Here is a 144,179-nt window from a genome sequence, read left to right as displayed (position 1 = left end):
GGCTGATTTCAAAGTCGTGGGAAGGGAAATACCGTGATAACACAGATGAGCATTTCTCAGAGAATGCTTGTTCCTGAGAGGAAACCAATGCTGCCCAAGCAACCCTCCCAAAGCATCGTGTCTTCTGCACAAACTCACATGGGCCTCGGTTTGTGGCCTTGGCAGGAGTTCATAAGGAAGAAGCCATATATTGTCTAACACACAGTCACACACACACTGAAGGGGTGGAGAGAGAGAGAGAGAGAGAGAGAGAGAGAGAGAGAGAGAGAGAGAGAGAGAGAGAGAGAGAGAGAGAGAGAGAGAGAGAGAGAGAGAGAGAGAGAGAGAGAGAGAGAGAGAGAGAGAGAGAGAGAGAGAGAGAGAGAGAGAGAGAGAGAGAGAGAGAGAGAGAGAGAGAGAGAGAGAGAGAGAGAGAGAGAGAGAGAGAGAGAGAGAGAGAGAGAGAGAGAGAGAGAGAGAGAGAGAGAGAGAGAGAGAGAGGTTCTTGAGAACACAGAAGCTACTAATTAGGTAAAATTGTCCCAGAGCAGTTCCATGTCTGGCTGAATTCTTTCTCTCCCCCGCTCCTCTCGTCTGTCTCCCTGTCTCCAGATGTTCGACTTCCTACAGCTTTGACTTTGTTTGAGCGCTGATTTGTGTTCTGTTGTCACAGCAGGGGCATGAAGGCTAATCATTAGTCAGAACAAATAACGGGGCCCAAATTTCAGTTCAAAAACAAAGGAAAAAACATAAAAGAAACAGTGGAAAATAAACACTAAACCTAATGTAGTGTTTACATCTTTATTCATTTGAAAATCCCAAGGAGATAAAATACCTTCTAACTCTGTTCTGTGTACTCTTGATTCGTCTTTGTGAAAAAGATGCTCATTCAAGACTAAAAACTGCTAAATTTCCATACATGCAGCTAATATTCTTGTGGACGCTACTGAAAAGCCGTACTGCAAAGTGGTTCTGGGAGCAGATCATAAAAAAACTGCAGCCTCTGAACTTCTATGATCTTGTTCCAATCAAGCAGCCGCAGGATGTCCAGGGACGAAGCCAATCCATGGAAGCACAAGTCTATGTCCCACAGAACTCTGAGAATCCACTGTCCTCCGTCCATTCACACGTCCCAATGGGTTGGAGCACAATGACGCCTGAGTTTTTTTAAACTCATTTCTCAAATATTCCATTTAAACTGCAACTTGTCTTTCCAGCTGCTAACAAGTGAAATGCAAGACAGCCTCCCCTCACAGGTGGCCGAGCCAACACATGCTAATAAACAAAAACCTCCATGCTCACACTCACAACATAGGGCAATCATTACCCTAACATGTGTGTCTTTGAACTCCAAAGAGAATTTCCAAGGCGTCCATCAAGATCAAACTAGAGACTTTCAATTGAGAATTTTTTAAACATTTGCAAAACATTAACCCTTTGGTGCATAATGGTCACTACAGTGGACAGGCACTCAAAATTGTTATTTAATTGTTTTTGCTATTAAGCACAGCTGTTGAAGACTTTATTGCATGTGAGCCCCTCCATTTGGACTTCAGTAAGCCAAGCCAACATATGTCATGCTCAGAACGCACGCTGTCTACTGAGGTGGACATGTAATAAATTATTTGTAAAGTATAAAATTTTACAAAAAATATTTGTTGAAATTTGTTTCATTCAGACCTAAAGACAAATGAAAAAAATTGTTACAAAAATCATGGTTGAAGATCTCATAATTCATGCATCAAAGGGTTAAAAGTGTTTCTTCAGGTGTGTGAGATCACTTCCAGAACTGCAAAACAAGCAGCATGGTCCAAATCCATATATGCTCTTTAAAAGGACGTTTCTAAGGTGTTAAACACTCATTTAATCAATACATTTGCAGTGGCCTCTAGTAGGAATGAATGCCTTGTAAGTCGTAAAAAACACTGGTTCACCGTTTCTAGGAACTAGAAGTGAGCCACATCACAGCTTTGCTTTATAGGTTTTGGAGACTTATTTCCTGATATTTGGAGATCTCGCCTCGGATTTGATAACAACAACGTGACTGTGCCACCGACTTGCAACGTGGATGTTTTATCTCCACAAATAACACAAGTGCGGAGGAGTTTTTCTGTGTGGTGGAATTGCTAATGCTAACAGTTAGCTTGTGTTTGTCGGGACAACAACAGCCTTCCCCGTCGCGAGTCAAGATGGGTGAGTGCATGAATGTTAGGTGGCAGTGCGACGTAGATCTGTCAGGCTTTTCATATTCTAGTTTCACCATCTGTTTCCTCTCAGAAGCTAATGCAGGAGATAGGTGTAGGAGACTATTTTCTTGTTCAGCCTGCATTAAAATCTCAGACTGACCAAATATAATCAGAATTTTTTTTGTGTCCCACACCTTTAAGAATGTGCTATGATGACAAAATCTAGTAGTCAGTAAGTAACCTGTAATAACATCTAAAATTATTTGAAGCAACGGCTTCAAACGCATTTGGTTTGGATTAGCAAATGCGGGAAATTGACTCTAAAACATTCTGCAATATGTTTCCCTCCATAACTGCACAGAGATTGGCTGTTGCTGACACAGTTATGTGAATGAGGTTAAAAGCTGACCGATTTCAGGTTCATGTTCGAAACTAAGCCAAACATTAAGCCTTAACCGTAACAAAGCAGGAACATTTAGAACAACCCATAAAATCTTCCACCTCCTGATCTCAGGAGTGTGCAGTCAGCCTCCAGCTACAAACAAAGCTGGCTTATCTCAAACATGAGACAGCCATGTGAGTGAGGGAGGTGCATTGTTGATGAAGGCATAGGTGTTCAAGTTAGCAAGGCACCAAATATCAGCCTACCAGAACAGTTCAGTTCAAATCTGATAAATGATTCAGCAATCTAGAGAACAACGTTCTAACTGATTCACTGAAATGCAAACAGAAAATTTCAGTCCAGTCGCACACGGGTGGATGACATCCTCCTTTTAATGAGAAACAGGAGCAGACTCATAAAAGGAAACACACATTTCCTGTAGGACTTGAGTGTGACGTACATGAGTGAGTGTGTGCGATGGAGCGAATGTAGCTTTAGCAGGGAGGGATGTGACATCATCAACTGGATCCCACATGAAGGATACACCTCAATCAGCACAAACACACTCACACACATCACAGCCAGAAAAAGGGTCAGTGAAACAGTAACAGAGGAAGGGGATGGGCTTTTGTAGCCCTGCCACCCACTTTGTTCTGACTCACGCTCTCTTCTGCAAAGATTTATGGACCACAGCAGTCACTCTTCCCCTAATAAGAAAGGGAAACGCACAAGGAGAGCATAATCACTTTGAGCTAAATGCTTTTACCTTTTCATAAAAAATAAAGTGTGATGTTGACGTGAGCGCCACACGCAATTCAGCATGACATCACGAAGCTACTTTCAGGTACAGAAGAATTAGTCAGCCTTGAGAAAAGCAATAGAGATCGGAAGGGACAGTGGGGGTGAAAGGAGCACTGTGAATCCTGCCTGAGAGGAAACTGGCTCTAATTAGATTAAATCAGATAAAAATAGGTTTGAAACTGATTAAATGTACTGATATGTGCTAGGTGACTGTAAAAAGGCCTGTTGATGTAATTAGGATCTTGATTAGTATAAGAAGAGAAGAAGTTTGACAAAGGGGGTGGAGAATCACAGATAATATAATAGTTTGGATTTGGAAAAAAGAGACTGTTTTCTGATTTTCTTTTTTTTTTTTTTGTCTTTTCCATCTTGAAACTCTTCTGATTTTTATTATTCCTCACAAATCATTTCAGTTTTTGCATGAGAATACATGTGGTTTACAAATTCTTTACGGGATTATAAGTAAAAATGTGACATTTGGACATCTTCTATTTTGAAGTCGGCATAAATCTCCATGGTGGGTGTTTTCTCACTTTTACACCCTTTTAAAGTGGACATGTTATGAAAACCTCACCCTTTGCATTCCTTTGTGCTTCTACGTGGGCCTCTACGGTCTCTTTATTTAAAAAAATCAGTTTTCTGTCAGTGTTTGGTGCCTAAAATAAGCTATTTTGTTAGAGTAGAACCACCTCATGTGGAAGAGAAAGCTGCTGCTGGAGGAGCAATGGAGCTTCTCAGTGTAGTGACCCATTGCACCGACGTCACCTAATCACGTGTGTCCACCATGGTGGATGGCAAAAGCATGTAAACAGTAAGCGACACCAGTACTAAACAAAGGGAAAGTAGACCCTGAAATTGTTTTTGCGATCAAAACAAAAATAAAACTCCTCCAGCATTCCTTCAACTAGTTCATGCCCAGTTCAGTTATCAGAAGAAGTAGCGCATCTAGCCGGGGCTCATAGAGAGCAGTATGCTAACTAGCTTACCAACGTTAGCATATGTTCTCTCTGCAGCTGTTCACCGATGTAAACATGTTGCTGACTTTGCCTAAATTCACCCCTCTGGATTTATAACTTTATGTTGTAAAAAGCGTTTTACTTTACACCAAAGCTGATTGTTAAAAAGTCCGGATCCCTTGTTGATGTGATGTTACCGGGTTCTCTCACACCGGAATGAGAAGATCTCTGAACGGCAACGCTCATATAAATAAATAACGTAATTTTAACTCACGTAATCATACATCAGAGCTTTAATATTGTTAATAATTATCTCGCTTTACACTACAATGGACGGAGCGCATCCTCCGTGGTGAAATACCCATCCGCAGGATTATCAATAACTTGTATTAACACATCACATTTATCCCTGTCTTCCTTGTGAAATAAATGAACGTTAATCTTACCCGGTAAAAACGTGTTCGCTGCAAATCTGAGGGCTGCTAGTCCACTTGACGCGGCAGTTCATCTCCGCCCTCAGTCTCCATCAAAGTTATTAAAAAACCAAAACGAGTTGAGTTTACATCATTGTCTGTTAGTGCAGCCAACCACGCAGCAAGCTAAAACCATTTTACTGTCAAATCAACTAAACAAAAGCGATAAAAGGCTACAAACTGGCTTGTTTTGACTAGCTTCACTGGAGTTTCAACGAGTGTAAACGGTCTTTTTGCCGTCCATCATGGCGAAGGGGGCGGTCATGAGTGGCGTGATGTCACGTGCACAGGGTCAACAGCAGCCTGATCAGGGGGTGGGTGGGCATGTCAAGCTACAGCTTGCCTTTTTTAAACCTGGACGTCACAGTGCATTTTCCAACCATCCTGGACAAACATCTCATTGTGAACAGAATCACGACAAAAATGGTGAATGTGAGGGTGATTTGTAAGTCTATGGTTGTCTGGAGTGACCAGCTCAGCAACTGCTTATTGACGACCCTCACGAGCAAGTCAGCCTCCAACAGTCTTCAAGCACTGCTTGAAAACCTACGACTCCCATCCACAATCAACCAATAACGATACACCCAAGAAGTGATGTGAACCACTAATGATGGGAGTAGTAGAAGTAGAGTAGAATTAGCATTATTAGCAACAGTGGAAGCTACACTCAAGAACATCCAGACCGTTCCTTTTTGGAGTTCGGGTTTGGAGTCTTATAAAAGAAGTGCCAATGGCAGCGCTTTTCTTTTCTTTTCAGCATTGTTGATTTGGTTAGCTGTCGACTTTTAGTGACAAAAGCTTTTTGGGGTGTGTGCTGGTGACGTTAGCTCGTCCTGCTAGAGAGAGACGTCTTGAAGTTTGGTTGACTGAAATCCTGGACTCTAGAGTGTGCCACCTCACTAAAGTCCTCACAATGTGTCATGCGTGACAGCCGAAAAACACACAGTGTGGTCCGGGCTTTAAAGTGACAGAACCCTGAAGTGGCTCAGGTACTGAAAATAAAACAAAACTGGTGAGACTGCTAAAAGTTGTAGCGGAGGATCTTTTTCTTCCAGGTGGATCATCTGAACCATTGGTTTGCATAACTGTCAATCATTCTGGTGAACCATTCATGCAAGGCCATCGTGCTTGTTGCTGAGTAGTTTTCGCTTCCTGCGTGTGTGTAAAGCAAAGTTAGGGCTCCTGTCGTCAATTTTCTGCTCGACAGGTAATTTAAACTTCGGCATGCTTACTGCTAGAAGCGAAGCCGGCAGCTACTTGTAAACAGAGAGTGCACGAGGATAACTGGGCGTTCCTTATCATGCGCACATTTTTCAAAAGGTGGAGAGGGCGGTTCTTTCCTGAAATTCAGAAACAACCCTAACCCTAACCCACCACACCTTTAATGGGAGAAGGATTTAATGCAAAAAAAAAAAAAGAAAAAATAAGTAATAAATAGTTTTTTTATCAACCATATAACTTAAAAAAATTCTAAATATGTTCCCTTTGAACAACTGGGTAAATGCCTCTTCCTCAAAACAGTGATAACATTTGAACCAGATTGGACAATAAAGGATGAGTCATCAGACAGAGCTGTCCTCCACAGTGTGTCAGTGTCAACAGTTCAGTATTTCTATAAAACAGCGCAGAATTCAGCCGCCAAGTCATGGTTACCTCATCATCAGATTAGAGCACGCTCAGCATTTTAATCTGAACAGTAACCCCCGAAGGCCCATTGAACGCCATCGCAGTTTCTTACATGTTGATTAGAGGAGAAATACAAAGTGGATGACCTTACTGAAGGAGCAGGCTTGCTCACATAGCTGACAGCTCTTTGGCATGTTGCCATTCAGCTACAGAAGTGTAGGCGGAGTGAACACTGTTGAGGAAATCTTTGTTGCTGATTTTCCTGTGGACTGTCCAAAGGGGGCTCATTGTTGATGTCTCACATTTTAGATGCTAATAAAAATGTTCAACATGCTTATATTATTCAATTCAAGTTTATTTATATAGCGCCAAATCACGACAAGAGTCGTCTCAAGGCACTTCACATAAAAAAACATTCCAATTCACAGTTCATTAAGCCAATCAGAAATAATGTGTCCTATATAAGGAACCCAGCAAATTGCATCAAGTCACTGACGAGTGTCAGTGACTATACAGCAATCCTCATATTAAGCAAGCATGCAGCGACAGTGGAGAGGAAAACTCCCTTTTAACAGGAAGAAACCTCCAGAGAATCCTGGCTCAGTATAAGCAGCCATCCTCCATGACTCACTGGGGATCAAGAAGACAGAGCAGACACACACACACACACATGCACGCCCACACACACAATAATGTGTCCATAGTTCTATTGTGATGTCCCAGTAAATACTCCACCTGGTGAGTCTGTTTGATCTTAAAATGCCTCTAAAAGTGAGTGAAATTTGGCCTCTGTGATTTCCTAAATAATGTCTGGCCGTGCCTGAATAAGAGCATCCAAATGATGTCCTTCTCAACCCTTAATTTGAGTTTTTGCTCTCATCTCTTTTTGCATATGTGTGCGTGTCAATAAAAACAAAAGTCCACATTTATATTTTAGGGTATTTTTTTTACTTGTTTTGTCGTTATTCATTCCTCTTAAGGCTTCAGATCTCTCTATAATTTAAACAGCGGATAGAAGGCCCAGTAGCCTATAATCAGCTTAATTTTAGAATGAGTGGATACGATCTTTTCAGCTGTTGTTCCCATCATAGCATGACTGTCTAAGTTGCAGTTGCCAGCTTGTGACAGTAATTGTTGGCTATGACTGTAAAAGAAAGAACAAGAAGCAGATAAAGAAACCTGCTTCACAGGATTTAACAACGTGAGTCTCTTACTGATTTTCTTCCTTATTTGGAAGTGAAGGCGTTCAGCAGATACTGTAGGCAGATTTAGCCTCGAAATGTAATTTGAAACATTTTTATCATTTTTCTTTAACATTTTCTTGAATGCCCATCAACTTTTACGTAATAAAAGTAGTTTTTAAAAAAATGTACAACTTTTATGTATTTATTGACATTTTAAGTGTTTAACCAATGTTCTAATGATTTTAGATGACCTATTTTATGCAAGTGTAAAGATTATTTAACAAGCTCTCGGGGAGTGTTAGTAAAATTCCCTCAGTGCAGTGCATGCCAACAACACAACAGGTTACTCGTGCAGAGGTTTTGCTCTAAAAGGAACACATTGTCTCTGTAAGCTGAGCTGTGGATCACATTAAGGTCCCAGCTGTGTTACACAGGTGGTGACGTACCTGCGGAATTTTTCAGAGAGAAAAGAAAACACAATCGAGAGTCAGAAATGCAGTTTTATGTTGTGCTGGTGTATATTTGCTTTCTGTTAGCCGTAGAATATGATCGTCACTGTCACCTTGAAAATTAAGGGTTGACAGAATTTTAGCAGTGCTCATAAATCCAGGGATAAACAGGGAAAGCAGTAGCTTGTCCAGCAATCAGAAGGCTGCAGGTTCAATCCCAGCTCCTGACAGGGTATGCTGCCGTTGTGTCACTTAACCCACCTTACCTGATGGTGGTGGTCAGAGGGACCAGTGGTGACAGCACTCAGCAGCCTTGCCTCCATCAGCACATCCCAGGGCAGCTGTGGCTACAATGGAGCTCATCACCACCAGAGTGTGAATGGGTGAAGGACTGACTGTGTTGGGAAGTGCCTTGGGGGGAGGAGGGGGCGCTTGTAGAACCCTAGAAGGAGCTATAGAAATACAAACCACTTACAGTTTATTCTTAAATGCCAAGGCTTCTTTTCTGAGATAGCACATTTGACTCAAAGCAGGCATGTTTATTGTAACTGAAACACACAAAAGTAAATATTTGATCTCCACATTTGATCCATCCCCTGGAGGAGTTGTAAGCTGTGGACACAGCTGCGTTTGGGAACCGTTTGGTGGTTTTATTTGGAATTTGTGGTGTAATCAATTTCTTTCAAATAACTTCTGACCCCAACATTCAACTTAGATGCTACAGTAAAAAAAAGGACAAGTAACGGAGTTTTGGGTTAAACATTGAAAGAGGCAGGAATCATTTTCAATAAACTTTATTTTGTCCCCATTTGCCCCCCAAAATGCATCACATCATACAAAACAAGTGATCGGAATTGAACATATCTTTTGTGTCAAGACCGCAACATTTAGACAATAAAAAAAAAAAAAGAGAGAATGTTATAAATAATAAAATAAATAAAGACATTATGTGCCACAAAAAAATAAAGATTCTTTTGAATTGGCAGATGGCTTTCACAATGTTGAATATTTTGGGAACACGTGTACGTAAAATACTTGCATTCCAGGTCACAGTTTTAAGGATACAACTCTGGATCGAGAAAGCAATGCAAACCGATAAGGATTACAGTACAGTACAACGGAGTACAATGTTTTTTTACTGGGTTATACACTTCTATAATAAACCGTTCTAAAAGCTTATATCAGGTAGTGAGTGTAGTGCTACCGGATTTACTTTTAAACCGGGCTCAAAGTACAAAAGTTAAATCCGCCAGTAAAACCCATCTCAAGTCTAGTTTCGCAGCCAGCTTGACATTCATCAACAGGTCATTATTGCACTATACAGACATCCCTCAAAAAGGCACTTTAATCCCTCCTCCCAACCCTCAGTTTCTAACCAGCGGGTCATTTACTGGCACGAGTGTTAAACAGATACACGGTTTGTGAAGTTAAAACTGTTAAAACCAAAACTTTTCTATCTATAGTTTAAAAACAAATAAAATTTAATCAAGTGATTGTATTAAATGGTTTTAATGGCAAAACTTAAGAATTTAAAAAAAGTGCAAATCTGTGTTGCTCCCACAGTCCACGTAACGCATTAGTGACATTTACATCAAATAAAATACGTGACAATAAAACAGAAAAAGCAACAACTCTTGAAGCTTTAACACTGGTATGAAAAAAGGCCAGAAATGTTTTTGTGCATGTGAGGTCAAGGTCTAAAAAAAGTGATTGATAGCTGGCTCAGCTTTAAGAAAAGGGGGGAATGTGTGTACCATGGTTCAAGGAAAAGCCAGGAAGTAACTGAGGGTAGGAGGTTCTTTCCCCAAGTTAAACTGGTCTCGAATCCGAAAGCAGCTCGGCTAAATTATCACAGTTGCAGTCTACAAAGAGGAAGATCTTGCTGCCAAAATCCTTTTGGAAAAGTGAGCCTAAACTGCATTTCAACCACAAATTCAACACCGTTCTGTTACGTTGCATTTCTGAACAGACTTAGTGTTTAGACAACTTTGAGAAGCCGTGCCTGCACAGTCGATTAGCTGCAGGGTCATTGGCTTTCAAAGATTCACCCAAACAGCCGTGGGTTTGTGAGTTCATGTGGAAAAAAAACAAAAACAAAACAAAACAAAAAAACAGGAAGTGTCCACTCCGGGGATCCATCATTTCAAACAAGGTATCAAAACCCCTCCAGGTGGACACCTTTGAGGCAAAAGCTGGGTAGGCACAAACCCTCGAGGCAGCTGCTTCTTTGGGGAAACTTCAGGACCGCTCCACACTCGTCAAGATCAAACTAATCATCCAGTAACGATTATATCACTCAGTTGAGTTGAGCAGCTTTTCATCAGTCATGAGACAACACCCGCCCTCTGCACCGCCTTCAGCAATCAACCAGTCAGGCCGAGAAAAGGAAACAGTTTTCAGAACCAGTCCGTCCACTTCTGTTGCCACTATGAGAGGCACAGAGCAGTCCTTCTCAGGCATCCGAGTGGTGCTGGAGCAGCTGGACCACATATTTGAGTCGATGACGAAGCTCGGACGTGCAGCCCATCTCGTTCAGCATGCTGAGGAGGTATGTGTAGGAGACGCGCTCACGGGTGATGTAGGTCAGCAGGTAGGAGTCGTCAGAGGACTTGCACAGGATGATCTTTGTATGGTCCGTGTAGAAGTTAACCTGAAAACGGAACAACAAAAAGGACATTAATATGTAAATTAACACTTTTGTGCATTCGTTTGAAAGATTCGAGGTTTTTCCCCACACCTGTAGAGTTCCGTTGTTGAAGAGCATGACAAGAGCGTGATCGGTCTTCACCCACTGAAGGAGAAGAGGAGGAGAACCAGACACCTGTTCCTCACAGTGCAGATCTCCACCCTGAGAAGGACAACAATGTTTAAGTCCTGGCAGCTTTTTGACAGAATACACCAATTCAGCTTCCACCCGTCCCCCCGCCCCACCGTCCACTCCTTTGTTCCCTCCTCCCCATGATTGATGTCAAGTTGTTGTTATTGTTGTTGTTAGCCTCAAGGGCAACATGCCGATTATCACTTGTAAGTCGCTTTGGACAAAAGCGTCTGCCAACTACATAAACATAAACATTCCACATGCAGCCATTTCATACCTCCATAAGGTTCTGCTCCATGTAGTTCGCCATGAGTTCAACGATCTGTTTCTGACTGCGGAGCTGCTCGGGCAGCGAGTGGGTTGGGAAAGTGAAGTGTTTGTTGTTGGTCAAGCAGTAGTGAACTTTTCTGTTTGAGGAAATAAAAGACGTTAGTTTAAATGATCCCAAACTCGTCTACGTGGGAGCTTTTGTAACCATCGAGTCCCCTTTAGTCTGCAGTGAAGCAGGAAGAATATAAATTGGAGACGTACTTGCGTTGGTCACAGAGACTGAGATGTGTTCCCTCGTTGAAGAGCACACCGATGCTTTTGTTCGAGAGCTGGTAGCCGAAGCCGTATTTGTTCGAGTAGTCGACCCATTTGGTGACCCACAGAAATGACTGAGGCCGGGACAGGCAGGGTGGGTTTCTATTAGCTGGAGAGGAATGAGAGGAAAGGGCCATTAGACACAAGATATCAGGAATCAAAAATAGGAATACATCTGCAGTCTGAATTTTGCAGACTTGGGTTAGCTGGTATTTCAAGGACCTAATGTCCAAATAATCACATCTGGACATCAAAACGTGACTTTACCAAGTTGCTCCCATCTCACCTGCAGGCATGTTGGCCAGGCAGTTTTTCAGGACTTTCATTGCAGCTTCTGCAATGGCTGTGGGAGTCAGGACATCCTCACACGCTGCAGAATGAATAAGCAAAATAATTGTTATAAAAAGGGTAAGATGAAAGAAACTTTAAATCAAGACCTTTGAGGAGGCGGGGCCTACGTTCAGAGCTGCTAGCCATGGTGCCTTTGAAGGAGCGAGAGATGGACTTCCTGGATTCCTCCTCAGCTGGCGTCTGTTCCAGCGGCACGGTGCTGACCAGCTGACCGGAGGGAGACGGCACCTGAGAAGGAACACGAGATTGATGCATTTTAAAACGAGTTTCAGGACAAACAACAATTATTTGAATGAGTCACTGCATGAGCAGCTTGCTGAAGCAAACAAAACCTCTACCACATCTCAAACAACTGGCACCTGATTTTGGTTTTACACTTGCATTTGCACAGAGGTGAAACCACGGTTACATGTAGCACGGTTGACTTCTAGTTTTAAAAACATGTTTATCATGAAGCAGTTCAATACCAAACAAATACATTGCTTGCTTTCATGTGAGATTTAAAAAAAACAAAGAGTCAAAAGCTCTTTGGTGTAGTCCAGGATGCATTCTAGTTTCTCAGAACAGGCTCATTACACAAAGAAACAACCCAGCTCCTATCACGCTCCAGAAATAGAAACCAGACGAGCCTGATTAGGGCAAGGCTAGATTCGGTCCAGGTTGAGCATCCTAGCCTTTACATCTTCAAACATTTCAGCCACAAAACCCTCAGCAGACTCCTTATAAAAGACTACAGTGCCAGCTTTTTAAACCCATTTTTAATTCAGTTGTGATGCGGTTTTCTTGCAAGAGTTGGGGAAAAGAAAATAATAAAAGATGCACCTCGTTGGGTCCCACGGTTTTGTAGCTTATCTGCCGGTTGATGGAACACTTAACGATGCCCGACACCAGCTTGGAAATGTCTTTGTCATCTTTTTCCTCACATGGCATCTTTTCCACTGCAAAACAAGATAATAAAAATTAGGACACTGCAGTCACACGGAAGTGGGAGTGCTGGAAAATGCTTAATGAAAATCTATTATTGGGTTTGAGCACTCGTTGTCGCTTACCTTTAGCTTTTTTCTTGCCAAAGAGGCTCTTGGCCACTTTGGTGAAGAATTTTTTGGCAGGGCTTGGAGGATAGAGCTCTGGCACCATCACGCAGCTGCTGGGAGGGAGTTTGTCAGGAGTGAAACCCTGAAAAGAAAAACAGGAAAGTGAGGAAAGATCCCACAGATGGCAGAAATGTTGCAATAAACAAAAACACGTGAGCATCAACATACTTTGAAGAACTCGTGGTTGAGGATTTGTTCCAGAGTGAGTCTGTCGCCGGGACTTTTCTGTAGGATGGACGAGATGAGTTTCTGAGCAGAGGGCGAGATTGTGGAGGGCAGGTTGTACCGAACTTCCTTTATACACTTGTACGTCTCTTTCAGGTCAAGCGTCTCAAACGGAGGGTTGCCACACATCAGCGTGTACCTATGAAGATGAAACAAATGTCAGTAAGACGGGATACGAAACGAAGATGCTGGCTGAAACGGAATGTAGGAAACTAACTGGAAACTCACATGACGCATCCGAGTGACCAGACATCTGACTCTGTGCCGTGACCCTGCCTGTTGAGCACCTCCGGGGCCAAGTAGTTAGGAGTGCCACAAATTGTTCTGGGAAAACAAGCGTTGGCCTGATTTTTATCTCAAAAAGAATGCTAAACAGTCTGTTTTACAAAAGCCACAGAGGAAGCATTCATTTTTCTGCAACAGTCATTCTGGTTTTCCACAGGAAGTAGTCAGACACGTATTGAAACTCTGCTCTAAGTACAGACAACGCTCCCCTGGAAAAGTCTGCAAACTGATGCAAGACTTCTAGGTCAAGGAGGTTTTTAATGTCGCCCAAAAGGGACTTTATGGTCTCTTAGCTGGAAACTACCATCATATTCACAAGAGCTGTGGATCTACACAGACCATAAGAATACTAACTTTTTTCTTTGCTCGACTGTCTCCAACTTGGCTGCAAGGCCGAAGTCTCCCAGCCGTAGCTCCATGTTCTCGTTGACAAAGAAGTTCCCTGAAGGAAAAAGGAAAACAAAAACAAAAAAACAATGCAGGTGTCAAGTCAGCATTCCAAAGACGGTATAGGCCTGACTAAAGAGGGATTCCTGGGATTTTTGTTTGTGCGTGTCAGGTTATTCAACCCACATACCAAGCTTGAGATCTCGGTGGAGAATGCCCCTGCTGTGGAGGTACTTGAGGCCGGATATGATCTGTTTGAGGTAATATCGCACCTCCGGCTCGGTCAGCGTGTGCCTTGCCTTCCAAATGTGTGCCAAGGACTGCAGAGACAGATCACGAGAATGAAGACATCACCCTTTCTGCTGAGCCATAAACCCACAGGGCTTTGCACTCATTGTCATTGTCATGTGACATCACAAAAGCAGGTGCTTTCAAAGAAAATTTATAATTGGTGAAAATTCGAGTGCGATAAATACGATCAGGCCACACGTGCCAATGTGATGCAGCACCAGGCTGACTGAGTGTTCTGGAGGTTTCTGAGACTCACCTTCCGACTGCAGAGCTCCAGGAAGATGTAGATGTTTTCTTGGTCTTCGAAATAATGAGAAAATTTCACCACATGCTTGTGAGACAGGGTTCTGTGCAGCTCGATCTCGTTTGTAATCTGTCAATATTGCATATTTGATCAGTTTGTGAAGATGTTGCAGGCATAGACCTTCTCCAAGAAGTACAACAGCATACCTTGTCCCTCTGATGTGGTTTGGAGACCCTGCTCTGAGGGATCACCTTCACAGCATACATTTTGTTGTTGGAAAGGTCAGTCATCTCATAGCATCGCGCAAATCCACCCTGAAAGGAGGGAAAACAAGCATGAGCATGGAAGGAACCGAGTGCAGCAGGTTGAAAACCTGCAATGGCCATAAATAACCGGCCTTAAAAAAGGTAAATCTTTCCCTCGGGGATCAATGCAGCTCCAGTCTGAGCCTTAATGATCAATCATCAATAATTAAGCCAATTCTAAAGAGCTGCGTGTGGAGAAAACAACCAGAAATCATTTAATAAATTAAGATAAGCCACGTCTTTTGTTTGCATGTGCTTCAAATCCTAACAATCCGCCCCAAATTGTTTTCTTTCTTTCTTGATACCATCGAGTTTCCACTGGCATGGGGAGGTTGAAGGATGAAGCAGACCTGCACTGCTGCATTCATTACCCGTGAAAGTGACGGAGACGTTTCCAGCTCTGCGGCAGGCAGCAGAAAAGGGGGAGACGTCGTTAAATCAAGAAATGATAAATAGGCGGGGTGCCCGACGCAGCAACACGTTAGTGCTTTGATTCATACTGCAATTAAAATCGGCCATTTAAAGCGAGGATTACATGAGGTGTTCATCTAACCATGTGCACGCGCGCGCGTACAAACACACACACACATGAGCTGGGCACACCTTGCGCCTGATTCATTCACCAAAACAGAAAGGAAAAAAACGCGCAGCGTCAGAGGGGGAGAGATTAGTCACATCCACCACCACGAGGTCCTTCCCTAAGCCCTTCATACACCCAAGAAATGCCTCCACATCACTTTTAATCTCCCAATAAACGCCAACTAATTCATTCAGACTCTAGATCCGTCTGCCTCAGAGCCAAACCGGTGAACCAAATTGTGTTTAGTCCAATGGAAACCTTCCTACCTTTCCCAGAAGCTTCCCTTTACTGTAGGATTTTCCCGTTTTCGGGTCCGTCACCGCCTGAGCCATCTCCGGTTTGCTTTGTTCCGGTTTGTTCCTGCTGTTTTTCGCCGGAGCCGAGTTGCAATTAAAGGACTGCTGCTGTCCACGCTCCGGAGCGGGCTTGCATAAATCCGCATTCATGATGCCGTGGCAGGAAAAACGCTGCGCCGCCGTGAAACAACCAGACTCCATGAAACACTAACCCGATATAAATAAAAAAATATGTTACTAAAAAAAAATGCCTCAGCAGGTATAATTCAGCTCGGTGACAAGACCCAACAGTCCGCCTGTCTCCATCTGTCGCGTCTAGGCGAGACTCTGCCATCTGCCGGGACATATATAAGCAGGGTGACGTCACGGAGCCAGCGGGGGCGGAGGGAGGTGGCGCACTGGTGGAGAACTTCCAGATGAATTGCTTTATGAAAGTCCCCCATCAAACATGTACCGGGGGCTCAATATGAATGAAACATGTATTGAATAAAAACAACCAGGCTGGGGAATACGCTGCAAGCAGGCCGAAGGATCACGGCCCAAAGCAGGGGCGGCCCCACGGGGGGCCAGGGCCAATCGTGCAAATTTGATGCACACTTTTAAAAATTAAAAACAAAAACGACAGTTAAAACTCTCATTTATAGCTATATTATTCAGAAGTACTATTGTTGGTCCTTTGCATTTTGGAGGCACTAGTGTGGAACCCAGATATGTAGCTTTGCTCATGCTCACTGTTTATTCAGGGGAAACAAAATAAATGACAAAAAGCTGCATTTACTGATTACTTTCAGCTTTTCTCCCTTTATCCAGATTCTGTTACCATAAAGCCCAGATTGTATGTGAAATAGATGAGGAAACAGCAAATGATAAATCTGTTTATCCAGTTGGGTCGTGGGGGCAGCAGTCTAGGCAGGACAGCCCAGGCTTCCCTCTCCCCGGCCACTTGGGCCAGCTCCTCTGAGGGAATCTCGGGGCGTTTCCTGGCCAGCTGAGAGACACAGTCCCTCAAGCGTGTCATGGGTCTTCCATTTAGGTCTTCTCCTGGACCATTGGTGAGGGTATTGTAAATCGAAAGAAAAATCAAGAGCTTTGCATTCCGTCTCAGCTCTCTCTTCACCAAGACAGATTGGTACAATGCCCGCATCACTGCAGAAGCAGCACCAATACGCTTGTCGATCTCACGCGCCAGCTTTCCCTCACTTGTGAACAAGACCCTGAAATACTAAGACTCCTACACTTGAGGCAGGACCTCATCCATGAACTGCAGAAGGCAGGGATTTCAAATGATAGCAAAAGAAAAAATAAGTATTGCCTGAATCAGAGTCCAAAAGTGGTTAATATCAAGACCTCTCACCCCCTAGAAATGCTGTTTGAGACTTTATTTCAAGATTTTGTCTTCCAGAATAACGTGAATAAAACATTTTTTTATAAATGAAAAAAAAGTGTTTTAAAAATGGCTGGAAAACTGTCAGGCCTTAAAATGTATTAATCAAATTGCAATTGTAAGTGTGCCTCCATCCCTACAATATAAGGCTAATTTAATCAGTTCAAACACCATGGTACTCGGTTCTAATTTTCTTTTTCACGTAACCTTAAAGAGACAAAAGATTAATCCAATCCGCCTAAAAATCTATTTTCAATAATAAAACTTCACATAAATCCTCAGCCCAGCACTCACTTTTTTGTGTAACCCCCCCCCCCCCCCCATTTAGCCATAAGCCAGAATTCTTCAGATATCAGCAAACGTCACGTAGCTGCCATCTAGTGGACAAAAAGAATATAGCAACAACTTGACCTATGCAGGATTTAGTTTGCATGTAGTTTTGAGTGTTTATTGAACACCTTGAGCTGAAACGGTCTACATAAGCGGGAAAAGATGCAACTCTAAGTCAAAGAGTATTTTTTAACTTGCTTTAAAATAATAAAATGAAGTAAAACCTGCATACTTCATCCACAGCCAGTATCTGATCATAACCAAATATCAGAAAACAGAAGTACAAAAACTCATTTGTTGTTATATTTGAACGTGACAAGCAGCCTGAGAACTGATGAAAATTAGGACAACGGCTAAAAGAACAAAATTACAAGATACATTTCCACAATGAAAGGAAGCAGTGCTGCTATTCACGGGAATAACATGGATAACTCATCAAAAACACAAAGCACTTTGAGGAATTATATTGAATGGACGAAATCAAATGAAAAACACTAACATGCATGCAATGTTTTTAGTATCGTACTGGAATGATGGTGATGAAAACAAAGAGGAAATGGAAAAAATGAAGTGTGAAAGAATAAAAGGCCACACTAACAAACTGGCTGAAACTTTGATGCCATGGTAACAAAGACCAGCCCTACTAAGTAAAGATAGATCACTGAGGAGGTGCTGCCCCCTGCTGGACATCAGCATTGTTTCCAAATCAGGGTGAAAATGAGTTCATCCAGGCTGCAGATAATGTTATTTATGAGTATTTGTATTTAAGTCATGCCTGCCGGAGCTCCCCGTAGGTCTCACTGGCTCCCGCTGTGGAAATTCAACATTTAAAAGTCCATCATTTCTTGCCCTCTTAGTTTCTTCTCTTGGGACTCTGACCAGGCTTTGTTGATAGTTCTCTTCATCTCGTCATCTCCATCCTCATAGATCTTCTTCAGCATGCTCATGAGGCCATCACTGGGGTCTGCATTCTCATCCATATTGGGTTTACTGCCAACAAAAGACAGGGACAAATAAATGAGTGTTACATGTATGCTTTAATAATCTCCTTATATCACTGATGTGTACATGTATTGTTGTATTTAAATGATCAGAAATAACTTTTTTTTCTGCATTTAAAAATGTGAAAACGAAAATCTGCAATTGTTGTGCGGCCATGATTTAGAGTAGTTCTGAAAACAACCCGTGTACCACGGGGTCTTATCTAAGACCAATGACTGAACACATTCCACATCCAGTGATTCATTCTGAACTTACTCTTTCTCTTTAGCCTGTTTTTCCACTGATGTGAGGCACTCCCACTTCTTTGTTGTCTGCTTTTTGCACATGACCAACATCATGTCAGTTTTTATCTGGAAGGAAAACAACAGCCTTTGAGTTTTACAATAACATCCTAACAGAAAAAAACAAAACAAAAAACATTTATTCTGATAGCAAATGCTTCTATTCTTCAGACAGAGACAGAGATACAAAAGACCATGTATTAAAGGCCCAGTGTGTAATATTTGTACTTGATTACTATTGAATTCTATGAGGCAATTCACAAACTTGTCCTTTTCCCATTGCTAATTCTCTCCAAAGTCTACTTTAACTATTTCCATTAGCTAAAAACTGTGGTCGACGCTTTACTGACCCTTTGCACGTGACGTTACGCCACTCATGTGACCGCCCCCTTCGCCATGAAGGACAGCAAAAAGACCGTTTACACCCATAGAAACTCCAGTGAAGGTAGTCAAAACAAGCCAGTTTGTAGCCTTTTATCGCTTTTATTTAGTTGATTTGACAGTAAAATGGTTTTAGCTTGCTGCGTGGTTGGCTGCACTAACAGACAAGGACGTGAACTCAACTCGTTTTTTCTTTTTAATAACTTTGATGGAGACTGAGGACGGAGATGAACTGCGGCGATCAATCAATCAAGCGGACTATTGCAGCGAACAAGTTTTTACCAGGTAAGATTAATGCTAATTTATTTCACGAGGAAGACAGGGGCAGGGATAAATATGATGTGTTTATACAAGTTATTGATAATCCTGATGGATGGGTATTTCACCATGGAGGCTGCGCTCCGTCCATTGTAGTGTAAAGCGAGACAATTGTTAACAATATTAAAGCTCTGATGTATGATTACGTGTGTTAAAATTACTTTATTTATTTATATGAGCGTCAGCGTTCAGAGATCTTCTCATTCCGGTGTGAGAGCAGCAGCTGAACCCGGTAACACCACCAGCAACAGAAGCTGGCAGGGATCCGGACTTTTTAAAAATCAGCTTTGGTGTAAAGTAAAACGCTGTTTATAACATAAAGTTGTAAATCCAGAGGGGTGAATTTAGGCAAAGTCAGAAACACGTTTACATCGGTGAACAGCTGCAGAGAGAACGTAAGCTAACGTTGGTAAGCTAGTTAACATACCGCTTTCTATGAGCCCCGGCTAGATGCGCTACTTGTTCTGATAACTGAACTGGGCATGAACTAGTTGAAGGAATGCTGGAGGAGTTTTGTTTTTGTTTTGATCGCAAAAACAATTTCAGGCTCTACTTTCCCCTTTGTTTAGTAATCGCGTTGCTCACTGTTTACATGCTTTTGCCGTCCACCATGGTGGACACACGTGATTAGGTGACGTCGGTGCAAAGGGTCAATAACCATACGCCATCTTAAAATACTGTACTAATACTGCTCCATGTTTGCATTTGGACATGAAAGTGGATTAGGGACAGTCTCTCTGCTCAGAAAAAAACATCACATATTTATTAAGAAGTATTATAATAGGACTACTTCACACTCAGACCACCAAACATGAAAACATCAGAAAATATTCCAGAACACTGTAATCATCCTTAAGAGGTTATTGTTATGAGTCATGAGTGCTAATGCTCTGATGAGTTGGTTGTGATTAAATGTTTAGTAGGGCTGCGCGATATTGGGAAAACATGAGATATTCGATAACAATGATTAATATTGCGATGACGATATTACTTGCGATAATTAAAAAATTAACTCAGGAACAAAAATAATCAAAAACAAAGAAATTTAAAAAAATTTAAAAAATGAGAAAAGCTAAAGATGTGAGGAAAGGGAAAATGAACAAGAAAAGGCGATCAGTGGATCCCAAGAAAAGCAGAATCAGCAAAAAGAGCAGAACAAAGCTAACTCAGGTGTTTGCTAATCATCAAAATTAAGTGCCGTCCGCCTCAAGGACGGGACTCTAACCTAAGAGAACCCACCCAATTGGCCAAATGGATGAAGAGCTCTATTTGATTTGTTAAAAAAAAACATCATGCTTTCGCCGTTTGACAGAATGCATTATGTGTAGCAAACATTTGGGCTGACCATTCACTGTGATATTTAGCTGTTCTTTGCGATATGCATATTGTGCATGCTGATATCACGATAACGATATATTTGTGATATATTGTGCAGCCCTAATGTTTAGGAAGAGCTGGAGCTGCAGGTAAATGCAACTTTATCTCAGCTGTTTGCTTGCCTACTTTAGTAAACCAGTGCTAAGGGCAAAATGCTGTTCTGACTCTTTAATGCAGCAGGAATGTTACAATATTATGAAATTATCTCATCACGTGTTTCTCCTCCAGCATCCCTGAATCTTCTGGTGCCCAGATCAATATATTGGGATTTATTTTAAACGAGTAAGGCTGTAGCATACTGGTGGCCATTTCTCACCAGAAAAAGTATTTATGTTGCTAACATTAGGTTTTAACGGGGTTAAATACTGATGGTGTTTACACCACACTCAACGTAACCCCCCCCCCCCCCCCCCCAAGAACTTTCAAGCCCAAAATCGCTCTGAGAAGTTAAAGCGACAGCACTCATACTCGCTGTGAGCGCCGTTCTGTGTCTGCGTGCTGTCTCTTCAACTGTGACTGGTCAAATGACAACATGTGACTAACACACTAGAACAAAGATCGTTTGTGAACAAGGCAAATCCCCCCTCCTTTCTCCGATTCTCATCTAATTGCCTTTTTGATATGTGTGGGCTACTGTAGCTGCAACACTTAAGCCTAGTCCACACGTAGCCGTTTATTTTTATAAACGAATATCCGTCCCTCCAAAAACTTGCATCCACACCACCTCGTTTTAAAAAAAACCTCTGTCCACACATACCCGGATAAATACGTTGTTAAGGACATGCCAGACCTGTAGGCGGCAGTACTTCCCCTGTTCTTAACCTCGTCCGTCGTCTGTGGTCTTCCGCAAGGAGCAGTAATTCCGCTTGCAAAAACAAACAAGCAAAAAGCGCTTGGACAACTGATAAAGCGAGCGCAGCTCTGAGGGCATCCATGCTGTCGGCTAGTGTAAACACAGGTCGCACACGTGATGTCAGCATTTTTTTTGTCGCGGACAGTGACGTTGCGGACCTTAAAACTCTGGTTTTGTCTGTCCACACGCAGACACCCAAAACGGAGAAAACGCAGAACTTCACTTTGGCCGGAGTTTTTAAAAAGATCCGTTTTTGTGTGAAAAAACTCAGTTTTCGTGTGGATGACAGGCCAAAACGTAGAAAAATATCTACGTTTTGGCAGATCCCCGGCTACATGTGGACAGGGCCCTAGTCTGAACTGCGTGGCACTAAGGAGTCAAATATTTCTACAAATTGGAGCTAAAACAACATTTTGTGTTTAAAAATCATTTATTTTTTTTATAGTTTCCTCCCACTGACTCAATTTAAACTTATTGTCTTGCCAAGAACCAGAACTATTGAAACAAGAAAAATAATGTTTATGTTTAATTATTTACTTGGCAGATGCTTTTATCCAAAGCGACGTACAATTTTAAATCTACAGGGCATGTTGTGATCTGTGGGGGAAACCCACGCATGCATGGGGAAAACATGCAACTCCACGCAGAAACGCAGCAGCCGAGTTTCAAACTTGCAACCTTTTCGTTGCGAGGCAACAGTGCTAACAACTGCACCACTACGCAATAAAAACTTAGCCATGGGGCAATAAAAATAGTGATTTAATTTGCTGTCATTTCATAAACAATAAAACATGTGCATTTTGGATGTATTTTGAACTCCTTACATAAAATTGCGTGAAGAGTGAAATAATAAATGCACCTGATCATCTGGAATGGGTAAAAAAGGGAAGACAGTGTCAGGAGGGTAGTGATGAAAATAACTTCGTAGATAGCTGTTCATAAAAAATTGAGCCAAATGTAACGTACAGCTGCTTTTTAATGTAGAAAAGCTTTATTCACCTTTTTATAGCTGTCCTGCACACTGATTGGATGCAACAGGTTGAGAACAGTCATCTGATGGTTTTTGCCATCTAGATCCTTGACCAGCACCGAAAACGATCTGCAAGAGACAACATGTGATTTTAAAAAAAATATTTCATATGATGAACAAGCACAGCAAACGTTATTTGTTACTCACAAGTTTACCTTTCTGTGAAGTTCACCTCCACATTTTCTGAAGGTATTTTCTGCACTTCTTTCAAATTCAGGTAAATTTTGACAAATTTGTCAGACTGATCCCATGCTGTGAATAAATATTTATATAATTTTAAAAATGGAACAATGTGGAGAATTTGCTACTGCCCTCATAAACCTTTAATCTTGAAAGCTCTTTACCATAGCTAGTGATCTTCACTGTGTACGCTGCTTTGGAGGCTGAAGAAGGTTCTGCTTCTCTCCTAGCTTGTTGCTCCTGCTGTAGCCGTTTGGCTGTGAGTTCTTTCTCCACCTTCTTCTGCTCCTCCTTTAGCAGATCCTGAACCCTTTTCCTTTCTGCTTTCCCCAAGAGGGAACCTAGCTCCTGCAGGTCTGATTCCAGCTGACTAATCTGTTGGACAAAAAGGAGGGTGGAGGTAGTGGTGAAAGCAGAGAAACAGATGAACACACATTTTCAGTATAAACCACGGTAAAGGGTATTAACAGTTATAATAACACATTAAAAAAAAACTATTTTTTACATCAAGATTATCTTGTTATCCAATCAACAATATGTATACCAGGAAATAAATGTAGGACTCAGACATATGGCTCAGACTTTTTGCTGCAGCTGTAAACGCAACTTTACGTAATCATTGAGAGCACAAAGCCAAACAAAATACAGCTAATCACAAAGAATTAGTAGCAGCAGCTAAGACGTAAGACGTCTTTGAGCATGCAAAACAGGGATGTCCCGATACAACTTTTTTCACTTCCGATACGATACAGATTATACAGCCTTAAGTACTGACCGATACAGATATCAATCTGATATGAAATCAGCACAAATCACACATATTTTTACCTATTTCATAGCGTGAAATGCATAAAAGACTTGATCAAGTGATTTTATTCAAACAGAAAAGAAAAGTCAACCTTTGGTTGCAAAAATGTGGAGGGCAGGGACTAGGGCCTGACCGATATATCGTCCGGCCGATATTATTGGCTGATATTGGGGTCATTAACAGTATCGGCTATCGGCCAAAAAGACGGCCGATATTGCGCTACCTATCCAGCAGATGGTGCCTGCTTTATGAACTCATGTTGTGTGGCTCCACTCCTTTGAACACAAATTATTGTTTTGGAACTTTTTTTTTTTCAATTTATTCTTATTTATGTTTCTTATGTGCAATTATTTCCTGTCCAGGGTGAATAAGTTCACCAAGTTAACTTCCACAGAGTGTTACTTTGTTACAAAGCACAAGTATTACGTTTTATTTATTGCTGTATTTTTATTATTTTAATATTCTTATAGGGATCTTCTGTCCCTAAACTTGTGCATGTTGTTAGATTCCCCAGAGTTAGCTAAGTCAGAAAAAACATTATGTAACCAGTTGTTTTAGCATTAAGCAATGGAAGGGAAGGCTTGCATTCACCTACATAAAAAACGCTACAGTGTATGTGAATTCACTTACATTGTTTTATGCTAAACTAAGAAAACCAACTGCTGCCAGATCATATTGGGCTGGTTATAAAATGCTTTTTCTGACTTGTCCAACTCTGGGGAATCTTAACAAGACACAATTTTACTGAGTGGTGGAATAATCCTTTAAGTTAAAATGTATTTGTGGAAACCACAGTATACAAGAAAAAACTTGAATGTTAGATTTATGCTGTGACTGAGTTTGTGTGTTCTGTTGTTTTTGAGATCTGCTAAATAAGTCTTATTTGCATTACTTGGAAACCCTAGTGAGTTATTGAGACCGTTCTTTGGTGTGTAATAGCAAAATAAGTAAGCATCAAAAAGGCAGAGAATGAAGGGTTTAAGCTTAAGAAAATTTTTATTTCTTTTTTTGTGAGGGAGATTTACCGGCCATTATATCTGCTATCGGCCTTTGTTAAAAGTTTTATATCGGTATCGGTCCCAAAAAAGCATATCGATCGGGCCTTAGCAGGGACATAAGAAAAAAAAACACAATATTGTTCATTGACCAACTGCTACAAGTCGAGTGTCTAAAGTTTAAAGTTCACACACTCCAAAAATCCTCATGCAATGTTTTGTGATCCTGCTTCAAGTGCACGATGAGGTTGGACTTAAGTCTCTGCAATGAAAAAAAAGTCTCTGCAATGGCTCTCATTTAAATGCCATGCAGAATTTTTTATTTTTTGAAGCTCTTAATGGCTCAGCTCTCCTTTACATACAGTCCAGGGTTGTCACGGTAACCGGTGTAGCGGTAAACCCCGGTAAAAAAGTTGACAATAATAATAACCTCTCTAGTTTTAAAAAAAATATATATTATCTTGGTGGATTACCGTGGCTGCGGTGTAGGCGCAGTGACCCTTACCAGCCACCGTATCATCTGCTGAAGTTGCCGGCGGCACATGCGCACTTTACTGTTTACAACCAAAACTTTCTTGAAGCTAAAGCTGAAATAATGGTTAAAGGAGGAGACGGCTGCGCTCAGGACATTTATTATCCCTCAAAGAAGACAAAGTCGGAAGTATGGGCATTTTTTGGATATTTGAAGAATGCCGAGGGACACTTGCTAGAAGACAGCTATCCTGTTTGCAGCACGTGCAGAAAAAGTGTCTGTGAAAGGCAGCAACCCTTCAAATCTCATGACACATCTGCATGATCATCACCCACAACTCTACAATCAATGCAAGGCAAGTTGACGTTAGTGTTTTAGCTAAAATGCGTGATCCGAGGACTTGGGTTGAGGAATAAAGCAACGAATCCAAGATGAGATCCAAAAAGCTGTTAAACTCAGTGAAGCAAGCCATCATTAGGCTGAAAAAACAAAAGAAACCTATCAGAGAGATAGCAAAAACATTAGGCGTGGCCAAAACAAGTTTGGAACATTCTCAAAAAGAAGGAACACACCGGTGAGCTCAGCAACACCAAAATACCTGGAAGACCACGGAAAATAACTGTGGTTGATGACCGAAGAATCCTTTCCCTGGTGAAGAAAACACCCTTCACAACAGTTGGCCAGATCAATAATGCTCTCCAGGAGGTAGGTGTATCTGTGTCAAAGTCAACAATCAAGAGAAGACTCCACCAGTGTGAATACAGAGGGTTCACCACAAGATGTAAACCGTTGGTGAGCCCCAAAAACAGGAAGGCCAGATTAGAGTTTGCCAAACAACATCTAAAAAAGCCTTCACAGTTCTGGAACAACATCCTATGGACAGATGAGGCCAAGATCAACTTGTACCAGAGTGATGGGAAGAGAAGAGTATGGAGACGGAAAGGAACTGCTCATGATCCCAAGCGTACCACCTCATCAGTGAAGCATGGTGCTGGAAGAGTCATGACGTGGGCATGTATGGCTGCCAGTGGAACTGGTTCTCTTGTATTTATTGATAACTGCTGACAAAAAAAGCACAATGAATTCTCAAGTGTGTCAGGCAATATTATCTGCTCATATTCAGCTGAATATTTCACTTGCTGAAGACAAAACTGAAGGGAAAATGCCCCAGGAACAAGCAGGAACTGAAGACTGTTGCAGTAGAAGCCTGGCAGAGCATCACCAGGGATGAAACCCAACGTCTGGTGACATCTATGTGTTCCAGACTTCAGGCTGTAATTGACTGCAAAGGACTTGCAACCAAGTATTGAAATGTCTAAGTTTGATTTATGGTTCTTATTCTGTAAAGTGACCTTGGGTGACCTGAAAGGTGCTTTTAAATAAAATGTATTGTTATTATTATTATTAAGTAATTAATTAGCAAATCTAACATACAGTCTGGATAACTGTTCGTTTATCCAGACATGTCAGAAAAGGGGACCGCACATTTGCACAACATATATTGGTATTGGCCAATGTTAGTAATTTTTTTAACACATCTGTTTCGGTTGAATAAGTAAAACTGGGCCGAAATTAATAACCACTATTTTTCCCAACATGTTTCCATTTGTGTATTTTTAAGAGTTTGAGGGGGGGTGATGATGTGTAATTGTTTAGTTTCTAGGGCTGGGGGTAAACGATTATTTTTAAAACGCTTATTCTGACGATTATTTTATCAAATAGTCGACTATTCTAATGACTATTAGGACAATTAATCTAATGATTATATTTCTATTGCACAGTTAATAAAAACCAAAACACCTCAAATAAATTCCTCAAAAAATTGATTAATTGGTACTGTAAGAGAATAAACACTACAGGCCTTCCATTTTGTATAACACTGCTTTTATTGTGTTGCGGTTGTTTATGTTCTGGTGACATGTAGAACTTAAGAGTGCAGGCTGCAGCCTGAGAGGTGGTTGGAGACGGAGTGTCTCCATGCTGCTTTGCTTTAGACACTTATGTGCGTGAGGCGAGTGGTGTTACGACTCTTCCTGGGGAGTTTGGCTCGTGTGCAAAAAGGAAGGGACAATAACGTGGGATTTAAATGTTAAAATGATGATCAGGTTTATTTACAACTACAAAAAACCATAAATCTTTCCATCCACAGGTTGGGAATAATAAAAGTAATTCTGCCTGTGGGGAATTAAAACAAAAGTACAAATAAGTAGGGATGTCCCACTGGGCAAAGATCACAGGGTTCTGGACCAAAATAATCTCCAAAGGTCCAAACTCTAAACTGGGTGGTTAAACCAAACTCAAGGTGATATTTTAAACTAAACCGAAAACCCACAACACTCTAAATGTAATAAAAGGGAGATCTGCACCACAAAAAAGATGAACTCTAAACCAAAACGTAACAGCCTATCCAAATGCAAGAAGCTGTTAGCGAAAACACTAACAGTAGCTTTACCAACGATAAGTTCAAGTTACCAAGTTTAAATAAACCAAAAATGCCCAGCAAACAGACCAGCACGCAGGAGAGACTGCTATCACAAAAACAGCTCTCCTAATGTCTGAAAGAAGCTCCCTTTATGAAGGGAGAAACGCTCCCGGTGATTTTCTACATCTGCGGTAGAGACGAAGCAGCGCATATGACCCCGGGAGTTGTTGTCCGTTGCCGGGAGATGAAGGCGGGCAAAACAGGAAAGGAATCTAGTAGCGGACGGACATTGTTCCGGGTCTTCGGTATTTGGCGGAGATGTTAGTGAAGGCGGAGAAGAGGGCGAACTAGAGGAAAAACAGGCAGATTCCACCTCTATTTATAAACTCTTGGGGATGCAACAAGTGGGCGTGGTGCGTCGACTACCGGATCTGACGACGAATTTTTAGAATCGAGCCATCGACGTCATCAACGCTTCACTACAACCCTGTTACATGACAGTAATGGTAATTGTCTCAGAAGCATTCAAGTAGTGTGTGTGTGTATATATATATATATATATATATATATATATATATATAAACATATCATTATCAGCAAATATCAGCCCAAACATTTCATATCAGTGCATCGTTTTGAAAAAAAAATTCTTTATCACATGGGTGTTCCCAATTTCTTCTTCCATCAATCCATCCATTTTCTGAACCCGCTTGTCCACGTAGGGTCGCGGGGGGGCTGGTGCCCATCTCCTGGACTAAGAGCCAGTCCATCGCAGGGCAACACAAAGACACACAGGACACACAATCACACATGCGAGCGCGCACACACACTGACACACACACACACACTGTGTGGACTGTGGGAGGAAGCCGGAGCGAACCCACGCATGCACAGGGAGAACATGCAAACTCTGAACGGCATTGAATTCACAGATAAAAAAAATGTGGGTTCAACTTTCATTTTGGAACAAATTTTCAAGCAAGGGAAGGGCATGATCTGAGCATGCAGGAAGACTGACCCATCATAAACCTTTGTCAACTGTGCTGAAGAGAAAAGGTACAGAACCGTCGTCGTCTTCCTCCGCTTAACCGGGTCGCGCGGACAGCATCCCAACTAGGGAGCTCCAGGCCGTCCTTTCCCCGGGCTTCTCCACCAGCTCCTCCGGCAGGACCCCAAGGCGTTCCCGGACCAGATTGGAGATGTAACCTCTCCAAAGTGTCCTGGGTCGACCCGGGGGTCTCCTGCCGGCAGGACATGCCCGAAACACCTCCCCGAGGAGGCGTCCAGGAGGCATCCTGACCAGATGCCCAAACCACCTCAACTGGCTCCTTTCGATCCAGAGGAGCAGCGGTTCTACTCCAAGTCCCTCCCGAATGTCCGAGCTCCTCACCCTATCTCTAAGGCTGAGCCCGGCCACCCTACGGAGGAAACTCATTTCGGCCACTTGTATCCGCGATCTTGTTCTTTCGGTCATTACCCAAAGCTCATGACCATAGGTGAGGATTGGGACGTAGATCGACCGGTAAATCAAGAGCCTGGCTTTCTGGCTCAGCTCCCTCTTCACCACGACAGATCGGCTCAGCGTCCGCATCACTGCAGACGCCGAACCAATCCGCCTGTCGATCTCCTGATCCCTCCTACCCTCACTCGTGAACCAAGACCCCCAGATACTTAAACTCCTCCACTTGAGGTAGGACCTCTCCCCCGACCCAGAGTTGGCAAGCAACCCTTTTTTGGTCGAGAACCATGGTCTTAGATTTGGAGGTGCTGATCCTCATCCCAGCCGCTTCACACTTAGCCGTGAACCTACCCAGCAAGAGCTGAAGGTCAGAGCTGGATGAAGCTAGGAGGACCACATCATCCGCAAAAAGCAGAGACAAGATTCTCCTGCCACCAAACTCGACACACTCCACACCACGGCTGCGCCTAGAAATTCTGTCCATAAAGGTAATGAACATAACCAGTGACAAAGGGCAGCCCTGGTGGAGTCCAACCCTCACCGGGAACAGGTCTGACTTACTACCGGCTATGCGGACCAAACTCACGCTCCTCTGGTAAAGGGACTGAAAGGCCCTTAACAGAAAGTCACCCACCCCATACTCCTGGAGCGTCCCCCACAGGGTGCCCCTGGGGACACGGTCATAAGCCTTCTCCAAATCCACAAAACACATGCGGATTGGTTGGGCAAACTCCCATGCCCCCTCCATCACCCTTGCAAGGGTAAAGAGCTGGTCCACAGTTCCACGGCGAGGACAAAAACCACATTGCTCCTCCTCAATCTGAGATTCAACTATCGATCGGACCCTCCGGACATGTTTTTTTGCCACGTCAGTCTACGGTGTTCTACTTCTGATTGACTAGATGCAATCGTGAATCTCCTCCGTGTTGTGAATCATGCGCTTGCCAAATTTAGCACGTCTGTTTATAAGAATGTTCTCGTTAAGAGAAAAACGGCACAAATCCATAACTATGTTCCTCATTCAAAAAAGGACAATTCCGCGGAGAAAAATATACAGAAGAGCTGTGTCCAGGTGAATGTAACGCGGCATAGTTGTACGCTTTCAATTTTTAAATACAGGAGAAATTCAGAAAGTCATTTTTTTTTTACTATTAAAAGGCTGTTTTACTGTCTAACGCTGTAAAATGCCTCACAACACATTTTTATCAAAAATAAATGATCACTGTATATTGTTAATTAATTCAAATAATGTGATATTGATTTAGTGTTGTAGTGTGTGTGCTGCTTTATTTTATATGTGTACTTATTTCAGTCTATTTGTGTTTCTTATGCAGAAAAAAACAAGCAACGATGGACAACTACATGGGGAACAAGACACTCACCCCCCAGCAATGCATACCACTTACAAACTCTATTCTAGATTCTACATTATTTTTTATGGAATTTACCTCTCATATTATGATGCCAAAAAATTATTCTGGACTGATATTTTGCACTGTTTAGCTCATTTTACACCGCTGACTGTGTTCATGTGCAATAAAATAGATTGCAGTCAACTGCACAATTCTCTTATGTTTGTCTTTTTCTTAACTGAAATGTATTCAACACTTGTATAGGTAAAATAGCTAAACAATAACAAACCGATTGATCGAAAAAATAATCGACAGATTATTCGAATGCGTTTCCTGTAACAAAATTAAGTTGGCCTTAAGCTCTTTACAAAATAAAAAAGGTGCCTTGTGCTTTATGGTGTTTTTCAACCCTCTAACATTCAAAGAAGTTAACAAAACTGACATACCAAACAAAACAAATGGCTAGGAATGTTACCTAGTTTATCCGCTCTGGATTTATCCAAACAGCAGGAATAAGCAATACTGTCCAACTATATTATAGCTCATCCAAAACTTCCACCTTTAACAACCAGAAGATAAAAAATATTGGGCTATTTGGTCAGGTGAGATCTCATCCTCAAAATAGCAGCCCATCTTAACAAATGAACAGTATATTAGAAAAAAAGTGTCTTGGTTCTTTCCTGAATATTGAAATGTATCATATTTCTAACATATATAGACCTTCCTCCCATCGATGATGGCGTATCCTTCCTTCAAGAAGGCTTTCTTTCCACGTCGTCTGGCTTCCTCCACCTGGGGTCACAGCTTCTCCCTCACCTCCCGATCCTCTTTGGAGAAGTCATTTTTAAAGATGATCTTCTCCTTGTATACTCTGGCCTCTTTCGAAATCTTCCACACTTCTTCCTTCATCGTACGTGACACAAACTGAATGATGATGGGTCTTGGCATGGTATTCATTGCATCTTTTCTTCCCCAAACGGTGAACGGTGTCCACATTCCTGCTGAGCTCGTCGACAGACACGGGGACCACTCTTGTGAGTATGCCGATAACTTCCTTTCTGATTTTCTCTTCCTCTTTTTCAGCTAACCCAAAAAGCCTGAGGTTCCATCTCCTCTTGTACCGCCCAGCTTCCAGTACCTTCTCTTTCAGAGCTGTTTGACACCCAGAAACTCAACTTGTTTTTGTAGATTAGTGATGTTTTCTTAGTTTACATTAGTTTCTTTCTTCGTGTCTTCTGCGCTTTTTTCGATGTTTTGTAGTTTGATTTCTAGAGCATCCAACTTTTTTTAGAACTTCTTGAACATTGTTCATTCTCACTTCAATGTTCTCCAACTTCCCGTCCAGCCCATCAAATTGTTTCATCAGGATCTCCATCATTTGTACACTCCTCTCTTGCCTTCACACTTCTCTTCCTCAGCTTTTTGGGTTGCAGACTGTTCATATTAGTTTGACTGTCGTCGAGATTATCATCAGCTTGCTCTATATTTTGGGGTTCGTTTTCACTCATATCATCCATCACAGCAATGCCATAATTATGATAGACGATGCCCAAGTTGTTCCATACTCTCTCTCACAGTAATTAGCTCTTCAAAAGTTCTTCAGTTTGTCAAAAACGAATTAAAGTTGCTTCTAATACGTTATGGCTTGTTTTTTTATTTTTACCTTTAAGCAACGTTTGGACTTGGAAAAAACTGATTTCCCTTTGCAGCCTGCTGGGGACCAACTGCTCACTCTGCCATCTTGTTTCGTCTCCACCCCGAGCAGACCCTGTACCGACACCGGGAAGCAAACCCAAGACCTTCTCGCTGCAAGGCAACAGCTCTAACCACTGCGCAGCCCCAATTTCTTCTTAACTATTTTAATTCTGCATTTAATCTTGCTGGATGTTTTTTGTTTATATAGCTCTGGCTATGTTTTATTATGTTTATATTTCAAATGACAGTGGTGTTCCTTCCATTGAACTGTATGACTTAATGCTAAATCTTTTTATAAACTTTGTTTAATTGCTGTTTTTTTTTGTTAAGCAATTTTGTCAAATTCGGAAGTTCTTAAATGTGCTATATAAATAAAATGGATTTATTTTCAGAGTTTACTAAAAATGTCTCGATTTTCAGCACGGTTAGTATGAAGTTCCTAGAATGTTCTGGTAAACTCAAAGCTAAAAGCTACGTTAGCCGTCCAAACTTCTGTTCTGACACACGCAGCTAGAATCACTATGAACACTTTCAGAAATACAGTCGTCTAACTTTAGGAAACCGAAGTTTAATGCACCCAATAACAGCAAAATGAGAAATCCTCACGATACTGATGCTAATGACGAGTGCATGATCGCTTATGGACACGCTGCAATGCTAACTACGTCTAGACAGAAAAAATAGCGAGCCTTGTTAGCTTTTCTCTCAGTAAAACAATAGTCACCTGTTCTGTAAGAGACATTTCGGTCTTGTCCTTGACAGGTGCGTTCAGATTTTCTCCAGTGAAAACCACCGTTGTTTCGGCGTTCTGTAAAAGCAGTATTCCAACCACCAAAAAAAAAACCTTTCTTCTTTTGGATCGTTTTCACAGTTGACTATCTACTGCCACAGCTCAGTAGCGCCACCCTCTGACCTAAAGTATTAACAGCAATACATTTCACTTCAAAACTTAATACAATGGCCATTTCATATTATTTGATTACCGGTAGTTTTATTTTATTTAAGGTAGAAAATACTTATAAATTAAATTCTGAACTTTATTAATATAAAATATGAATGAAAATTAATCAGCTTTTCTCCAAACTAAAATGTTATTTTTGTCTTGATCTGCTAAATTAATTTGAACTATGAACAAATTTTAATTTCTGCTAATGTCGAGTACATTTAACAAGCAAATTTAATAATTACCGTAGAAACTAACACATATCACAAATAATAGTTCTAACTTTCTTTAAGCAAAAGTTCACATCCAGTAGAAGTTTTATGGAAGGGTTATTATCAATTAATATCTTACCTGTTGTAAACAACTTTTTCAATGGCCTCAAAATGGAGAAACAGTAACATTCTGATTGGAAAAACAAGAAAACAACTCGACACAGTGGGGCCAGATACAGCATGTCTTACACATTTAAAACCTCTAAATCGTTTCACCATTAATTCACATAAGACATTGCTTAAAACCTTTTCACATTCACACAAACCTACTTTAAAAGACCTGAATAATTCCTTTATCTGACAAAAATGAATGACCAAATATACACTACATTTAAGTGTAACTGAAATTCAACACAGTAAACTAAATATAAGATTTTCTCCATATTAACTGCCTAAAATAAAAATGTGCTTTTTGATCAGTTATTAGATTTCATTAAGTAAATACATTCTGAGATAGAAAATAGATTTGTTGTTGACAACATTCACAACACTATGAATAATAAGGAAAATGAAAGTTTGAGAAAAACAAAGTACTTTGATACTTTTATTGATGCACAATAAGTGAATAGACATCTGAACCTTGAGGGAGTATTTTCCTTATTAGCATTTTAAACGTCTATAATTTGCCACAGGAAAGGAAAAATGTAGAATAATGAACATAAATGAATTACATCATGGCCTCCTCCTCATGAACACATCAACAGCCTGTCATTAGTCTGACTGACATTGTCCAGAGTCACCACCTTGCCCTCAGGATCCCAGACATCTGATTGTGGTCAGCAAGATGGCGGAAAACGATACGACTCAGCCGCCATCTCTTCTTGACTCCTCGAGGACGGGAAGTCAACACACACCTGTTACGTATCCTCACTGGGCAGCTGTCTCTGGGTAGCGCTGCAATCTCTTTGTCTGCCAGCTCCTGCAAAAATAGCATTAGTTAAAAAACCTTTGATTCAGTTGTACTTTAAATAACTGGAAAATACCATTTAAAAATATAAGTAAACACACTTTACCTGAAGCTCTTTGGGTAGGATAGTGTTCTTCCTCAGAGAATTAATTCGTAACCTCTGGTCAGCGTAGTCAAAAGCCATCTGTCTTCTCTTGACGTCTCTCAGCATCCTCCAGTCAACATAATAGCATCTGGCTTGCTCCACTGCTCCCCAGCAGCTCCTCAGCGCCTGATCACAGTCAACACGAAGTCATCAAACTATTTGTAAATTATAATTAACAGAGTAAACATCACAAAATGAGTTTTAGCATTGTAAAACCGGTAAATGGGAACGGTCTTGAGCTCATCTGTTCTGTTGAGTTCATGCTGGCATCAAATCAAATTGAAGTGATCGTTTTGCCAATTTAGTTTTATAAAACAATGTTATTTGTTGTTAGATAATCGCGCCCCCCAAAACCAAGTTATTTATCATTAAGCTAGCGAGAAAGCAGTTTGGCATTAGCAATAAAACAGTCACTGTTACGTTCTGTTCATTTTCAACAGATGTGCGTAATGCCATGTAAATACAGCTACCTAAAGCCATAGTGTCAACATATACAGCAAGAATAAACAAGGTACCTGTTTGGGTGCGCAGATCGTTGAGTAAAGGGCATTTAACCCCAAACATGCTAACCTGTTGGCAGCCATGATGGATTTGAGTTTCTTCTTCGTGGTCGCCAAGGAAACGAAGATGGAACAATGCTGCCCCCTTCAGGTCACAGAGAGGTCTTAAATCCCTTACATAAGGAGGAGAGACAAATATATTTTGCCAGTCGTGTCACTTTCTTTAAAAACGTTTCTTTAACATTTCAAATATGTATTGTCTCAAGAAGAGCAAATCTCGCAATTTCTGAAAATGTAAGTTTTAATGAACCCAGGATTTTACTGGTTAAATTTATTTTCTATTCAGAATCAGAAAATGTTATTGTCACTATATGTAAGTACAATGAAACTGGTCTGAACTCAGACGGCATATGTGAAAGTAAAACCTATAGTATACCTATTCTAAACCGCCAGATTTACTATCCCTGTTCTCTGTTTGAGACACTGCTGCCGTTAAATTGACTTGAGCACCACACAAGTCTGTCAAATTTAAGATAATTTTGTCTTTGTTAAGGTAATTTTTACTTTCCCCTGAAAATAAACGAAACAAATATCTGCTTGGTATTTAAACGTCTTGTAAAATAAACTAATCACCAACAGAGGGCAGTGTAGCTCTTTGATGCCTTTAAACTCCCATCAGCCACCAGAATATTTACCTGTTCGTGGCGACAGAAAACACAGGAGGAAATCCTTCCACACCCTTGGTGTTGTTGTTGCCATACACGTTTTGTAATGCGAAATATGTAGCACACAGGGATTCGAAGGATCTTGTCATGAAAGTTTTATAAAAAAAAAAAGAGACTTGAGAGATTTGGATGAGATGTTCTGGTGTATAGAAAATGTAAGCAGCTCCTTCTCCGAAGAGAAACACAAACCGCGGAAACCGTGTATTATGGTTTTGCTGCAGGGTGATACATGGCAAACAACATTAAACTTATTTCTGATCCCTGAATTCCATCTTTTTTCTTTACAGCACCAGAAGACAGCAACTCTTTATATCCCTCTATTATAAAAATGGGACTGTCAGTATGGACAGAATGTTTTCATCAAGTTTTTAAAAACGTGGAAAAACAGTTTTGTCATTTGACAGCAGCAGTATATCATAGTTAAACTGCTTTTTAGCCTTCAGATGGTTTTGGCTCACATATCAAACTCCCGATAGTGATGTTCCAAGATCACGAGAAAGGCAAAATCATTACAGAGATGTTGAAAACAAAAAAACATATCCAGAATTGAACTTTCTAAGATTCTTTACTCAAATATGTAAATGATACACAAGGTTACTGGGTTATTTAAGGAAAAAATGCTGTTTGATTTCAGATAAACTCACAAATCATGGTCATGTGCACTTTGCACATAAGTTAGATTTGCAAACTGAATTTAGCTAACATTTGCATGATTATTGCACTGAGTATAACATTTTCACCAACCTTATTTGACTTTGCTGGAACAGCTGTGCAGTTGCGAACTAGACAGGAAATCTCAGGTCCTCCGGTGGAATAAAGGTGAAGACTCGGAAGGTCTGGAATCAGACATTAAATCAACATGCTTCTGAGATAAAAGAGCATCACTCACAGAAACAACAGACAGGTGGCATCGTCCATAAATCTGACAGAAGCCAAGCGAGCACCAATGACACACTGCAGCTTAAACTACTTGGAATATTAGTCATAGTTGCATCTACACATAACAAGGAAGCATGCTTTTGGAAAAATTCACATGAAACTAAATCAGCTTTACATTTAAATCTGTGTATTTTCAAAATAATTACAAATTACAACACAGAGCAGTTCTTACAGTATTTGCTTTAAAGGCCGGAGGTCCAAAGGTTGCAGTGTCACGCATTCAAAATAATCCAAATCTCTTCTGCAGTCACATCTAATTCCCTTTGTTAACTTCTCTGATGTCAATCACCAATGGCTGCTCTAAATGTGGTCTCTGCATTCTTTCACGCCACCCTGAACATGATGATTAAAGCAAATAAATCCCCCTCTGGCTGATCAAACATTGTTTTGATTTACTCTGTACCTCACCGGGAAGAAAATGTGACAGGAACAGATGTCTGTGTATTTTCTTTCTGGTTATTATAAGAATGTTTTGAAGACGAAGGGAAGCAGTAATTTGATCCCATCATCTCACAGCTTTGCTATCTTAATGCCCTGCTGATAAAATGTCAGGTAGATGGTGGTGTAACCCATGAGAAGTATTGGGCTACTAAACCTGTTTATGTTGTCTGAACTGTAATACCACAAATGCCCACCAGGGTGCAGGTTACACCTTCTGAAACCTGAGCTATAGACGTGCAACATACTCACTTTTTGCCTCCAAGCATATGCGTGGCTGTGCACTGAACGGAGCGAGTAAGTAGCAGAAAATAGTGATGTATGAATCAATATTATTGGATATTTTATTTATAATATACTGTGAACAGGCTGGAACCTTGTGAGTCATCTGTGAGCAACGGGAGTAACCGTTTGTTGAGAGCTAGCTTGTGGAGATCCCGGTGAGTGAAAAGTTAGTTGGCCTGCCTTAGCTTTCGGCTAATGTGTTATTTTGGCATAAATTACTGACTTTTATTTAAAATAAAACCAATCGGGAGTTTTATGGACACTGTCCCAATCTTTTAAATGCTTTGATGTACTCCACATCATCGTAACGTGTGAGAGATTTGTTTAAAAGAAATGCTAACGCTAATGCTAGCACTAGTGGCTACCGCTAGTTCCAGTCTTTTACAATGGAGTAATTAGCACTGTAGCAAGAGGGCTCGTGCTCTCTGCATACCAACTGATTCATTTGTTAGAACGGCAACGGTTGATTGTGAGCCGTGTTAAGTTAGGCTATACTGTTGGTTTTAGTAAATAAATGTTTGTACAAAGTTGATAAGCAATTAATTTAATCTACCAGGTTACAAGGATTAAAAAGATAAAAAATTGTTTTAAAAGTGATGAATATTGCAGTTATATCATATAAATATGATTAAGTCATAAGATGTTCAATTAATTTATGTTTAACATAAGGTTGCTGCTAAACAGCAGGAAAACTGTACACAAATTACAGTTTGAAGTTAAAGCTAAGCATTTCAGTTTTTTGATAAGGTTTTCCTAAACCGTTGGATAACTACTAGTGATGCTCTTTTAAGTTAGATCTGAGGTCTCATAGGGATAGAAAAATGAACAGAATGATTTACTTTCTGCATTCTATGTAGATTGGTTTTATAGTGACTCTGCATTCTTGACGTGATGGCGAGCCGAGCCCAGATGGACTGCGGACAGGTGTAAACGGTGTGGCCAGCCGAGACATCCTTTCGCAGAGGAACCTTCACGAACTGGAAAAATCCATACAGATCTACAGATAAGACACAAACACTACCCGGGTAGCAACGTTGCTCAAGAACTGAATCCTAAAGATCAACATCTATATTTATTTTTATTTTTTTGGGGAAAAAGAGCTCTCTTATTTTGGGTATTGTATTTGATTTTAAAAATATTGTAACCACACATTCTCTTTTTATTTTATTTATTTTTTTTATATGCTGGGTGGAAGCAATAAATCACCGTTGTTCAACTTTCGGATGGTTTTCCTAATTCTCTTTGTAGATAGAGCCTAGTAGATGTCTAGTACCTGACTAAAACTAGTCCCCTCTATAGGTGCTACACAAATCTTGGCGAGCCAGCCAGGAGCCAAGTAGGAAATATAAATATTTCTGAACATTCTGAGCAACTGGTTTATTGCTTCACCTGTAACCTTTTGAAAGTAACCACCATCAAGAATGGAAGTTATTGAAACACAAAACATTAAAGTTCCCAACTCTGTTTTAGTGAAACCTATTACTGGTGCTGTGCTAGACAATGAGGTACTTGAGTATTTAGCACAGATTGGTTCTGTAGAAAGGGTTGTTAAAGTAACCAGTCACGATGTACTATTTAAAGATTCTGCCATTGTCGAATTCAAATCAGGTGAACCCATTGAATTCTTACTGGATACTTTACCATGTGATAGACCCAGCAGCGATCCCAATGTTTTCCATCACATTGAGTTGTTGTCGAAATGGTATACTACGGGCAGAGGTTCTAGCCTTACTAGTTACTACCTCACTGAGCTTCAAAGTATGGCTAAACGTGGTGGTGTTAGTTTTGAAGACGTCTTGCTAGAGGAGCTAGCTCGAATCCAAAAGTCTACTACTAATCCTGGGGTCATAAGTGACTCAGCTGCAGTTCAAGAACCACAGCCCTCTAACAATGTAGCTTTACTAGGACAGGACATAAATGAAAGCCTTCTTTCTAGAGGTGATGACATTTCAAACAACCTACCTTTTAACAACATGCCGCTGTCCACTACAAGCGCAGGAGCATCTGCTTCTCCTAGGAAACGGACAGTACATTTGACTTCTGAACAGCTCGTTACTCCAGAAGTCCAAAGGGTAGTCGTGGAGCATGTTATAAACAATCCAGACTCACCTTCACATGGGCATGTCAAACTTCGACCTTTTTCAGGAAAAATTCCATGTCCCTATCCTGAATCTGATTATGACACATGGCGCAGCAATGTTGCATTTTACCTTGCTGATCCCAATGTATCTAACCAGCAAAAAGTCAGAAAGATTATTGAGAGCCTTGCCCCACCCGCTGCTAACATTGTAAGACACCTTGGGCCAAATTCAACTCCTCACGAATACATATGCCTCCTCGATTCAGCATTTGAAACAGTCGACGATGGAGATGAACTTTTCGCAAAATTTTTAAACACCAATCAAAATCCAGGAGAAAAGCCATCCGAGTACTTACAACGTTTACAAATAGCCCTGAATAAAGTAGTGAAAAGAGGTGGCATGGTTGCCAGTGACTCAGATCGACAACTGCTCAAACAATTCTGCAGAGGCTGTTGGGATAACAGTATTATTACTAGTCTGCAGCTTGAGCAGAGGAAAAACAAACCCCCGTCATTTCCTGACTTACTTCTAATGCTCAGAGTAGAAGAGGACAAACACGCGACTAAGTCTAACCGAATGAAACAACATTTTGGCACCTTTAAAAGCAAAGTTCAGACAAACTCACTAAAGGTAGATGAAGCAGCGCAGTGCAACCAGTGGCATAATGACGAGACAAAGCCCTCTACTCTTACTGAAAAGCCACCCACCCCTAAAGCTGACACTCAGAAACTTGAAAAACAGCTTGCCAAGCTACAAGTCCAGATGGCTTCTCTTAAAGCATCCCTGTCCGGTGCCACTAATAAGTCCTCTACGAAACCCAGTAAAAAGACCAAACATCTAGTTGATCCAAACCCTGGCTACTTACCTGGAAGTAAACCTTTAAAGAAACCCCGCCCAGGGTACTGCTTCAGATGCGGTGAGGATGGCCACATAGCGCCTTCATGTAGCAATGACCCAAACCCACAACTTGTTGGAACTAAACAGAGAGAGTTCAAGCAAAAACAACAAGCATACGAGGAACAAAGTAAACTGTCTTTAAACTGACCTCAGTTCCTGTAGAGGGACATACAGGGACTGGACCCATTCAAGAGCATCCCACCACAGATTCAGAACCAACAATGGGTACCAAAACACTCATTCACTCCTATTCTACAGATGATGATCAGATACAGCTACCAAAAAGCTTAGTAGGTCAGAAATGTACTGCTAGCGTCACAGTTGCAGGAGTTAAGTGTAACTGTCTCCTAGACTCTGGGTCTCAAGTGACCACTGTGTCATCATCGTTCTATCATGCAAACCTCTCAGATTATCCCATTCACCCCATTGCATGTTTAGAAGTAGAAGCTGCCAGTGGTCAGAACATCCCATACCTGGGTTATGTAGAGCTAAGCTTAAAATTTCCCAAAGACTTTGTCGAGGCAGAGCCTGAAGTCTCGACCTTAGCTTTGGTTGTTCCAGACGTACGATCAAACGGTGATCTACCAGTCCTTATTGGTACCAATGTACTTGATGTAGTTTATGATGAGTATTGTAATGGAAAAAATGCAAATGAACTTTCTCCAGTCTATGGCTATAGGCAAATCCTCCGAACTCTCAAACTGAGGAACACAAAGGATTCCACTGGAAGAGTTGGCTTAATGACACTGAGAGGAAAATTACAACATGTTGTCCCTGCTCAAGGGAGAATGCCCCTAGAATGCTACATCAAAGCTAATCACGCTGGCAAATGTGTGATCATCGAGCAGCCATCTTCTTCTACCCTACCGGGTGGAATCTTTGTAGAATGCTGTCTTGTGAACTTACCTGAGCAGCACCCTCAGAAGTTACCGGTCTGGGTTAGGAACGAGACAGAGCATGACATTACACTTCCCAATGGTTGTGTTATAGCAGAACTGCACACCCCAGAACATATTCATGACTTACCTGCACAAACTAGTGGGAGAGATACCATCCAATGTTGTGCTGCAACCACTCAACCTGCCAATCCGAGTTCCCAACCAAAACTAACCTTCCAATTTGGTGAGTCTCCTCTCCCAAATGAGTGGAAAGAAAGAATTACAAATAAACTGAACGAATATGGAGATGTTTTTGCCTGCCATGATCTAGATTTTGGCCATGCAACAAAAGTGAAACATCACATAAACTTGAACGACAACACACCTTTCAAACAACGATCTCGGCCAATTCACCCAAATGACTACGAGGCTGTAAGACGACACCTGCAAACCCTACTGGAGGCTAACATTATTCGGGAATCAGAATCCTCATACTCCTCCCCAATAGTAGTGGTACGGAAAAAGAATGGGGAGGTCCGCTTATGTATTGACTACCGTAAGCTGAACACCCTGACAATACGTGATGCATATGCACTCCCCAATCTTGAAGAAGCCTTTTCCGCCTTATCCGGCTCAAAATGGTTTTCAGTAATGGACCTTAAATCAGGCTATTACCAAATAGAGATGGAAGAACGTGATAAGCCGAAGACCGCCTTTGTCTGTCCATTGGGGTTTTATGAGTTTAATCGCATGCCCCAGGGCATTACCAACGCCCCTAGTACCTTCCAAAGAGTAATGGAAAAGTGTATGGGCAACCTACACCTCAAGGAAGTACTAGTCTTTTTGGATGACATCATAGTGTTTTCAAGCTCACTAGAAGAACATGAGTCCAGGCTTATACACGTCCTCCAACAACTAAGAGAAAATGGGTTAAAACTTTCACCTTCTAAATGTCGGTTCTTTCAGACCTCGGTGAGGTATTTAGGCCACATTGTTTCTAACCAAGGAGTTGAAACTGACCCCGAAAAGGTTGCTGCCATTCGCACCTGGCCAAAACCTCAGACACTCAAGGAGCTCAAGTCATTTTTGGGCTTTGCGGGGTATTATCGCCGATTTGTCCAGGACTACTCAAAAATAGTGAAGCCCCTAAATGATCTTACTGGAGGTTATCCACCATTCAGGAAGGGCAGAAAAGTTAGTCCTTGCCAGAACGAATACTACAACCCTAAAGAGCCCCTAACAAATCGGTGGACTCCTGAATGTCAACAGGCTTTTGAGTTAATCATTGAAAAACTCTGTACCGCCCCGGTACTTGGATTTGCTAACACCAAGTTACCGTATGTCCTTCACACTGATGCAAGTACCTCTGGTTTAGGGGCAGCCCTTTACCAGGAACAGGATGGTGAAATGCGAGTCATCGCTTACGCTAGCCGAGGGCTTTCACCCAGCGAAAAGCGATATCCTGCCCATAAGCTAGAATTTTTAGCTTTAAAGTGGTCAGTGGTAGAAAAGTTCCAAGACTACCTTTATGGAACAACATTCACAGTCATAACGGATAACAACCCGTTGACCTATATTCTGAAGTCAGCAAAGTTAGATGCAGCCAGTTACCGCTGGCTTGCTGCTCTCTCAACATTCAACTTCAACATCAAATACCGCACCGGCAAGAGTAACCAGGATGCCGATGGTCTTTCTAGATGTCCTCGGGAAACGCTAAGCGATGACCATGCATCTCTAGAAGAGAGGGAAAGAGTGAAGCAGTTTGCATCTCATCATTTGGCAACATCTCCCAGCCAAGAAGTTCTCTCAGCAGAGACTATCCATGTTTTGGGTCACCGACATCTTTTAAACCAAAACCAGGATGATCCACCCGCAGTTACTTTTGTAGAATCCCTTGCCATTCATTCCGATGCTGTTCCTGACCTTTATGCAAGTGAAGAAATGTTAGGTTGTACGACCTTACCTGCTTACACTGAAGCTGAACTCCAGCAGCTTCAACAATCTGATCCAATCATTAAAACTGTTGTCAATCTCCTCGAAACTCGGGAAGAACCTGTTGTTGACTCTCACTCTGACTCTCTTGAACTCAGGCTCATGCTAAAAGAGTGGACACGGCTTACCACAAGGAATGGTCTGCTTTACCGCGTTCGTCAAGCTGATGGAGACCTCTGTTACCAGTTTGTGGTTCCCTCTTCTCTTAGAACTACAGTCCTCACGTGTCTCCATGATGATATGGGACACATGGGCCTTGAAAGAACAATAGACCTTGTTCGATCCAGGTTCTATTGGCCTAAGATGATGCAGAGTGTTGAACACAAAATAAAGACATGCGGGAGGTGTGTTCGAAGGAAGACACCTCCCGAGAAAAGTGCTCCTCTCATAAATATTCAAACCTCTCGGCCTATGGAACTTGTATGCATGGACTATTTGTCCCTAGAGCCAGATAGCCACAACACCAAAGACATCTTGGTCATAACAGATCACTTTACAAAATATGCTGTGGCTATACCCACCAAAGACCAAAAAGCTATAACCGTTGCAAAGAATCTATGGGAGCAGTTTTTTGTGCACTATGGGTTCCCGGAACGTCTATTAAGTGATCAAGGCAGAGACTTCGAGTCTCAACTTATTAAAGAACTGTGCATTTTGGTTGGCAGTACAAAAGTCCGCACCAGTCCTTATCACCCAAGGGGAAATCCGGTTGAAAGGTTCAACCGGACCCTTCTTTCCATGCTGGGAACCCTCAAGAACAAGGACAAAAGTCATTGGCGTGACTACGTGAAACCATTAACACACGCCTACAATTGCACAAAAAATGAAGTGACAGGGTACAGCCCCTACGAGCTGATGTTTGGGCGCCAGCCCAGGCTCCCAATTGACATCTCCTTCAACTTACCTGCCAAGGGTGGCTCTCCCAAATCTCACTCTCAATATGTGAAAAACCTGAAAGCACACCTTGAGGAGAGTTATCAAGTAGCCACCCAGAACTCAAAGAGGGTTGCTGATCGAAATAAGCGTCGCTTTGATAAGGCAGTGAGAGAATCAGTTTTGGAAACCGGTGATAAGGTCCTGGTCAGAAACCTTCGTCTCCGTAACAAACATAAACTCACAGACAAGTGGGAGTCAACAGTATACAAAGTTCTTACCAAAGTGTCAGACCTACCTGTGTACAAGGTAGAACCCATCAGTGGAGATGGTCCCATTCGAACCTTGCACAGGGATCACTTGCTTGCTTGTGGTGACCTGTGTGAAGAGGAGGAAACTAAACAACCGGAACCCAGACCTTGTAGGCCAAAAACCAGGCCTAAGCCACCTCACCCTCGTGAGGAATATTCTGACTCTGATGATGATCTACCTTACACTCATTTACCTCTTTCCCATGATGGAAGGTTTACCCATCTATGCAGTATTCCAAAACTGCTACCTGTAAGTCATCCAAGCTCTGAAACTCAGCTTTCCCGCCCCGAGTCTCAAGTCTCTAACTTACCTGATCCTATGCAAACAGCTCCTGGAATATCTGAGCGAGGGCCACACAGTCCGACAGTTAATCAAAACCTAAGTGAAGGAAATCAACGGAACATGGGAAATGAAAACCCACTGGATGTGATGAACCAAACTGGAACTGACAATCTACTGGATGTGATAAATCAAACTGGAAACGGCAACCTACCGGATACAATGAACAACAAAATGCAAGAGAACACTGAATCAGATAGTGCACTTACCTGTGAAAACAATGTGAATAAATCAGAAAGTAAAACACTTACAGATAAAGACACGGTCCGAAGGTCAGAAAGGTCACGGCGGCCACCCGACCGTTTTTACTACTCTCAGTTGGGTAAACCTTTAATCTCTTTTGCCCAAAGTTTTCTTGGCAGTTTTAACGAAGCACTTGATGCATTCAGTAACAATGACAACTATCTTACTCACCAACAAGAGCATGAAGGGACTCAAGCCAAGTCAAGGGGGGAGAGTGTAACCCATGAGAAGTATTGGGCTACTAAACCTGTTTATGTTGTCTGAACTGTAATACCACAAATGCCCACCAGGGTGCAGGTTACACCTTCTGAAACCTGAGCTATAGACGTGCAACATACTCACTTTTTGCCTCCAAGCATATGCGTGGCTGTGCACTGAACGGAGCGAGTAAGTAGCAGAAAATAGTGATGTATGAATCAATATTATTGGATATTTTATTTATAATATACTGTGAACAGGCTGGAACCTTGTGAGTCATCTGTGAGCAACGGGAGTAACCGTTTGTTGAGAGCTAGCTTGTGGAGATCCCGGTGAGTGAAAAGTTAGTTGGCCTGCCTTAGCTTTCGGCTAATGTGTTATTTTGGCATAAATTACTGACTTTTATTTAAAATAAAACCAATCGGGAGTTTTATGGACACTGTCCCAATCTTTTAAATGCTTTGATGTACTCCACATCATCGTAACGTGTGAGAGATTTGTTTAAAAGAAATGCTAACGCTAATGCTAGCACTAGTGGCTACCGCTAGTTCCAGTCTTTTACAATGGAGTAATTAGCACTGTAGCAAGAGGGCTCGTGCTCTCTGCATACCAACTGATTCATTTGTTAGAACGGCAACGGTTGATTGTGAGCCGTGTTAAGTTAGGCTATACTGTTGGTTTTAGTAAATAAATGTTTGTACAAAGTTGATAAGCAATTAATTTAATCTACCAGGTTACAAGGATTAAAAAGATAAAAAATTGTTTTAAAAGTGATGAATATTGCAGTTATTTCATATAAATATGATTAAGTCATAAGATGTTCAATTAATTTATGTTTAACATAAGGTTGCTGCTAAACAGCAGGAAAACTGTACACAAATTACAGTTTGAAGTTAAAGCTAAGCATTTCAGTTTTTTGATAAGGTTTTCCTAAACCGTTGGATAACTACTAGTGATGCTCTTTTAAGTTAGATCTGAGGTCTCATAGGGATAGAAAAATGAACAGAATGATTTACTTTCTGCATTCTATGTAGATTGGTTTTATAGTGACTCTGCATTCTTGACGTGATGGCGAGCCGAGCCCAGATGGACTGCGGACAGGTGTAAACGGTGTGGCCAGCCGAGACATCCTTTCGCAGAGGAACCTTCACGAACTGGAAAAATCCATACAGATCTACAGATAAGACACAAACACTACCCGGGTAGCAACGTTGCTCAAGAACTGAATCCTAAAGATCAACATCTATATTTATTTTTATTTTTTTGGGGAAAAAGAGCTCTCTTATTTTGGGTATTGTATTTGATTTTAAAAATATTGTAACCACACATTCTCTTTTTATTTTATTTTTTTTTTTTATATGCTGGGTGGAAGCAATAAATCACCGTTGTTCAACTTTCGGATGGTTTTCCTAATTCTCTTTGTAGATAGAGCCTAGTAGATGTCTAGTACCTGACTAAAACTAGTCCCCTCTATAGGTGCTACAGTGGCAAAGCTATTAACTTCACGGTTACAAACGGCTGTCTTCAACAGCTTGGCATTTTGATGATCTGCTACTCAGCTTGTAAACAGTAAACAAAGTGCTGTCTTTTTCTGAGTCTAGGCTTTTAACACTTCTGACCTTGTTGAGTTCATGTGTTAACGTGTTAAAATAAATCATTGTGGTTTGTAGCTCATGTTTTGAGCAAGATGACGCAGGATCAATTTTCATTTGTCCTGTTTTTTGTATAAAAATGTAAAAATATATCTTTAAAGGTGCACAAAGTAAGAATTACATCTTGTGGTCAAATGTGGGTACTGCAATCCATTTTCAAAACAGAAGAAGCTTTCTCACTCTTGTTTGTGAGTTTCATGGCTGTTACAGATCAGCACCATGACATTCTAGATGACAAACGAAGACAAGTCATCCACATTAAATCAATGAATACATTAAACAATACATTTTATAGTACAATTGAGTTGTTGGTAATTGAAAAAGTGCCATGGTCCGTGGTGAGCTTCCTGCCGGTAACCCTGTTTTCCTCTGAGCGTTGCTCACAGGTGGGCGTGTCTGAGAGCTTCCAGCTGCAGCTAATCCTGTCATCAAGGTCCAGGGGATTTAAGGAGCAGTGTGACACTTCACTCCGCCGGATGATTACTCTGTTTTGGGTAGCGCTAGCCTTTACCTGTCTCGATCCTGTATTTTGCTAGTTCCTGTGATTTTTTTCGCCTGTGATCTTGTCGCCAGAAAGACCCTGACAGCTCTTCTCTGTTCCTCTCCAGGTTTTTGCTCCACACTCCATTATTCCATATCCACCCGGACTTCTACAACCTGATCACACTGCCTCCTCCTCTGGCCGTCCGCTCTCAGCCGCTCACCTGCACTCATCAACCTCCGCTTCTTTCTCACCTCTGGATCAAACTGTTTCTTCACCTTCTGGATCTCCCCAGCTCACCCGAACCTGACCTAATCCTCCCCGAGCCTCTCACCACTACCTGCAATCAGTAAGCTCCCGTCTTAAGATTGTTCTCTGTCATTCCCACCGAATATTCACTCTTGTCTCCCTCCTCAGAGTCTCCTCCTGGAATCTTGCTGCCAGTCCTGCACTTCTTCGGTTCCCGTTTCTCCCTTTACTCCTCATTTAATAATAAAGAACGTTTTTACATACTTACCGGTTCTCTGTGTTGTGATTCTGCATGTCGTGGGTCAAGAAACTGCCACCCACCTTGACAAAAAGTAACTTGAGACGTTTTTAAAGCCGACTATTCGCAGGGCTGCAAACTATCACACATTGAGTGTGCGACAAACTTCTGACTACCTTCACACGCTCTCACATCACACCTTCAGTATGGAGCCTGAGTCACGCCTATCTCAGAAAATAACTTTAATGGCCATTTGGGAATATACTTGCTTTGTAATGATGCGTACGTGTGTTTAAAATGGCAGCCTTGCATAACTTGTGTGTAATTGAAGCATCGTATGAGAGTGTCCTTCAAAATTAATGCCACGAATTCGCATGCTGCAATATACGAGTAACCAGAGGGCAGAGATGACAAAACGGGCAAGCAAGACACACTTGCCATGGTCACACCGTCTCTGGCTTAAAGTTATTTCTATCTGCAACAATGCTGCTGTCTTTTTTTCTTCCATGATCCTAAAATGAACCAGTTACTAATCTCTATTGACACCATGTTTGTTTTGGTTGCACCCTACAAACCCGAGACTCCATCTGGTCTGAGTTCTCTACTGTGCCGCCTAGTGGAAAACTCTAGTACTATGTGTAGTGCAGCAGCAATTTTGTAAACAATGCCTGCTGCCTGTGTCAATGCAACGTTAAAAAGCTCCCTATTCTCACTGAAAAGGCGAGTCCCCCTGTTACATGTGAGGCCCGGCATGAGGCCTCCCGCCGTAGACAACGAAAGGATATCACAGGAGCGCATGCTCCTTCCCCCATTTGGCAGACTTGTAGTGACCCTTTGCACCAACGTCACCTAATCACGTGGGTCCACTATGCTGGACGGCAAAAGCATGTAAACAGTAAGCGACACGAGTACCAAACAAAGAGAAAAGTAGAGCTTGAAATTGTTTTGCGATCAAAACAAAAACAAAACTCCTCCAGCATTCCTTCAACTAGTTCATGCCCAGTTCAGTTATCAGAAGAAGTAGCACATCTAGCCGGGGCTCATAGAGAGCGGTATGTTAACTAGCTTACCAACGTTAGCTTACGTTCTCTCTGCAGCTGTTCACCGATGTAAACGTGTTGCTGACTTTGCCTAAATTCACCCCTCTGGATTTATAACTTTATGTTATAAACAGCGTTTTACTTTACACCAAAGCTGATTTTTAAAAAGTCCAGATCCCTACCGGCTTCTGTTGCTGGTGGTGTTACCGGGTTCAGCTGCTGCTCTCACACCGGAATGAGAAGATCTCTGAACGGCAGCGCTCATATAAATAAATAACGAAATTTTAACACACGTAATCATACATCGGGGCTTTAATATGGTTAATAATTGTCTCGCTTTACACTACAGTCGATGGAGCACACCCTCCATGGTGAAATACCCATCCATCAGGATTATCAATAACTAGTATTAACACATCACATTTATCCCTGTCGCTGTCTTCCTCATGAAATAAATGAACGTTAATCTTACCCGGTAAAAACGTGTTCGCTGCAAATCTGAGGGCTGCTAGTCCACTTGATTGATTGCTGCAGTTCATCTCCGTCCTCAGTCTCCATCAAAGTTATTAAAAAAACAAAACGAGTTGAGTTTACGTCCTTGTCTGTTAGTGCAGCCAACCACGCAGCAAGCTAAAACCATTTTACTGTCAAATCAACTAAATTAAAGCGAGAAAAGGCTACAAACTGGCTTGTTTTGACTAGCTTCACTGGAGATTCAACGGGTGTAAACAGTCATTTTGCCGCCCATCATGGCGAAGGGGGCGGTCACATGAGTGGCGTGACATCACGTGCAAAGGGTCAATAGGGAGCCTAAGTCTCCTCCCTTTCCGGTTGGCTCATGGGTCTTGACTGCAAGTCAATGGGGCTAACGGAGCTATTTTCTAATCTGTATTGCCTTCCACCCTGGATCGCACACATGTTCTATTTAAATGAAAAGTAATGAAGTGTTTTTCGACCACACCAGTCAAGTACTTTGAGATTTATCAGCTTGTAAAAGTTCATAATTAGCATGATTACAAATCAGACATTGGCACGTCACATATATGACGTCTCCACAGAATCCTGTCCCCTAGCTTAGCTGCTACTCACCAAATGGCCAAATAGTTCCTTCCTCCTGAAGGAAGGATTTGGAGTTTGCTGAACTTACAGTCATTTTCCTTCTGTTTTTCTCCATGTCTGATTCGATGACATCACTTTTGTGAAGCACTTTTGTGGTCCTGGACATATTTTTGCACAAAACCTAAAATAACGTTTCACCCTGTTCGAAAATAAACACTTTCTTGGTGTGAAAATGCTTCTTTAAAATTCATGGACATCATATGTGAAATCAATGGCACATAACAGGCGGATTTAGAAAATAACATTTTTAGCCCCGTTGACTTGCGTTCATTTTTTCATTCTTCCGGAGACTCATGATAGATGGGCATGAATTAGGCTCCCTATTTGTTTCTATTTCCCTGTTTTCACTGGTTTTTCTAGTCTTCTTCGCCTGATGTTAGAGTAAAACAAAAAGGACGCAATGACTTCTTAGGAGTACAAGAAATAACTTAGCTGCTCTTGTTAGGTTTGTTCCAAAATGTTGCGTTTTGCTGGCTGGTGTTGAATTGCAAATGCTGTTTCAGCAGCATTAGCAGCAACCTCACAGAATGTAAACAATGACTACGCCCATCTTTGGCCTCATTGAAAGGAAAAAAACTGACAACCCCTCAGTCGACTGAAACCTTTCTTCAAACCGTCCTTCAAACAAAATTGAGACATTACACTGCTTAATGATTATTTAACTCTAAAATTCTTACATATTGTATCTTTAAAATTGTAAAACAATAATACAAACAATGTATTAATTCATTATCAAGAGTGCAAAATTAGAAAAAAACAGTTGTTATGGTTTATTTTAAAGTTTCATGATTTTTAAGAATCAACACTAAATATGGGTCAATACAGAGATCGATGTGAGGAGAACAAAATTATACAGTGAGTCATTTCCTTTATGTCTGGCTGAGTCAAATAAAGCAGTTCCTCTAGTTGAGACGTCATAAACGTCAGAATCGAAGCCACAATTTTCAGGCCTTCAACTGGCCCATTATTCTGCACCGGATACATCGATGGCTTCTCTGCCAAATGAAAGACCCAAGCAGATGTTACACCATTTAGAATGTGCTTTCAATAAATCATTGACAGTACAAACCATTCAAGCTGGATATTTTATCACTAAATGTTTGTGCAGCTGTACATATTAAGAAGCTGCACACATGCCCGAGGAGAAATAAAAAAGACAATAAAATCATCAACATGGGGAATAAAAACCCACTGTATTATTCCTAAATATACCAGTTTGATAAATGCTTGTTGACTCCAGTCTTTTGATTCATTTTAGTCTAACATCAAGACTGAAGGCTGGGGGGTGTCAGATCTGTGTAATTATTCTTCAGGTACAGCTCACTTAGCAGGAGGCCTTGACCTGGCTGATTCCGAGGTCGTAGTTCTCCACAAAGCAGGAATTCCCAGCATTTCCCTTGCGGCTAGGATCCCTCTCTTCAGCTTTGTGGTATGCAAGCAGGATATGGCACATTTCTGAGGGTGATGAACGTATAACTGGAGGCCAAACCTATGATGGGATCACGTTAACCGTAACACTAATCAGTTCTCACCCTTCTATGTTTACATAGACACTGACGTAGTGCAGAGTGACAAATACATGAAAACTGAATTAGAAAGTGGGCACAGGCAGTCAAAATAACAATCTGCTGCTTTTTTTTTTATTTGGAAGCGGTCAGGTGAGCTTTCACCGATGATGCAATGTGGTGCCAGAAACTTTGGTGTCATTTCATTCAGGCTGTGGAATGCTGCAAGAACTGTCCAAAAATGAGAAATGCTACAGAGAACATGTATAAAATGTGTAATAATTGCACGATACACTAAAAAAACAAATCAGCTTCAAATAAATGTGACAAGTTGAAAATATATATATTTCTGAATAACATACTTTCTGTTTAAATCATTCAAGTGCCAAATCAGAAGTATTGCTATTGTAGTGGTGTTGGTGAGAAGAAATCTTCAATCAGTTTGAAACATGCAGCGATGATGTCACTCTTCACAGGTAAAATGACAATGTTTGTGGTTTTTGCCTGAGGTCTCAAAAATAATTAAATTTGAGGCTTGAGGCTTTATATGAAGTTTTGTTCCATTCCAATTTTGCAGCTAGATGAATTTTCTGGTTTACAGAGACTGCTTCTAGCACTGCTCTCACAATAAGTGAGCTTTATCTTTCATTCCTCCTGTCCTGTTTGTTGTTTCCTCCAATAACGTTCGGACAAAAATCTAATGAATTTTCATTTTCAATATAGAAAACAGAAAATTACTCGGACAAAATTATTTTTAAATACAAATTAAACATATTTCAGTTCGGCCAAAAAGTTCAGAGACATCTGTGATTGTGGTTAGTGGGACCACCAACGCTGTAGGAAGTAAACGCTTTGAAAACAAATCTATCATGACCCAAACGCAACAAGAAAGGGTCGACTGTATGTGCTGATTTACAAAACTGGAACAACTTCTTCTTCATCTTTGTTTAAGGAAGTGGGCTTTCAAGTTCTCATTCTGCGTAAGCATTAAGCTGCAATAAAAATGACAGAAACCGAGTTGTTTAAAACACCCCAGTTCCCAAATGTGCAACAATGCATGGCCTGTGTGTTATTTTTCACTCTCACCTTCTGGGTAATTGAGTATGTCATTAGTTGAATTTAGACCTAAGAGGTTTAGTCCTGTCAGTTAGACACAATCGTTAGAGGTTATTTTTGTGCCAGTTAAAACAAATTACTGAAAAAGGTTAATCTAAAAATCCCAAATGGTTCTTAATGCAGCTATTTTACAGGATTATTGCTGGAAATCTATAAATGCTTGTGTGAAGTTCCTTTTGACGCGGCAGCAAGAGGTAAAACGTTATCTAACTTATTAATTCTTCTTTTCTGATTCTTCTCTGCTGCAAACCGAATACACTGGAGAGTATCAGAGACAAAACCCAGAGGACAGAGCTGAGTTTCATCAGCTGCTTCGAGCGGGGGAGGTTCAGGTATTCACTTAGATGGCCTGGCTGGCCCCGAGGACTGGTATCCACATCATCATCATCATCAGAGAAATCTCTGTAACACCGAATCATCTGTCTGACTCAGTTCTGGCTCTTTGTGTCTTTTCCAATTAACTCCTGCTGCTGCACTTCATCTCATCCCTCTGCAGTAATTATTGACAAGTTATACTTGGTAGATTGCTGAGTGCTGAAATGTATTTTGTGGTTTTCTTAAATAGTTGGAATATTTTAATATTGTTGAAATTTTCATAAACAAGTCAGTTGATCAGTCTTTACCCTACATCTGCACAAATGAGTCTTTGCCTACATCTGTGCCAGGAATAAAAAGAAGGGATGACATCAATGCAAAGGTACTTAAAGTTCTAATTTACTGATATTTTAATACATTTGCAGTCGTCTCTCGTAGGAATGAATGCTTTGTAAGTTGGAAAAACGTTCCGGTGCACCTGTTTGAGGGTGTAGAAGTCAGCCAGTGGAGAAAGTAGCATCAGATGACAGGATCTGGAGTCTTATTTCTTTATATTTGGACATCTCGTCTCTGATTGGTTAACAGCAATGTGACTCTACCACTGTGTTTGTTTTGCAACAAATAACTCAAGCCTGAAGGAGATCTGCTGTGTGGGTGTTGGTAACGCTAACCTTTGGCTTCTAGTCATGATGTTTTCTGCTGTTTCCTGGACGTTAAACCAACAACAGGCTTCCCTGTCGCGAGTCAGGATGGATGAGTCCACGAATGTAGTGTGACGTAGATCTGTCAGGTTTTTCTCAAATGAGTGTTTCTCCATCTCTTTTCTATCAAAAGGTAATGCAGGAGATGTAGAAGACTACGTTCATTTTGAACCTGCATGTTAAACTCAAAGTGACAGATCAATTTAAAAAATGATCAGTAAAAATGGTTTTTCAGTGAACTTGGTCTTTAATATTAGCTTTTTCTACTGAATTAAACTGTCTTTTAATCAAACAGCTGCTGTAATAAAACATGCACATGAAACAAGTCTCCGGTATGATAGTTTATGTTTAGGATTGTTACATTTCTGGTGTTTTATTTGTTCTTGTTCTTTAACTTGCAAAAAAAAAAAAACCTAAAAAACTAAAAAATAAAAAAAAACCTTGCTTTTCTAAATAGTTATTGTAAACATCGTACAGCCAACGTGATATGAATTCCTTCTCAAGTCTGAACTCAAACAACCACAATCATTATGTTGTCAGATCCTTGGATTTGCACTTTGCCACACGTTAACCTAAAAGGCAGCAATTGAACATTTGTAGATAATTATGCTAGAGACCAAGATCACTTCACATATGTTGCCTCGGTGTATTTTGTGTCTCTGACAGAAAGCATAACTCAGCTGTGGTGTGTAAACTGCAAACACAGTTCTATGAGACAGTCTGTTTTGTGCAAATGAATCCAAAAGTAACTCTCTTGTGCACAATGTGGTAACACTCTTGGAAATCTGAGCATGCACAAAAATGCTCAGAGGGGAACACATTCAACCTTCACATGGCATTCATTTGTTTTCACTTTAGTTTTATCTTCACTGTTTCCTCTAATCTGATGTTTTCCACCAGAGATAGACAGGTTCACGTTTGAAGAAAACCAAGAAGAGCCTCTCACACTCCAGACAGCTGTAAACATATACAACCCTGGAACCAGCACTTGCTCTACTTTTCCATAGGATCTCATTCCATCCATCCATTCATTCATCCATCCAGCTTTTTCATGCATGCTCATCTGTTCATCCATCCTTTTTGATCCGCTTATCCGGGGTCGGGTCACGGAGGCAGCAGTCTAAGCAGAGAGGCACAGACTTTCACCTCTCCAGCCACTTCAGCCAGCTCCTCTGGGGGAATCATAAGGCGTTTCCTGGCCAGCTGAGAAACACAGTCCCTCCATCATGTCCTGGGTCTTCCTTTGGGTCTCCTCCCGGTTGTCCAGGAGGCATCCTAACCAGATGCCCGAGCAACCTCATCTAGTTCCTCTCGGTGTGGAGAAACAGCAGGTCTACTCCGAGCCCCTCCCAGACGATTGAGCTTCTCACCCTATCGCTAAGGGGAGAGCCCAGCAACCCTACAGAGAAAACTCATGTCGGCCGTTCCGTTTGGAACCCAAGTTTTTCATTTTTATTAGTGGATTTTAGTGGCCGAAGGTTACAATACTAGCTTACTGCCCATGTGGAAATGCACGTACCTTTGTTATTATTTTTCTTCAAACTATTCTCTCAAGTGTTGCTGCTGTAACACGTGAATTTCCCCACTGTGGGATCAAAACATTCTATTCCATTCCATTCCATTCCATTCTATTCCATTCTATTCTATTCTATTCTATTCTATTCTATTCTATTCTATTCTAAAGCCCTGAAATACTTAAACTCCTCCACTTGAGGCAGGGCCTCATCTCTGACCTGGAGAAGGCATTCTACCCTTCCAAAGGATTTTTATTCATTTTTATTTAAAGATGTTCAGAAACCAGTTTGCACAACTTTCTCTTTTATAAAGTTGATCTGGGAAAATTAATTTTCCACTTGCAGCCCTTCCCTGTGCAGAACAAATCACCAATTCAAACAAACTTTTCTGGATCTATAAGGAAACATGCAATCAGTGATGTTTCTGTTCTCTGTACCACGTTTAACCTCTGTATGATTAAATATACCAAAGTCTGCAAAAGGAAAAATTAATGGGCTTCTGGTCTATTTACTTTATGAAACCAATTAGTGTTTGTATTACTAAAACAGAGGGTGTTTGAGCCCTCAGTAGTTATAATTGGCTACCAAATGTATTTACACAAAGGTGGTTAGGAGTCTCAGACACTGATCTATAGACTAAATGTTATTATGATGGTGCTGCATTTTTAGCACACAACACAGAAGCTTTTGAACGTCAGACTCCTTAGTGGAAGCAGGTTGGCCTTTTAGTAAATGTATTCATTAAGTTAAAGTGAAATGATGAGTAAAACTGTGTTGGTTAAGATGATGTTAGCAGATTAAATATTCAATAATCATCCAGGGATCTACAGTAAAGATCCAAACTTTATTCAGTTTAATTGAATGATAAATATTTTGAAGATTAGGAACAATTATAACAATAATAATGAGGAGCATTCTCAGTTAAACAGATTATGTTAACACATGAGTTTACAACTGCTCATGGGAACCATGTCAAAGTAGACTGGTGTCATCTTACTAGGAACGTAATGGAAACACGTCGGTTTACGCAAATGCTTTATAAAAGTTTTCTACTGTCAGAACTTTTATGTCACTTTTTCATGCATTAATGTGTCTGGAGCTTTTCCATTTCAGTGCATCACCCTTCCAGCAAGAACTTCAAATGACTGAAGGGATTCAGTAAATGCTAAAGAAGTTAACTATACAACAGGAGAAGCATCTAAGCTTCTTCTTGATGTAGAGTAAACCTGAAATTACACAGGGGCGCTCAGATACACCGTTCTATTGGTTTACATATCAGCAGGGGTGGTTCTAGACCAAATTTTCCAGGGGGGCCACAGTGGGGCCAGTATTTTTTCATGGGGGCGCAAGAAAAAAAATGGGAAAAATTAGGGCAATATCAAAATTCTTTTTTGTCTCTGCCATATGACTAATTTTGTGCTTGTGCACAATTTTACCAAAGGAAATTCCTAGTACTGTGAAACTACTCACTTTTTTGTTCTCTTCTTTTTCATTTCTATCTTTACTATATTTGGGGGATCAAATTTATCAAAAAATTTCCATTACTTTTTCATCTACGATCTTTTGCAGCTGTATTTTACTAAAAATAAGATTCAAATACATTCATAATAAAAGGCAATGCACAAGTAAACTATTACAGTGAATGCAGTAATGGTTTACTTGTGAAAGTAAAACTGGCATGTTTTTATGGTACTCAGATAACAATTCTGAATGCTTCACCACAACATGAGACTTGAGTAAAAAACATTCTAGTTGATTATTATAGTTTGTGACTTTATTTGAAAATTACTTGTACTGTACATATGAAAAATAAACATTCAAACAAATTAAATATGTGCACGATACAATTTCTTAGTGCAGTGCTTTTTGTAGTCAACACACACACACACACACACACACACACACACACACACACACACACACACACACACACACACACACACACACACACACTCTCACAGAACAGCATTATATAAAGCTGTAACAAAAGTACTTTGCGTGTACTGAAAGCCCCCCTCCTCTCTCAGTTGCTTTTTTCCCATTCCTAAATCCACATGGTGAGTCAAACACACTTCCTGCGCTACTTGGTGGGTTAAAATGTCTGCATGCATGACAATAAGTAGAGTCCATAGTAACAGAATATTCAACCCAAGGATGACTTTCATACCAGCTTGGCTGAAAGCTGCGTCTTCTGTCTCCTATTAATGTCACTGGAAATGTCCTCAAATGAGGCTGAGTAGGTGGGTCATCCTTGCACTTGCTGATATCTGAAAGAAAATAAATGTTAGCATGAGGATAAAGTCATAATTAGTTAATTCAGATTCTTATTTGATCTATTTATTAAATATAAACAACAGAAATTTTGGTCCAGAGTCAGCATGCCTCACATGCATTTTACACACAATATGAGCTGCAATCACAGAGGGTTTGTTAACATCCACAAACCTGACGGTAGTGTACACGGTGCACATGACAGAAGATGTCCCTCTTTTTGCTCCTCACTCTCTCCCTCACAGCCTACATCTTCATCCTCCTCACTCTCAGGGTGGACAGTCTCTGACCTCTCTGGTTCCTCTCCAACCAACTCCTCCTTCTCTCTTTCATCCTGCTTCTCAGCTCCCTCGTGACTTTCATCCTCTCTCTGTCTACGCTGTTCTTTATTAACAGCGGTAAAAAAGGACAAAATGTCCCCTTTTCTTTTCATTGCCGCTGATGCTTCCAGTCAGTGCTGCGAGAAAGTCATAGATAAGTGAATACTGTGATCCAATCTCAACGTGTCTAAAAGGCTTAAAATGCAGCAACTTCATTTTTATTTTACAGTTAATGTTACAAAGGAAAAACAAATCAGTATTAACTGTGGATAGACTCAGTTAGGAACTTGAAAGTAAATGACAGAAACGCGCGACTACAATCAAAACACTGATGTCAAGAAAATAAACTGTATTGCGTACCTTCGTCTCTTAGCGTCTTTTCCGTTAGGCGTCCTCAAGACTTTCTTCGGGTCCCATTTAAACAATTTTTAATCTTTTATTCAAAAATCCACCGGGTAAACAGTTTTGTCCACAGAGTGTGCTGCGCTCTAAAGGCTCCGTGTGAAACGCTGCAGCGCATTAGTTCCCGTCTCCGAGGCAGCGTGGGGAGAAAAACTCCGATCTCTTCAGCACAGGGGCCATAACAGGGGCCAGGGCTGGTTCCATAGGGGTCCAGGCCCCTGTGGGCCCCTGTTTAAAACCGCCAATGCATATCAGAACAGGGTTTCTTCTACTTCTTCAGCCTCCCCTTCTGCACAAACAAAAGTTACGATTGTTTCTTCAAACTGAGGCCGTGCAAAGCACTGTCTACATCAGGTATGATAACATATGCTCATCTTTTTTTTCACCGAAATCCAATTCAAAAGATTCAAGCTATCTCTCTGAGGGCCCCGTCCCACGAGGCCACTGAAATACCCAGTTTGAAACAGGAATCTGCACAAATTTTGTCTGAAGTCTGCCAAGGTTGACACTAGACATGGATGATGAAAATGTCTCATATATTCATTTTAATGTGGAGTAAAGATCCGGATGTGTGGTTTGTGAATTCCAAAGTCCCAAAGCAATGACGGTATTCATCAGGAATACCTAAACATCTTTGTTCTCTGCAGTTATTCTGATTTAAGTTCAAAGAAACAGTTTTTAGCCTGGTTTATGACATTTTCCATCTGTGTCACCTTGTGCATTAGCACTGGAAGAATGCAAAGGTCAAAGGGAAGCCAAATTTCCTCTAGTGCGCTATAGCTGGAAATTCCAACATATGGTTTTTCCTCACAAGAGATACATGAAGAGGGCTGCTGTTTGTCTGGACTGGGAAGGTAAACATCAGAAAGCTGCAGCTGTCATTGATGAGTGAATGGTGTGTAACTTTCTTTATTAACATAAATAAAGAGAAAAAAACGTGCGGATCATATTTATGAGTGAAAAATCATGATGGATGGTGGTTTTCATTTCATTATTTCTGTCAAAGACATAAGCTGAACTTTACTCATAAACCTGAAGAAAAAGCTTAATTTTGCAGATCCTTCACCCACAATGATCAAAAACGTTTAATAAAAACGGATGTAACATAAATAAGTGGATATAGCCTTTTTTTATTCGAAATTTTGAGGAGTTTGTAACAAACTACAGTTAGGTTTCCCAACTTTTAAAGAGGAATCCAAGACAGCAAACTTTATAAAAGGAAAGATGATATATAATAATAATAATAATAATAATAATAATAATGATAATAATAATAATAATAATAATAATAATAATACATTTTATTTCAGGGCCCCTTTCTCAAACCCAGGGTCACCTTACAATTAAACAAAGATAAAAACAATAAAACCAACAGAGGCTGATGGAGCAATAAGAACAAATAACATAAAAATTCGAAACGTTCTAAAGTCTAGGTCTAAAGGGAATAAACTTGTTTGAATAAGTGGGTTCTGAGGTGTGCCTTGAATAATGGAAAAGAGTCCGTGGCAGAGGGAAGTGAGTTCCAGAGCCGCGGAGCAGAGCAACTGAAAGCTCTGCTCCCCATGGTGGTAAGCAGGGGCGGCGTTAGGCCCGGCTACTTGGGCTCAAGCCCCGAATCTTTAATGAAAAGCCCCGGATCTCAAAAGTGGAAGTAACATGCAGTACCAAAGTCCAACAGAGAAGGAGCAGCTAGCAGTAGTTTGTATACAGCCTGCCTGAGCCTCCACCACTGAAGAAGAAGCCCTTCAGCAGCCGGCTTCTTCTGCAGTGCCTGCTTTCTTCTACACTCTGCCTGAAACGCATGAGTGAAAATGGACATAAGGACGTTTTTTAGACCAAAAGTACCGTGACAGAACCCCAGCTTTGATGAGACTGGTGTTGACTCAGGTTTGTGAGTCTTATTTGAAAATATTTGTTGTGCTGCTGGTTTGCCTAAAGTTAGCTTATCAGGTAAAGTTGATGGAGAAAGAAAGGGAATATTTACTGTCATCTCACACTAAACACTAACAGGAACAATACTCTGCCCTGAATATGCTTAATATGTAGCTTCAGATTAAAAATTATGTGGTACAAGACAAATATATATGATGTTGACTAGTGCGTGTCACGTGTGTGTGTGTGTGTGTGTGTGTGTGCGTGCGCGAGCGCACGTGTGTGTGTGTGTGTTAAGCCCCGGATCTTCTTCAGTCCTTCATCCGCCCCTGGTGATAAGGCGAGCTCGAGGTTGAACCCGATGAAGTGCAGATGAGGATCGGGAAGTGGCTGCAATAGTTAGTAAATTGCACAGATAAAGTGGGGCCATGCTATGGATAGATTTAAATGTGAGTAGTAGGATCTTGTATGTGATCCTGGTTTCTATTGGCAACCAGTGTAGTTTTTTTAAGAACAGGAGTGATGTGATTTCTTGAGGGGGAACCAGTAATGATGCGTGCCGCAGAATTCTGATGGTAATAAATATAATGCATTGCTTCTCTGAGCAGAGTAAAACCACGAGATTAGCCAGCAGGTATCCAAAGTTGACCTTCTATGTTCCATAGTTTGTATTTTGATGTTAATGAAAAAAAGAGTAGCTTTAATTCCACAACCTAGCCAGTAAAAAGCAGAGAAAAATAAAGAATGTTTGGTTTTTTTCATCCAGAAAAAAGGAAGGGAAGAAGAAGAAGGCATGCATCGCTTTAAAGAAAACATAATATAAAGTTCTCCCTGCTGTGTTACATCTGTGTGAGGTACGTTTCCCAGCATGGGCGGAAACCAACACGCACAATAGGAAATGCTCACATTTTCTAGAAAATATGGAGCTATGCGTGGTGTAGTTTGTCATTGTCCCATGAAGCACCTTCCACCAGCATGACACTGAAAGTGTGTGAATGGACTCTAATGTGTAATCTGGGCTTTGTTTTATTCTCTTCATGCTAAATGTGACTGAGAAAGTTTAATTTGAAATATTAAAGGGTTTTAAAGAGTTGAAAAACATAAAACAAGCAAATGGGAGTGTGAAATGAGGCCTTTATAACACCACAGCAGGCTGCAATAATAAAGTGTACTTGTACAAAGATGAAAAAAATAAGAAAAGTAATTTAAAAAATTTTATTTATGCGTTTTTTTAAGGAGCATCTCATCACATCATTGGCAAAATCTAATATGCTTCTTGGAGCAAAACAGTTTAGCAATTTAATTAATGTAAAGCTTTGAAATTGAATGTTTTTTCCTGTACAAACAATGGTATTTTTTTAGTTAAATTGCCAATTTAATTCCATTTTCCCTTTTCTGTTCCTGCCAGAAGTTTTAATGTCACTAATAAATTTTGTGACACATCCTCATTGACACAAAAAGAACAACTAGCTTTCATAACTTGTTTTTTTAGCCAAAAAATTTACACAAACCATAATAGTAGAAGAAATTTTGCTCTGCTGGTTGGTCTAGCCACGCTCCAATGAAGCCTCAGCAGGTCTACCATTGGCTCAGCTAAATTTAGGTTGGGCCAATCACAGAGCTCTATGTTTTTAGAGAGACTGGATGAGCTTAGCATCCTTAGGACAGAACTTTTATTTTTTAAATTGCAGCAAAGCTACAATGGGGGAAAACAGCAAAGATGGCAGTGGCTCAGGAACAGCTCTCCATGAAGCAGCCGTGACAACAACTTTGGACTATTTTCACCAGGACTTTCATTTGAGACATGAGCAGATAGAGGTACCTAAGTCCTTTATTCCAAAAATGGACAATGTATAAGGGCGGGGGAGTTAGCAACAGCCGTTCGAATTTAAAAATCTCCTCCTCCTCACCCTGATGGTGTCATCTTACGGACCCTGCAGCAGACTGTCCCGTTGACTGATTCCTGTTTCTATGAAAACATATCATTGTTTCTTATGGCGTTTAAAGCGTGCCACAACCCGTGCACGCGCATTGGGTCCACAGCGCGCGTGTGAACGGGACTCGCGAGCGCAAATATACATGGCAGCGCGCGTGTGAACCATGGTGTGAACGGGACTCGCGAGCGGAAATATACATGGCGAGAGGTCATTTGTGCACTGAGAGGGAGCAAACTGTGTCTGTGAGCGCACAAGGATGTGCACAAGTGACAAACCTGCGTGCGCGCGTTGTCAATGAGCACACGGCAGAGGAAAACGTGCGCGCTCGGCAGCCTCTCTGCGCGCTCGGTTTCTGACTCCTGCTCGCTCGGCTGTAAGGGCTTTTGGCACTCTGGAGGCGTGGCCTGTGGCAGATCTTCTCTGTCCTCTGATTGGTTAGTTTACCCTGCACTTTACCCTCTATTTATATGAAAAAGTCTGATATTCAGTAGTTGCTGGCATAGCTCAGTTGGGAGAGCGGGTGACTCTCGCCCCAGAGGATCCAGGTTCGAGTCCGGGCAAGGAAAATGCAATAGATGTCATGTTAATTTTTCTTAATTTCAGGTATTTTACAGTTGTGACCGTTCAACTGTCATTAAACGTCCGAATGTTTGCTGGGCAGTGTTTTAAAAAGTGCACATAAGCTAGATGGTTTTAACCATATAAAATTACATTTTTTGTGATACTGGAAAAATACATACTGAAATAAAACTACTGATTGAAAACTTTATGACTGTGGTTGTACAATATATGACTCACTAATACACTGCAAACTCCCTTAGAGTGGGGCTTCCAGAGAGAGAGAGAGAGAGAGAGAGATAGAGAGAGAGAGAGAGAGAGAGAGAGAGAGAGAGAGAGAGAGAGAGAGAGAGAGAGAGAGAGAGAGAGAGAAACGTTCTTGCCTCATTAATGAATTGTTTATTTTTTTCAGTATTTAATTGACAAATTATCCTTTCAAATAATAAATGGGACCTTGATGACCATGACCATCTCTAGTTGTAGCATTTTCAACACACCAGATTCCCAGGTTGGTCGCTGATAGTTCCAGCATACAGTGCTGAGACAAAGGTCACTGGCCTATGTGGCACAATCCAAATGAGCCTCTTCAGAGTGCAGTTGAACTTGAGGAAAATATATGACTCTGGAAGAGAGGGGAATATGGCTATTGACACCTCAGATCAGTGCAGTCAAGAATTACTGGTGTTTGGGTAGTCCTGAACGTGTTGTGATGCCCCCACCGTCTCATTGGGTTTTCATTTGTGTTTAATTGTGTTTTTCTTCTGTTGTAGGCAGCTGGTTAAGCAGCCTTGGAGGCACCTGGGCTCAGGGTGTGGTGCTGCCTACAAAGCCTACTGTTTTTCTGCTTTCACTGGGTCTCTCCTGTGTGGTGGAGAGTCCTCACTGGCCATTTTCTGTTCACTAACTTGCTTTAGTAAATCCTTACTTTTGTTAAATAAATCAGTTGTTGAACCCCCACTCCTCTGTTTGGTCTCCTTTCTTATTACAGCCTACCACTTCCAGTCTGGGTTGTAACAATCTGCAGACAGATTTCTGAGTATCTCCTCCTTTGGTACACAGATCCTCACTGAGCCATGTACTGTGAACAAATAGTTTCTCCATGATATTATCCAGCAAGGTCCCGTTTTTGTCAAAACAAGGGTGAGGTAATGGAAAAAATAGAAATATTTCATTAAATTAACATTTAAATTATTTATATGCATCATTAAAGTAAAAAAAAAACATGTTTTGAAATATATAAAGTGCACCAAACTTGACTCAGTCCATTCAACAATTCTAAATGGACAATTATGTAACTCATCAATTAATTATTTGAAAGGATAATTTGTCAATTAAATACTGAAAAAAATAATTCATTAATGAGGCAAGAACTTCTCTCTCTCTCTCTCTCTCTCTCTCTCTCTCTCTCTCTCTCTCTCTCTCTCTCTCTCTCTCTCTCTCTGGAAGCCCCACTCTAAGGGAGTTTGCAGTGTATTAGTGAGTCATATATTGTACAACCACAGTCATAAAGTTTTCAATCAGTAGTTTTATTTCAGTATGTATTTTTCCAGTATCACAAAAAATGTAATTTTATATGGTTAAAACCATCTAGCTTATGTGCACTTTTTAAAACACTGCCCAGCAAACATTCGGACGTTTAATGACAGTTGAACGGTCACAACTGTAAAATACCTGAAATTAAGAAAAATTAACATGACATCTATTGCATTTTCCTTGCCCGGACTCAAACCTGGATCCTCCGGGGCGAGAGTCACCCGCTCTCCCAACTGAGCTATGCCAGCAACTACTGAATATCAGACTTTTTTATATAGATAGAGGGTAAAGTGCGGGGTAAACTAACCAATCAGAGGACAGAGAAGATCTGCCACAGGCCACGCCTCCAGAGTGCCAAAAGCCCTTACAGCCGAGCGAGCAGGAGTCAGAAGCCGAGCGCGCAGAGAGGCTGCCGAGCGCGCACGTTTTCCTCTGCCGTGTGCTCGTTGACAACGCGCGCACGCAGGTTTGTCACTTGTGCACATCCTTGTGCGCTCACAGACACAGTTTGCTCCCTCTCAGTGCACAAATGACCTCTCGCCATGTATATTTCCGCTCGCGAGTCCCGTTCACACGCGCGCTGCCATGTATATTTGCGCTCGCGAGTCCCGTTCACACGCGCGCTGTGGACCCAATGCGCGTGCACGGGTTGTGGCACGCTTTAAACGCCATAGTTTCTTGGCTGTGATTGGTTCTAGCACTGTCCAACTGCATGCTGAGACAGTTTGAAAGACAACCAACTGATGCCTGAGCTCTGTCTATGGTTTCTGGCTAGAGGCCTTTAAAATTGGTCACAATATTGGATCCAAATTTCTCCCATTATTTAAATTCCATTTAATGTTCATTATTCTTTTTGATATTTAACAAAACTCACCATAGGGCATTAAACTGTGGTCCAATTGGACCCACAAAGCAAAGTGTGAAAACTAGCTGTGGTCTCTAAAATTTCATGGTGGTTTGTGCAACTTTTCAAAAGCTTAGAAGCTATTTTTTCACAGACACTATTTTAAGATTTGGGATGTTGGAGCTGTTAAAAAAAATCAGCAATGCATTTTATAGTGTGTGGCAGAACAGGCTCCAGTTAGCTCATCCGTTCATGAAGAAACTCACAATTAGTAAGATATAATTATTTATAATGCTCACACAGAAATGTCCTTCCCATTTTCTAAAATGTCTCTTAAAGCTTGAGTTTTCCCTTCAGTTTGAGCAGATTAGCTAAGTGTTTTCACATAAAATCTCAGAGGCCGGCAGTTTTATTAAAATAACGTGAATAAGTGATTCAAGTTATGATTTGTTTTTTATTCCTGCCAATCACCTTGAGCTAATGGGATTAATCTCAAGATGTCACACATCTAGAAAATCATATTCTTGGAAACACCAGCGGTGCTCTTTATTTATCTCCACTAACACAAGCTGTACTTCTTTAATTTTCACACACTTCTGAACGTGAAATCGTCCTGATCTGCTTTATTGAAACATTTATTTTCTACTTCTCAGTGGTTCATTACTCCCAAACCCAATCTTAGTTTGTTTTGGCTTCAGCCTGAACCACTTTAAACACTCTCTTCATTCAGTCACTGCGGTGAAATCCGTCTGCTAAAGAGATTCATTTGAATCCCTTCTGTTTCACCTTCTGTTGACACAAGTGGGAATAAAAGTGAGAAAAGGGCTTTTCGTAAAGAGAGATGATTCCTAGAAAAACTAAAGTCAATTGGGGAGCCCGGTGGCCTGTAGGCGTCTGAGAACACTAGGGGGAGAGAGAGAGAGAGAGAGAGAGAGAGAGAGAGAGCAAAAGCAAAAGTCATTTCCAGTGTGGTGATCTTTGAATCACTAACTGACCTGTCAACAGGTGGCAGAGGGAGAAGTTTGCCGACTGATGTGAGACAGAAATTAAGATAAAAGAAAAGCTAAAGGATTGAAATCTAAGGTAAGACCATGATATTTAAAGTTTTTATTTATTTTTCCCAATGATTGACCATCTTAGCTTCATCTGTATGAATTATAATTTTTTTTTTTTTATTTCCAACTCTTTTCATGATTAATTCAACGCACCTGAAGTTTATTGAAATCTTTGATTTATTTGTTCAAGTGTCATTTTTCATTAATTATTTCAGAAAAGACAAAGAATCATAAATCAGATTTTGTTTATCTCTCAACCTTTAACCCAACTACATTTCTTACTGATAATCATCTTTTCAGCAAGCTTTGCATCTTGTTTTTAATCATTTTTATATCTATGATCAGATGGTTTTGAAGGTGAGAATGAGACGATGCAAACTCTCATGTGTCATCAGGGTTAAAATGAGACTTTCTCAAGTTTCTGGGTTGGATTCTGCTCTGGTTTTGGTTTGAATTGCAGCTCCTTTTCCTTCAGAAAACTTTGTACTTGTCTTGTTAAATCACAAAAATAAAGCTTCAGTTGCTGTAAAATAAATGTGAATCATAACGTAAAACACGTATTGGTTATATTATAGGTTTTAAATTAAAATAATCCAGTACGAAAGGGAATCAATCATCCAATGAAATTAGATCCAAAATACAAAAAAAGTCCTTTTGATGATTACATAAAAATGTTTTATAACCCTAAACAGAAACACATCAAATTATTATTTCCCCATTGCAGCAGCTTTTGCAGATTGTGAAACCATATGAAAACTATCATTTCTGGCTCTAAAAAAAATCCTATTTCTTTGGTCAACAAAGCTGTCGGCACATTTTTCTTTTGCTTCAGGATGATAGCCTAATTGTTTATAATAACTTGGTGCTGGGGAAAACAGATATTCTCACAGGGCTGTTGATCCAGTAGATTTACTATTAAACGCTACCGTGCTGGCTCAGGGGATACACAGAAGCCCTCCCCAAATCAGCCACAGATGTGAGCCTTCAGCTGCGCAAAATAACAGAGAAGAGGAGGCAAAGAGAGAAGGACATGGAATGAAAGACTCACACCCCTGACTGAATCTGTCAGGTAGTGAAATTTGACTGAAAATAAATGGTAAATGGCCTGTATTTGATATAGCGCCTTCTAGAGTCATGGAACCCCCCAAGGCGCTTTACAACACAATCAGTCATTTACCCATTCACACACACATTCACACACTGGTGGGGATGAGCTACAATGTAGCCACAGCTGCCCTGGGGCGACTGACAGAGGCGAGGCTGCCGAGCACTGGCGCCACCGGTCCCTCCGACCACCACCAGCAGGCAATGTGAGTTAAGTGTCTTGCCCAAGGACACAACGACAGTGACAGACTGAGCGGGGCTCGAACCTGCAACCTTCCAATTACGGGGCGAGCACTTAACTCCTGTGCCACCGTCGCCCCACAAACCTGTCTTCTAATCCATGCTATCAGCATTATTTTAATTGGTGTGTGTGTGTGTGTGTGTGTGTGTGTGTGTGTGTGTGTGTGTGTGTGTGTGTGTGTGTGTGTGCACCGTCAGCTACGTCAGCCCAGACAAGAGCACAAGAAAATGACAAAAATCTGACATTTAAACATGATTTTATTCATTTTTGGTTATTTGATTACAACTTTTTCTTCTGAGTGAAACAGAGCCTCCAAAGCTTTCAAGGATGGTCCTATTTGAGGCTTGGTGGTTTCTGTGGTTGAAGGAAAAAGACACAATCATGAAGATTTAAGCTGCATTCACGGACAATAATTGGTCACAGCTGTGTTTTTCTTAATTTCATTTCCATGTCTTGTCTAAAAGCTGTAGAATGGAGGGAAGGAAGGAAAGAGAAGGAAGGGAAAGAGAAAGGAAAGTGCTCATCAACACACAAACAAGCATTTTTGACCTCTTCTCATTGTGAAACTTCTTGGCTTGTTTATTTCCTAAGAGGTTTTTTCACAAGTTGAAACAAGCTTAGGAGAAAAATAATTTGCCTGAAATCTAATTGCTACCCAGAGAGGACTGGGCACTTGTGTACATCCATCCATCCATCCATCCATCCATTCAAATTCAATTCAAATTCAAAAATACTTTATTAATCCCAGAGGGAAGTTGATTGCTGTAGTAGCTCAGAATAATAATAATAATAATCAAGTCATCAAAGAGTTATTGTATATTACAATGGCTGTTGGCAGGAGGGATCTCCAGTAGCGGTCAGTGTTGCAGCGAAACTGAAGAAGCCTCTGACTGAAGACACTCTTCAGTTGTCGGACAGTCTTGTGAAGAGAATGCTAAGTGTTGTCCATACTTTTCTTCCCATCCATCCATCCATCCATCCATCCATCCATCCATCCATCCATCCATCCATCCATCCATCCATCCATCCATCAATCAATCAATCCATTATCATCCGCTTATCTGGAGTCGGGTTTCGGGTACAGCAGCCTAAGCAGAGAGGCCCAGACTTCCCTCTCCCCAGCCACTTGGGCCAGCTCCTCCAGGGAGCCGAGAGACGTAGTCCTTCCAGCGTGTCCTGGGCATGGGCGTTACACCCGTGGGGGATGTAGGGGATTCAACACCCAAACTTTTCTTATTGAGATCGTTCAACACCCACACTTTTCCAGCCGTTTTGCTCACCTCCACACCTCTCGCACTCACTCTGTTTGCCTCATCTCCTTCTTCCCCTCCCTCTTCTGTTTCTGAAACAGGAGAGGGAGGGGAAGAGCTCGACTGAATTCATAATTTTACATCTTGACATTAGCTGTACAAACTCTCAGTTCGATAAAGTGAAGAACAACAATTTGCAGAGGGTTATAACAGGCGCGGTGCCAGGTTTTCATTTTTGGGTGGGCCATGGTAATTTTGGACGGACAGGCAGGTCGCGCTAGAAAATTTCATTTAAAAGACGTCATAAATTTTTTCCCCCGTCATTTTTATTTCTAAAATATGAAGTAAAAACTCCCAATTACTTTTCATTCATTTTTCATTTGTAGGCACCAGAATGCATTACCTGCACTTCTAATATTTACCTCTCAACAAATAGGACTCTTTCATAAGTGTAGACGCACACCGGTAGTTTTTACAGTTATTCATGGGGCAAAATCTCCGACATTTTTGAAAATATAAATAAAAAAAATCCATCTTCCAGTGAAAGCAAAGCATCCAGCCCACCTCTCCAAATGCGTAAAATGTGCACCACAGCCGCTAGGCGCGCCACGTGCACCGTCAGCTACGTCAGCCCAGACAAGAGCAGAGCAAATAGAGAAAGAATAGAGGATAATTCTGTCTGGATGTGGATGGAGATTACATTTTACAGCAGCCTGATCATCATTTAAATACATCACCTGTCTTCTAGTCCATGCTATCAGCATTATTTTAATTAGTGTGAGTGTGTGTGTGTGTTTTCCACTTCAAACACTGGTCTAACCAACCAGACCAGTGTGTCCAGTAACATATTAATGTTACAATTAAACAGTTTCACTTCATGTAGGCTAGGAACGTTTCACCTGCCGTGGCCCGACCGCTTCTGCTCCACATAAACTTTGTGCGTGATCAAATGTCTCTACGCGTGCTTTCTGAGCTGAAGAGGCTATTCTGCCTCAGACTGGATGCGTCATGTGCCTCCATATTAGAGACAAGCGCTGTTCAGCCAAAGTTTCATAATCAGAGAACATTTTTCCAAGTGACACATCCCTCAGAGAGACCGGCTTTCCAGACCGCTTCAGTGGGAGGAAATCTTACCGCATCGCCGTGGTTCTGCACTGCGCTGCGAACCCCTCTACAGATCTTCAGCTCACTATCCACCGTGTGCGCTCCGAGCTGCGCTGAGCACAGTGTCCAGTATAAAGCTCTGATGTTCTGATGGGAATCATTTCTTGATTGATTTAATTACCTGTGTGTGTATCAGTGTGCGTTGGGGTAATTATTTCAAAACAACCAAAATCCTTGAGTTTATCAGTCAAAATAAACAGTCAAATGGAAATATCTGTAACCTGCCATTTAAGTGTTTTGCCTTCCTGTGAAGATTGTTGCAAAGAGAAACAATTAAACTTCATTAACCCCAGAGCCATGCGCACTGCGCTGTACTCCGTGGCTGTAAATGAGGGGGAAACAATTTAATCGCATCCTTTTCTTTTCAACATGGTTTAATGTAAAGTTTCATTCAGTACAAACTTTAGTTACACCGATCTAACGAGACAGAGCCTGGATTTGTATTCTGAACAGTTTAAACATGTTTAAAACGGAGACATGCGTGACGCGTCAAAAATTCGCACCTGCTCCGCTATTATGGAAATTAAACTAACAAGATGAATAACATGAAATTATTTTAGGCACAGACAAAATCCCCCACACTTTTGAAAATCTTGCAACGTGCCTGGTTCTGGGTCTTCCTTTAGGTCTCTTCACGGTTGGACTGCCCAGAAAACCTCACCAGGGAGGCACGCAGGAGGCATCCTACCTCAAATAGCTCCTCTCGATGTGGAGGATAAGGAGATCTACTCTGAGCCTCCCCAGAAGACCGAACTTCTCACCATATCTCTGAGGGAGCCCAGACACCCTGTGGAGAAAACTCATTTTGACCACTTCTATCCATCATCTCATTCTTTCTGTCACTACCCAAAGCTCGTGACCATAGGTGAGGGTAGAAACATAGATCAACCGGTAAATCGAGAGTTTCACCTTGTGGCTCAGCTCTCTCTTCACCAAGACAGGCCGGTACAAGGCCTGCATCACTGCAGATGCAGCACCAATCTGCCTATCGATCTCTCGCTCCATCTTTCTCTCACTAGTGAACAAGATTCTCTTTTGTGCACAAACCAAACTAATCCTTTTCCTTTGCATTTGACTGTTTGGTGCTTTACTCCTGGATTAATAAAAAACAAACAAACAAACAAACAACAAAAAAAATAAAAACATTACACATCTCTTTATCAGACAAAGTCTCTTTCTGATATTTTTCTGATTCCCCTCATGGTGTGCAATCCATAAAGTTTATAGGTTGGTGTTCACCATCAGAGGTCTTCCTTATCCTTCTTCTGAGAGCTTTAAATGCCAAAGTTTACATATACTGTACACTCACAGACTGAGCATCTCTGCCCATATAAAAACTGAGCATATGTCATCAAATGTTTTTTATGGGTCCACTGACACCACACTGCTTTGAAATCCAGACATCATAGTCAGGAAGGACTTTTGAACTGCATTTATGGACAGATTTGTTTTTTGAATCATTCTTTTCACTCGCTTTTTTTCCACTCTTAAAATGAAGGGTTTTAGTCATGAACCTCATGGTTATGATTAGTTTAGAGCCTGAAACTGAACATGTTACTGGTTTACTGGATCCAAGGAAGAAAACCGATATTCATATCAACAAATAATTTATTCATAACAGCCTAAATGTGATGGTGTGAATTTTTCTATCAACAAAATCTGCAAATCTAGACCCAGATTTAGCAAAATACAAAAAACGGAAAAAAGAGACAAATTATACTACCACTACTGTGTTTTACATAAAGAAAACAATTTCTTTGCTTTTTTCTAATTGTAACCAAATGATTTTAATAACATTTTTACCCTAAAAGATATAGTAGTTTTGCAACAATTTATACTTTCAAAAGTATTTTTAAATCCCATTGACAATCTATACAACCCATTCTGAGATGGTCAAGGTTTTTAAAAACTCAACAATTTCAAACAAATTCAGTTTCTTTTAGTGTTTGAAATACAAGAACATTTAATTATTGTGTACGTTTTAACCATCATCCTGTTTTCCAAATTCCTTTCTGTCATCATACTATGTGACTTTATTTCTCTGGGCATTTATCCTGCCAGCCCTTAAGTTCAATCCTCCATCCATCTCCTCAGCTGCAAGGGCCCCACATCTCTCAGTACCTTCCTCCACATGTGTCTTTTTCCCACTCCAGGACATTCTCAGTCAGTAGCAGCTCTTCACTCTTTGTGAAACATCAAACTGCTACATCTTCCAGTAGAAAACGTCTGTAAACAAATAAAACCTTGACAGGGAGTAAAATAAATGCCCAAATTAACCTTTCTGCTCCAGAGCGCAGTACTATAACATCACGTCTATAATGTGGCTAACTAGCAGACAGATGGTGATTTATTTTGAGTTTTCCAGCATTCGTCTATCACAGATTCACTAAATGTCACTCATGTAATTCCTCTTACTTCCTTGTTTTCTCATTACTTCATCTCTTAATGCATTTTAAGTTAATCCCTGAGGTATTCTCTAAAGATTAGCCCAATGTTGAAAAACACTTTAGTTCCGACCACCCTCTAAGTTAAAATAAACTGTTTGCCATATGTTATTGCTTCAGTTGTGTGTGTATAGTTACCAGCCTCCAACCTGCAGCTGCAGTGAAATACACAAACAGAAGTAACGAAAAAGTTCAAGCCTTGAGTTGGAGACATGTCTAAATGTCCATTAGCCTCTTCCAAATGAATCTGAGTGGATAAAATGACTGAGCTACTCGAGATAAATGAACATATTTGGTTCTTAAGTCTGAATTTACTTTATTGCAAATAACATGGTCCCAGTTTTAAATAACCGAGTTTATGTAGCCTGGTAAACCAGACTAAATAACTCTATTATTTTGTCTGGCAACGCTCCATTGACGGTTCTCAGTCGTGGGGCAGGCTCTACCGTTGTCCTTCAAATGATCTCAGCATGCTACTGGAAAATAAACAACTTGACGCACCGCAATGTATTTTGGTAAACGAGGTGGTCCGCTGTTGAAGAAGGTGAAAATACGTCCGTTTTTTCTAAATAAAGCACTTAAATACATCTTTCTGCCCCTGATTCTAATAAAGCCCAAGTCCAAATAGTCCAAAACTGATGTAAAAGCCGTTTCAAACAAGCTGTTGCCATCTTGTTTATGTTTATGTATTCAACAGACACTTTTGTCCAAAGGACTTACAAGTGATAATGAAGCCTGCAGGTTGCCCTTTAGGCTAACAACAAACACTAATCAGTTTCACTGCGTTGCATCATTCCACCCACCAGACAAATAGAGGGCCCTGATTTGCCCAAAAAGTGGATAAAACACAGTGATTGGCCCACCACTGTAGACCAATCACAGCACAGGTTTTAGATCTTTATGGTCACTCTTATTCTCATAAAAATAATGACATCTTCTGGGATCAGAAACAGCTGCTTGATTTGCAGAGTCCTTCATTTGTCACAGTGTCAGCCTCGCTGTGCCACAATTGGTGCCCTCTATTGGCTGGTAGATGTAAACATAAACCCAGTGTCATGCCCGTGGAAATAAATATTAGATTTTTTTAAAGTGAAATAAGTGGCTTTTAAAGAAGATAGTGTACTTTCATTCTGCACACCTCTAAACTTAAAAAACCAAATTAATATACCGTAAATCCTCTAATACAGGCCCGGGCCTGTATTTGACTCAAGCTCATCAAGCTCCAGGCCTTTATTGGAAGGAGGGCCAGTATTAGAGGCAGGTCTCTATTTCTATTTGAGCAAAATGAACTAATGGTTCGCTGGAGTTTTTGACAATTAAAATTGCGCCCACATTTTCAAAGTTAAACACATTTCTTTTAACAACGGTAGTTTCTGCTTCAGCCATCTCCAACCTCCCCCTGCTTCAGCCCTCTCCCCCCTCCCCCTGCGCAGCAGCCGCAAACTCACTGATGCGCCTGCAGCCTCTCGGAGTTCCTGCTGCTCTAAACATTAAAATAATTATTTCATTTTCTGTTCCTCACTTCTGATGACCTTCAATGGTGTCTGTTTGTTGCAACAGCAGGTACAAAAACTAACTTGTTTTTATTTGACTATTTTTCTGTCCTGTCTGTTTATTATCTTCCTGCATCTCCTCTCAATCCTAAAGAAAAACTGCTACCTGGGTTCATATATATTCACCTCATGAGTTACCTTTGAACTGCAGTTCTAAAAGATCTACCGACCGCAAAAACAGCGGAGCGCTCGCTGTTTGGCGGCCGTATCAGTGATCAGTGCGTCGGAGGACAAGGTGATGCGCCCCGCTCCACAGCATGCAGCGAAACGCATCAGGCGCAAATAAAAGACAGAAAACATTAAAGGAAATGAACTGACATGAACAATCGCGTGTTGAATTAGTTTTTGAGGTGGTGACACCTGATTGTTACTGTGGCCGTGCTCAGGGGGCAGATCTACCGACCGCGAAAACAGCGGAGCGCTCCCTGCTTGCCGGCCGCATTAGTGATCTGTGCGTCGGAGGACAAGTTGATGCGCCCCGCTCCACAGCAGCGATACACATCAGGCGCAAATAAAAGACAGAAAACATTAAAGGAAATGAACCGACATGAACGATCGCGTGTCACTACGGTCCGGCGCAGCGCGTTGCCCCCCCCCCCCCCCCCCCCCCCGAGCGCAGGAGCTTGTCACCTGGTGACAGCAGGCTGCTGTCTTTTCCGAGGGCTGCATCTTGCCGGTCATTATCACGTGACAGCGACTAGTCGACGACAGGCATAAAAAGTCACTATAGTGAAGTTGACTAGTTCATACACCCCCTACTGCTGCTCTCCAGAGTGTTCTGCAGCATAATCAGCACGTTCTCTTTGAACTTGATAGTGTAATGACCTGGCTGGGGTTGTAAGCCAGGTGCATTCTGGGTATTGTGTTATATGTGTTTCCTATCGTTCTGCTAGTTCCTATGTGTTGATTTGCGTGTTGTGTGAGTGTTATGTAAGCCACAGGGAAGGTGATGTGTGTTCTGTGGAGCGGGTTGAATTAGCATGGTTAACTGACACCATGACTCTGTGTGGTAGGAGCGTGATAGAGGATCATGTCTGTAGCTACAAAACGTTGAAGAAAAAGCCTAATAAAGGGTCTGTGTGAACCTCTGCTGCCTCCTGCTGGCTGATTTGGGGACTATAACCCTGCCGCTGGGACGCTCATACTTGCTTGTTACCACATTCCACCTGGCCACAATAAGAGACCACAATAAGAGACCGGCCATTATTTACCTCCCCTCCCGGCCTTTAATTGAATACCGGCCTTTATTAGAGGATTTACGGTAGCTTTTTATTACATTGTTTCATATTCAGCCGTTAACGTATTTACACTTATCAATTATCTAGATTTGGTTTTATATCTCTAACTTGTTACACAGCAATATATTTAATGAATATTTTATTTCTAGTGCAATGTCCAGAAAGGGTCATTTTTTTCACCTACATATTGACCTACATGCCACTGGTCTTCTGCATTCTCTAAGTGGATTTTAAAGTCTATCTTTCAACAAGCCAGAAGGATACTGCAGTGTTTTTTGACATTTCAGGGGGGACAAGATGTCACCCTACATTCCCAAACAAAGCCCTCTTTTGATAAGACTGCAGGATTACACACTCTCATGAAAGATGAACTTTTACAATTCTTAAGTTAAATAATCATTAAATAAACATATGGTTGAATGAACAAATGTTATATCGTCGTAGTCTTCCTCCGCTTATCCGGGTCCGGGTCGCGTGGACAGCATCCCAACTAGGGAGCTCCAGACCGTCCTCTCCCCAGCCACCTCCACCAGTTTCTCCGGCAGGCCCCCAAGGTGTTCCCCGACCAGATTGGAGATGTAACTGCTCCAAAGTGTCCTGGGTCGACCCGGGGGCCTCCTGCAGGCAGGACATGCCCGAAACAGCTCCCCAGGGAGGTGTCCAGAAGGCATCCTGACCAGATGCCCAAACCACCTCAACTGACTCCTTTCGATCCAGAGGAGCAGCGGTTCTACTCCAAGTCCCTCCCGAATGTCCAAGCTCCTCACCCTATCTCTAAGGCTGAGCCCGGCCACCCTACGGAGGAAACTTATTTCAGCCGCTTGTATTCGCAATCTCGTTCTTTCGGTCATTACCCAAAGCTCATGACTATAGGTGAGGATTGGGATGTAGATCGACCGGTAAATCGAGAGCCTGGCTTTCTGGCTCAGCTCCCTCTTCACCACGACAGATCGGCTCAGCGTCCGCATCACTGCAGACGCTGAACCAATCCGCCTGTCGATCTCCCAATCCCTCCTACCCTCACTCGTGAAAAAAACCCCGAGATACTTAAACTCCTCCACTTGAGGTAGGACCTCAACCACATTGGACGAAAACCACATTGCTCCTCCTCAATCTGAGATTCAACTATTGATCGGACCCTCCTCTCCAGTACCTTGGAGTAGACCTTTCCAGGGAGGTTGAGGAGTGTGATCCCCCAACACATTCTCACACCCTAAGCATCGGAAACAAACGCTTGGTCAGCCACCCTCCACGTCAGACCCCAGGCGCCAAAAGTGCCCTTTTTCGTTACTTATATGCGAAAAGGGGTTTTTCCCTTTTGTAACTGAAGATCCCAATGCAGCGTAAAACTGACGTGATGAGATATCCGCTGATGCGGCACCGAACCAGCTCTTTTAACCGCACCTAAACCTTAAATGCGGCACAGAACCAACTCATTTAACTGCACCTAAACCTTAACGTTTCACTATTTGTAACCTTCCCCTCACCCTCATCCTAACCTTAACCCTTATTTAACCGATGCGGCACTGAACCAGCTCATTTAACCACACCTAAACCTTAACGTTTCACTATTTGTAACCTTCCCCTCACCCTCATCCTAACCTTAACCCTCATTTAACCGATGCGGCACAGAACCAGCTTATTTAACCGCACCTAAACCTTAACGTTTCACTATTTATAACCTTCCCCTCTCCCTCATCCTAACCTTAACCATCTTGCTACCTAAAACGTTACTCTCACTCTGATCAAGTGTTTGTTTCCCATGCATTCTGACTCTGACAGTCAGAGTCTGTCAATTTTCGTATTTGCTGCCCAAGGGGAACATTAGAACATACCATCTGGCGAGGGGGAGGTTACAAATATCCTCTACTTTTAACCTCCACCGTCGTAGCTGAAACCTCCCCCTCTCGTTGGCTCGATCCAAACTCGACCAATGACGAGGTGGCTCCCGCCGTTCACTTCATAGAGCCGGCTTTTAGAGCGATCAACACATCACTAACGTGTTCGCTAGCAAGATGGTTAAGGTTAGGATAGGGGTGAGCGGGAGGTTAAATAAGAGGATAAAGTTACATAATAGGATAAGGTTAAGGTGAGGTTCAATGAGCTTGTTTGGTGCCATGGCTGCGGACATCCCATCGCATCAGTTTTATGCTGCATTGGGATCTGCAGTCAAATAAGGGAAAAAACCCTTTTCGCACATAAGTAACGAAAAAGGGCACTTATGGCGTCTGGGGTTTGACGTGGAGGGTGGTTGACCAAGAGTTTGTTTTTGACGCACTGGGAGTGAGAATGTGTTGGATCCCCTATAGTTGGAACACACCCTCCAGTCACCCTTCTTAAAGATGGGGACCACCACCCCGGTCTGCCACTCCACAGGCACTGCCCCCGATGCCCTACCACGTCCATAGCCTTGAGATACCCAGGATGAATCTCATCCACCCCCGGGGCTTCGCCGCTGTGTAGTTGTTTGACTACCTCAGCAACTTCTGCCCCAGAGATTGGACAGTCCATCCCCAGGTCTCCCGGCTTTGGCTCCTCCAGGGAATGCGGAGGAGTGGGGTTGAGGAGCTCCTCAAAGTATTCCTTCCACTGCCCGACTATAGCCCCAGTTGACGTCAGCGGCTCCCCATTCCCACTGTAAACAGTGTGAGCGAGTTGCTGCCTCCCTCTCCTGAGGCACCGGACAGTTTGCCAGAACCTCTTTGGCGCCTATCGATAGTCTTTCTCCATGGCCTCACCAAACTCCTCCCATGCCCGAGATTTTTGCCTCGGCAACTGCCACTGCTGCACCCTGCTTGGCTATCCAGTACCCACCTGCAGCCTCCAGAGACCCACAGACCAGCCACGCCCTGTAGGCCTCCTTCTTCAGCCTGACGGCTCCCCGAACCTCTGGTGTCCACCAGCGGGTACGGGGTTGCCACCACGACTGACACCGGCCACCTTGCGACCACAGCTAGCAACAGCCGCCTCAACAATCGCAGAGTGGAACAAGGCTCACTCGGAGTTGATTTCCCCCACTGCTCTCGGGACGCGGTCAAAGCTCTGCGGGAGGTGGGAGTTGAAGACCGTCTTGACAGGTTCTTCTGCCAAGCGTTCCCAGCAGACCCTCACTATGCGTTTTGGTCTGCTAGGTCTACGCGGCATCTTCCCCTGGCATCTGATCCAACTCAGTTGACAGCTCCGCTCATCTCTTCACTCGGGTGCCCAAAACATACGGCCGCAGGTCAGATGATACAACTACAGTCTATCATCGACTTGCGACCTAGACTGCCCTGGTACCAAGCATACCTATGGGCATCCTTATGTTCAAACATGGTGTTCGTTATGGCCAAACTGCGGCTTGCACAGAAGTCCAATAACGAAACACCACTCAAGTTCAGATCAGGCGGGCCTTTCCTCCCAATCACACCCCTCCAGGTAATGTTATCATTGCCCAAGTAAACATTGAAGTCCCCCAGCAGGACAATGGAGTCCCCTGATGGAGCACTATCTAGCACTTGTCCCAGGGACTCCAAAAAGGGTGGGTAATCTGGACTGATATTTGGCACATAAGCACAAACTACAGGTAGGACCCATTCCCCGACCCGAAAGCACAGGGAAGCTACCCTCTCATCCCCTGGGGTAAACCCCAACACACAGGCAGAGAGTTTTGGGGCTAACAAAAAGCCAACCCCAGCCCTCCGCCTCTCACCCAGAGCAACTCCAGCAAAGGAGAGTGTCCAACCCCTCTCAAGGACTTGGGTTCCAGAGCCAATGCTATGTGTCGAGGGGAGTCCGACTATATCTGGCCGGTACTGCTCAACCTCTGCCACATGCTCCTGCTCCTTCCCCGCCAGTGAGGTGACGTTCCATGTCCCAATAACCAGTTTCCTTGTCCGGGGATCGGACCGCCAAGGCGCCCGCCTCGGTCTGCCACCCGATCCACACTGCACCGGACTCTTCATGTTCCTCCTGCGGGTGGTGGGTCCACAGTTGGATGAGCCCATGTATCCGGTTCGGGCTGGGCCCGGCTGGGCCCCATGGGCGAAAGCTCGGCCACCAGGTGCTTGCTCATCGGCCCCAACCCCAGGCCTGGCTCCAGGGTGGGACCCCGGTAACCCTCCAGGCCGGGTACTCCGACTCTTTGTTCTTATGTCCATGAAAGATCTTCTGAAACCGCTCTTTGTCTCACCCTTCACCTAAGATCCATTTGCCACGGGAGACCCTACCAGGGGCACAAAGTGCCCCAGACAACATAGCTCCTAGGATCATTAGGGCACTCAAACTCCTCCACCACGATAAGGTGACAGTTCAAGGAGGAGAACAACAAATGTTATATGAATAATAATATTAATGCTTGATTAGTCTGTGCCTAATTCAATGAAGTTGAAATGAATTTTAATATTACAATGAAACATTTTGATGTTATGATCAGTAATGTTTGGTTTAACAAGTGAATCATTATCTACACTCATACACAGTGTTCATAAGATATAAATGACAGTTAATGTCACTGCACACAATTATTCTTTATCCACAGAACTAGAACATCTTGTATCTGGAAGATGTGGTTTCTGAGGGATGTTTGGTAAACGTCAACAAACATGTCAGATTCTGATTTGCCAGAATCATAACATGGTGTTAAAAAAACATAATTTACTTCCCGATTAACTCAGTTTCCAGCTGACACCTCGATTCGGCCACATCGGGAAGAAGCCATGTTGAAACAACCTCCTTTGACCTTGAGTCAAAACCTTGCCACGACACTTCAAGTTATTACATGCAACAGCTCTTTTCAGAGCTGCAGCAGCTCTCAGACATCCATCTTGGATGTCTAATCTGTAGACCTGTGTTGTATCTCATGACCGGGGAAGCTTGAACTCAGAGGAAGCTACTTATCTCTGAGGATCGTGGTCTCGACGTCTGGTTGTAACGTTTTATTTTTTTATTTATTTTTAGGGGTGCCAGTCAGGTCTCCCTCCTGACTTATAGGATGTTTAATAATTAAAGGAAAACCTGCTACACAAGGACATATATTACTAGATATATACCCTTATACCAACTTTAAGAAAAACAAAGAAAACACCAACAAATCAAAAGGTCAGCAAGTCAATTCTGGAATTGAAGTTAATTTATTCTTCCTCCTGAGGTCAGGCGTGGTATACAAGGGTATAACAAAAAGAAGCTATAACACAGAACAAGAATTTACAATATGTACATTTTTCTATATTAAGGGTAAAGAAATAAAAAGTAAATCAACTTACTCAACAGGGTGACTAAGGAACCCATTGAGGAGTCTATGTTTTTACTAAAGAGAACAAAGTGTCCCCCTTTTATTATTTGATTTTCTCTTATATTTGCTATACTAATATTTGTGGGTTAAGACTCACGTTTTGATGTGAGATGAGGATTTCTTCAGCTGGAGGTCCAGAGAAGGTAGGTTCTTCCTTTGAAAGAAATTCAGATAAGGGAAGGTTTGTTTTGTTTTCTTTTCCAATAGAGATCGCTGTGCACTTACATATGTTGTTGGATTGATCAGATAAAGTGGCGTCTTGGCGATGACGTCGGCGAAAGTTAACTCGTTTCCTTCCTTTATCACCAGCGTAGAGGGATTAACAACCTCGGTGCTTGGAGAGAAAATTTAAACAATCGCTTCTTTGCTTTCCAGCTCCTTCACAACACGCTGCTGCTCGCAGGAGACTGAGAGAGATGAGCGAGACAGGTAAGCAGTTAAAGGGTGGAGTGGAGTAACTCAGGTGCGCAGGGAATTGCAATCAGGACGGTGGCTGGGTGTAAATGGTGGGAGGAACCGTGTGGTGAGGTGACAATCGAAGGTTGTTACACGGTGACCTTACCACTCTGACCCCAAACCCGGACCGCCGGGAGCAACTCATACAAGGGTATCATAGACCTCCATACTGGTGTCTGATGCCGTTTTATAAATAATCAACTCTCTAGCTTATAACAAACCACAAAATTCTCTACACCCAGAATTCACAATCTCTTTCAGATACAAAGGTTCTGATCAGACATCACCATACATCCATTCACACATATTCATCCATCATATTATTCACAGCTGTCATATGACTCATATATATATAATTAGTCTAGAAAATAAAGTGTATTTTTAATTATATCCTTGACTCTGTCTAAATTAATACGAAGTGTGTTATGGTCCCTGATTAAGCAAAGAATCCTAAATTCTTCTGGTTAAACATTCGCAGATCAATCAGGGTGATATCCTATATTTGTATTGAATAATCACAGCTTATTGATCATAATTTAACCCCAAATCTCACATTGTAAACCCTTACACTAGATTAGTTATCCTTGTCAGTCTGTAATGTCTCCTTCCATAGACCACACAAGCACAGCACAGATCTGAAGTTTTCTCTGCCACTTCTAATACATTTTCTTGGGAAAATTAAATTTAGAGCAGATCTCCAAAAAGCCCTTTGAAGGTAAAATAAATAAATAAATAAAAAAAATTATATATATATATATATATATATATATATATATATATATATATATATATATATATATATATATATATATATATATATATATATGTAACTGCAGTTGCTGTTTATTTCTTCATTTATTTATTTTCCCATTTGTAAGACACTGGGTTAGTTGTGTTTCCTGTAATTTTATTTTGAAAAGCGACATGAGCTGCTCTGCCAGCCACACCCTTGATTTGATGGATACAAGCCAGGTGTGAGGAACACAGAACCTGGATGAAGTGCTAACAAGCAGACAGCTAATGGACTGCTAAAGAACTAACTAGTAAAAGGACTTAAAGGAAACTAGTAAAAGGACTTAAAGGAAGATGGATTCCCTTTGTGTTTTAAGCAAACAGCCAACGAGGTATTTATTTGTCTTTATTTTATTGCACATTATTGTATATGTTTTAATTGTACTATCCTGTATTTAGTTTCACGGTTTAAGAGAGGTCTAAAGAAAGGAGGACAGAAGAGGTCCACAATGAAAAGACGTCCAATAAACCCGTAAAAGAAATCACTTGCGTCTGTGTTGCTTGGAGGGAATCATAGTGAAACTCGTCTGTTGTCAGCAAACGCCAGTGAAGTAACAAGGACCAGATGATCTTCATCTCTTGGACAACAGTGCATGGACTGGCAGATAAGTGGCCTATTCACACATAATTGAAGAAGACAATAAAGACTTTTGGTGGAAGACTCTTTTGCAACAAGAAACTTGGTTGATGAAAAGATTGCTGATCCAAATTGATGTTACCAGTGATTTGTTTGAGTACATATTGAACTGAAACTTGCTTTATTGTTGCATGTTATCCAAAGGTCAAAGGAAATGTAATTTGTTGCATATTTAATACTTGAAAGGTCAAGGTGTTTCAGTAGAGTGTAACAATTGAGTTTGAAATTCTAAGCAAGTTTATTTCATTCTTAAAATCAACATTTCCTAGCTAGATAATTGTTCAGCCATGTCAGTAAGAAATGAGCCTGCAGATGAGGATGAAGATAGTGCAGAGCCACTACGAGAGGAAGAGCAGCTGCTCAGACGTGGGGCACGCCAACGTACTCTAACAGAGAAGGGCAAGGCACTACAAGAAGAGAAAATTAAAGCTCTTACACAAAGATTTAACTACATTTACAAAAAATGGAAAGCACATGTTAAATTCTTTAAACATTCATCAAAACAGTCCTCAGAGCCTTTATCAGAGGGTCTACTTAATGATATCTTGGGGGAGGTTAAAGGGCTTTGTGCCGACATCCAGCGTGTTTATGAAGATCTGCGCAAACTCTCAACTCCAGATCAAGAAACACGGAGAAGAGTAGATTTGTGTGTGGAGATTTCAAACTTCATCCTTTCTAAAGCTTCACGTCACCTGGAAGGACAAGCGCAGGAAGAGGAGCAGGTTTGGCCAGAAGCTGGCTCCTTTTGGAGCACAAGTAAAAGTGAAACAGAATCCATCACCTCCGTCATGAAGAGCGCCACCTCTGAGCATTCAAAAACTTCTTCAGTAAAGAGGCAAGAAGCAGCTGCGGACGCTGCAGCAAGCCAAGCTGTTCTAAAAGTGTTAAAGGAACAAGAAAGAGAACAGTTGGAATTACATCGCCTGGAAGCAGAAGCCAAGAAGAGGATAGCAGCTCAAGAGGCAGCAGCTAAACAGCGGCGCTTAGAGCAAGAGGAAGAAGAGGTGAGGAGGAGAAAAAAGAAAGAAGAGGAAGAAGCTACAATGACAGCTAAAGTAGAAGAAGAACACACAGCTCTACAAATGGCTCTAGAAGAGAAACGAAGGAGAATCGACCATCTAGAAACCATGAAAGAGCTCAGCGCTGCACAGGCAAGAATGCAGGTATACGATCAAGGATCTGACATTAAGAAAGGGGTCAAGCGACCTATAAGCCATAAGATGGCAGTACATGTTAAGCCATCAAGTCAAACAAGCTGTCAACAATCATCTATACCCCTTGTTCCACAACAACCTCTGAGTTCTTCCTCAAACCAAGACACTGCAGGTTTAGTTAAGCTACTTGCAGATGCTTTAAATGCAAACAGAATTCCACTACCCGAACCTTCAATATTCAGCGGGGATCCGTTGAAATACAGTGATTGGAAGCTGTCGTTCCAAACCTTGATTGATCAAAAGAATATTCAGAATAAAGAAAAGATATACTACCTTCGTAAATATGTTGGTGGACAAGTTAAAAACGCACTAGATGGTTATTTCCTGATTGGAACCGAGTCTGCCTATGTTTCAGCGTGGGAGATCCTGGAGGAGAGATATGGAAACCCATTTACAGTTGCAACAGCATATAGGGATAAACTTCAAGCATGGGCCAAGATTGGACCTAAAGACAGCACCGATCTAAGAGAGTTTGCTGATTTTCTACGGAGCTGCGAAGCCGCCATGGCTCATATCAAGGCACTGGAGATCCTAAATGACTGCAGTGAAAACAGAAAGATTCTGGCAAAGTTACCTGATTGGTTAACTGCAAGATGGAACCGAAAAGTGATGGAAATGGAAGAGGAGAATGGCCAATTCCCTTCTTTCAGTCAGTTTGTAAGATTTCTGACCAGAGAATCAAAAATTGCCTGTAATCCAATAACATCATTGCAATCATTAAAGCTAAGTGATAAATCCAAACAACAAAATGTCAAAGTCAAAACATTAGTCACACGTTCTAATGAAGAAACTATCAACATATGTGTTTTTTGTAAGAAGCATGGACATACTTTGCACACATGCAGAAAGTTTATGCAAGATGAAGTCTCAGACAGAGTTAAATTTGTCAAGGCTGAAAAGTTGTGTTTTGGATGCCTCAACTCAGGTCATTTCTCAAAGAGCTGCAACTGTAGGAGTGTTTGTAATATATGCAATAAGCAACATCCTACTTGTCTGCATGAAGAGCGAGACAAAAGAGAACAAAGGGCAGCACAAGTTAAGCAAAGTCAAGTTCATGAAACTTTTACTCAAGGAAATAATAAAGTCAACCCACAAACAAGGCTAGCAAGAGACATTGTCACAGCTTCTACCTTCAAGGTCAATCAAATTGAAGCTACTTTCCAAACAGCTGCAATAATTCCAGTTTGGCTTTCCTATGCTTCACAGCCAGTTCCGGAAGTGCTTGTTTATGCACTACTAGATTCTCAAAGTGACACAACATTTGTGCTAAGCGATGCAGCTGACTCTTTGGAGGCACCCAAGGAACAAGTGAAGTTGAAGCTTTCTACAATGACATCACAAACTACTACAGTAAGGTCTCAACGAGTAAATAATTTACGAGTTCGGGGTTTCTACTCAAATAAAAGAATCAATTTACCACCAGCCTACACACGCGATTTTATTCCTGCCAACAGAGCTCACATACCAACTGACAAAACTGCAGAGGCTTGGTCCCACCTAGAGCACCTGAAATATGACATAGCACCCCTACAGGACTGTGAGGTAGGCCTGCTTATTGGCTACAACTGCTCACAAGCCTTTCTACCAAGGGAAGTTGTGTCTGGTCAAGACAAAGAGCCCTTTGCTCAACGCACAGATCTTGGATGGAGCATTGTTGGTCATGGCAATCCCTGTGTCGAGTATGGAGATGCAATTGGAATTAGTCATCGTATAGTTGTCCGTCAAGTGAAACCAAAGGTTGACTCTGCTCTCAATCTAAAAGGTGAAGTTCACTATGTGAACAGATCAAAGGTTAAAGAAATTACACCTTCAGACATTATAAAGATTTTTGAGACGGATTTTTCAGAGAAAAATAACGAGGACTGTGTATCTCAAGATGACTTGAAATTCTTGTCCAACCTTAAAGAAAACATAATTCAAAAGAAGGATGGACATCTTGAAATGCCATTGCCATTCAAAGGAGAAAGACCAAGGTTGCCAAACAATAAGATGTGTACTATGCATCGCTTACAGTGTCTGGAAAGGAAGCTAAGAAAGGATAAAACCTATTATAAAGACTATGTGAACTTCATGACTGACATGATTGCTCGGGGAGATGCTGAAAAAATTCCAGAGGAGGAAATCAATAGCAGTCTGGCTTGGTATATTCCACATCATGGAGTCTACCACCCACAAAAACCGGGCAAGATACGGGTTGTATTTGACTGCTCAGCTAAGTTTCATGAAACATCTCTCAATGATCATCTTCTCACTGGACCTGACCTAACAAACAAACTTGTGGGTGTCCTGTGTAGGTTCCGGAAAGACCCAATCGCTGTAATGTGTGATATTGAGAGAATGTTTCACCAGTTTCATGTAAAGGCTGAAGATCGAGATTATCTGCGTTTCTTATGGTGGGAAAATGGTGATTTGGAAACCAAACCATCCATCTACAGGATGAAGGTCCACCTGTTTGGAGCAGTTTCCTCCCCCGGCTGTGCCAACTTTGGCCTGAGACATCTGGCAACTCTAGGGAAAGGTCAGTACTCTGAAAGCACCATACATTTCATAGAAAACAATTTCTATATAGATGATGGTCTTGTAAGTGTTCCTACAGAACAAGAGGCCATTCAACTTGTCAGAGAATCAAGGGAGCTTTGTAACACTGGCAAGTTAAGACTCCACAAGTTTGTTTCAAACAATGATAATGTAATGGCATCCATCCCAGAAGGGGAACGCACTACTGTCAAAAATCGAGACATAAAATTTATTTATTCACACATCGAAAAGGCACTTGGAGTGGAGTGGTGCATCACACATGACACTCAAGTGTAGAGTTGAAGTCAATCCCAGACCAATGACAAGGAGAGGTGTCCTTTCTACTGTAGCCTCAGTGTATGATCCACTCGGATTCATAGCACCTTTTGTTCTTTCTGGAAAGCAGATTCTTCAGCAAATGTGCAAAGATAAGATCAGCTGGGATGATGAGCTTCCAGAAAGTTTAAGATCACGATGGGAGTCATGGGTCAGAGAATTGCCCACTCTAGTTGATATGGAAGTCAAAAGATGCTACTTACCTTCAGACTTTGGAAACATCAAAAGGTATGAACTTCACCACTTCTGTGATGCAAGTACTGTAGGTTATGGTGTATGTACTTACCTCAGAGCTATCAACGAATTCAATGATATCCATTGCGCTTTAGTAATGGGGAAGTCCAGAGTTTCACCAAGTAAAGTAACAACAATGCCGAGACTGGAACTCTCAGCAGCAGTCGTTGCAGTTCGAGTCAGTGACATGCTTCGGAAGGAACTGGAAATTGAAGACCTGAAGGAATACTTCTGGACAGACTCCACAATTGTCTTGGGTTACATAAGAAATGATGCCAGAAGATTTCAAGTATTTGTCGCAAATCGCATACAAAGAATCAAGTCAAGTACAAAGGCCTAGCAATGGGCCTACATTCCATCTGAGGATAACCCAGCAGATCATGCTTCTCGAGGATTGATGGCAAAAGAACTAAGGAAATCCAACTGGTTTTCAGGACCAACATTTCTCTGGCAAAATGAACTACCTGCTTCTAAATACAAGATAGAAGAAGTACAAGATGATGATCCTGAACTCTGCAGGGCTTCAGTGTTTAACACAAAGGCAAAGGAGAGCAGATCACTTTTAGAGCGCTTTGAGAAGTTCTCTGACTGGTCAAGATTAGTAAAAGCTGTTGCCAGATTGAAGAGACGAGTCGCGGAGCACAAAAGGTTGAAACAAAGAACCAATGAGGGTACAAGCTTGGAGGAAAGAAAAGACGCAGAAATTGCTATCGTCAAGCTGGTTCAAAGGGAAGCATTTCCAGATGAGATACAAAGCTTAAAAGCAAAGGAAGGTGTGGTTAAAACCAAGTACGGCAAGCTGAAAGGGTTAAGTCCCACCTTGGATGAAGATGGAGTTGTGAGAGTAGGAGGACGTTTAAATCAATCAGCGTTACATCCTCACATAAAACATCCAGTAATACTACCAAAGGACAGCCATATATCCTCTCTGCTTGTCAAGCATTTTCATGAAAGGATTCATCATCAGGGACGTGGAATGACCGTAAATGAACTCAGAGCAAATGGATGGTGGATCCTAGGAAGCAGTGGCATTGTATCATCACACATCTTTAAATGTGTTAAGTGTCGAAAGTACCGAAGATGTACTGAAACCCAAAAGATGGGTGACTTACCTCAAGACAGAATGGAAACAATGCCTCCATTCACCTACACTGGCATGGATTGCTTTGGACCAATCTATGTAAAAGAGGGAAGAAAAGAGGTTAAAAGGTATGGACTTCTACTCACCTGTTTATGTTCAAGAGCCATACACATCGAAATGCTTGACGATATGACCACTGACGCATTCATCAATGCATTAAGAGCCTTTATTGCTATAAGAGGAAATGTCCGTCTACTTCGATGTGACCAAGGAACCAATTTCATTGGTGCAAAAAGGGAGCTTGCAGAACTCATAAAAGGAATGGAAGAAGAAAGGGTCAAAACTCTAAAATGTGAATTCCTAATGAATCCCCCAGCAGCAAGCCACATGGGTGGGATCTGGGAACGACAGATTAGGACTATTCGAAGTGTTCTCACAAGCATTCTGGACAATTCAGCTCAAAGACTGGACAGTTCATCTCTAAGAACTTTGTTTTATGAAATTATGGCGATTGTCAATAGCCGACCGCTTACAGTTGAGAATTTGAATGATCCATCTGCACCTGAACCTTTAACTCCAAATCACATTCTTACAATGAAGTCAACAATTATTTTTCCTCCACCTGGGCAGTTTGTCAAAGAAGACCTGTATCTGAAAAAAAGGTGGCGCAGAGTCCAGTATTTGGCCAATGAATTTTGGATTCGTTGGAAAAGGGAATATCTGCTGAGTTTACAACAAAGACAAAAATGGCAGAAAACCAGAAGAAACATGAAGGTGAATGACACCGTGCTTTTACAGAACGAGCAGGCACCACGAAATGAATGGAAACTAGCCAGAATAGCCGAGGTCTATCCAGGGTTAGATGAAAAAGTAAGAAAAGTAAGATTGTTGGTTGGTGATACCACATTTGACGGAAAGGGTAAACCTACGACTAAAACAGTGTTCCTTGACAGACCTGTACATAAACTTGTTACATTGATTGAAGCAAATGAAAGTAATTAAGTCTGACCAGCCCCTAAGTTTCCTTAGAAATCCCACACTGGGTTTTGTGTGATTTGGTGGGAGTGTAACTGCAGTTGCTGTTTATTTCTTCATTTATTTATTTTCCCATTTGTAAGACACTGGGTTAGTTGTGTTTCCTGTAATTTTATTTTGAAAAGCGACATGAGCTGCTCTGCCAGCCACACCCTTGATTTGATGGATACAAGCCAGGTGTGAGGAACACAGAACCTGGATGAAGTGCTAACAAGCAGACAGCTAATGGACTGCTAAAGAACTAACTAGTAAAAGGACTTAAAGGAAACTAGTAAAAGGACTTAAAGGAAGATGGATTCCCTTTGTGTTTTAAGCAAACAGCCAACGAGGTATTTATTTGTCTTTATTTTATTGCACATTATTGTATATGTTTTAATTGTACTATCCTGTATTTAGTTTCACGGTTTAAGAGAGGTCTAAAGAAAGGAGGACAGAAGAGGTCCACAATGAAAAGACGTCCAATAAACCCGTAAAAGAAATCACTTGCGTCTGTGTTGCTTGGAGGGAATCATAATATATATATATATATATATATATATATATATATATATATATATATATATATATATTAAAGGAAGATTATTTTGACAGCACATAATTTGGTTTTCTGGGGAAACCACTACAAGGTTTTGAGTTAAGATGACATCGCCACCATCAAACGCGATGACATCATCTCTGCAGAGAGCTTCCGTTCTCCCTGCAGCTGTGAAACGCCTGGCGGAGCACAATTCAAAACAGATCGATCTCAACAAAGTGATGATTGCTGACGTTTTAGGTTCTGTTTAATATGGAAGGAGAACACACACACACACACACACACACACACACACACACACACACACACACACACACACACACACACACACACACACACACACACACACACACACAGTGGTTAAATTTAGATATATTCAACAGCCTACCTCCTGAATGTAACTCATGAATTATCTGAACTGTGTACCCTCTCTCACCTCTCTGTCAAGCCGTGAAAGCACAAAGGTGACTCCCTATGTATCCTGAAACTACAAACACTGACTGCTTCAAGGGTTCCACATTTTGAAGTTTATGCCAAAGATGTAATCTGTGCAAAGTGTGTGCACTAGCACTAAAAAAACGATCAAGTATTTTATCTCTGTTAGTAAACTTAATCTCATGTGCTTTACACTCTGCAGTAACCTTTCTTTTTGGTTTTGTTTTCTTCTGGAGAAACTGATAAAAGCTGGGTTAGCCAAAGCCAGTCCCAGACATTACTAAAAGCTTCAAATCTACCCCTCAGTTTTTAAAACTTTATATAGAAACATTTTTGCAATACTTAAAATAGTTAACATCACTATTTTTCTTCTTCTTATTATTATTATTAGCTCCATTAGCAATGTGGAATACCACTGATTTCCTTTTCAATACCAAGTAAAATTAGCTCCAGTATCTGCGATACTGATACCAATACTTTGTTCAAAGATTTTTTGTTTGAAAAATTAAAACACAAAGTAATATATTCAGATTCTAACTTTGCACAGATACGTCTCAATGAGTATGTTTCTGCCTGGGATTTCATACTTTGGTCAACAACCCTCTCAAATTCTTCACTTTCGTCCAGTGTGTTGCTCTCGGAGAATCATCTACATGTAATATAAATACACTGGGAGCATAAAACGATGGTGTAATTAAATGACTAAAAATAACAGCACAAAAACCAAAACCTGCAGCAGACAGATGTAAATAATTGTTCTGAATTCAGCGACCGTACAAAACATCTGAAACAGCTCCGTTGTCTCGCCTTTTATACCTGGATGACATCTGCCTGAAGCACCAAAGGACTCCAAGAGAGATGTCTGTTTCACGCTAGCAGCTACCTCCTCTGGCCACCTCATCATGACGTCTTTATATTCTGACTCATGATTGATTTATAGATGTTTAATGAGATTTGTGATGTTACCGCAATACCTCACAGTCTTCCTACAATTAACATATTTCTTCATTGCTGCACCAATTACCTCCACACAACTATGTTTACATTCTGCCACGTTCTCTGGCTAACCGTAAGCTTCCAGCTGCAGCACAATCAGAAGGGAGCACAGTGTGCAGTTTAGAGTATTTATACTGTGCCTTATCATGGTTGACAGAAGAAGTTGTTCTGACCAAAGAAAGATAATTTTAGATTATTTCTTTAAAATTATTAAATTTAAAGTACTAAAATGTCAATACTTTAATGAGAGTATTGATTCCAATACATAAATAGCCTGAATCTGTAGTACTGATACTTTAGTATCGATCCGCACATCCCTAAGCTCCAATCATCAACAATTTGACAGGCAGGCTAATCTTTTGGTAAGAGGCCATTTTAACAGGAAAAATGCTGCTGAAATAAACAAAAAGATAAAATGATTATGGTATGATTGAGTAGGAAGTTATGTATCATTAATACCCCACATTATTACCTTAAGATTAATTGCATTGTGTTATAATAAATTATAACAAAGAGAATGATTGTTTTTCAGTGGGGATATTAAAGTGATTAAATTTGATGCTTCATCACTGGCAAAAGTTGCAAATATTTAATCTTCCAACTTATTTTTGTTTAGAGGATGTGAAGCTTCTGTGTTTTCTGTTTAAATGAATTACATTCTAACATAAAAAATAAGTAATCTGGATTTTTTTCTTACTCATAAATGCATATTAGCATTTTAATGCAGTTCTTTGTCCATTATAAGTAAAAGTATAGGTATTATAGGTATGTGGCACTGTGTCACGTTGCAGTTTAGGAGGAGGTTAGGACCCAAGATGCAGATAACACCAGATGACACGAGGCAGGAACGGTTTTAAAGTAAAATCCTTTTTATTAGGATGAGGAAACAAAAAATCCAAAATGGGCAGGAAGCCAAAAACCAAAGTCCTGAACATCAAGGAGACGAAAGCTCACATAGAGCACAAACCAAGAGACTAGGCACAAAAGCTCACATAGAGCACAAAACAACGCTGACACAAAACAATGGACCGACAAGACATTGAGACACAGACAGGGCTTTATACACTTGGGAGGATGAGAGGGAGATGACCTGCAGGTGTGTGGGGAGAGAGACCAGGTGAACAGAGAAGGGAAGTAATCAGGGAAGAAACTAACATGACCTTAGAGTAAAAAACCTAAAGACAAGAAGAGGCAGCAAAATAACTAATATCCTAAGGGATAGGAAAACTACAAAAAACCTGTGGGAAAACATACTAAAGAGACTAATAAAATGAGAAGCTGAACCTATAAAAAACTGCAGAGGGGTGACTGGGGAAGACAGAAGGAACACAGGACCTGGGAGGGAATATCTGGAGGGCAGAAGACCAGGGGACACATGAGGAACACTAAGGCCTAGTCCACACGTAGCTGGGTTTTTAAAAAAATGAATATCCGCCCCTCCAAAAACTTGCATCCACACCACCTCGTTTAAAAAAAACTGTTCACACGTACCCGGATAAATACGTTGTTAAGGACATGCCAGACCTGTAGGCGGCAGTACTTCCCCCGTTCTTAACCTCGTCCTTCGTCTGTGGTCTTCCGCAAGGAGCAGTAATTCCGCTTGCAAAAACAAACAAGCAAAAAGCGCTCGGACAATTGATAAAGCAAGCGCAGCTCTGAGGGAATCCATGCTGTCGGCTAGTGTAAACACAGGTCGCACACGTGATGTCAGCATTTTTTTGTCACGGAAAGTGACGTTGCAGACCTTAAAACTCCGTTTTTTTCTGTCCACACGCAGACACCCAAAACAGAGAAAACGCAGATCTTCACTTTGGCCGGAGTTTTTAAAAAGACCCATTTTCGTGTGAAAAAACTCCGTTTTCGTGTGGATGACAGGCCAAAACGTAGAAAAATATCTACGTTTTGGCAGATCCCCGGCTACGTGTGGACAGGGCCAAAGAGAGACATAAGAGGGATTCTTAGAGGGGAATGGAGCACACAAGGAGACACATGAGGGAGACGCAGACACAGACCATGACACACTGTTAGATGTAACATCACCCACTGTGTGTAACCTAGTCCTACCTCTGAATTAACAGGCAAGAAACATTTTGACAATAATGGTGAGAAAAAAAATATAAAAAGAAACACTTTACAAGATTGGTAATGATGTTTAATATCTTAGAACACTAACTGGTGCAAAAGTGTTTCATAAATTCATGTAAAAAAATAGCTTTCATGATGTATCAGCGAGAACCAGTCATTATTCAAGAGAGTTAACTCAAAGTTTCCACATCAAATCAAATCAAAGCTTTATTTATAAAGCGCCTTCCGCAACCCTGTCAGGAAGCCCAAGGCGCTGAACACTGTACAGTACAATGTTAAATAAAGTGAATAAATCAGAAAATAAAAGCAATTCAAATTACAGATTACAAATTACAAAAAAGGTGAAACATTCTAGTAGAAGACAAATGTGTAAAACAAGGGAAAAATTGAACCAATGAAAACTGTGAGATAAAATCAACATAAAAGAGGGCCAAATTCAAACATGTTCAGGAAACGCCAAGCGGAGGAGGTGGGTTTTTAGGCAGCTCTTGAAGACTGGCAGAGATGGGGACAGCCTAACTGTGAGGGTGGCAACTGGTTCCATAGTGACGGTGCTAGGACTGAGAAAGCCCGGTCCCTGCGAGTACAACACCTAGAACGAGGGACAACGAGCAGGCCTTGGTCAGAGGAGCGCAAAGCGCGTGATGGGGAATGTCTGTTCAGGAGCGTGGCTAGATAGGGGGGAGCACCACCCTGGAAGAAATTAAAAACAAAGATGAGGAGTCTGAAGTGTGAATGATAGCAAACCGGAAGCCAGTGCAGGAAGGCCAGAACTGGACTGATGTGGTCCCGTTTCCTGGTCCCAGTAAGGAACCTGGCTGTGCTGTTCTGCACAACCTGTAGGCGACGCAGTGAGGACTGACACAGCCCTGCATATAGAGAGCTGCAGTAATCAAGCCTAGAAATTACAAAAGCATGGAGTACCCGCTCCAGGTGGGCTCTTGACAGCATGGGCTTGATTTTTGCAAGGCGTCTCAGGTGAAAGAAACTGGACCGGATCACAGAGTTGATGTGAGCATCAAATTTAATTCCAGCATCAATTTTCTCCCCCAAACTGGTCACAACTGGTTTTGAGTATGGAGAAAGAGGCCCAAGATCAACATAACGATCCACATTCCTGCTGTTGGGGTGAAAAACAATGAGCTCTGTCTTTCCCTCATTCAGATGCAGAACGTTGGCCATTAGCCAAGACTTCACCTCGTTAATGCAGGACACAAAGGACTGGATAGAGTGACCTTTCTCCTGACACAATGGAGAGTAAATCTGGCAATCGTCAGCATAGAGATGGAATGATAGGCCATGTTTATGAAAGATTGACCCCAGAGGTAGCAGATAAATGGCAAACAAAAGAGGACCAAGGATCGACCCCTGCGGGACCCCCCCCAGCGGAGCCCCTCCCAAGAAGAAAAAACATCACCCAGTTTAACACAGAATGTCCTGTTGTGGAGATACGATCTAAACCAATCCAGAGCTGACCCTTTGATCCCAACCCATCGTTCCAAGCGATCCAGTAGAATCGCGTGGTCAACTGTGTCGAAGGCTGCTGTCAGGTCTAACAACAGAAGCACCACAGATGTACCCTGATCTAGTGATAGATGTCATTTAGGACCCTCAGTAGAGCCGACTCTGTGCTATGGCCAGACCTGAACCCTGATTGGAAAACCTCAAACAGATCAGAGTCAGCTAAATGTGAGACCAGCTGCTGATAAACGACTTTCTCAAGCAGTTTTGATGTAAAAGGCAGGGTAGAGATAGGCCTGTAATTTTCGATCACAGAGACATCAGCACGAGGTTTCTTCAGGGTCGGCCGAATAACTGCTGCTTTCAAAGCAGCTGGGGCCACACCTGTGCTGAGGCTCCCATTGATAATCTGACCAAGTGAAGGGCCAAGGCACAGAAAGGCAGCCTTCCAGAGGCGAGGCGGCAGAACGTCAAGTGGAGAGCCAGATGGCTTCTGCCTCGCAACAAGCTTACTCAGCTCAGAATATGAAACAGTATTGAGGGAGCTCAGGGTGGGTGGTGATGGAGGAACTGGAACCGGGTCAACAGAGTTACCAGAAATAGCTGCTCTAATGCCTGACACTTTATCAACAAAGAATCTGTGAAAAGCTTCAGAGTTTCCAGCAGCTGTAGGAGACATGAAGCTAGGTTCCTGATACACCAGAACAGAGTTTAGTGTTTTGTAGAGAATCTTAGGATTATTGGAGTTTGTTTCAATGATGTCTGCAAAATAGGCCATTCTGGCAGCCCTCACAGCATCCTGATAAGCAACCAGAGATGCTCTGAACAACTCACACGAGACCTGTAGGCCATCCTTTTTCCACTTTCTCTCAGAGGATCTACATGCCTGCCTACATAGTCAGCATCCATATTTAGAAAAAAAATCAAGGCAGGTTGAAGAAATGATTTTAGGGCTGTGGCGTTAACCACATCAATCATTATACTTGACACTTTTACTAGAAGACCAGCCACTAAGCATTTACATCCTGTGTAACCTGGCTGCCTGTTGAAAAACAAAGATGGGAGGATTTAACATGTATTCTCATTTTCATTTGCAGCAACGACCACATGTCCTCTGTGGAGGGCCCTGTCCCTGGTGACCCTTCTCTGTGCTGCATCACGTTGTGTAAGCTCCACGGACAGCCAGCCTGACCACCCAAACTCTCAAAATGGGATCACCTTCAGCCATGTCTATAAAATTGACACCCCAGGAAGCTCCAGCTGTACAACGCAGGATGAGACAGGTCTTCCAGGAAAAGATATTAAAAAATAAAGAGTCGTTTGGAAGCAATTCCAGACAAAGAAGGATTGATACATCACATATTTTCTGTGCAAATATGACGTTTAAGACATCAAGATTAAGTATCTTAATATGATTTCCATATTTCTATTGTAGGTCTGCAGAAAGACACTACCATAAATGGAGAAAATGACATTGTCTTCAAACACAATATAATGCTACAGACACCCAAGTGTGCATGTGAGGAGTCAGATAGCTTTAAGAAGCTGCTGCACAGAGTCAATGGACTGGAAGAGGAGGTCAACTATCTGATAACTCAGTGCACACAGGGATGCTGTGGAGCAGGTGGTGCCGTAGGTAAGCCACAAACAACAGAGATAAGCTAAGACAGAAACTTAGCAAACAGGCTACAATTTTAGATAGCATGTTAAATTTTATTTTCTGATATATGATGTGTAGATTTGTAATCAATACAAGAAAAGCTATAAAAAGTGCACTTTTCTTGTATTCTTCAAAGGTGTGGACACTAGCTGCACCGGCCATGGTACCTACCAACAGGCTACTTGCAGCTGTCTCTGTTACCCAGGCTGGGAAGGGCCAGATTGCTCTTTGTCCTCCTGTCCCGATGAGTGCAACGACAACGGCCGATGCGTGGATGGGAAATGTGTGTGCCATGAGGGCTATACAGGGGAAGACTGCAGCCTGCTAGCATGTCCAGGCAACTGTAACGATAAGGGACAGTGTGTGGATGGGAAATGTGTGTGCCATGAGGGCTATACAGGGGAAGACTGCAGCCTGCTAGCATGTCCAGACAACTGTAACGATAAGGGACAGTGTGTGGATTGGAAATGTGTGTGCCATGAGGGCTATACAGGGGAAGACTGCAGCCTGCTAGCATGTCCAAACAACTGTAACGATAAGGGACAGTGTGTGGATGGGAAATGTGTGTGCCATGAGGGCTATACAGGAGAAGACTGCAGCCTGCTAGCATGTCCAGGCAACTGCGATGATAAGGGACGTTGTGTGGATGGTAAATGTGTGTGCCATGAGGGCTATACAGGAGAAGACTGCAGCCTGCTAGCATGTCCAGGCAACTGTAACGACAAGGGACGGTGTGTTGATGGTAAATGTGTGTGCCATGAAGGCTATACAGGAGAAGACTGTAGCCTGCTAACATGTCCAGGCAACTGTAACAATAAGGGACAGTGTGTGGATGGTAAATGTGTGTGCCATGAGGGCTATACAGGAGAAGACTGCAGCCTGCTAGCATGTCCAGGCAACTGTAACGATAAGGGACGGTGTGTGGATGGTAAATGTGTGTGCCATGAGGGCTATACAGGGGAAGACTGCAGCCTGCTAGCATGTCCAGGCAACTGTAACGATAAGGGACGGTGTGTGGATGGTAAATGTGTGTGCCATGAAGGCTATACAGGGGAAGACTGCAGCCTGCTAGCATGTCCAGGCAACTGCAACGATAAGGGACGGTGTGTGGATGGTAAATGTGTGTGCCATGAGGGCTATACAGGAGAAGACTGTAGCCTGCTAGCATGTCCAGGCAACTGTAACGATAAGGGACGGTGTGTGGATGGTAAATGTGTGTGCCATGAAGGCTATACAGGAGAAGACTGCAGCCTGCTAGCATGTCCAGGCAACTGTAACGATAAGGGACGGTGTGTGGATGGTAAATGTGTGTGCCATGAAGGCTATACAGGAGAAGACTGCAGCCTGCTAGCATGTCCAGGCAACTGTAACGATAAGGGACGGTGTGTGGATGGGAAATGTGTGTGCCATGAGGGCTATACAGGGGAAGACTGCAGCCTGCTAGCATGTCCAGGCAACTGTAACGATAAGGGACGGTGTGTGGATGAGAAATGTGTGTGCCATGAAGGCTATACAGGGGAAGACTGCAGCCTGCTAGCATGTCCAGGCAACTGTAACGATAAGGGACGGTGTGTGGATGGGAAATGTGTGTGCCATGAAGGCTATACAGGGGAAGACTGCAACCTGCTAGCATGTCCAGGCAACTGTAACGATAAGGGACGGTGTGTGGATGGGAAATGTGTGTGCCATGAAGGCTATACAGGGGAAGACTGCAGCCTGCTAGCATGTCCAGGCAACTGTAACGATAAGGGACGGTGTGTGGATTGGAAATGTGTGTGCCATGAAGGCTATACAGGGGAAGACTGCAACCTGCTAGCATGTCCAGGCAACTGTAACGATAAGGGGCGATGTGTGGATGGGAAATGTGTGTGCCATGAAGGCTATACAGGGGAAGACTGCAACCTGCTAGCATGTCCAGGCAACTGTAACGATAAGGGACGGTGTGTGGATGGGAAATGTGTGTGCCATGAAGGCTATACAGGGGAAGACTGCAGCCTGCTAGCATGTCCAGGCAACTGTAACGATAAGGGACGGTGTGTGGATGGGAAATGTGTGTGCCATGAAGGCTATACAGGGGAAGACTGCAACCTGCTAGCATGTCCAGGCAACTGTAAAGATAAGGGACGGTGTGTGGACTGCAGCAGCAACGGGCAGTGCGTGAATGGCCAGTGCATCTGCAAGGATGGCTTTTATGGGGAAGACTGTTCTTTAGGTAAGGCTGGAGATTTTAGCATTTGTCTCAAATTTAATTGCAAGAAAGTGACAGAGGGTTTGGTTCCCTCAAAATAATTTCTCTGACTTTCAAAACTAACATTCTTGGCTTGCTCTGAAACCAACCTCTCCACTCAATTCCCAACTGAAAAAAAAGATGTACATATTTTCAACCAAAGAATATCTCAATGATGTCAAGATTTGGATTCAATACCAGACAAAAGAGAGCGATAAATGTTTAAAGTGATTTATTAGCAACATTTAAATTGGATCATTGAGAGGAATAAACTGTGATCTAATGTTGTTTTGGCAGACTGACTGAAATGAGCAAACAGGCAGGAAACTGATGTATTGGAAGCATTGACAACAGTCAGAGTGACAAGCAGGATCACAGGAATATAACCAGAAGCCTGAGTGAATTTTAAAAATGGCCTTAATGTTACAAACATACTATAAACATAATATTTTAGACATTGCACAATCTTGTTTGACTCAAACAAAACAGAATCAGCACTTTTACATTTGGATGAAGCATTTTAGCCAGGCGTGGTGATTATTGTGTTGTTTTTGTACTACTGGATCTTGCAGCAGCTTTTAAAGACCATGACAATTTCCTCTCACATTTGGAGCAGGGAATAGGTATTACAGGCACAACTCTAGAACATTTTTCCTAATAGATTCAGCAGTCTTGTGTGGTCCCCTGCTGATTTCCTATTTGAGGTACAACAGGGTTTTGTTTTGGGACCTCTTCTATTCTCTCCTTATGAGCTTCCTCTAGGTTCAATAATCAGGGAGGACAACATCTCTTTTCTTTGTTATGCTGACAACACTAATATTTCTCTTTCTAATATTTCTGTTCTTAGCAATATTTCTGTTCACTAGCAATTTTGCTAGTTTTATACTTTTACTCATGTCTAATTATCTTTATTATCTCTAGCTTTCTTCAACCCCCTAAGGCACTTTTCAGCATAACCCCTTCTTTCCACCGGAGCCGTCAGCAGCACGTTACTGCAGCAGCATGTCATAGCTGCTGATAGGAACCCCTGTGGTCAACAGAACCTTTTCCACCAGAGCCATCAGTAGCGCGAGTCGGCCGCGTCTCAGGAGCAGCTTGTCGCGGCCTTTACGCGCCGGTTCTATTTTCTACGTGCAACGCCTCTGAAACAGGTCAATTTCGACAATTTTGGGGAAGGAAAGACTGGAAATTGGACGTGGAAATGGAGCGAAGCTCCCGAGATTTTCAGAATAAAGGAACATACTGCCTTCCGGTTACTTTACTTAAAAAAAAGGCTACTAACTGTGCGGCCCCGTAAGAAGTTATCATCTAGCTAGCAGTCTCCTTTGTTTTTCAGGTCCGTATTGGCGATTATAAAATGGACAGAACATAAAACACAAACCTTTTGGAGCCATGTTGTAGTTTTCTCCTGCTTGTTGTTGTGTTTACTGACGGTCACTCGTGTGACTTCGTGCTCGGTCGGTGACAGCTGCTCCCCTGCTGCTTTGCGTCTCGTGGGAAGGGCCAAGAAGCAGCTTACGCGAGCAAGACGTGCTGCTGCAGTAACGTGCTGCTGACGGCTCCGGTGGAAAGAAGGGGTAAGTCACCCATATCCACACACTTCTAAGAGATAATGTTTGATTTAGTTTTAGGCTGTTTGACTTACCTTCGACTTTTGGAACACCTTATGCAAAAAGTTGGATTGGATTAGAAACAATAACATGGTGGGAAATTTTAAGACATTCAGGGAAAGAGATGCCATTAGATCAAAAGAAGAAGAGAGAGTCATGTCAGATAACTGCTAGGAATGTCATCTGCACTTTTTAAAAAAGATGGAGGACAGAAAAATAGATGGAGAGACCAAACAAAACAGAAAACCAAAAACAAAAGAAACAAAAGAGAAAACCATAACAGCCTCCTGTGAAAGAAACAGCAGGAGCTCAGGATAAATTGTCTGATATAATCCTGCTACTCCATTCTTTTTATTTGAAAACAGAAATAATGGAACTTTGAGAAATAAATGCTACATAGTCTGTCAAAAGTATTTTCATCTGTCGATGCATCAAAGCAGAATCAATACATGCCAGGCGTCTCAGAATCGGTGCTCTGTGGGCATGTCTCCCCTGGCATCAGATGCACCACAGGCAGCTACTTCTGACAGAGGTCTGAGATCTGTTCTTCATGAGTGTCTGACAGTGACGACTGCTGTGGATTCACGACCCTTTAATAAACAACATCCAAACTTTAGAATCATCCCATATGAGGAAGAAGTATATCGACAAAGCTTTGAAAGAAGAGGCAATGTGTTTTTTCTACCGATAATTTCTGGGAATTGTGTTCAGATGGTGTTAATATTGGCGGCTTTGTATCAAAATGAGTCTAAAGTACATAGGGTCTAGCGTCTTTGGGGATGCCATATTAGATGCCATGTTTCCTTCTGGTCCTGTGCCTGTCGGTGATATCAAACTAGATGATTGGCTGGATGTATGCCTTACAGAAGTTACGTCACCACGTTTAAAAAGATTTAGACAGTAAGAAACGCAAATTTAAAAACAAACTGCTAAATTCTTTCAAAACATGTGAAAGAACAGAATCGAAAAAGAAATGCAATATATTTTCAGCCGATCTGTATTGCATGTCTTCTAACAAGGGACTTATAGCGCTTTGTGTCCCTTCACTGCAACAACACTGTAAAGTGGGAATGTTGAGAATAGGGACTGCGCTCTCACAATTCATGTATTTATTACACCACTTCAGACCCTCATTTGCCTGATTTATGAGTATTTTAAACAAACAAAGTACATTTGCATACCCTCAATGGAGCCTTTCCTGCAGCTAAAAGGTATAAATCCAAGAAGAGACATATATTGCAAAAACTTAGGGAGTCATCTGTTTACAATATATGGCAAGTGTAATGACTAATGAAAAACGCAAAATGAATATTGATGAGATGAAAGAAGACAGGACAGAGATTAAACCATAAAGGAAAAGTGCCAATTAAGTTTCAATTTGTTGGAAATGATCTATAATTATTATGTTTCCATAAATAAGAAAATTACTTTTTGTCATAAAACCAAAATATTTAAGCTGTAAATATTTTCGGTTTCACTTAAGATGTGTTAAACATAAAGAAAACATAAAATGTTTCAAAATTAAAAATAAGGCTCACCCTCGAACACCATTGGTAATAAGTAACCTGTTACCAGTTGGTAATATGAGAAAATAAGTACTATTATCTCTGCATTAAAGCCATACTATGCAACTTTTTAAATTTTTAAAGTAATTTTCTTGAGCCAGTAGGCCTGTGTGCTAAAATGACCCTCTACAGCAGAAGTATTAAATTCTGGGCCTGGAGGGCCAGTATCCAGCAGGTGTTAGTTTTAACCCTGTTTCAACACACAGGTAATTAACAGGCTTCTGCAGAGCCCGATGAGTTGCTGCACAGGTGATTCAACCACTGAATCAGGTGTGTTTCAACAGAGGGACCACTAAAATGTGCTGGATACTGGCCCTCCAGGACTTGAATACCCCGGCCTTACAGGGTTAATGAAATATCACTCAGACCCCCACCGCCCTCTGTGGCCAGAATATCACATTTGCAACTTCGGACTGTCGGGCCGCCACCTGTTGGACTTAGAAAAAAATAGAGCTGGCAAACCTGGTGCTGCAGTATGGTTCTAGCAAATTTCCTCCATGTTTTAGATCATGAACACAGCTGATTTGTTTAATTTAGTGATAGATCACTCCTGGAGACACTAATGAAGGCCGGGGAGAGATTTCCGCTGTTAGATTATGGTGTTAAAAAGAAGCGAGGAGATACATTTAATTTTTTGGTTTGACCACAGAGAATGAATAACACTAGGGGGTGCTAAAGGCAAGCAAAACTGTCAAGTGTGCCTTTAATGACAGCTACATTTGAAATACTCACTTCAGTATATACAACTGTGCAGTTTTATTTAGATATTGTGAAAAACAAACATTTGAGTAGGTTGATACAGAAGACGCTGTCACAAGCATAAAACACATTCAACCAAAGTGAGTGATGTGGTTGAATCTGACATGGTCTGGGGAACGAGTTTAACCCAAGGCATGCAGAATCACACTCTCACACAGATCTCAGGGTAGAATAATGTTTTATTAATAAAACGGGAACTCAGGGCGCACTGGAAAAGACCAGTGGAGGTAGAAAACGGGAGCGCAGCGTTGGGAGCTGGTAGGATAGGAGCAAGGGAGGGTAGGTTGGGTGCCGGGGTGAATCCACGAGGGGAGTGTCCAGGAGAGGGAGCGAGAGGAGAGCAGGAGAGCGGGCTGACCGGGAGGGGAGGAGAACGGTGGGAGCTGCGTCCGGAGGTCTTACGGGCACAGGTGAGTAATCCAGGGAAGGCTCGGAAATCCAAGATGCTCTCCAGTGGAGTCACGGGAAACCAGAAGTTTTATCCAAAGGAGTCACAGAAGTCCAAAGGTTATCCAGAAGAGTCTCAGAGGGAATCCAAAAACAATACAAAGACCTGGGAGGCAGGTAAGTCAGGTAAAATTCCAAAAACTGTCTCAAAATACTTAGAATCACTAGAGGTATATCCAAGAGTCACAAAGGGCTGGAAACTACCGAGTTGTAGTTAATCATCTGGCGAAGTGATGTGTTCTCCTCCTCCTTAAATAGCTGGACCCGCTGACTGCCAATGTGCTGCAGCTGGAGCCTCCCTCTCCTGAAACACAACAGCTCAAAAATGGGGAAAATGAGAGGAGTACTCACCCCGGCACATGACAGAATCTGTCACATGAAAACCAAACTCTTCTGCCCTTCTGAATTGCAAAAAGACATGCTAACAAAGAGAATAACTTTAGTAAAGTGCAAACAAACAACATAACGATAAGATATATATTTAAAATACAAGCAATAATTGACAATAAATATGTTTGATTTATTGTTTCAAAGCCACATTATGATGAGTCATTGTTCTACTGTTTTGCAGTCAACATTCTAACAGAACAAAAAGGATGAAGGCATCTACGTAATAAGCATGATGCTCTAAAGTCTTCTTTTCTTTCTTATGTTTTCGTATCTGCTTTTTCATACGCACAGCTCCTGATCCTGTCTATGGTGTCATTGCAATCATCAGACATTTATTTTGCTGCGTTCGTTAGCTTGCTACATTAGCTAGCCTCTTCAAACTGCTCAGGTGCATCAAAACTCAAGAGGTTGAAGCATGCCCTCTTGTTGTTTTCCTGCATGTGTTTATAGCTGTAAATAGGCTTAAAGGTTTATTTTGTTTTCCTGTGACTTATTTCTAAAACCAAACTTATGCATCCGCCTGAATTAAGCTGAAGTGATCATTTGAGTTACTTCTGTGGAATTCAAAGCATTCCTCTAAAGTTATTTCAGATCAAGCAGCTGAAGACGATTTTTCAGCGAGCTGACCCGTGACCATGACATCTTTGACAACTAAACAAGTCGTGACATCAGGTCACAAAATACCACATGACAATAACAACTTCTATCAATCTTTGGAGCTCAGTTCTGCTTTTTTAACCTGCAGGAAAAATCATCACCTTTCCTGCTAAATAATCTGTTCACCCACCTACTTAAGGTGAACTGCCTCAGGACTGAATAACAAAATTGCATTCTGAAGCCGTGACGCGAACATTTGCCGTAAACATAGACCTACACAGACAGGCTAGAAGAGTTACTTCTGCTTAAAATAACTCCACAGATTCCTACTTTTGTCTTAGACTATTGTGCAATTTTACTCATCTCTGAATGTAATAATTTAATCTATGATTGATTGATTTGCATTTACGTTTTGTGTAAACAAAGGTCTATTATTTCTGTTTTTGAGCCAGAGTTTCTGAAACGGCAAATAAGAAGATAAATGGTTGAGGCAGTAGCAGGTCGTCAAGGTCAAATATTTGCTCTTTCACTTTGTTTTGCTCTGCAGACAGACCTGCAGCTTCATGTAGGTGAACCAGATCGAACATCAATACAAAGTCAGGCTAGAAAAGAAACATAGGACGCAAAAGTACTCCATGTTGTTTTAAAGTGTTAGCAAATGTAATAGAGATGTGGAAAGAGGAGCACAAAGAACATTATTTTATGAGGCTGTTATTTAATTTCAATGGATGTCAATCTACATTTAGTGATGCTAGCAGCTCTTAGACCAGTTTAATGTAAAATGTCTCTTAAGTTTTTAATATCAGTTATTAAAGGTGTGGAACACTGAAAAACAATTTTTTATAATTGTTCACTCAGAGTTTTTCACACAGACTGAAAATATAGGTTTCGTCCCGGCTGTATTAGCCTCTGGTAGAAAATAGATGATGAAACGTTAAGATTAGAAAACGCTGACGGCTCTCCGTCAAGCGGTCGCTTATCTTGGCTGGCAACAGGGAACATTGTTGTTGGTTAGCATCCAGGAAAAAGCATTGAACATCTTGGCTAGCAGAAGCTAAGTGTTAGTATTAGCAACTCAACTACACAACAGAAGCTCCTCCAGGCTTGTGTTATTTATGGCGATAAAACATCCATGTCGCAGAGCAAACAAAGTTAGTGGTTGAGTCGCTGTTATCCAATCAGAGGAAAGATGTCCAAATATCAGAAAGTAAGATTTCAAATCTTGCTGTCTGCTACCACTTTCTGTTGCAGCAGGCTTGTCCATGCTGATCCAGATATTTCTGGGCTTTTAAAAAAATTTTTTTTAGCTTCTTGGCACTAGAAACCACTACAAATGTATTGATTAAACAAGTGTCCAACACCTTTGATGATGCTCTTTCCTTTCAATTCAAGTCATTCTTAGCTTAGATTCACACCAGTCCACGTTTTGAACTTAAATTGTTCATTTATTTCTTCTACCTGGTTTCCCATGTTATTTACAGTACAGACCGAAAGTTTGGACACACCTCATTCAATGTGTTGTCTTTATTTTCATGACCATTTACATTCTCCCTAAAGGCAACAAAACTATGAATGAACACATGTGGAGTTATGTACTTGACCAAAAAAGGTGAAATAACTGAAAACATGTTTTATATTCTATTTTCTTTAAAATAGCCACCCTTTGCTCTGATTACTTCTTTGTATACTCTTGGCATTGTCTTGATGAGCTTCAGGAGGTAGTCACCTGAAATGGTTTTCCAACAGTCTTGAAGGAGTTCCCAGAGGTGTTTAGCACTTGTTGGTCCATTTGTAAGTGGTCATGGTCATGAAAATAAGGAAAACAGATGGAATGAGAAGGTGTGTCCAAACTTTTGGCCTGTACTGTAAAACAAAAGTTTGTTGATTTGTTTTGCAAGCAACGGGGGATTTAAATGCTCCTGTGTGGAGGGACATTTCATGAAAAACATCAGACTGGTGGACCACAGGAACCTGATGTACATGTTTTCCTGCCAAAGTTATAGTATACTCCTTAGCTACTGTAGAGTGGTAAATGTAGTGCTTTAAAAGCTTAATATATTACCTTTACTTATGACCAATAAGCTGTGATACTCTATATAAATATAGAAAATCAACCTGCTTGGTCTTTGGATGTTTAATCAGAAGATTCTAGGATTCTTTGTTTATTCAGGGATTGTAGAACACTTCGTGTTGATTCAAGAAGAGAGTCAAGTTTGTAAAAAGTAATAATTTATTTTCCAAACAATTAAAAACATGACAAGTTCACTAATATTACTGTGATGGATGGATCTAGGTGGATGGAATGTGATAAATGGTGACTAATATGTTAATGTGAGGTTATCAGAACTTTCGTATCTAGATCAACTGAGTTCTGGGTGTAAAAGGAAAGAATTTGGTTTGCATTAAGCTATGAAGTTGATCCTTATAAAAAAGGCATCAGATGCTATCCATGTGTCTACCTCACCCTTTGGAAGACCCTCTTTGTGGATCGAAGGTCAGAGAGGTCAGATGACCTTTGACACTGAGGTTTGTAGAATACCGTAGCACCGACTCTCCAGTCCAGAGATGTTTTCTGGGACACAACGGATGGATGGAACTGCTTGCGTCTAGAAGGACTCTCAGAGAGTCGGAACAATGTCAGCTTTGTTCTGCAGGAAACCGTTTGCTGTGTCAATGATGGGCAGCTTTTAGCACGGTTTTGGCAGCTTGCCAAAACTGCTCAGGTTTAAACAGTTCGCTCCCAACGGCCGCTTCGTAGCGTTCTCTAGAACTGAATGCTGAATGATGGAAAGCTGGAATGCGACTGCTGAATCACCTGAGTGATTCTGTTTAAATATTCTCGTGTTATACATTATTGTCCAATCGGAACGTGCCATGTTAAGGGACATTACCAAGGAAACCTCAGAACATCACGCCGCCTTCTTGAGATACCGGATGCTCTGATTTGGGGTAAGGCAATATCTATGTGTCATGAGTTTAACTTAACTTTAATTTGCCCTTGTGTCTGAGTGCAGGTGAAGCCTGCCTTGTCATATCAAACATTACTGATTACCATATATATAAATCATTCAATGTAATAATTAATTTCATTTCAGTAATTCAATCACAGATCAATCAACCTTATTGATTTAAGCACAGAGTAATGAAGACATTATTATTATTGTTATTATTATTTAACGAATGATTAACTCATATAAGCTGAAAACAGCCACTCGTATAACAGTCCAGTCCAGCCTAGATAACCAGGCAGGCTTGGCACAGAAGGGCCTTGAGAAGAGAAACATTTGTTGACACTTTGTTATCATGTGTTCCGAGCTGCAGAGAGGCCCGGGCTCCAGCTGATGGAATGCAGGATCCGGCAGATTAAAGGCAACACATGTAGACTCCTATCTCCATGTAGACCAGATACTGAAGGGGTCAAACTGTGCATGAAAACTGACCTTTTCTGGACATTACACTACTCATTATACACATTTCCCCATGATGCATGCCTTTGCTCCTTGTTATATTTCATAAAATTTACAGCTGGTTGCTGTTTGTGTCTGCATTTTACTCACAGAAAATCCTTGTTTGTAGAAAGTCCCACTCTCCCACAGCACGTTGTTATTGTACTGCCTAATTCTGTCCTTACCTTTATTATAGTCTTTCCATCATGTCTACTGAAACACGGTGGCCTTGTGCTGTGTGACCACAAAAAAAAAGCAGTGTTTCTTTCCAGCTCGGTAAGAAACCTCAAATTTCTAAGTAATGTATTTCTTCTTGTTCAAGACCTCCTCTTTTATGTCTGTCACAAAGCAAATGGTCAAATTGGCTTTTAAGGGCCTTTATATATAAATGTAAATGGTGTTTAATTGTCCCTTCAGGTGAAAAACAGAAAGATCAGCACAAAAAAAGACAGCTAAATCTAGAAAACATTCAAAAGAAACAAGATAAAATTAGGGTATTCTAGTATTTTAATCTCTATATGTCTTCACTTCTTTAGTTTTTGGACCTCAGAGTCAACGGTTGGTCCAAGTGACTGACGTCTCTCGTCTGGTTGGGTGGGAATCAGTCCGCAGGGCAGAGTATTATGTGTTAACATACCATCCCAAATTTGCTGAGGGTGACATAGGGCAGGTATGCTTTTATTTTTGATTCTTATTAAATTGATTCTTTAGAATAAAATATTTATATGCAACTTAAATATCTAATCTCAACCCCTTTGTGTGTCCCAGGTTCAGGTTCCCAACACAGAGAATTCTTACCTGATCATAGGTCTGACCCCGGGGGGTTACCTACATTGTTCAGGCGCTTGCAGTCATCAAAAAGAATAGAAGTGAAGCAAACTTGATTGAAGCCACCACAGGTAAGCACAAATGGCTCTGAAAACTCCCTGATTTAAACAAACAAACAAAAACACAAATTTAGCATAATAAAAACTGTTAAAGGAGCAATAAATAAGAATTCTACAGTGAAATAATACATTTTTTTTCTAATGCCTCAATCAAGTTGGAAGGAAGATTACATTGAAACAGACTTCATTCTCAGCCAGGTGGGTTTTTTAAAGCACTTGAAAAACAATAAAAGAGAGGGTTGTAGTAACCATGCAATCAGTGAGCACATGAGGTTGCCAAATCTTCACCGAGGTAAAGCTTTAGCGCTGGCATTTGTGATTCAACATGGGCAGGCAAAAAGCTGCAGAGGTGAGAACTAAAGCCAGTGAAGAGGAGCGACCCAGAAGGTATTCATTGTACCCCTGAAATCAGGTGTCACTATGCGAGTTTTTCCCATGCTGCATTTAGCTCTACCTCAAACTTCCTTGCAACCTGACTGCTCACACTGTTTGTGTGGTAGCAACATGTCAGACCTAAAATATGCTAAAAATAGTAGTTTTTACACAACACCTCGGACTTCTGAGTCTGAAAACCCAAAACACTCTGACACTGTTGTGTTGTTATTCATGTCTTTTTCCCTCAACCTTTATTTGAAAAAAATTAACAAATACGAACTTTGTTATTGATGTCTGTTGTCCTTCAGGCTTGCCGCGGAAGGACATGCAGTGGTTTATGGGGGTTGGAAAAGAAAGATGAAAGAAAGAAAGTGCAACAGTGTTTTGGGATCCGTTTTATTTGACATAAACACAGCAAACACATTTTCTTGACAATCCTTGTTATAAAGTAAAGTAAAAAAAAAAAAGATTAAAATAATGTGTGTTGATATGAAAATAGCTTGACAGCTGCGTTGATGCATATGCTGTGTGTTTCTGGTACATTTGGGTCAGAGCACTACTTAAATGGTGCGATCACTTCACAAAGGACGAACAAATGATCGGATGTGTTTAATATTAGTGTGACCCCATAATTGCTCATTGGGAGCTGGTTGTGAGGTGTTAATTGCCTCTCACAACCCCCGTATTCTTCACGACGAATGACGTAAAACTTCTCCCGACCTCATATGTTCTCGCACAAGAGGGAAATTGTCTCAAAATGATCCACAAATCGCATGGCTTTAGAAGCGACGGCATCTTTTTACTTTACTCAAATATCAGGTGAACCAGGCTAGAGGCTATCTTTGAGCTAACGATGCTAACATTGAATTAGAATCAAACTGTTGTCTTTAACAATATCTCAGGCTACTTTTAAAATGACCAACAACTCTATGTTATAGTATATGCTCGAAGTGAATAATGAGTCAATTGTTGCATTTTACTTCCTTTAATGAGCCATTGACATATTTCCATAATTGGTGTAGTAAGTGCTCCTTACCGTAAAATACCCAAGAGTGACAACACCATATGATAATGTATGTATCTACTTTTCAACTTATTGTGTATGACTCGTCTTCAAATGTGATCTAAAATCTTCTGGTGCTGATCCATAACTGGCAACAAAATATGAGATAATACCTTTTGCAAAACAAACAAAAAAAAAAAAACATTTGTTTTTAACAACATGTTAAAAAGCGCAGATTTAGCTTATAGCCGGCTGGAGCATTTTTTCATTCTTACTGCCCATCAGCTGTAGAGCACCAACATGTGAGTGGATGATGCGCAGAGTGCTTTATTCCACTTAGATTAAAGAGGCTTTGGTTTGTTAGATATTAAATAAAAATTTCAAGGAAAGGCTGCAGAGACATGTTTACTACAAGCTGTAACTCACGGATTTGGTCAGAGACAGACAAACAGATTAACAGGATTGATGGCAGTTAAGAAGTCCGTGTGAGAAAAGTTAGATTCTCATGTGTGATACAGTCCCAATCAAAGTTTAAGACCACTTGTAAAAATCAGATTTTGCGCGTTTGGATCTTGACAAGGTTCCAAGGCAGTAGTGCCTGAATAATCAAGATCACTATCCGTCATGTTTTAGTTGATTCCCTGCTCTAACACACCTGATTGTAATCAGAAGGTGATAGGCTTATGCAGAACTGCTGAATAAGTGCTTCAACCACAGCCAGCGGCAGCTTGACACCCCTGCACCTCCTGAACCTTCATTGTTCTACTGAAGGAAAAAGCATCCCAGATCATTGTGGTACCCTTCCACTGTGGCACATAGAAAACCGGTGGGGTTTGCTTGTCATTTGGCCTTTAAAAGGGAACTAGGCAGTTTTGGCTTGCTCTTAGCGCCCCCTAGTGTGTGTTTGTAAAACCAAAAGCAAAACTTATTTCCTTGCTGTGCATCCGTCTTTTTAACACTTTGAACCAACTACTGAAATGTCTTCCCAGCCTTTCTTAGAATCTACAGGACTGATTAATGACTACATTAAACAAATCAGCTATGATCATGATCCAAAAACATGCAGGAAACGTGCTGGAACAGGTCTACAGCACCAGTTATTTCAGCTCAACAGAGCGACCCGTCAGTCTGAAGTTGCAAGTGGAATATTCTGGCCACAGTGGCCCAGTGGTTAGAGCTGTTACCTTGCAGCAAGAAGGTCCTGGGTTCGCATGTCTTTCTGCATGGAGTTTGCATGTTCTCCCTGTGCATGTGTGAGTTCTCTCCGGGTACTCCGGCTTCCTCCCACAGTCCAAAAACATGACTGCTAGGTTGATTTGTCTGTCTAAATTGTCCCTAGGTGTGAGTGTGTGTGCATGATTGTTTGTCCTGTGTGCCTCTGTGTTGCCCTGTGATGGACTGGCTCTCTGTCCAGGGTGTACCCTGCCTGATTGCCCGTTGACTGCTGGAGATAGGCACCAGGACACCCCCCCCCCCCCCCCCCCAGAGGGCGATAGAGGCTGGGTTGCCTTTACTTAACTTTGTAAAAGGCCATTTTAGCACATTCTGGCTCAAGAAATGGATAAAAAAAATGTTGCAAAGTGTCTCTTTAAAGGCATGTGGTCTTCAACTTTTGAGCTGCTGTGAAACAGTGTCTTTCAGTTTAAGTGTTTGTCTCTTTCCCGTTCCTTCTTGATGCATGTTGAGCTCTACTTGGAACATTAAGATCCATTCATGCAAAATTGAATTTCATCCCATTTTTCAAGTGGTATTAAACTTTTGTTAGGGACTGTAAGTCTATTTTGCATCAAATCACATAACATGACGGCTCTGCATAAGTGTACTCACTTTCTATTGTGTAACTAACTGCCCGTTTGTCTTTTTACACAGGAACTCACGTAGTTTTCATGTTTGAATTCTGAAATATGTTCTACTTCAAAGGATGGTTGCAGAAAAAGTTTTACTGTGAAAACCACTGAAAGCCAGCAAAATATTTTAGCAATTTTTTAATTAGCTTTGTTTTATGGTTTTACTTTGTTTTTCTCCAAACATTTGTTTTAAATCAGGAGACACGTCCTGGCCATGGTAAAGCTTAAAATCTGTCCTGTCATTTGTTCCCCATTTTTTGTTACATTATGCATTTCTATCAGAAAATCATGCACAATAAATAAATAAATAAATCAAATACATAGCAAGTTATTTCAATTCCCACTCTTAACACTTAACATTTTACCCATACCCACCACACACCCCTTTTATCATACCCTTCTGGGTTTGTGTCACTTAGGACTTAATTTATTCCAATTCCAATTCCAATTTTATTTATAAAGCGCATTCAACAAGGCATTACAACCAAACAAGGCGCTGTACACTAAACATGTTAGTTAATTAAACCGACGTCATACAGTCATGTAGAACAGAGATAAAAGATAAAAAGGAAAAACAACAAAATTCCTAAAACTAACAGTTAAAAATCAATAAAACACAGGGAGAATAAAAAATAAGAAAAACATTTTAAAAAAAGAACCTCAATAATACGGAAGTTGATATTGTGAATTCCATTTTTAAACAATGTAGTTGTAAGTGAGGTTCATAATTATGTTATATAAGCTAGGTTGAAGTAGTGAGTTTTCAGGCATGATTTAAAAATGCTAGCTGTTGGTGCTTGCCTCACTAGCAGTGGTAATGCGTTCCACAGCTTGGTTCACAGACAGAGAAAGCCCTTTCTCCACGGCTTTTTAAACGTGCATTCGGAACAGCTAGGAGGAGCTTATCTTCAGACCTGAGAGCACGCGGCGGGTTGTAGTAATGGACAAGTTCACACAGATATGGAGGAGCTTGATGGTTCAAGGATTTGTAAGTCAGAAGCAAAATTTTTAAATTTATCCTGAACTGCACGGGCAACCAGTGGAGAGATTTCAGAATTGGAGAAATGTGTTGTCTTCTGTCAGCTCCAGTCAGCAACCTAGCTGCTGAATTCTGGACCAGCTGAAGTCTAGAAAGAGCTGCTTTACTGATGCCATATAAGCAGGAGCTAGAGTAATCCAGCCTTGAGGTGATGAAAGTGTGGACCACAGATTTCAGAAGACGGACACTCAGGATGTGCTTTAGTTTCGAGATGCGTCTTAGTTGGAAAAAACATGCTTTAACTGTGTTATTGACCTGGGCATCCATCTTCAGAGCCTGATCCATTTTTACTCCAAGGTTGGAGATTACAGAGGATACATTAGGTGAGAGATAGTTGAGGTCAGGTTGATGAGTAGCCATGGTACTGTAAGGACTGAAAATGATTAACTCAGTTTTGGAGTCATTAAGATGGAGGAAGTTATCAGCAAGCCATAGCTTGACCTCAATTTAGAGCACATTGTAGTTGTTGGGTGGTTTTATCAGCTTCGTTTTATTTATGTGCCTTCTCCAAATGAATGAACAAATGGACAAATGATGGATTGAACACAGTTTTTTAAAAAGTGACAATGTTGTTGGTCAGTTTTGGGTTTACCTTTGTGCCTGGATAGCAAAAGACAAAATTCCCGCCTGCTCCTTTCCAGCATCTCATTTTAAGGTGTATCAAAGCTGCCTTCTTTTAGCAGTCTGTGGTTACAAAATAATAAATTTAACCTCCAAGATGCTCAATTATGGGTTAGTGATAGAGGGCAGGAATGTGTTACCTAATAATGTGGACAGTTTATGATGACTGTGGTGAGCAGTCACTGAGGGCGAAGATGATCTGAATGTAGCAATGATAGGATGCTCCCTGATGGTTTAGGTGAGTACGTTCATGATGAGCCCGTCTGGTGAAGTAGGATATCGGCGTGTTTTATTTTAGTTGAGCAGTTTCAGAACATGAGAAGGAATAAATTTTACTACTTCATTCAAGCAGCTGGTCTTCACATTCAGTGCAGTCCTGCAACAGCACAACAGGACTCTCATTATTCTCTTTTTTTCCTGTCGTCTTTCAACTTCAAGTCTCCACTTTGATGCCTCTTCATTTTTCAGAGTCTGAGGCAGAGAATTTAATGGTTTTTTTAGTCATCAAGCTAAGCAGGATGTTTTTGCCTCTCATCTTCAGAAAGCAGACAGGTACTCAGAGCTTCCTGTCTTTGCTACAGTATTTTTTTTCTTCTTGTGTTAACGTGCCACCTATGTGTGCAGGAATTGAGAGTGCACGCGTGTGTATGTGTGTGTGTGTGTGTGTGTGTGCGAATGGGCTAATCTACAACAGACAGGCACTGTCTTGTCTCCACTCCAGTAGCCACAATCCTTAATTTTAGGTGTAACACGAAAAGGCTTAGAGACGATTGAAGAGGATAGTCGTCAGCTCTGTTTCCCAGACCGGCTGTGCTCATTTCATGATGACTGGCATGGCACAAAAAGGAGAACTCGGTCAGCTTTTATCTCAGTCAGCATGCTGTTCGCCTGGGGCCAGCGTAGTTATACAATAGAGGGTGATAAAAGAGGTACAAAAAATGAGAAATATGGGAAATATTATACCAGGAAACAATATTAAAAAAGAATAAACTGTTCCTGCTGAGCTGACAGGGGAATAACTAGGATAAAATATTGGTGAATGAATGAATAAACAGTGTTTGATGGACAAAGTAAGACATTATAGTGAATTTTAAGGAAGATTAGCGTAAAAGGTTTCAGGGAGGCCATATTCATGATATTCTAGTAGTAAATAATGAATTGTTGCTGCCACTTGGAATAAAAGTTTGTCTTTAGAGGATAAGGTTTGAGTTTTCCATGACAAAAGCTCCACAAGAGAAAGATATGCCAACATTTCATCTTTACTTTTATCATCTGTCTTTTGTTTCCTCCCATTTCGTTGCTCGTCATCTTCTCTGCCAGAAGATATTTATACGCAGATAATTTCTTTATCAGAGTTTTTTTTTGTTCTAATTGTTGTTGTTATTTGCACCCACTTTTTATTCTGTAGTCAGATGGAATCTTCTTCCTTATGAACTCAAATGTGCCCCAACTCCAATAACTTTTATATCAAAATGGCAAACTTTCATGTATTCACCAGCCTTTGAATGAATGCTAATCTTATTTTGCACCTTCTGCACTGTAACCGCTCTGGCTTTAACTTTTTCATTTTACCTCATTCCATCATCTTATTTTAATGAAATTTCATCTAAATGCATTTGTGTATTTAGAATTGGATTGTAAAATCTGCTGTTTTATGTTGTCACATTGATTGTAAAGTTTTATGTTCTTGCTGTTCCTGCTCCTGGAAAGCACACTGAACTGCTTCTGGCTTCTGTGTGTGTGTGTGCTTTACAAATAAAGCTGCCTATCCTTGTCTAAATAGGAGGCACCAAAGTACTCACATTTATTAGATCACATTATGACTTTTTTTTATTTTATATGTTCAAAATTTAACACATTTTCAAAATTTGGAATGAATAATAATGCCATTGATTGTCTTAGAAACAGTACAACATCTATTCTAGAGAAATGCTGCATGAGGACGATTCGTAACACGGAAAGAGAGATTTTAAATGATTCCTTTCATATGTTTGGCTTTGAAGTTACTGCATAGATGAATCATTTCAGTCAAAATGAATTATTTCCTTTTTGCTCTTCACATAAAGTCTGCCACAAGAACTCACGAGGGACTGGAAGGATAACAGCCTATTAGCTATTGGCCTATAGACATACTGTATGGTTTCCTCTTCACATTGAGGGTTTAAGGCTGTGAAGCTGCAAATGATAAAAGACAGGCTGTTACATAGAGCTCTGTGGTCATTGACTCTGGCCAACATGCCACCTATAATAGATAATTAGTTTTCCAAATGGCCAACGCTGCAGCTTCTCTAGTGCAGATGCAGATGCTGCACAGCTAGTGAGGTAGAACCTCTGAAATGAACTTGATCCATCGCACTATATGTCTTCAGTTCAAATGCAGCCAACATAGAGAGGAATAAAGCTCTCATATCATAAAATCAAACAGACAAGGCTGCAGTGCTACAGGCCATAAGTGTAAAATAATAATGTCTTTTTCTGTTCCAAGATAAGAAAATGGAAAATTAGTCTTATGCAATGAAGAAAGTTGAATACAAATTCAGAAACATTAAAATATTTTAGGTTCCAGTGTGTGGACTGTAATCAGGCACTGAAAGAACTGAAGAATTTATGAACATAACAGATTTTTTATCAGTTCAAAAGGGAATACTTACAAAAGCGAGCTAATACAAATTGTTATCCTCTGATTAGCTCGGGCAGGTTGTTTAATTACAACAATCAGAGAGTGACAGACGCAAAACAGAGACAAAGATTGGATAGAGACTCAGTCACAGTTTATTTTCTTCTCTCGGATACATCATCAATCAGTTTTCACATTGCTGACAGCACACTGACACAGGCCTGACCCCGACTGCTACTATGGGACAATCCTAAATGATAATTGCTTTTACATTTCCATCCACTTCCTCTGTGTCTTTCTCCGGTCCCTCTGTTACTCTCATGTTTTATTTCCTGTCTTTATTTCTCTCTTTCTTCACTTACAGTAACCCTACCTCTCATCTGCACTCGTGCACTGAAAGCTCTGTCTGCGTTTCCTGTTAATCTTGTGGTTTTTTTGGTTTGATCTTCTGTCTTTATCACTCTGCAGCTCATTTATGGAGTTCAGGAACCGGACATGATTGGCTGTGTGTGACTGATGTTGTTTTGAAGACTTTTTGAGGAACTTTAAAACCTTATTTTAGGTGGAAATCTTTCTTTAGTTAAGTTGTCCTCTTAAGAATACATAGAAAAAAAATGCACCGTGTGTTGATTTTTAATGCAATATGTGTTTTTATCTGAGTAAAAATGAGAATCAAGCAAGACTTAAAGATCTAGAAAGAATGATCCCACTTCTATTTTTTCCAACTTTTATAGGTCAGTTAACAGCTGCAGTAGAATTACTTTTATGTGAAGCCCCCTTCTAAAGGGTCCATCGTTAGGACCTACATTAAATTGTATCATAATGGTGAATTAATATTTGCTAATAAAAAAAGAAAAAATATGAAAGTTTAAATTCCTTTTCTTTTACAAAAATTACATAAATGCATGTTCATGACAAAAACAAAGGCTTTACTATAAATCTGCTCCAAAAAACAGTTTCATATAGCTAAAAAAAATTAGTAAAACGTCTTCATGTCACCACTCAGCTGAAATAAGTCCAAACATCCAATATTTCTGAAAAATTAAAGTTAACATTTTCACTAACAAATTACTGTATTATTCAGAAAAACTTTTAACCTAGTAATTGGGAATCAAAGGAACAACATTTTCATCTGTTTAAATTTTTCCTCCTCTGTCTGTTTCTGGTGTTTCAGACATTGATGCTACAACAAACCTCGTCACCACTGAAGTAACTGAAGACGCAGTAACGGTCTCCTGGGATCAGGTCCAGGCTGAAATCGATGGCTACATGCTGAGCTACACCTCCGCTGAAGGCTCCAGCCCGGACATCCCTGTGGGACGTGACAGCACCTCCTATAGGCTGGTGGGCCTGAGGCCTGGTGTCCTCCACACTGTCTACATCTGGGCCTTCAAGGGGGACAAAGTCAGTAGGAAAATCTCAACAATAGCTGAAACAGGTCAACACTGAATGAGAGCTGGAGGTGTTTGATTTGATTACATTTATAAAGGATCTTACTGAGGTGAGAGACCAAATGTGAATGCAACCTGTGAAAAATTAAACACTTTGATGAATGGAAAGCCATCCTATGTGAACATATGGTCTGGTCATTGACATCTTTCAATCATTGGGCAGGATCTCAGGTTGCCTGTCAAACTGTCTCCATATGTTATTGGATAGCAAGCAATGTGATGTACTCTCTGCTGTGGATGTCAGTCAGTGGGGCAATACACAATACAAGATTGAAGATAATTTATTGTCATCGCACTGGTGTACAATGAACTTGACTTTGCGCTCACTAAAGACATCTCATGTAAGTGGTAGTAAAATATGAGTAAAATAAAATAACAAGGCTAAAATCAAAGTCACGCACACACCTTCTGTTTCTCTCTCTCTCTCTCTCTCTCTCTCTCACACACACACACACACACACACACACACACACACACACACACACACACACACACACACACACACACACACACACACACACACACACACACACACACACACACACAAACAGCCAGTTTAGCAAAAATAAATATATCTGTCAAAGACGCTAATTAATAATTTCTCTAAATAAACTTAAGTACCCCATCTCCTCTTGACTCAAAGAGAAACCCAAGTCAATCTAGTCCAAAGTTGATGCCAAAGCAGATTCAAACGAGCCGGTGCCATTTTGTGTTTTCTGTAACACCCCCCCCCCCCTTTACAGCGTGACACGTGGTTTACAATCCTGTTCACTACCCAAAGCTCGTAGCCATAGGTGAGGGTTGGAACATAGATCGACCGGTAAATCAAGAACTTTCCCTTCCGGCCTAGCTCTCTCTTCATCACCACAGGCCGGTACAATGCTCGCGTCCCTGCAGACGCAGCACCGATCTGCCTGGTGATCTCATGCCCCATCTTTCCCTCACTCGTGAACAAGATTCCGAGATACTTGAACTCGTCCACTTGGCGCAGGACCTCGTCCCTGACCCGGAGAAGGCTTTCTAACCTTGTCAGATTCAAGAGAAGGGGCTCTGATTTAGAGGAGCTGATTCTCATCCAATAATTTTCATTTTTTTCAAGCAACAATTTTCTTTCCTAAATTTAATGTTCCTTCTGATAAGGTAAAATTTTATAACTCAAGTTCAGTTTTGCTGATATTTATTATTATTGTTTTTTTTATTTGTTAGCAGAAAAGGTTGTTGTAGCTGCTGGAATCTCAGTTCTTCTTTCTAAAACATTTTAATGATAAAGTCTTCAAAGTATAAATCAGTCCCTTTTGAATTTACGCTTTTGCATCTCTTGTTATTGCAGGACAATCCACATTTAGGGAAATATATCCATAATCTTATGCATGAGCTGGTGGCTGTCACCAATCAGGTGAGAGGCGGGGGCCATCCTGGATGGGTCCATCAGAGACGCTTTCACGTGTGGGCCAGCACGGACCGGACTGGGTAGCTTTTAAAGTGTTCACATCTAGGTGGACTTGTATTTTTCTGTGCTCAACCAGTTGTTTTTTTGGCCCACGTACCAAGGAGGTCTGCTTCAGGCTGAACAGATCCAACAAACCCACTGCTAACTGATTAGCCGGCTCAAATGCAGAGGGAGCTTCCGATTGGCAGATAGAATCAACCAGCGTGAGCTTCCCACATGCGCAGTTCATTATCATTCTGGATACTGAGAAGTAAACATCGCTCGCCCCTGACAGAAGCTGCGGCAGCTGTCTATCTCTCCTCACTACTGTGAGAAGCACACACACACACACACACACACACACACACACACACACACACACACACACACACACACACACACGCACGCACGCACGCACGCACGCACACACACACACACACACACACACACACACACACACACACACACACAGAGCGCTGCCGTGCCTTGAGCTGCAAGGCCATCATTTAAGGGAGACACCACAGACTTCACGTCTTTTGCCCCGCCCACGTGCTCGGAGATTTCCCCATTCCTGAGCAGTGTGTGTGAACAATACCGGTGCGGGACCCGGACCAACGCAACACAGCCTGGTTCGTGCTAGCCCAGATGTGAAACTGCCACATATGGGCCATTCCCATCTGTACCGGGTCGGCAGCCTGGCCCGGTTGATTCCACACATCCTTGTCTTAAGCCCATGTGGGCTGATTCTACCCACCAATCAGAGGCTTGCTCTAATGGAAGGTGTGAATTTGCGGTCAGCAGTGGGCGTGTTGGCCCTGGTCGGCCTGAAGCAGACCCCCTCGAGAAGAGGGCTGAGAATGAGCCTTGGTTGGCCCGTAAAAATGCCAGGCCACCCAGATATGTAAACAACCTACACTACCCGGCCCGGGCCGACCCGGTACAGATGGGAATGGCCTATTAGAGAACCAGCTGGTCACACCTATATGGACAATTCAGTCTCCGGTCAACCTAAAATGGACATTTTTTCACTCTGTATCCGCAGAGAAAACATGCAAACTGCAGGCTCTGAACAGGTGACCGTTTTGTTGCAAGGCAACGGTGCTACCAACTTTGCCAACATGCAACCCTTCAAAAATATCCATTTATGTCCTGGTTTTCAGTCAGAGGCTGGTTGTGATATAGAACCACAAACATTTTCATCCATGCAGAGCCACAGACCTCCAGGTCATCAGTCAAACTCAGTTTATGCAATAATATCTCCGGAAACCTTATCTCCATGTTTCTGATTTCTAATTAGACTAAGGTTATTGATCTTCTCTCCACCTTCAGTCCTTTACTTTTGGGTCAAGAGAGTACACAGCAACCAGATTTTTTTTGCACAGTTACATTTAGAAAATTGTTAACATCGTTGTCTTTGATTCAGAGTGCTGATAGTTTGCATGAGCAATGCATCAACCTGCTTTCACTAACATCTTTCTACAGAGTGGGATCCTCCCAATGAACTCTCAAACGGAGATGGAACAGAGTCCAGAATCCGCCTGTCATGGAACACTGTCCAAGCAGAAGTTGATAGCTTTATAATAACCTATAGATTCTCAGTGGAAACCCCTGTTAGGTCTGACGTGACCTTACCTGCTGGCAGCGTTGAGCTCTGCACACGGTGCATGTCTGAGCTGTCAAGGGGAACACATTTTCTTGGAAGGTTTCAGCAAAAACTGAGCTTGATTGGTGCAATTTGGTTGGACAGTTTGGGACTTATAATATAAAATCAGCCAAAATATGTTTTTTGTAAGAACAAAAACTCACAAAAGTTTTTATATATGTAGTTAAAAGAATATGTCTCAAATTTATGAATGACTGGACTTCATATATTGTTTCTATGAAAACCGTGAAAGAGCATAGATTAGAAAATCTTTACATCATTTTAAATAGCTGAGTCAGTTATTAGTGCATTAGCGTTGAGAATGTAGCAGAAGCAGATTATTGCTCTATTTTTGTTAATAAAAGATGTTAGTTTGAGACCACTGATAACAGCTTCCAGTCAGTCAAGTTGGAGCACACGTGGACCTCATTTTCAGGAAATGATTGCTGCACAAAACAGCCCAGTTTCTTGGAGAGATTTTAAATCTTTTAAAATGTAAAGACAGGAAACATAACATTACCTTTATATAAACTCTGATGAATTTTTTTAAAATGTGAGATTTGATTAATTGAACCTCCAAATTCTTAAAAAGTCAACAAAGCTCCCGCTCTACTCGGAAATATTCCCCACAGGCAAAGCCGGTCATTGTTTATGTCTCGTAACTCAGGAAGTAGTAAAAAGAGGGCGCCCATGTGAGAGGTGGGCTGAAACAGGCCCATCTTTGTGCTAGCAAGATGGTCTGTAAAGTCTCCTGGGAGCTCTAAGTGAAAGCTTGATCGTTTTCAATCAGACAGCAAAGTTTTTGTATTAGAAATGTTCCTCGTGCTAACTCTCAGTGGAGGCTAGAGACCATCAAGCTGCCTGGAGCAGACAGAAAATAGTCACAGTTTTAGAATCATCGGGGACTCATAAATGAACGTGTTAATACATTAGGGATTTTATTTGACACAATAAAATCCCACTGAAAACCTTTGATGTCACCAACTATCCAAATTGTCACCCTCTGTCCTGCTTTGCAGAATGTTTAACAGTCAGAAATGAGATAGCAGGATTTTTTAGGGGCTAGTTTTATTTTTTTGTGACATTTTCTTTAATATCTGAACCGTAGGTGGTCCAAGCTCCTACTTTTGGCATCTGTTTCAAGTCCAAATCTCAAAGTATTTCATTAAGCGAGAAAGGGCAGCTGCCAGCTTATCTGTAAATTAGAACCAAGCTGGCAGACGGCAACGGTCTCAGGTGATATATTTCACAAGGGGGAAGACCGAGAAGCATCACAAAAAAAAAAAAAACACTTGAGGTTTATAGAGGATCTTCAAAGTGATGACTGGATAGAAGACAGGATTGCACTCTGAGTCGCTGGATTTTAAATGTCAGAAATAAAACAAAAATCTCCTTTGAGGTGGTTCTTTCCATATTTTCCGAAATGCATAAAAATAAAAACAACAAAAGATGCTTTTACATGTACAACCCAGATTTGACAAGATCTGTAAATGAACATGATAATACTCCTGCGTTGTAATATGCTGATTTATATTTGCACCCACAGAAATGGATTCTCCAAAAGACTTAAAGGCTTCAGATGTAACTCTGGATTCTGCTTCCTTAAGCTGGATCCCTCCACTGGCAGACATCGAGGGTTACATCCTCACTTACAGAGATGAAGATGGAAAAAATGAGGTACTTTGTCTTTTAAATAACCTTTTTAATAAAGAAAATACTGCCATCTTGTGGCCATAAACAATAATCCTACTAAATAAAACTGCTTGTTTAAATAATCTAATTTAAACTAGATGCTGACAGTATTAACAACCCTTTTGCTAACCCAACAAAAGGCTCGTTATCACATAAACATTGATTTGTGAAATTATATAAAACTGAGTGTTCAGCAGGATTTTTCCATCTTGTTTTGTTGCCACCAGGCAGTTGAAAGGCAGCTTGGAGCCGGTGACAGAAGCTTCTCTCTGTCCAACCTGGAGATGGGAAGGAGATACGTTGTTACCATTATCGCCTACAGGGGCAACAAGAGGAGCAAGATCATGGAGACTGTTTTTAAAACTGGTCGGTTCTGTTCATGTGTCTTCACCCAACAGCATCTCACTAAAATGTTGTTTATCTTTATTAATGGTCTAATTTTCACGTCTCTTTCCCCAGTTGGCTCGTTGCACCCCTTCCCTATGGACTGTGCACAGGTCATGAAGAACGGCAATAAAAGAAGTGGCATCTTTACCATCTATATCAATAACAATCGGTCAAAACCAGCAGAGGTTTACTGCGATATGGACACAGATGGAGGCGGATGGCTGGTACTGATCAGCTCCACAGAATAAGTCATAAATAGATTTCTATCATGTCAACACAACAGTGTTTTGGCTAACATAGAATAATAAAAAAGTCTAATATCTCTCAGATTTGGTAATGTCCAGCTTTGAGATTTGTCTAATCGCTTGCCAATTTGAGTTATTTATGTCACACGTGTCAGTGAATTCTTGGTGCTTTCAGGTGCTCCAGCGCCGTAACACGGGCAAGCTGGACTTCATGAAGCGCTGGAAGCAGTACATAGCAGGGTTTGGTAGCTTGACAGAGGAGTTCTGGCTTGGTAAGTAATTAATTGGCTGTTTTAGGATTTTTTTTAATTTATTTAATTTGCTAATGCTAATAAATTATTATAATGTTTTCTTTTATTTCTGCTGCCTCAGGTTTGGAGAAGATACATGACCTGACCAACACTCCCACTCAGTATGAGCTGCGGTTTGACTTGGGCCTGGGCTCAGAGAGAACCTACGCCGTATATGATAACTTTAAGATTGCTCCAGTCAAGCAGAAGTTCACACTCACTATTGGCAAATACAGAGGGACAGCAGGTGGGTTTCACACTAAGGCTGATTAGAGGGATTATGAGAGCTGCTTTCAAAATGGCCTGTATTTGATATAGCACCTTCTAGAGTCCTGGAACCCCCCCAAGGCGCTTTACAACACAATCAGTCATTCACCCATTCACACACACATTCACACACTGGTGGGGATGAGCTACGATGTAGCCACAGCTGCCCTGGGGCGCACTGACAGAGGCGAGGCTGCCGAGCATTGGCGCCGCCGGTCCCTCCGACCACCACCAGCAGGCAACGTGGGTTAAGTGTCTTGCCCAAGGACACAACGACAGCGACAGACTGAGCGGGGCTCGAACCTGCAACCTTCCAATTACGGGGCGAGCACTTAACTCCTGTGCCACTGTCGCCCCATATATATATATAGAAGTGTTACATATACTCAATTAGTCCGTGAAGCATTTTTATATGTTTTTATTTTATTTTGTAAATTATGCAAAGTAGTAATGCATGCATGCATTTAAATGTGCTCCAGACAGTACAGACACAGTAAGTGGGACGCTGCGTCTGCATGACCCACTGTCTGCTGAAACAGCAAATACTGCAGTGAATCATCTCTGGTGCTTGATTAGATTTATCCCATCAGGGAATAAAAATGGAAAACAAAAAGAGAGAGCAGCAGAACTAAATGGTACTTAGGATGAAGAAAGGAGGATGACCGTTCTGGCTCCTACAAAAACATTTAACAAAACCAACCGTAACATGTTGCTAATATTGATGTTCTGCAGGTGATGCCATGACCTACCACCAAGGTCGACCCTGGACAACGGTTGATTCAGATAATGACATCGCTCTGGGGAACTGCGCCCTGACCCACAGAGGAGCCTGGTGGTATAAAAACTGTCACTTGGCCAACCTTAATGGCAGATGGGGCGACAACAGGCACAGCACGGTGAGTGAGCAAGGAGGCAGCTCTGCATCAAGTAGTTATGCTTTTTTTAAAATTTTCCTGGGGAAAACAACTAGAAGTCTAGAAGTCTGGACTCTAGTAAAAAATACATGTTATATTAAGAAAAAATAAGGGTAGGAAGTTAACACGTTAATAATAACTAAAACTGCATTAATGAAAAAGAACCCTTTGGGTCTGTGCCCCCCCAAAATGGGGGGGGGGGTATTGAAGTTTAGCATCAAAATACATGCTCTAAATGCCAATATCTTAGCCTGGCAAGCCAGACTAAATAAATGCAAAGCAAGAATTTGGTCTAGTTCACTAGGCTACCAATATATATCATCAGGCTGCAGCTCTAAAACATGATCAGAACCTTAGCTACACGACTTTTTATGTGCTCCAAACACAAATAAAACGACAACCAAATTAGTGATCGGAAATCACTCTTCATGTTTGAATGTTTTGCCTTCATTTCTGTCTCTAACGCTGCTAAAAATGTGATTTTACACACATTCTAGTCACCAGTTTTGAAGCCAATGTGGTTCTAAATATGTATCTCCCAACACTCTACACAGAGACAGCAGCCAGAGAGCAACAAAAACAGAACTTGTTTTTTTCCCAGCAGATCACTTTATTTTATCCAGACTTTCTTATTGTTTACTATTAGCCCCACCTTTTTCATCACACTGAAAACAGATGGAAAGCAAAGCCATTTTGACCCAAAAACAGGCTCAGAACTCAAACATCCAGTAGGAGTTTTCTCTTTCCTGGTTTGTCTATATTTGTGTTATGACGAGTCTCATTGGCTGACTGAGTAGTCTAATTTTAGTGATGCTTCATTCTATTGGCCCTTATAGTGCAAAAGAGGTGTCAATCATCTGAATTGACCAATCAGTCACAGAGGTAGAAGGCTGCGCAGTGAAGCTTCCAGAATAGCTCCAACTTATGCAAGCAGTGTTTTTGATGCATGACACACAGGAGCAGTTCAAAACAATTTTATTTTCCTGTTTTGAATTCAAATACAACTTAATGGCATTTTTTAGAATTTAAACAAGCTTGAGTGTGCAATACAAATTTCCGTGTCTACTGTTTGATTTTCTACATTTAAAGGTGCATTGTGTAGAAATGAAGTAAAAATGACACCCTGTGGTAAAATGTGGTTACTACAACCACTTTAAACAACTCTGGAGCTTTTTGGCCGGCCGTCGTCAACTTACAAATGTCGGTGCTGCAGTATTAGCTCACAGGACGCACGGCAACCCCACACTCACTGATGGTAAACAGTTGTTAAGCTCCTCCTTCCTTTGTTTTGAAAGGAGAAAAACTGACAATCCCCACAGCCTGCTGGATATGAAATATGTTTCAGTATAACCTTCCTTCCAAGATGATTGAATCATTAGACTCTTTTGGGATTTTCTATCTCTAAAATTCTCACTGTATTTGTACATAGTGCACCTTCAAATTAAAAAATAGCTTTTGGGGTAAATTTTCTTAAGCAATAAAAATGTGATTAATCAAGATTATTAATTACAACGGTTCAAACTGATTAGATATTTTTTTTAAATTGAATCCCACACTTACAAAATGTTATAGATATTTTATTAAGTGTTATAAAATAAAAGGCTTTAGTTTAACACTTCTTATGCTTCTCATATTCTAAATATACTTGTTTGCTTTTTTGTTGCTTTATTATTATAAGCTTTTTATTATATCACACTATAATTAAAGTCAGATTCAGAAAAAAATACACAGGAGCACCCTTTTTAGAAGTTAGTATCATTCAGTTTAATTCTAATATCCAGAGAAAATACAATATTAAGAAACAAATTGTCAAGGTGAAAGGCTTGTAGGGGATCTTAATGAAATAATGTGACAAAATAAGCAAAAAATGACTTATATAGAAAAACAGAATCTGTCAGCAGGATATAAAGCATTAGCATGGACAGGTGGAACTAAATAAAGTGAGAGAAGGGCTATAACTATTCTTAACAAAAAATATGAGCAGAATAAATCAATTCAAGGGCAGAAAGTAAATGTGCAACAGCAGCAAGTCAATATGAAGCAGACAAAGCAAACTAAATTCAACATTATTGTTACATGAGCTGTTTTTTAGCTTTGTTTACAGCGAGACACAAAAACCGCTCACCAGGAGGTTGTTTCCTGTTCAGCAATCAAGGCAGCTCCCTCCCATCCCACTCCTTGTTGTTGGGATTTGGATTGTTGGGAAGAAGAAGCTGAAATGACTAGAATCCATCAGGCGTGATAAGAAAACACATTTCTCAAACTGACTTTAAACCTTCAGTGTAATTCAGACGGCTGATAGAGAAGCAACAATAGTTATTAGGTCTTAGGGAGACTATTGCTTCAGAAAATGTTGGAGGATTTCTCTGCACTTGTTGAGATTCAATCCATAGTATTGCTGTTGTGAATGTCTCTTGCAACGGTCAACGTCAAAAATGCAATGACTGTCAAAACAGGTTTGCACTTCTCATCTATCACTAAGTCTTTGTCACCGTTGATGTCCCTTCTTCAGTTCTCACTTCATCCGCCTATTTGCTGTTGCAGGGGGTCAACTGGGAACCGTGGAAGGGACACCGTAGGTCTCTCGACTTCACTGAGATGAAGATCCGACCAGTGGGATTCAGGCCAAGCAGGAAGAGGAGATCGTAGATGGCTGGACAGAAAAGCAGAACCTCAAACAAGAAATAGGGCGACGGCCAAAGTTGTGATGGATGACATCATCCCCATAGTCCCACGACCATGCTAGATTTAGATGTTTCTGCACTTATGTTGCTACAAATGACCTAAAAAAATAAATTTACACAAATCAGTTAGGCTCATATTGCACATTTTTATCAAGAAGTTTAAAAGTAAATTATTATCTGTTTCCATTTAAATCAGAATCCCCAAAATTTAGAGTGATTGTAGGAAAGCGCCCTTTGACTTGAGAATAAATAATCTCCATTTCATTGTAATTTTGGAAGCATCTGTTTTAGTGATTCAGTTAAAAGTCTGAAACACTTTTTACTTGTTTCATGTATCATTTTAAGTATTTTTAAAGTGATGGCAGCAGCTTACTTGTTTTATGTTTATTTTATGTCATAGAAAGGCCTTTAGAGCATTAAAGTGAAAGGAAAAGAAGAAACAAAAATGGTTTGCATGTTTAATTAATGGATTGTTTGTTGGCTGAGATCAATGTCCTATTGATGAAACAGCCGCTGCACCTCCAGCGCTGTCACATCTCATCAGCTGGTAGGAGACAAGCCAGAAAGCAGCAACTGATTGCTGTCTCGAACAGCCCAACCGCTCCTACTTTACATTCATGTGACGGCGACACCTCATATCAATCAACCTGATGTGCTATCAAATTCAAATTCAAAGATACTTTATTAATCCCAGAGGGAAATTAGAGTTTCAGTACACACAATTCTGAGATCAGACATACATACATAGGCATAGACACATGACAAGAATTGGTGACCAAACGCCAATGAGAATGACGCTCGCTGGCGCCGTCCTCTGAAACCCAATGACCAAACTCCTGTTTTCAATCTGGAAAGCTGACAGATGCTTTTCATACTGTTTCGACTTTGGCTTTACTTTATTTTTTATTTTTTTTAAACTCTGTTATTGCAAACCTGATGTGACAAGGTTGCAGCACATCAATCAGCCTTCCAGCTAATCTGCCAGGAGTGATTTGTGGTCGCTGTGTTTCATATGTGTTGCATTCAGGCCAAATTTGCCAGTTTGTCAAACCTTTTATAAAGTTCATCTAAACCAACCCTGGAACGAATATTTAACATAAGAAATAATGACTTTACCAATGATTAAAACACACAAGTGCATTATTTAAGTGGAATTATCACAGCCCAGTGGTAGTGGTGATACCATTGATTGAGGTAGAAAAATAGAAGCCTACATAGTTTTTTTCCATTAGAGCTGTGGTTGTGGTGTGTCTCTGCTCAGCTGTAGGGGGAGATATGGGGTAATGGTTCAGAGAACAAGCATGACTGTGTTTCAGTTCAGGTTCTGTCCATTAAGAGCAGAAGAAAGCTGAAACATCTGATCTGATTTGAGTGGATCTCTGATTTTACCAGACATTAAGGATATTGTACTTGCTTGTTTTATTTATTTCCTTATGTTTTTGGAGAATCAGCCACTTGAGATGAACCATCTCAATTCCAAGTGGGTCCTCTGTAGAAAGTTGCAATGAAAATAAAATACCAAGATAAGAGACATAGCATTTTTCAAGCAAATGTAAAATCACAGGGGTAGGAGCAAAACCACACACCAATAAATAAATAATATACATACAATGAAATGAATACATACAAATGGCGCAACAAGTCAGTACATTCATAATACACAATATAAAGGACAGATACATTTCAATTTAAAGAGTTATGGTAAATCTATGAGTAATAATACAAATTAAAAACAGCTGCAGGTGGGAATTATATGTTATTTTATTGAAGCTCTAAATAAACAAATAAATGTAAACGACTTATTGAATGTGTTTCTAAAAGGTCAACTCACTTTTGATACATTTGCATTAGTCTCTCATAGGAATGAATGCCTTGTAAGTCAGCCTCTGGGGAAAAAAGCTCTGGTGTGCCTGGGCATAGAAGTCAACTGGAGGAGAAAGTAGCTTCAGATGGCAGGATTTGGACTCTTATATCCTGACATTTGAACATCTTGCTTGTGATTGGCTAACAGCAGCACAACCATTGACAGTTTGCATTTCAGTGTTGATGTTTCATCTCCACAAATAACACAAGCCTGAAGGAGTTCAGCCATGTGGTGGAGTTGCTAATGCTAATGGTTAGTTTCTACGAGTCGAGACGTTCTCTGCTGTTTGCTGGACGCTAAACCAACAACAGGCTTCCCAGTTGTGAGACACGATGGGTGAGTCCATGAATGTTAATTGACAGTGTGACTTTCTATCAGGCTTTTCAAATCACAGAGTTTCACCACCTATTTTATCAGAATGCAGGAGATGGGTGTAGAAGACTATTTTCACGTTCAGCCTGCATGAAAAACTCAGAGTGACAGACATGGCCGTTTCTTCCTACATGCAACCTATGCTGTTGCATTGGGCCCCTAAGCCACTAGGGGCCCCCAAAGCTGCTGTGGTTGTGTAGATTGCGACACAAAATGGCTTTCATACTTTACTGTAACTCTTCAACAGTTTGCCAATCAACTGATTCTGAAAGTTGAGACGATGTACTTTCCAGTGGTTTACCATACATTACGGTAATGTTACGCAAGTCCTTGCCCGAGAACCAGAAAATAAACAGTCTGCTGTGTGCCGTGCTCATAGAGGAGCGGAGGAATTGTTTTGGACGCGTATTTTCAACTTCTGTCTCTTCTACTGGTGTAAATAATAATTATTTTCAGTAAATTTCCTTCTTTAAGTTTTAATTTAGTAATTTTAGAACATTTTTAGTCATATTTGACATTGTTTTGCCATTTTTTGTACTGTTCGGTCACCCGTAGTTTTGTCTTTTTTCAGCTGCGTTTTTCACTGAGGCTTTTATTATTTTATACGTTAGATTTGTTTTTGTAAATAAACCAGAAACCAAGAAACCTTTTAGAAAGAGGAAACTTCCCTCAAAAGTTGTTGATGAGGAGCAAGATGTGCCCACATTGTTTTTCTATCCCAAATGCAGTAAGTATTCCTGGCAGAGATATTTGGAAGTGCTAATACTATTACTATACTATTATATACTGTTACCACTACTTCCAGGAAAACAAAAGGTCCATCTACATCTGTGGTTGAGGATTCAGGTGTGGATGAAGATGATTTGCCATCACAGCTGCAGTAAGTTTATCTACAGTTCAAATATATTTATAGCTTTGATTCAGTTTTTAATTTTTAATTTTTTTAGTTTTCATCTTCTAACATTTCTAGTTTTACCACTTGAGTATGTGTGACCTTCATCACCCTCTTCTTGTTCTGCTCTCCCTACCTATTCCACCTTCCTCAAGATTCACTGATTTCCCTCTTTTCTATTCACTCTCTCTTTCTTTACATTTTTGAACCACAATTGTCTATTTTTTGCTCATTTAAAAATTATTTTAATCATTTTCTAAATTATTTTTTATATTTTTACATTTTTTGTTTTTGTGAAGCGCCTCGTGATTTTAATCTTTAGAGGCGCTATAGAAAATATCTTTTCTTCTTCTTCTTGAGTATGATTTATAAAATTTGATGTAAACATTATTTTAGAAATTCTTCTGATGAAGATCCATCCACCATCACCAGCGATAGACAATGTCAGAGACAGGATGCTGCTGGAGATGCTCCACATCTTCTGGACTCCTGGACAATAAAGTCAGACGACCCATGACACAGATTTATCCCCAGAAGAACCCCTGGCTATCAGCAACCTCTCACCACCAGCTCCACAGACAAATCAGCAACAAGTTGCAGAAGGAGGCCATGAAACATCAACAGTTTCAGAAGCAGCAGTGTGCACAGGATGAAAACCCTCCAGTGACCTCCACTCAAGGTCACATCCCTGTCCCCGGACCAGTGGAGAAGGAATGGACAAAGCACAGAGGGCAAGACAGGGGTGAAACAGGTACACTCTGTGCAAAATAAATAAATAAATAAATAAATAAACACTTCCTGGATGTGCAAAGAGTGCAAGAAAAGATAAAGTCTGCAGCAGGACAAGAATTGCTCTGCAGAATACCACAACAGCTAAAAACACCAGAACATTGACAGACAATATCTATTCAAACTCAGACACTGAAAGATGTATGTATAAATAAATCAATACAAGGTTGTAATGCATGTTATGCTTGATTTCTGCTATTTCAGATTTTTTTGTTCATGTACATTTACTTTTTCTATTGAGACATTTCTGAAGAAAAATCAAGTGTTTTTATTTTAATTACAGTTATAACACAATGTTTTGGTTTAAAATGCCAATTCTAAACCACACAGCAGCTTTAAATGTTAATATCCCAATAAAACCAGTTATACTTGAAATAATTGCATCTCAGACCATCAGAAAGATTGTAATCTTGTCTTGATACAGGAATCTTTAACCAATTGTTGGCGTACTTGCCCATATTCACTTAGCCCCTTTATTATGGTGGGTGTGATGTGAACACCCCTCTCTGGGAGGAGGTCTGCACTACTGCTTTCTAGTTTTTATTAGTTAGTTATATTTATTGAGTGAATGTTTAATTTTAATACTGTACCATGTTTTGTTTGCAATTTGTGACAATTCATGGTGTGTTTATAGAAAATCTAAGGTAGGCTATCATTCGATTGCAGTTTGTCAAAATAGGGGGGCCCAGAACATTATCTTGCGTATGGCCCCCACAATGCTAGAAACAGCCCTGACAGATGAAAGATAATAAAGAAAAAGTGTTTTCTCAGTGAACTTGCTTTTTAAAGAAATTGGAATAAAAACCAGTCATTTTACTTCATAAGTTAGTTCATTTATCAGAAGAAGAACCACAATGAGGGTCCTTCGACAGGAATGTTGTTGAAAGAGAATGGCATTATGCTGGTGAAGGTTCTCAGTCATCCAGGTCATGGTAATCCAAAGGGTTCAAATGAAGGCAACTGGACTCCTTTGGTTTCTTGCATGACATTACTTTGACAAAGGACACTGCCACCTACAGGCCAAACAAGTCAAACAGAATCGAGAGCTTTGTTGTAGATAGAGATGTTAAATGAGCTGGGGTCTCTTTTAAAAAGCTTGCTTACGCACAAAATGGGGTCGGGAAACTGCATAAGCAACTTTCCATGCAAACTTTGGGATTTATAAAAGAAAATGTAGCAGAAAAAATTGCGCAACTTTAAGTTGACTAAGGTCCTGGCTTACGCACATTTTGGACATGGAAATCACCTGCAGTGCTGCTGCTCAGAAGGATACAATTATGAATTCCAGCAGCATTATCACTTGTACCGCTTTGTGCGCACACAGAACAAGTCTGTTGTCTGAATCTGAGTCTGAATCCCGCCTGGGCCCTCAACCCCCCCCAACCCTGCTACACGTCATCCATAGAACCAATACAGAAGACACGATTTTCATCTTTTATTTTCTTGACAATTCTTTAATTTCCCTGAATTTCAGTCAAGACATCACATAGTGTGTGCTATTCAGACGACACCCAGCTCTATCTGTCATTTCCACCGGTCGACCACATTGTCTCTGCATGAATATCAAACTGTCGCTCTGACATATCAAAATGGATGAAATCCCACCGTCTCCAGCTCAACCTCTCTAAAACTGATCTACTTGTCATCCCAGCAAAACCATCCGTACAGCACAATTTCTCAATCCAAAATGACTTTCTATCTCTGGCTCCTTCAAAGGCAGTTTGAAATCTGGGTGTTGTGATTGATGAACACCTGACCTTTAAAGATCATGTTGCCTCTGTTGCTCATTCATGCTGCTTTGCGCTGTATAACATACGAAAGATCGGACCATACCTAACACAACATGCCACCCAGCTCCTGGTGCAATCTACTGTTATCTCCCGCCTCGATTACTGCAATGCCCTTCTAACTGGTCTTCCAGCCTGTACTGTGAGACCTCTTCAAATGGTCCAGAACGTAGCGGCGCATGTGGTCTTCAATCTGCCAAAAAGAGCACACGTCACCCCTCTGTTCGTTGAGCTCCACTGGCTACTGCTAGCAACACGCATCAAATTCAAATTGCTAACACTAGCATACAAATTCCGAGATGGTACGGCTCCCATCTACCTGAATCCTCTTGCAAAGGCTTACGTCTCGGCCCGGCCGCTCCGGTCATCACAGGATCGTCGGCTAGCAGTGCCTACACCACGCTCAGGACAATCCAGACTCTTCTCATGCATCGTTCCACAAATGTGGAATGACCTTCCAAGCACTACCAGAACAGCAGCTTCCTTTTCAATTTTCAAGAAACTCCTGAAGACCCTGCTCTTCAGAGAGCTGTCATGGTCTGCGTTTGCGTCTTCCCTCATGTGTCTCCTTGTGTTCTCCATCCCTCTCTAGTTTCCCCTTTTGTGTCTCATAGCGCCCTCATGTGTCCTTTGTCTGCGTCTCATTAATGTTTGTGTTCATGTGTCTTCTGTTTGTAGTCCTTAAGATCATTCCTCCCAGGTCCTGTATTCATTCAGTCATCCCCAGCCCCTCCAGGTGTTCCTTCATGTTCTGTGTCCTTGTAGCTCCAGCCTTTTTGTCCCCAGCTCCCTCCTGGTTTTCTTCATGTATCTTAGTCTTCCCACCTTAGTTTACACAGGTCTTTTATTTCAGTTGTGTGTGTGTGTGTGTGTTTGTGTGTGTCCTCCCCCAGCTCGGTGTGTGTGTGTGTGCGTATCCTTCCCCAGATCGGTGTATGTGTGTGTGTGATTGTGTGTGTGTGTGTGTGTGTGTGTGTGTGTCCTTTCCCAGTCAGATCTGGTGTCCTTCTCTGCTCCTCTAATTATTGGTTTTACCTGTGCCAGTTCCCCACACACCTGCTCCTCGTCTCCTATCACTCCAGCCCCAGTGTATAAAACCCAGTCCTTCTCTCAGTGTTGTGTCGGTCAATTGTGATTTATTCTGTCAGTCATCTCGTGTCTCTAGTGTTTGGATCTCAGTCTTTTCGTGTCTCAAGTGTTTTTGGATCTCCAGATCATTATCTGGATTTTAGGATTTTGGCTTCCAGCCTTTTTGGATGTATTTTTTTTTTGGTTCATCCTAAAATAAAGGATTTTTCTTAATCTTCATCCCTGCCTAGCGTCATCCTGGGTATCTGCATTTTGGGGCCTAACCACCTCCGTGCTCGCATTGTGACAGAATGGACCGACCAACCCAGGACCCAGCAGAACCCCCAGGTACACCAACGCGGATGTACAATTTCTATGGTGACCCGGACTCCTGTCGGACTTTTATCTTGGACTTGGTGAGATTTTATGGAGCAGATTGTTTGGACACGGACTTAATTATTTATATGGTGCTCCACCTAAGGGGAAGAGCCCTGCAATGGGCCAGCCGCTACCTCGAACAATATCCTTTAGAGGAGCTGGAATTTTGGGTTTTTGCAGAGGATCTGCTGGACGCCTGCTGCAGCCCAGAAGCTTCCTCCTCACTCATCTTCCCACCTTCCTCCGGTCCAGACGGAACTACCAAATTTTTTTCGATGGATCACTATCTGTCAGCAAGCGCCATTGTAAGGTACGCCCTCTCAGCATCTCCTAAGTGCCACACTCCCACACCTCCTTCTGCTCCTACACTCCTGTCCCGTCCTGCGTCGTTTCAGACAGTCAGAACCGGCGTCATCTCATTCTCCCCTGTGCATATTGGTGCCGTCTCAGCATCTCTGATGGGCCAAACTGCCACACCCTCACCTGGTCCTGACAGCGCCACCACTTCCTCTCCAGTGAGCTGTAACTCGTCCTCTGTACCTGTCGACGTCGCCCCCGCACCTCCGAGGAGTCGTGCTCGTCGCAGACGTCACCGCCATCACCCACAGTCATCTACAGCCAGAGTTGTGCCGCCTGACCAAGAGGCCCCTGCTCTGCAGCCCGAGCCAGAACCCAGGAGACAGCCCGAAACCAGAGTTGTGCCACCTATTCCAGAGGCCCCTGCTCTGCAACCCAGGTCTGAGCTCATGCAGCCGTCAGAGGCCAGAGTTGTACCGCCTGTCCAAGAGGCCCCTGCTCTGCAGCCCAAGCTTGAGCTCCACCTGCCTTCACCGTGTCAAGTTCCAGCGGTGGTCCCAGAGGTCGCACCGTGTTCTGTTCCGGCGGTGGTCCCGGAGGTCGCACCGTGTCCAGTTCTAGCAGTGGTCAAGCCAGTCCTCGAGGTTCCGGTCAAGCCCGTCCACGAGGCTCCGGTCCAGCCCGTCCACGAGGTCCAGCCCATCCAAAAGGCTCCGGTCCAGCCCGTCTACGAGGTCCAGCCAGTCCAAGAGGCTCTGTTCCAGCCTGTCCAAGAGGCTCCACCCACTTCTACACCTCCAGTCCAAGGTTCAACACCTCCAGTCCAAGGGTCGACGCCTCCAGTCCAGGGGTCGACGCCTCCAATCCAGGGGTCGACGCCTCCAGTCCAGGGGTCGACGCCTCCAGCACAGGGGTCGACACCTCCAGTACAGGGGTCGACGCCTCGAGAGTCTATGTTCCTGTCTCCAGAGTTCCCGTCTCCAGAGTCTACGTCCCTATCTCCAGAGTTCCCGTCTCCAGAGTCTACGTCCCCACTAGAGTCTACGTTCCTGTCTCCAGAGTCCCCAGTACTCTCCTCGTCCTCCTGTTGGGTCCCCTCTTCGTCTTCCCCCTCCTAAGCTCCCAATCCCTGGACTTCTCAGCTCCCGGCTCCTGGTTCTGATGTCCTTCTCTGCTCCTCCTCTAATTATTGGTTTTACCTGTGCCAGTTCCCCACTCACCTGCTCCTCGTCTCCTATCACTCCAGCCCCAGCGTATAAAACCCAGTCCTTCTCTCAGTGTTGTGTCGGTCCATTGTGATTTATTCTGTCAGTCTTCTCGTGTCTCTAGTGTTTGGATCTAAGTCTTCTCGTGTCTCTAGTGTTTTTGGATCTCCAGATCATTTTCTGGATTTTTGGATTTTGGCTTCCAGCCTTTTTGGATTTTTTTTTTGGCTCATCCTAAAATAAAGGATTTTTCTTAATCTTCATCCCTGCCTCGTGTCATCCTGGGTGTCTGCATTTTGGGTCCTAACCACCTCCGTGCTCTCATCGTGACAAGAGCACCTTAACTAGTACCTTCCCTGCACCTGTCCCCCCTCTCTACCGTCCACTCCTTTTTCCCTCCTCTCCATGATGTCAAGTTGTTGTTATTGTTGTTATCAGCCTCAAGGGCAACATGCTGATTATCACTTGTAAGTCGCTTTGGACAAAAGCGTCTGCTGAATACATAAACAGAAACAGAAACATATTCTGTGCAGTTCTTCTTGCACTTTGTTCACCACAATAAACATGCCCCTATGTGCCTGCAGGACAGCGTCAGTTAGCACCTGGTCACTTACAGGTGCGCCATGCGCCCAAGCCCCACTGGTGGGACAGGCCGACCCTGCAGCCACATCTTCGGTCGCCGCCCGGGATGCCTCGTTGAACACTTCGTCCAGAGTTTCTGGGGGAAAACAACAAGATTTGGTTTTGTTTTATATTTTAATGATGGACACATTTGATCTGCGTTAATAAAAAGCTTAAACGTTACCAGTCTCCTCTGCATGGTCAGTGTCTCCTTCATTCTCTGGCACAATGCCACACACGCTTGCCGGTCCGAGTACTGCTGAGGTCCTAACGGCAAGTGGTGGAGGATCAGAGGTGCCAGGTCCTCCGCCAGTGGCAGACACTATGGCGGTGGCAAAACATCTTTTTTTTGCCTCTCCCTTCAGATCAGACCATTTATTTAATATCCACCTCAGATCCCTCAGAAAAACTGACGGCTTCAGCAACGCTGTGGATTTTCTCTTATTTGTTTTGCAAAAGCACTTCCTTTCATTTTTCCTCCTCACTCACAAGTACCTCAATTTCTGCTTCGGTGAAATTGTGCTTCCTTGATATGCGGTCGCCATCGTTAATGGTGGAATTCTGCAACGAGCCGGCTTACGTATATGCATGAGATCCACAAGGCACTTTGCATTGACCATTTATGGCAGAAAGTGGGCGTGTTGAGGGCAGGATGTGATCCAGAAACACCTGAGAACCTTTCTAAGTAGTTTGTGATTTATAAAGAGGAGATTGCATGAAGCTGTGCGGGCTCCATGTTTTATAGGTCACAAACATATACTTGGTGTAAGTACATTTTTTACTGAGCTTAAGAACGGTTTTAGTAAGGAATCTATACAATGTTTTATAAACGAGACCCCTGGACTCTTTCAGGTGTCATAGAGGCTGCTGTTACTCTAAAGGAACACTTAATGTTCAAGTAAAGTAGGACAACAGAACAACATATTTTTGTCTCCCCCTGAATGGTTTCAGCACCACACTGAAATCCAAGACTCCTCGCCTGCTCTGTCTATCAGTGCCTCTGTTTCTTTTGAACAAGAGATCATGTCCATGCTCTCAGGGACCTCGTTATGTACCATGGCAGTGAGGACCACTCTGTCTCTCCTTTTATGGTGTGAGTAATCTGCCCGGCAACTCCTCCACGAGCCTAAGAAGTTCTGACAGCCTTACAGTTCATGCTTTCTGGACTTCTTAGATTGTCTAAAACAGAGTCAATGGCGTCTCCAGGCCTTTCAAAATGGGGTGGCCCAGATGGGGAACTTTAATTTGGTGGAGAATCTTTTTTTGTTGTTGTTTTGTTTTCATTTTAGTGAATTTGTGAGCACCACATTGTGGCATGATTAAGTTTCCCCTCTTTTCTTCCTCTTCAAACTGTTTTGTGGTGATTAATAAGACACTTGTTGGTGCATTACTGTCACCAGCTGGAGTTGAGAGAGGACCGGGACTCTAAATACTATTTATGTCAATATGAAAACATAGTAACAGGAGTAAAAATAATGCAGTAATGTTCTGCTGGCCTGGGGTTGGAAACAATGTTGAAGATACGTGCTGCCACCTACTGTTTTGGGGTTTATAACCCCACAACTATTTGTGGACAATTTAAGTCCATTTAAGTGGAACTCCTGAGGTGGCCAGTAAGATTTCAAAGGTGGCTACCCCTGGCCGTTCCCTAGACACACCCCTGCGAAGAGTTTCTTATTGAAATGAGAAAGAAGGTTTAAAGGGGACAACGAATGCAGTTTATCAGCAATCTCAAACACTGCTTTGAATCTCTAAGACGCATAAGAAATTGTCTTTTGGCTTCTATCAGTCCCAGGAGCCCTGATGCAGGCCATCCTAAACCCCCCAAATCAGCCTTGCTATGAAAGAGCTGTTTAACACACACACACACACACACACACACACACACACACACACACACACACACACACACACACACACACACACACACACACACACACACACACACACACACACACACACACACACACACACACACACACACACACACACACACACACATATATATGGACAATGGGCTCTAATAATACATTTTTGAGGTAAAATAGGAGGTGGTCACCACCACCTTTTTGACCATGTCACAGGCTCCATCAAGCCCAAGCAATTCCACAAAAGGGAAGAGAGGTGGAGCTGCGGGTGGGGCTGTAAGGCTGGGATCAAATGACGACACCCGTCGAACTGAAGCTAATTTAGCTACAAGCTAACCTGAAGCTAACCCTGTCAGGTTCGATGGGCTGAGCTGGAGTGGTTCTGAGACCCAGGCGCGGAGAGAATGGTGGATGGAGACTGATATGTGCAGTGGCGGTTCTACATCGAATTACTCCCCGGGCGAGGCCCCCTTTGAGCGCCCCCCCCCAACCCCCCCCCCCACCCACCACCACCACCACCACCACCACCACACCACCCCACCTGCATGAACACACGCATGTTTTCTACAAACAGGCATGTTTTATTAGAACGACTATTGAACATTCATTTTTCTAAGTTGCACATATTTACATTAATTACTATGAAGTTGTCAGAATGTAAAGCACTATACATTATATACTGTATCAAAATATATAGAATCAAATATACAAAAACAAACAATAACTAAATATTAAGAATATATGAACATAATAGATAATAAATATTCTAAATAGCAAAAATATTTCACACGTAACAAACTAAAGGTAATCACTACAGCATTGCACTTAGAATAGAAAACACAAACTAAAATTAAAACCTAACCTTGATGCAACATCATCAATAATGTCATCATATGAAATCTGCTCCCCTACTGAGTGATTGATACTAATCAGAGCCAGGTTAGTGAGCCGCCCCTGAAACATAGGTGACCTCAGGTATGACTTGATCAAGTTTTGAAAAGCTCCTCTCAGCTTGAGCCACAGTGACTGGCAGAGCAGTCCAAAAGTTGGGGTAGATCTCCAATAGATCTTTATCATGATCCATAATATTTTAGAATTGCCTCTGAAATTGTAATTTAAACTGACATAAAAAACTGTAGACTACCAAAAATGCCAACTTTTACAGAACAAATCATGTAAAAAATAATCAGTGCAGCCATCTGCAATAAATAAACAGGATAGTTAGTGGTGACTGGGGAGTTTTCTTCTGCTTGAAGAGTTGTTTTATTTATTATTATGTGAACATGATCAACATGTGTTTGTTGTTGTTCAGGCAGGCCACAAGCTGCAGTGAGCATTTAACAAATCCTAGTTTGAACCAGTAAAAAACGATTCGAGGACTTTTTTCAAACCATTTGAATATTTGTTTAAATATTTCAGCCCTATTAGCTCTGTTAGCAATTAGTTGACCGCATTTAACCGTTAAAATCCCAGTTAACTGGTTCAAAAAATTGAAAACATGCATCATGAGAGCTACATACCTTTATCTTTCTGCTCTTTTTTCTTTTTTTCCCCTGAATCGGGCACCTGGTGGTTTTAGCCTTTTTATGTTCATCTCTTCTGTTTGTCTCCTGACTCAGTAAGTTTCCTTTAGTCAGGACTAATCAATTTGACCTTGATGGGGGGTGACCACAAAATCGTTTTGTTTTTCCTTTTTTTATTCGGCCATTTCACACAATTCAGAGAAACCTGAAAGAATTATAGGCCTGTGTTTATGATATTATGAATGAAATATGGAAGAACGTTAAGATGTGATTGACTTTAGCAATGCTAATACAGTTGATTCAGCCCCTGCACGCTCATTTCATTTGGGAAAGACGCAGAGGTGAATTCCCCCGCCGCACCCCTCCCCTTCCTGTTCTTCATAGACACACGGAGCACGTGAACGTTCTCAGTCAGCAGGAGCGCCTGCAGCTGCAGGGGGCGCCAACTTGCTGTTTCCAATCCAGACACTGTCATAAGACAGATAATAGAAAACCTCGGTGCGGCGCAGATTTCCTTTTTTTTTTTTTACTCCGCGCTTGTGCGCCCCTTTTGTGTCATGAAAAAATGCCGCCCCGGGCAACTGCCCTGTCTGCCCGTGCCTAAAACCGCTACTGGATATGTGGCAGCGTGGGAAGTTCTCTTCCCGTATGGTTCGTAGAGTTAGTGTCTTAGGTCTTAGAATGGCTTGGTGTCTATCGTTAGATGATGACTGAGTGCCGGCTCCGCTGTGACAGGTCCTTAAATAGGCTCAGCGGGATGACGTCACCGGGAAGCGTCGGTGACAGGCATGCTGGGAACTGGAGTGCAGCGCCAGCCCGGCCCGCAGAGGAGGTTAAGAGGAGGAGTTCATGACAGGACCCCCCCCCCCCCCCCGCGAGGGACGGCTCCAGAAGGCCCAGTGCGACGAGACCAGAAATCAGCCAACAGGGAAGGATCCAGAAACGAGCGGGCAGGCTCCCATCTACGCTCCTCCGGACCGTAACCCTGCCAGTCCACCAAATACTGCCATCCACGGCCCCGGCGGCGGGCATCCAGAATCTTGCGGACGGTGTAGACGGGGTCCCCATCGACATCTCGGGGCGTCGGCACCCGGGCCGGAGGCGGATGGAGAGGAGAAGACACCACCGGCTTGAGCTGTGAGACGTGGAATACCGGGTGCACCTTAAGAGTGGAAGGGAGGCGCAGCCGGTAAGCGACCGGACCGAGTACATCTCGGACTGGGAAGGGCCCCAAAAAGCAAGGCGACAGCTTCCTTGAACCAGCCGGAAACCGGAGGTTTGCGGTAGAGAGCCAAACCCGGTCACCAGGCTGGAACACAGGCCCGGGCCGGTGGCGGCGGCGGTGTTGTCGGGAGTACTCCGTATTAGCCCGGGTGATGGCGGCGCGAGCCCTGATCCAAGCGAGACGGCAGCGGCGGACCATATCCTGAGCCGCCGGAACCTCCACCTCCACCTCCGGCACCTGATGGTCGAAAAGAGGGGGCTGGTATCCGTAGCAGGTCTCGAAGGGCGATAGACCCGTGGCGGAGGACGTCTGGAGGTTGTGAGAGAGCTCCGCCCATAGGAGGTAACGAGGCCAGGTGGACGGTTGAGACGAGGCGAAGCAGCGTAAGTAACGCCCAAGCTGCTGGTTTGCTCTCTCCGTCTGACCATTAGTCTGGGGATGATAGCCTGACGACAGACTGGCGGAAGCGCCCACCAACCGACAGAAAGCCTTCCAGAAACGTGAGATGAACTGAGGCCCTCTGTCAGACACCACATCCTGGGGGAATCCGTGGAGCCTCACCACATGATCGAGGAGGAGCTCCGCCGTTTTCTTAGCCGTGGGGAGCCCTGCCATAGCCACTAAGTGCACAGCCTTCGAAAAGAGGTCGGTGATGGTGAGGATGGCGTCCAGGTGGTCGGCAGCGGGAAGCCCCGTGACAAAGTCCACACCTATGTGCGACCACGGCCTTTTAGGCACAGGGAGCGGTTGCAATTCCCCGGCTCCAGGTTGGGTGGTGGACTTAGACCGGGCGCAAGTGTCACATGCAGCGGTGTATTCACGCACGTCCTTTCTCATAGAGGGCCACCACAGGGCCCGGCGGAGGAACTGGAAGGTACGAGCCTGGCCTTGGTGTCCCGCGAGCCGTGAACTATGCCCCCACCTCAAGGTCTCCTGTCGACACACGGCCGGAACGTAAAGGCGGTTAGGAGGCGTCTCTGGGGGCGCCGGGTCCGCCGGGAGAGCCGCCCGGATGGAGGCTTCCAGGGGCCATTGCAGGGCGGCCAAGAACCGTTCGGTCGGGAGGATGGACCTCGGTTCAGGAGGCCTTGGATCCTGGGTGTGTTGACGGGACAGGGCGTCCGCCTTGAGGTTCTTTGAGCCGGGGCGGTAGGCGATGTGAAAGTTATAAGGTTCGAAAAAGAGGGCCCACCGGGCCTGACGAGGGTTGAGTTGGCGAGCGGTCTGAATATGGATGAGGTTCTGATGATCAGTCCAGATTAGAAAAGGAGTGGGGGTACCCAGGAGCCACTGTCGCCACTCCTCCAGGGCCCACTTTATCGCCAACAATTCCCGGTCCCCGACCCCATAGTTCTGCTGGGTAGGAGAGAACTTCCGGGAAAAGAATGCGCAGGGATGGAGTTTGGAGTCCTGGCCACGTTGTGACAGTACGGCTCCCGCGCCCGTCTCAGAGGCGTCCACCTCCACAACGAAAGGCCGTGTTAGGTCCGGGTGGAGGAGGATGGGCTCGCTTACAAAGCGGCGGACCAGCTCATGGAAGGCAGCAACGGCCTCCGGGGAGAGGCGGAAAGGGCGAGGCTGATTGGTTGTTTTAGTCAGGGAAGTTAATGGTGACGCCAGGGCGCTGAAGTTGCGGATAAACCGGCGGTAGAAGTTGCAGAACCCCAGGAAACTCTGCAACTGCTTCAGGGTCTTGGGTAGTGGCCACTGCACGACCACCTGAACCTTCTGTGGGTCCATGCGCAGGCCCTGGGAGGAGATGATGAATCCCAGAAACGAGGTGGACTCCTGGTGAAAAGCACACTTCTCCAGTTTACAGAATAAGTCGTGCTCCAGGAGGCGTGACAGAACGGCTCGAACATGCTGGGTGTGTTCCTCGGCCGTGCGGGAGTAGATGAGGATGTCGTCCAAATAAACAAAAACCCAACGACCCAGCATGTCACGGAGGACATCAGTGATGAAACGCTGGAAAACGGCAGGGCTGTTGCAGAGGCCGAAGGGCATGACCAGGTACTCATAATGTCCAGTGGGTGTAATGAAAGCGGTTTTCCACTCCTCTCCTTCCTTTATGCGGATGAGGTTGTATGCACTGCAGAGGTCCAGCTTGGTAAACAGTGTGGCTTGGGCAGTGGCGTCCAGAGCCGTGCTCATTAAGGGAAGAGGATGGCGGTCCCTGATGGTGATTTTATTCAACCCACGATAGTCTATACAGGGCCGGAGGTCACCTTCCTTCTTCTTCACAAAGAAGAACCCTGCCGCCCCAGGAGACGTGGAATGTCGGATAAACCCCTTCTGGAGAGCCTCATTGATGTAAGCGTCCATCGCCTGGGTCTCTGCCGGGGAGAGCGAGAACAGCCGACCCCGAGGCGGGGTGGTTCCGGGCTGAAGCCTGATCTCCAGATCGTAGGGGCGATGAGGAGGCAGCTTGGTGGTAGGCTCCTTTGCAAAGACCCGAGCCAGATCGTGGTATTGGGGTGGAAGGAGTGTTAAATCCACGTCCTTGGGTGGTGTCTCCCTAGGCTTTGATCCTGGAAGGAGTGTTAAATCCACATCCTTGGGTGGTGTCTCCCTAGGCTGTGATCCTGGAGACGGATGATGAAGGCGACAGTTAACACCCCATGCCATGACTTTACTGGTGGACCAGGAGATGTGAGGGTCGTGGAGGCGGAACCAGGAATGACCCAGAATGAGAGGAGTCGTAGGGGCGTGAATGACCAAGAAATGAAGGGTCTCTACGTGTTCTCCGATGGTCATCCGGAGGTTCTGGGTTCGGTGCGTGATCGGATATGGCATGAGAGGGCGCCCGTCCACTGAGGTGACGGGAACGGGATGATCGAGGAGGGTGAGTGGAATCTTGAGCCGGTTGACCAACCCCTGGTCGATAAAGCTTTCTGCATCTCCGGTGTCGAGGAGGGCCACCAGGGGGACCGGTCCTTGGCTCAGCTGGAAGGAGACCGAGAGGGTGGTGTGATGAGGAGCTGCATGAGTGGAAACTCCGAGTGAGGCAGCTCCTACACCGACCCGGAGGGACCGTTTCCCGGGCGTATGGGGCATGTTGCACGGGGATGACCCAGAGCCCCACAATAGGCGCATCGTCCCTCCTGAAAACGGCGCGCCCGTTCCTCGGGGGGCAAATGACCCAGTTGCATGGGTTCCTCCATGGGTTGGTTCTCCTGACGGCGAGGTAAAGTTCGGGATTGTACGGGAACCGCCCTCACTCCTGGTCTGGTGAGGAGGCAGCGGTCCAGCTGGAGAGCCAGGTCCACCGCCTGGTCAAGGGTGGTTGGAGCCTCGTGACCAATCATGCCCTCACGGATGCGGGGTGACAATCCCTCCAAGTACACAGCCTTCACCGCGGCATCACCCCAGGTTAGACGGGCAGCGGTGGTCCGGAAGCGTGAGGTGAATTCGGCCACGGTCTGAGAGCCTTGTCGAAGCTGGAGCAGGCGTGTCTCATCTGCGACCTCGCTGCTGGGATGAACGAATGCCTTCTTCAGTTCTTTCACGAAGGCTTCATAGTCGTTGCAGACTGGGGACTTCTGATGGTACAGAGCAGCCACCCATTCACCGGCTCGCCCAGTCAGCAGGGAGGTTAACAGAGCCACGCGAGAGCAGGAAGTCGGGTAGCGTGCCGGCTGACACTCAAAAGTCATTGACAGAACGGCCAACATGCTCTCCGGGGATCCTTTAATCCCATCCCATTTCTCTGGGAGACATAGATACGGCTCCACCACGTTAGGAGTGGCAGATGACTGTCGTTGGAGGGCTGAGGAGAGTTGGACTACCAGTTCGGTGACGGAATCGAGTTTGGATGCAAGGCGATCAGTAACAGCACGCAGCTGATTGTTCTCCACACGGAGTTGGGCGTTGTCCGCCTCCTGGCGTTCTACTCGGCTGAGCAGCTGCGCTACCTCAGCTCGCAGCTGTGCGATCTCCGCTGGGTCTACTCGGGACTCAGTCATCCTGTCAGGTTCGATGGGCTGAGCTGGAGTGGTTCTGAGACCCAGGCGCGGAGAGAATGGTGGATGGAGACTGATATGTGGCAGCCTGGGAAGTTCTCTTCCCGTATGGTTCATAGAGTTAGTGTCTTAGGTCTTAGAATGGCTTGGCGTCTATCGTTAGATGATGACTGAGTGCCGGCTCCGCTGTGACAGGTCCTTAAATAGGCTCAGCGGGATGACGTCACCGGGAAGCGTCGGTGACAGGCATGCTGGGAACTGGAGTGCAGCGCCAGCCCGGCCCGCAGAGGAGGTTAAGAGGAGGAGTTCATGACAAACCCAAAGCTAACGCGGATTGGGAGCAGGGGCGGATTTAGCAATTTGGGGGCCCAAGGCGAACACAGCCCCTTACACTAAATTTTCAACAATCTTACCTTTAAATGGATTTGCGAAACTCTCCCCTCTTCTGGCACGAGTTATTTTCCCTTTTTATTAGTCCTCCTCTTTTTTCCTGTATTTCCCTCCCTTTGAGCGCTTTCAATATTTGCTCTGCTTTCTTTTTCCTGTCAGTGCTCCTGTGCTTTTGCCTTAGTTATTTTTTTCTATTTTCCATTTTTGGTCTATGTTTTCCTCCCTTTAAACATTTTCCATTGTCT

At 42.1% G+C, this 144,179-nt stretch overlaps 6 protein-coding genes and 1 long non-coding RNA gene across 7 annotated transcripts; 4 read left to right on the top strand and 3 right to left on the bottom strand.

Moving 5' to 3' along the window:
• Positions 1-10,286: 10,286 nt before the first annotated feature.
• plk3 (polo-like kinase 3 (Drosophila)) lies at positions 10,287-15,838 on the bottom strand. The gene is made up of 15 exons (XM_015956965.3): positions 15,468-15,838; positions 14,523-14,630; positions 14,329-14,445; positions 13,972-14,101; positions 13,749-13,836; positions 13,338-13,433; positions 13,053-13,248; positions 12,840-12,966; positions 12,613-12,728; positions 11,898-12,018; positions 11,726-11,809; positions 11,386-11,548; positions 11,132-11,261; positions 10,774-10,884; positions 10,287-10,686 (listed from the first exon to the last, which is right to left on the bottom strand). Exons 1-15 carry the CDS (start codon positions 15,696-15,698, stop codon positions 10,489-10,491), a joined length of 2,016 nt encoding a protein of 671 aa, XP_015812451.1. The 5' UTR covers positions 15,699-15,838; the 3' UTR covers positions 10,287-10,488.
• A 1,464-nt stretch (positions 15,839-17,302) lies between these two features.
• cacybp (calcyclin binding protein) lies at positions 17,303-32,709 on the bottom strand. Its single transcript, XM_015956963.3, has 6 exons — positions 32,561-32,709; positions 22,798-23,008; positions 22,609-22,705; positions 22,423-22,522; positions 18,469-18,563; positions 17,303-18,201 (listed from the first exon to the last, which is right to left on the bottom strand). The coding sequence occupies exons 1-6, from the start codon at positions 32,576-32,578 to the stop codon at positions 18,039-18,041; spliced, it is 684 nt and encodes a 227-aa protein (XP_015812449.3). The 5' UTR covers positions 32,579-32,709; the 3' UTR covers positions 17,303-18,038.
• An 873-nt stretch (positions 32,710-33,582) lies between these two features.
• mrps14 (mitochondrial ribosomal protein S14) lies at positions 33,583-34,774 on the bottom strand. The gene is made up of 3 exons (XM_015956964.3): positions 34,619-34,774; positions 34,065-34,229; positions 33,583-33,970 (listed from the first exon to the last, which is right to left on the bottom strand). The coding sequence occupies exons 1-3, from the start codon at positions 34,685-34,687 to the stop codon at positions 33,788-33,790; spliced, it is 417 nt and encodes a 138-aa protein (XP_015812450.3). The 5' UTR covers positions 34,688-34,774; the 3' UTR covers positions 33,583-33,787.
• A 2,138-nt stretch (positions 34,775-36,912) lies between these two features.
• LOC139073137 (uncharacterized) lies at positions 36,913-38,063 on the top strand. The gene is made up of 3 exons (XR_011521907.1): positions 36,913-37,002; positions 37,074-37,145; positions 37,848-38,063. It is a non-coding gene; the product is annotated as an uncharacterized lncRNA (long non-coding RNA).
• A 27,350-nt stretch (positions 38,064-65,413) lies between these two features.
• LOC107383986 (tenascin) lies at positions 65,414-126,142 on the top strand. The gene is made up of 12 exons (XM_015956962.3): positions 65,414-65,553; positions 80,167-80,220; positions 94,703-94,888; positions 95,041-95,241; positions 95,402-97,477; positions 120,764-120,894; positions 121,137-121,275; positions 121,369-121,520; positions 121,717-121,813; positions 121,914-122,078; positions 122,831-122,994; positions 125,557-126,142. The coding sequence occupies exons 2-12, from the start codon at positions 80,208-80,210 to the stop codon at positions 125,659-125,661; spliced, it is 3,429 nt and encodes a 1,142-aa protein (XP_015812448.3). The 5' UTR covers positions 65,414-65,553; positions 80,167-80,207; the 3' UTR covers positions 125,662-126,142.
• Positions 81,079-85,709, top strand: LOC129161119 (uncharacterized). The gene is made up of 2 exons (XM_054738150.2): positions 81,079-81,371; positions 81,439-85,709. Exon 2 carries the CDS (start codon positions 81,964-81,966, stop codon positions 85,702-85,704), a length of 3,741 nt encoding a protein of 1,246 aa, XP_054594125.2. The 5' UTR covers positions 81,079-81,371; positions 81,439-81,963; the 3' UTR covers positions 85,705-85,709.
• Positions 106,549-115,954, top strand: LOC129163257 (tenascin-N-like; the record flags this gene model as incomplete). Its single annotated transcript, XM_070556103.1, has 4 exons — positions 106,549-106,582; positions 106,843-106,976; positions 107,075-107,205; positions 115,870-115,954. Coding segments are annotated over 3 exons (267 nt in total), but the record flags the coding sequence as incomplete, so codon positions are not given.
• Positions 126,143-144,179: the final 18,037 nt, after the last annotated feature.

This window comes from Nothobranchius furzeri, chromosome 11 (genome assembly GCF_043380555.1).
Source record: "Nothobranchius furzeri strain GRZ-AD chromosome 11, NfurGRZ-RIMD1, whole genome shotgun sequence".
Classification (NCBI taxonomy): domain Eukaryota; kingdom Metazoa; phylum Chordata; class Actinopteri; order Cyprinodontiformes; family Nothobranchiidae; genus Nothobranchius; species Nothobranchius furzeri.
This window is presented reverse-complemented; position numbering and strand designations above follow the sequence as displayed.

Coding starts and splice junctions, on each gene's coding strand:
- plk3 (XM_015956965.3), bottom strand. CDS start 15,698: ATGGAGTCTGGTTGTTTCACGGCGGCGCAGCGTTTTTCCTGCCACGGC. Junction 14,446..14,522: donor AACCACATCAGAGGGACAAG/GTATGCTGTTGT, acceptor CAATATTGACAG/ATTACAAACGAGATCGAGCT. Junction 12,967..13,052: donor TCAACCACGAGTTCTTCAAA/GTATGTTGATGC, acceptor TTTTCTTTTCAG/GGTTTCACTCCTGACAAACT.
- LOC107383986 (XM_015956962.3), top strand. Junction 97,478..120,763: donor TGGGGAAGACTGTTCTTTAG/GTAAGGCTGGAG, acceptor TTGCACCCACAG/AAATGGATTCTCCAAAAGAC. Junction 122,995..125,556: donor GCGACAACAGGCACAGCACG/GTGAGTGAGCAA, acceptor TTGCTGTTGCAG/GGGGTCAACTGGGAACCGTG.
- mrps14 (XM_015956964.3), bottom strand. CDS start 34,687: ATGGCTGCCAACAGGTTAGCATGTTTGGGGTTAAATGCCCTTTACTCA. Junction 34,230..34,618: donor CGATCTGCGCACCCAAACAG/GTACCTTGTTTA, acceptor GACTGTGATCAG/GCGCTGAGGAGCTGCTGGGG. Junction 33,971..34,064: donor TCCTACCCAAAGAGCTTCAG/GTAAAGTGTGTT, acceptor CTATTTTTGCAG/GAGCTGGCAGACAAAGAGAT.
- cacybp (XM_015956963.3), bottom strand. Junction 22,706..22,797: donor AGTGAAGATCACTAGCTATG/GTAAAGAGCTTT, acceptor ATTTATTCACAG/CATGGGATCAGTCTGACAAA. Junction 18,564..22,422: donor TGCAGGACAGCTATAAAAAG/GTGAATAAAGCT, acceptor TTTTCCTTCCAG/ATAAAAACTGACATGATGTT.
- LOC129161119 (XM_054738150.2), top strand. CDS start 81,964: ATGTCAGTAAGAAATGAGCCTGCAGATGAGGATGAAGATAGTGCAGAG.